At 39.3% G+C, this 120,727-nt stretch overlaps 9 protein-coding genes across 17 annotated transcripts in view; 1 reads left to right on the top strand and 8 right to left on the bottom strand.

Moving 5' to 3' along the window:
- Window positions 1-703: 703 nt before the first annotated feature.
- On the bottom strand, window positions 704-24,456 carry mfge8b (milk fat globule EGF and factor V/VIII domain containing b). Of its 4 annotated transcripts, none has more exons than XM_055027724.1 (11): window positions 24,251-24,456; window positions 15,371-15,493; window positions 15,081-15,212; window positions 13,607-13,639; window positions 7,928-8,041; window positions 6,670-6,851; window positions 6,293-6,448; window positions 5,569-5,713; window positions 3,591-3,793; window positions 3,340-3,495; window positions 704-2,569 (listed from the first exon to the last, which is right to left on the bottom strand). In XM_055027724.1, exons 1-11 carry the CDS (start codon window positions 24,318-24,320, stop codon window positions 2,426-2,428), a joined length of 1,458 nt encoding a protein of 485 aa, XP_054883699.1. In that variant the 5' UTR covers window positions 24,321-24,456; the 3' UTR covers window positions 704-2,425. The 4 variants fall into 4 exon arrangements, with proteins under 4 accessions (XP_054883699.1, XP_054883707.1, XP_054883717.1 ...); XM_055027732.1 differs by having other exon boundaries at window positions 3,591-3,775; XM_055027742.1 differs by lacking the exon at window positions 13,607-13,639.
- A 4,471-nt stretch (window positions 24,457-28,927) lies between these two features.
- abhd2b (abhydrolase domain containing 2, acylglycerol lipase b) lies at window positions 28,928-41,290 on the top strand. Of its 4 annotated transcripts, XM_055027702.1 has the most exons (13): window positions 28,928-29,053; window positions 29,142-29,324; window positions 29,422-29,530; window positions 29,623-29,647; window positions 31,982-32,209; window positions 32,288-32,463; window positions 33,765-33,932; window positions 34,086-34,269; window positions 34,744-34,836; window positions 34,985-35,086; window positions 35,169-35,238; window positions 35,432-35,516; window positions 39,474-41,290. In XM_055027702.1, exons 5-13 carry the CDS (start codon window positions 31,998-32,000, stop codon window positions 39,656-39,658), a joined length of 1,275 nt encoding a protein of 424 aa, XP_054883677.1. In that variant the 5' UTR covers window positions 28,928-29,053; window positions 29,142-29,324; window positions 29,422-29,530; window positions 29,623-29,647; window positions 31,982-31,997; the 3' UTR covers window positions 39,659-41,290. The 4 variants fall into 4 exon arrangements, with proteins under 4 accessions (XP_054883677.1, XP_054883679.1, XP_054883678.1 ...); XM_055027704.1 differs by lacking the exon at window positions 29,422-29,530; XM_055027703.1 differs by having other exon boundaries at window positions 28,928-29,324.
- Window positions 41,282-48,135, bottom strand: rlbp1b (retinaldehyde binding protein 1b). The gene is made up of 8 exons (XM_055027711.1): window positions 48,081-48,135; window positions 47,612-47,658; window positions 45,367-45,495; window positions 44,253-44,457; window positions 43,449-43,627; window positions 42,773-42,931; window positions 42,579-42,689; window positions 41,282-42,026 (listed from the first exon to the last, which is right to left on the bottom strand). Exons 2-8 carry the CDS (start codon window positions 47,621-47,623, stop codon window positions 41,898-41,900), a joined length of 924 nt encoding a protein of 307 aa, XP_054883686.1. The 5' UTR covers window positions 47,624-47,658; window positions 48,081-48,135; the 3' UTR covers window positions 41,282-41,897.
- Window positions 48,136-50,470: 2,335 nt separating this feature from the next.
- On the bottom strand, window positions 50,471-54,574 carry isg20 (interferon stimulated exonuclease gene). Its single transcript, XM_055034788.1, has 4 exons — window positions 54,505-54,574; window positions 53,314-53,925; window positions 52,273-52,473; window positions 50,471-51,079 (listed from the first exon to the last, which is right to left on the bottom strand). Exons 2-4 carry the CDS (start codon window positions 53,887-53,889, stop codon window positions 50,894-50,896), a joined length of 963 nt encoding a protein of 320 aa, XP_054890763.1. The 5' UTR covers window positions 53,890-53,925; window positions 54,505-54,574; the 3' UTR covers window positions 50,471-50,893.
- A 1,055-nt stretch (window positions 54,575-55,629) lies between these two features.
- On the bottom strand, window positions 55,630-63,706 carry pdia3 (protein disulfide isomerase family A, member 3). Its single transcript, XM_055031135.1, has 13 exons — window positions 63,370-63,706; window positions 61,980-62,058; window positions 61,781-61,898; window positions 60,401-60,508; window positions 60,192-60,315; window positions 59,958-60,074; window positions 59,173-59,298; window positions 58,905-59,087; window positions 58,706-58,814; window positions 57,470-57,598; window positions 56,552-56,631; window positions 56,376-56,433; window positions 55,630-56,249 (listed from the first exon to the last, which is right to left on the bottom strand). Exons 1-13 carry the CDS (start codon window positions 63,501-63,503, stop codon window positions 56,130-56,132), a joined length of 1,485 nt encoding a protein of 494 aa, XP_054887110.1. The 5' UTR covers window positions 63,504-63,706; the 3' UTR covers window positions 55,630-56,129.
- A 2,935-nt stretch (window positions 63,707-66,641) lies between these two features.
- Window positions 66,642-80,054, bottom strand: ckmt1 (creatine kinase, mitochondrial 1). 2 transcript variants are annotated; one of them, XM_055031156.1, is made up of 10 exons: window positions 79,737-80,054; window positions 76,062-76,260; window positions 75,102-75,197; window positions 73,655-73,876; window positions 72,814-72,899; window positions 71,216-71,339; window positions 69,965-70,099; window positions 69,048-69,173; window positions 67,463-67,613; window positions 66,642-67,426 (listed from the first exon to the last, which is right to left on the bottom strand). In XM_055031156.1, exons 1-9 carry the CDS (start codon window positions 79,880-79,882, stop codon window positions 67,500-67,502), a joined length of 1,248 nt encoding a protein of 415 aa, XP_054887131.1. In that variant the 5' UTR covers window positions 79,883-80,054; the 3' UTR covers window positions 66,642-67,426; window positions 67,463-67,499. The 2 variants fall into 2 exon arrangements, with proteins under 2 accessions (XP_054887131.1, XP_054887123.1); XM_055031148.1 differs by having other exon boundaries at window positions 66,642-67,613.
- Window positions 80,055-82,032: 1,978 nt separating this feature from the next.
- ticrr (TopBP1-interacting, checkpoint, and replication regulator) lies at window positions 82,033-97,912 on the bottom strand. Of its 2 annotated transcripts, none has more exons than XM_055035347.1 (21): window positions 95,993-97,912; window positions 95,001-95,238; window positions 94,151-94,383; window positions 93,348-93,582; window positions 92,764-92,902; window positions 91,660-91,778; window positions 91,312-91,500; window positions 91,077-91,222; window positions 90,098-90,198; window positions 89,917-90,007; window positions 89,757-89,839; window positions 88,748-88,972; window positions 88,497-88,584; window positions 87,671-87,743; window positions 86,838-86,969; window positions 86,590-86,680; window positions 86,424-86,482; window positions 85,649-85,917; window positions 83,042-84,929; window positions 82,611-82,739; window positions 82,033-82,534 (listed from the first exon to the last, which is right to left on the bottom strand). In XM_055035347.1, the coding sequence occupies exons 1-21, from the start codon at window positions 96,668-96,670 to the stop codon at window positions 82,416-82,418; spliced, it is 5,325 nt and encodes a 1,774-aa protein (XP_054891322.1). In that variant the 5' UTR covers window positions 96,671-97,912; the 3' UTR covers window positions 82,033-82,415. The 2 variants fall into 2 exon arrangements, with proteins under 2 accessions (XP_054891322.1, XP_054891331.1); XM_055035356.1 differs by having other exon boundaries at window positions 82,611-82,736; window positions 95,993-97,635.
- A 4,614-nt stretch (window positions 97,913-102,526) lies between these two features.
- On the bottom strand, window positions 102,527-104,741 carry cunh11orf96 (chromosome unknown C11orf96 homolog). Its single transcript, XM_055028122.1, has one exon. The coding sequence runs from the start codon at window positions 103,649-103,651 to the stop codon at window positions 103,277-103,279; it is 375 nt and encodes a 124-aa protein (XP_054884097.1). The 5' UTR covers window positions 103,652-104,741; the 3' UTR covers window positions 102,527-103,276.
- Window positions 104,742-115,879: 11,138 nt separating this feature from the next.
- Window positions 115,880-120,727, bottom strand: part of alkbh3 (alkB homolog 3, alpha-ketoglutarate dependent dioxygenase) — a 10,410-nt gene continuing 5,562 nt past the window's right edge. Inside the window, exons 8-10 of the mRNA XM_055028223.1 lie at window positions 120,472-120,681; window positions 119,007-119,105; window positions 115,880-116,673 (exon numbers count right to left, since the gene is read on the bottom strand). Of these exons, the coding sequence (XP_054884198.1) occupies window positions 116,548-116,673; window positions 119,007-119,105; window positions 120,472-120,681 (435 nt within the window). The 3' untranslated portion in view covers window positions 115,880-116,547. The remainder of the gene's footprint in view (window positions 116,674-119,006; window positions 119,106-120,471; window positions 120,682-120,727) is intronic.

Below are 120,727 nucleotides of genomic sequence, written 5' to 3'. Positions count from 1 at the left end.
AGAAAGTGAGCATGTAGCACAAAAAAAAAAAGAATGAAAACCATCCATTGTACAAAGATGAAGGTTCAAAGTTCAGATTAAAAGTGAAGGAAAAGATAAAAACCATCAGGTCGGGTTTCAGACAAGAGGAAAATAAATTGCTGCTTTATAGTCAGTTTTTAACTATGAGGACATTTCTAACAAATCTGCATCAATTTTACAAGCAGAGATCTGCGAGAACTGGGGATAATTTCTACAGAAATGCTTTGATTTTGTGTTCAGACGGCTGCATCCTTGGTGCCGTTTCAGTTTAACTTGCTGCTGGTTCACCTGAATTTCTCCACCGTGGGACAATAAGCGGTATTTCTATTCTGTTCTCATCTTCACAGACTGAAATTAACCTTCAGTCTCGTCTGAATCCAGACTGGGTTACTGTGCGGTTCAGACCGTTGTGTGTGTCCTTCACACACAACGTAATGAGAAGAATTCAAGCATTCTGCGCAGATGAAGATGCCTTTAAAAGATTTCAGAGCACACACAGAGGGATTAGGCCCCCGGGGGCCACCGAAATGCAAAACGCCCCTCTGTGCTTCAGGTCTTTTAATCTTTCACCTTTTAAATGGAAAACAGCCCTTGACAATTCTGCATTATTATTAGACATATGGTCCAAATATTCAATGCAGGCACATCGAAGCAGCAACATTGAAGAAATTTACACAATTAATATTGTGTTTTTAAATTCTTTATTTAAACTTTGAATATACAAAGATCTTATTTTGTGAACATTGGATTGAAAACGAACATCAAACCCTCTCAAAAGTCAAGAAATACATTTTGAATTCTTAAACATTTTTTAAAAACCTTTTCTTTTTCTTTTTTACTGATCGTTCATAGAAAACTAAAAACGGTGACCTAAACGCAGAGGAAATGAAAACGTGTCGCCGTCGTCGATAGAAACGCATGCAGACGCGAACAGGGTGGCTGTAATAAATATTGTACAGTGTCTGACATCAGCATCTCAGTGGCGCGGCTGTCCCCTCATGCATTTTTAAACGCCTCAAATTTATATTCACTGTTATCAAAACCAACACTGTATAATATTGCACGAGCCCAAAATTCATAATTCATGGGATGATAAAGGGTCTGGATGCAGCGGCGGGAGGGGCCGCGGATGCTGATGATTTGGCAGGCCGTGTCGCGTCCGGCGAAAGCGGAACAATCGGCTCTAATTTGGTTTCTTTTTATAGTTGAACCAGAAGGAATAATGCTGGACCCAAAATAAACAGTAAATCAAGGCAGCAAGCGTCAACATCCATTGCTGGCAAGCCGAATGATAATAAAACGTAAAGGCCTCCCTCCGTCTTCCTGAACGAGGGCCAACTGACGGTCCACACTTTTAACACTCCATACACAAAATTATTTTCTTAGTTCCCAATAGCACAAAAAGAAACAAGAACAAAGTGCCATAAAAAGTGAAACAACCAGGAAACAATGAAGAGAGTGAGGAGAAGTAGCATTTAGGGTGCATATGGAGGAAAGTGGCTTTAACCTGAAATTACATCCATCAGTCTTTTTTTCCCTCACCCACAGGCTTTAGTCTCTGAATTTGTTACTGTTTTGATGAAAAACTGACTAAATAGCTTTTGAAATGGAGAAAAAAAAGGAATTTGAATAAGACAAGCGGCCAGATTTTAGAAATACTTACAGAAATATGTTTAGCAGAATTTATTTTTTTTTTTTGCATGCTACCTGAGGAATTAATAAATACAGAGTTTACTCTCTGGATATTAAACCAAAGGAGGAAAAGGAGCATAAACTGGTCTTACTTTAGATTTTTCACCAATATAAAACTCTTATAAACACTATTTGATTTACTAAACAGAATCACAGCAAACATGTTCATAAGACTTTCAGGTTTCGAGCTAAAATACTTTTTTTTTTAAACTACCATATATGTACACCTCAAAGTGTCGTCTAGAGATAATCTACATATGGATTTGTAGGGACAGTGAATGCTGGACTGAAGGTTGGGTTATGTACATCACCAGCTGTGGGTCTCTGAGGTTTGCTGATCCAGGATCAGAGTTCAAGCAGCACCGACTGAGTCGCCCTGACTTCTGACACAAGGCGGAGGAAGTTAACACTTTTATTTCATAAAACATGGGGGGGGATAAGAGCGGACCTTTCTCTGCAATTTGATTCAAAACAGAAAAAACAAAATAACAACAACAAAAAACAATAGGCAAGTTTAGCTGAATCGAGATTCTGCTCACAGTGGTTAGGGGGTGACGGCTCCCACCTGCGACCAGCCAGGCTTTTGGTGGGGTGCTACGTTATTGTTTGCTGCCCCCTAGAGCTGAGAGCAAGGCAGTGCAGGCTCGGGAGAAAAGAACAGAGAACCGGGGCGGGTTGGGGGGTGAGATGTGGACGTAGAGCAGAGACCGTGCTACTCGTCACAGCCCAGCAGCTCCATCCGGAGGGTGATGCGCTCGTGCCACTCCCAGGGCAGGATGCGGACGTAGCGGCTGTAGAACGGCGGCTCGAAGATGTTTTTCTTGTGAACGTTGTTGTCGCTGTTGCCGGTAAAGATCTGGGCAGACAAAAGCAGCGCAGCACAACGAATCTTCAGCAAAGTTTGAAAGTGGTTTTAGTAGTAAAGGAGAACTGGCGTTTTACTGGGAGAGCTACGTTTAAAGCTGGTATATGCAGAACGCCACGTCACAACCAAACAATTGAATCTTAGGAGGATTTCTTTTCTGTGACAGACTGACAAAAAGTGTTTAACTTCATCCATATAATTTGGATTCAGCCTCCCGGTCCTTTGGATGACGTCTCAAAGTTTTGAGAGACTGAAACGTTTATTCCCCTCTAAAATTACTGAGGCACCAATATGATATTAATATCTGCATCGGTCCGATGTTGAAAAAATTTCTGCGTTGGATGTTAGTGACAATGTGCCCAATCCATAGGGACAGATCTATTCAGTCAAATTCGATGTTTTGTGACGTATTGCTTTATTATTTATTTTTACTTTGTATTTAGAATTTCTAATTGCAACATAACACAGGCCTAGCGCACCCTCTTGCGGTTTAGTGTGAAAATAACATGTTATATGATATAGTGATGTGTTAATTTCCATACATAAGGTGCTCTTGAGTATAAGTTGCACCTCCGGCCAAACTATGAAACAAACTGCGACTTATAGTCCAGAAAATACGGTAATCTGTTTTATTTTAAAGTTTTTAACGTGTAATGAAAATCTCCTGCTGAAGCATTTTAGGTTCACTTAAATTTCAACCAGCACATCTACTTTTTTACTTATTTTTGTAAGTGGGGTTCATTCCATGTTGCTGGACCAACCTTGTCTTTGCGCGTGGTTTCGTCCTGCAGCACAGTCCAGGACCTTTTGTCATTACTGTGGGCTATTTTGAACGATGAAACAAACTGGACAGAGCCGAAGTCTTTTGCTCCCTGAGTGATGATTCCTGTTATCCTCTTGGGAGACAACAGGTCCACCTAAACTCACACAGACACACACAAAAAGACTACTTTACAAACCAGAATATCAGATTTAAAAAACCAAAATATGTCTCCGGCGCGTCGCCTCACACCTGCAGCCACTCAGACCGGCTGTTGGTGGCGGGAATCCAGGCGTTGGTCTTGCCCTGCTTGTCCAGCCGGGCGTACTGCGGCAGCCAGGTGAAGGCGTCCATGCCCCAGGTGCGGAAGGTGCTGGAAGCCGTGATCTGGCGGTCCAGCACCAGGCGAGACTTCATGCCCATGGGCTCCGAACAACCTGGAGTGTTTGAATATACTGCGGAGGTGAGACCAGGAAGAGGAGAGGAGGAAGAGGAAGAGAGGGGAGCAGAGGGAGGAGGGACAAGTAGCTCAGGCCAGCCGGGGAGGTGGTGCAGCAGACATCAAAGTGACAACAAGGGAGGATGAGAGCAGCAGGGGCTTCGAATTAACAAAGTGAATACATGAACCAATCAGAGCTTAGTGCACAGTTAGTGACATTTGTAAAGGTTTGATTTTCCTGTACCAAAATCTTTTGAGTTTCAAAATATTTCTTTCTATCCATTCATATGTAACAGAACCTGCTGTAAAACTGAGTTTTCCTGATTTAACTCCTCGCAATTCCCCCATTTTAACACTTAGGACCTTAAAGATCAAACAGTTCCCAATGGAAAAAGTGTGGTTATCTCTGCTGCCATCTACTGGTTAAGTATGTAGTTTCATAAAGAAAAAAAAATCTGAATCTCAACTTAGAGGCTCTGGCTGAGCCAGTATAACACCTCAATTCACTTGTTTTAAGATGCGGTGCTTTCACTGAAAAGACAAAAAAAAAAATAATAATAATCTGATTTTTGAGATTCCAGTCACCAACTTCTTGATGCATCTTTAAGTAGAAGGAAACTCAGTGCTTTCTAGATCTCATTTTTAATGATTCACAGGGTTTGTTTCCATTTCCCTCACAGTCAAATTCAAGAACTTCTCAAGCAAAGGTTTAAAGCTTTTCCAGCTTTGCATTTCAGAAATGAAAACAAATCAAATTAACTTAAAATAGACAGTTTCGGTTTACTATTATATATTTATTACTGTTAATAATGTCTTGAGGGCATTTTACATTATACAGCAGGAACGAGGTAAACTTAACTCAGATATAACAAAATGTATTTTTAAAGATGTGTCTAATCTCTAAAAATTGTTCTTGCTAGATTTTCTTACATTCAGCAAATAGAAATAATTTTGGTAATTATAACTGACCTAAAACAAGAACATTTTATTCTGATTTAACTTCAGACAGTGATGAAAAAAATGTGTCTATCTTCATCAGGTTTATGAGAGGATCTGGTTCCAGCTGTAAAATAACACTTTCCAAATTTAATCAAGCCTTATTATAAAATTGCGCAGTTTCAATATCAAACACTTTATACAGAAATCAAACACTTTCCAAACCTAAATGAATTTAAAACGTTTCCAAGCAACCTGTACGAACCCTGAAATTAGGCTGTTCCACAATTATTTAGCTGTTCAACTTTTTCTGTATTGTATTGAACAAACTGAAGCGTAAATCAAAATGACATCAAGGGAACAAGAAACTGCTTTGAAACAAAATGATTTTTAACAATGCAAGACAGACATTCAAATGACTGTTTAAGATAAAACTAGAAATCCCTCAAATAATGCTGCTGTTATGAAACCATGTGAGTTAATGCTGGGGGAAGCGTCAGAGGGAAGAGACGATGATGTGACGAGTGAGATGACTGAAAATAAAAAACACAGAGCAGTGCAAAAGCCCAGTGAGTTCAAAGGAAGCGTGTGGTGAAAAGACATTTGCTGCAGCTCAGAGAAGAACCAAAATAAACACGTCACAATGATCTGTGTTGAACATATTCAGACTTTTTCCACATTTGTTGCTCATCTTTAGACACGCTGAGCCGAGTTTGTTCCCCGCAAGGTAGAAAACCTTTGAAGTAAATTCCGTTTCTGAGGAAACGGGAGCTAATTGCAAGCAGATATAAAGATCTCTTTTCGCCAACTGGATTCAGTGAACATAAAGTTAGTTTCAATGATGTGTGTGTTTACCGTTGAGTTCACAGCCCACCAGCTCCATGCGCAGGGTGCAGGCCTTGCGACACACAATAGGGATGATGCGAATGTACTGCGCGATGATGGGGGGGTCGAACAGGTTGGTCTTGGTGCTGTCGTTGTCCACGTTTCCCGCAAAAACCTGGGAACGAGGAAGGTGTTGAAACCCCTGTAGATGACCCGCTACGCTTTATTCAGAAGTGCTGAATACAGTGCTGAAGCTCGGTCAGATTGGACGGAGCGCATCTGCAAACAATCATTTTCAACTTTAAATTTACAGTAGGCCTGAAAGTTAACTACTTCCTTTCGGAGCTTTTTAGACCGTTTTCAAACCATTACGACAGTTTAAGGCCTGTATCGCCACAAAAAAAGGGTCCGAGTACAAATTTATGTCACACTTTTTAGATCTTCATTAGTCAAAACCCTCCAGTTCAAATTCAAAATTAGTTTGATCCAAAGCAGAAACTGAATTATTTTAAATATGCAAATAAAATGAGAACATTTATATTTTTTTCACTCCACTAATATGCTTGGCCTTGTAGGTATTGGGACATAAAAACACCATAAAATAGAATAATGTTTATATTTCTAAATTTTAAAGAATTGCAAAAAAGTTGTGAATAAATCAGGCTGCCTATATCCTAAAATCTTTCCTTTATGCTGATCAGTTTGAAACCTCCTTAACGTCAGCAGCGCTACGTCTCCTTGCTCAAGTCCTCACCTGGTCCCTTCTCTGTCCTTCTGTCCTGTACATGGTGTACGTCCTGCCGTCCAGACTGGAAGCCACTTTGAAGGCCTTGATGAATTCTGCTGTGCCGATGCGACTGGCTCCCTGCGTCACGATGCCCGTGAAACGCATCGTCCTCTGCATGTTGATCTACAAACCGATGACAGGATTAATATTTTCAGAGCAGGTCGAGTCAGGTTGATAATTAGCGCTTAAAAAGGCAAGACAAAATGGAATTAAAGAAACCGTCTTTCCAGTGTTTAACAAGTCATAAATAGAAACCTTGAATTGATTCCGCTACTGTAGTTCATCTTTCATTAGTATGGATCCAAGCTGCTCATGTTACACTGTTAAAACATGGCTGTGCTGACCTGTATCCAGGGGTTCTTGTCATGAGGCGCAGCGCTCCATGCGTTGACCAGTCCTTTGTTGTGGAGGCGGGCCAGCTCTGTGCCCCAGCGCTGCAGGCCCAGCATGGTGTAGCGGATCGACGAGGCCGTGATCTGGGACTCGGCGATGCCCCCGCCCTCCATGCCGAGGAGAGAAATACAGCCTGAGGAAGAGAGATGTATGAACGCTGCGCCTCCAGATAGGGCGGTGAAGTGAATTCTTGGTCTTTCATTTAATATTTGGAAAATTTTGATTTAGTGATGTCAACACGCCAAGAGCTACGCATCTTGTTTGACCAGAGATTCTGTTTATCTGGACTTTGACTGTTGGGCTACAAACGGTTTTGGTTGCTGTCACCAGAATATCGTCATAGTAATTACAAGAATAAAGTTGCAATATAAGGAGAGTGAAGCAATAACTTTATGAGAACTCCAAACCAAAAAAATAATTAGTCATGATGAATATTTTGTGAACTTATATGTTGATAAAAGTTTTACAGAAATGCTTTTAACGCATCTGCATCAAATTATTTACACCAGCGGGATTTTAAAACAACCATGTCTATTTCACGGAAATAATCGATCAAATCTTTTCGCTTATTAAAACCACTTACTCTTAATTTTAAGACTTTTTCTGTTAAAACAGTGATTTCATTCTGCTGATATAACGACCATATCCTCATAAACAGAAATGTTTTTACATACAAAGCACAGGAGGGATGATTGAAATAAAAGCAAAATTGAGGGGAAAAAACAAAAGACTATTAAAATAAAATCAGAAACGTTATGAAAGAAAAAAAAAACCTTTAAAGCCATTTTGCCCTCTCTCAAACATTCAACATTAATGAAGTCAAATTTCAACTAAAGCACAAAATAATCAAGTTATTAAATCGGAATTTATGCCATACATTTGTAAAAAAAACAAATGGATAGATGGTTTAATGCATTGCTATAAAGTTGCAGCTCTTAAAAAGGCTCATACACTCATTCAGGACTCGCAGCACTAAATCAGCAGAGCTGGATAAAAAGTATTGATCTCTCATTTAGAGAAAGCCATTTCTGTTCTATACATTGATCAATATGAAGCTCCGCACTTGGCCATCTTCCCAACTCAATCATTTTCGGTTTAGTCTTACACTTCTCTATTACACTCCTTCCATTAAGTCATCGATCGCTCGCCCGAGCACTTCTGCTGTCATTTTGTAAGACGATGATGGTGGTGCGAGTCGGTTACACTCACGCAGTTGGCAATGTTTGCCCACATATGGAGAGGGGCAGTGGCATTTGAAGTCTCCGTCCAAGTCCCGGCAGGTGCCGCCGTTCTCACACGGCTGGACGGCACAGTCGTTTACGTCTGAGGAGAGATGAATCACTTGGTCATTTACTGCGATCCAGGAGGACGGCCAGCCTCAGTGCGTTTCGCATAAAACTTGAGTTAAAAATGTTAGAGGAAGTTAATGTCATGCTTTCAGCAAAGCTTACAGTGCCGTCTAGAAGTACTCATGCTTCTTCAACAAGCAAGGTCTGACTGATTCATTCAAATGTATTACATTGGGATTTTATGTGGCATTAATGCACTGGCTGAATAAAATCTAATTTAGGAATGTAAACGATGAAGCCACTTCTCTTGGTCCGCTGGGGTCAATTTTTAATTCTAAATATGATCTGATGGGACGCTGGAAAAGACCGCTGCTGTGCTGAAGTTGTGCTAAAAGGAGTTAGCCTATTAGTGAAGCTCTTAAAGGCTAAAATACCATCTTAAAAAGATGCTATTTTGTTTAATGCTAAACATGTAGCAACAGCACAGACGTCGAACACTAATGGCGGTATCCAAACTCCACATTTCTAAAACATTTTGTCAATTTATAATTTGATGAAAATGCAATTAAATTACAGACCCCACAATTAACTCGATTCAGAAGTCCCACAAATGATTTTTGGCCAATATAAATCTGAAACATTTTGAGCGCATTTTTGTTCAGCCCTCTTTTATTTAAAACCTCAAAGTAAAACCAGACTGAGTTAAAACAAGAATATGCTTTGATCTAAACCACTCATATGTGCTTAGGGCCACTATCATGCTTGTTTCAGAAGGTTTGAGGTGATGTTGGATTAACAACAACACAGTCTTTCCTATGCAAGCCAAGTGGTTTAGTTTGCGACATTTCCCACTTTAGTAAAAATCGGATTTGTAGAATGCACGACTCATTATCGTTGTCGAAGAAATCTATCCTGGGTTTTATTTAGGAGTACAAGAACAAGGGAGGAGAATTTTTTTAAAGTGTCATTATAAAATAGAATTAAACTATTGAAGCGTGTGGCTGTTAAATGGCTAAATGTGAAGACGTTCACTGTGTACAAATAATTTGGGAAGGCACTGCAGCCGAAGCCAAACCAGTAAGACCACAGCTGCAGAGAAAAGAGGGTTAGTGAAGCAGGATTATTTCTACTTTAGTGAGTTCATGTAATCTTGTAAAACTGATGCGGTCTGAAAGGTCCAGCTGCACCAAGAGATCATGTGGTTGAGCAAGATTATATAAGGAAAACTAAAAACAGAATGTATTAAGGGAAAATTTTAGTGCAGTGTACAATGTGCTAATTTTTTCCCTGCGATTCCTCCCCTTGACCCCGGGTGGCGCCCGCAAGCACCAATAGCTCTTCCTCCCCCCCGACAATGATAATTAGATTAGGACACGTGAAAAAATAATTTCTCACCCAAGCAACCTTAGACAAACTGCTCCGAATACTTTTAACTCTTTTTTTTTTTTTTTTTTTTAAAGATCAGTTTTAGTTGCGTGTACAACTAAAACTGAGGGACTTTAGAGGACATATCAACACACATCTTCCAGCTTCAACCCTTATTGGTCACCGTCATTGCCGCGTAAAACGCACAAGCCAACCAGAGAGACAGATGTAATGTTTCTAACCAGCAAAAACACACACAGTTTCATCTTACCGCCCACACACTGCCTCTATAAATAGCTCTGTGTCCAAACAGTTATTTTCACCCATCATAGGAGGGATATAGTAATTTTGAACTGTACAGCCGCACGCTCTGGATAATTAGGCACGCTGGTTATTCAGATACGGAGAGTCCAGCTTCCTTTAACTAAAACACAGAGGGAATATCCAAGTGTTTACAGCAATACTTTATTGATCAAATTAATTTCCACCAATGCACAAAATAAAAGGACTGGATTGTGGAAGTCAAACATCAGAACGTCAGACGGCATGACTTCACTTGAAGAGGTTGATTAACTGCCTGTAAAAATGCTAAGTGCTGACTGAAGAATTTTTAAAGCCTAACATCGCACCATAATTTTGATTGAAAAGCAAACATTGTGAAAACGTTGTCAAAATGTTTGTTGCCCACTATGAACGGCAACAAACATTTAATAAAATGGAAAAAAAAAGATATCCCATGAGCTTCAGTCTCTTTGCTCCAATGGGATTGAGCTACAACTTCATTTCATAAGCTCCTAAATTTAATCCACTAACTTACTTTTTTTTTCTCTGTATGAAGTGAAAAACCAGTGGTAATCTCAGGGCCTTGCTTGAAACCTGATCCTGCACAATGCTTGTGAAGAGCAAGACTAACACAAAAAAAAACCCCAAAGCAGTGTAGCAAACTTCTAACAAGGGCCGTATGATGCATTTTCCAGGCACCTGGTGCCATTTTTAAGCACAGTTATGAAACTATGTTACTGTCAGTTGCTATAAAAACACTGTACACTCCAAATATGACAAAAGAAATTTGACTTTGTAAGTTCATGTCTCAAAATTGTTCCTTTGTTACTTTAAAGACTCCTGCTCTTGTTGAAACTTCTGGAAATCATCACAACATGGCTCTTCTATCAAGCCTTTAACAATATTTTTAACAGAAGAAGTCGCTGCTACAGCTCAGAGGATTTGCAATTCCAGCAGGTGTTTGCCAATTGCTGCTGGCTAGTCTGAAGGAGCTGAGTGGGGCAGGGCTGCTCTGTGAGGCTGATGATTAGAAGCTGAACTTATCCATCGTTTCTGTTATGTTTATTTTGGATACTTATAGAGTCTTCCAGTTTCAGGATTAAATGTTAATTAGAATTTAAAAGTTACATTAATCTTTGAGAATGAGTTCTTGCATTATTATGCTGTAACTGTTATATTACTTGAAAACAGTCACAAAACATTATTGTTTATCACAATTACTTCTGGGACAATGTATTTGTCCAGCAAAACTTGTTACAATTTTGTGATTTGTAAAAATGTGGATGTATTTTTTTTGTTGTTGTTTGAAATGGTGTGAAAGTGAAATCTTTTTGAGGTAAAAATAAGAAATATTGCAGTTCTAGTTGCTGCCTACTTGAGGTAGTTTCGCGTTCTCCATGTTAAGAGGGTATTTAACTCCAACAAAATAAACCAGGAAACGCTCATCCCCTCTCCATCCGGACCATGAAGGGGCGAGAACACAAGCCTACACCCTGTACGTATTCATCAGGGACCACGGAGCCCAGTCTGCCCAAACACACAACCACATCCTGGGAGGAGTGAAAACTCTCCTCAAATCTGCTGAGAGATTAGTACACTCATACACGCTATCTGGCGTCTTCCAAAAAGTAAAAATATGCGCCTGAAGCCGCTCTGAAACTTCTGGCTTCAGAAGATCATAAACAGGAAGAAGGATCCTTCCCTCACTGTTTCCATCCATCTGCTGTGGCTTGAAGTGAGCTGCTAGTGGCATTGCTCTCCATTTCCCTCTCTCTTTTCCAACACACTCTTGAACGCATTTCCTTCCCTCTACCACCCATGGAGGCACTCTGCCCGGTTTGACAGGGCGGTCAGAACCGCCACAGTCAGACCCGAGTAACAAGTGTGACACTGTAAAGAGGGCAGACTTAATTCACCTTTCTGCCTCCATGTTCGCTTTTTTCGCCCGGCAACAGCAGCGGAGCTGACGTTCCCGACATTCATTATGGACCGCCACTTTCAGTTGGCTGCATTTGCGTGAGGGATGAACCGTGTGTGTGTGTGTGTGTGTGTGTGTGTGTGTGTGTGTGTGTGTGTGTGTGTGTGTGTGTGTGTGTGTGTGCGTGTGTGCATATGATAAAACAGTCTGTACATGAGATCATGAGCGGTGCGTGGTTTATTCTTGTGGGATGTGCAGCGCGCACGTGATTAAGCTTTTTCTCTCAGATTTGCTTTCCCCTGATACGTTTCTAAAAAGGGATGAAAAAAAAGAAAAAACATTTGATCTAAAATGCTTTTGAACATATTTTTCTCAGCTGACACCGAATCCTAATAGACCAAACACGGTCACTTCTCGCTCTCTACTCCAGTCCATTTTGAATTCTTGACTTTTTTTTTTTTCTCAGATTTTGTCTTCTTAAATATCATGTGAAATATAACTAAAGAAACTGAATTGTTCACACTGAAGGAACAGAGCCTACAGAAACAAAATGTTGTTCTTTCTGTAATTTGTCGACTAAAGAGCGACTCATCTCTTGCATTGTGGAAAAGGGATACAACTTGATACAATAAGAAGTTGAAAACCTCTAAATTGCAGACAACACATTGTGTTTTTCATACAGCAAAAATATTTAAACATTCCACATATTATTATAACTACAATAAGTTATTTTAGCAGATGTACGAATGATAAAATCAGCAATAGCTAAAACTCACAAGACACAACACTTATTTTATGAGACGAGACTTTAATATTAAAATTTCAAAGATCAAATTCATGTTTCAAAAGGATTTTATGCTGCATATTTATAGATTGTTGTTCAACAAGCCCATGTTTCATTTCTGATTCGTTTTCATCTCTTCAGACTTAAGGACAGTGGCTTCACATGCACGGCCAGCCGTACTTTATTTCCTAGTTGCTCCCGATAGTGGGTTGTGATTGTTATGTAGCTTAACATACCATTGGACATCCATCCAGTGGTTGTCATAGCAATGTTTTCTGCCTCTTCTTACATCTAAACAACTTGGAGTACTTTGACATTTTTCATGTCTTGTCTCTCTGTTGCATTTATAGTTTCAACTAGGAACCCCAAATTGAGCCAAACAAATGATGTGAGTGTAGTTCACATTACAACTTTTTCAGGCAAAGCCTCAACAGGTGACAGTCTTTACCTCAACAAGAAATATTGTGATGCGTTACTATTACAAGATCTTGTATGACATCTTCTTGGACCTCTGGTTATATATTTGTTTAAAGTATTTTGCCTCAGTGACATTTCCACCTATTATATCCTGAGTCGGATGCCAAACTGTGACCCCCAACCACCAACAAATAGCACTTCTGCTGTCATTCGTGTCAACAGACGCTGAGCTCTCCCCGACCTCGTAGTCCACATGAGAGTTCCCCCTGACTCAGCACTGCCGCATTAAGCCTTTGTATTATTAGAGGGGAAGGTTTCAACCAATTAGTGGAAACAACTTCTCTGCAGAGGCCCGTTAATCCAGCAGTAAATTTGACTTGTGGATGAACAGATTTTAATGAGCTGTGATTTGTGGCTTTTGCGGTTGAGCAAAAGGGCAAACGGATAGTTGGATTGTATTTAAAAAGTTAAATGAGAGTGATCCAAGTTGTGCTCTAGGGATTCTGGTTTAAAATAGATGATAACAAGAAGGGACTTAACTGGCTCAGGCGCCAGTATGAGGCGACAATGGTAAGATAAGACCCGTGTGGAGCATCTAACGCAGAAATAACTGTCATATTTTAACTCCTCGACTTGGCTCGCAAACAATTCCTTGTGAGAGATAAAGTGATTGTCCCATCTGTGTTTATGTGTGTGTTCTTGGTATGCCACCACCTCTCCATGCAGCCAAGAAAACAAAAGGACATCTAGATCTGAAGAGGGAAAGAGAGACAGCAAGGCAGACACACACACAAACATGGCGATTGCTTCTCAAGCTGCATTTCCACAGTTACCTTTCACAGAGTTTAAATTTTCTGGCGGGACACCTGGGAGGGAAAGAAATTTATGATCAAACAGACCAAAATCGAGCTTGTCTGATACAGTGATTGACTAATTTTATTTTTAGTGCACATTTGGTTGCTGTTTTTCAAGTGAACGGCAGCCATCTGTCTGCGCGTGCAGCAAATGTTTCCACAGTTTCCCTGTGTTGTTGGGATGACCCTGAGTGAACCAAAGTGGTCTTAGTACGTAAACAAGAGAACAGTCACCATCTTCATTTGTGGGAATGACAGCAAATCCAAGGCAATGTTCCAGTTGCAGTTCAGGAGAGCAGACATTAGTATTTTATTATTCGCAAGACACCATTTTCACAAATAAAAGCTCTATAGAACTGTGTGCGTCACTGGTTTACTGCTATGCAAAATAGTAAATACAAGTAATTCAAAATTAACTGCAAGTTTTAATAGATATGGACAGCTATGTTGGATGTTTGAAGTGGAGTTAGTGCAGAAGCTTATTTTTAGAGCACGAAGCTCTACATTATATTTTTGTTTATTATGAATTGAAAACATCCAACTTTAATCTACAAATTGAAATGCACAATTAAACAACAAAGTAACAAATAAACCAGGACCTGTCATAATTGTGAAGAGATCATATTCACATTTTTAAACTTTCTTTTCAACCAAAATAAAACTGCATTTGCTCATAACAAAGTTGAAATTTGTCAAAGTGGTGCAGTTTGCATTAAAAAAAAAGATTAATAAACGATCATTAAAAAATATACAGTACAGTGGACCCCTGGTATTCATGGGGATTAGAAAATACAACTATCCCTCAACAGCTGAAACTAACATCTAGTCATCCCAGTGTCCCAAAAAGTGTGCGTTGCACTAAATGGGGCGCCATAACAGTGGCGGAAAAACTATTTCTAGTCAGCATTTTCTGTATTCGACAGCTGTTTGTGTGTGTCATTACAACCAATAACAGAGGAATAGTACTGACTACACACCCTTCCTGTTCATCTTCCGCAAACTAAAGACGCTGCAACACCCCTTCAACAACAGCACAAAAAAATGACTGCCTGCTTTCAAACAGCAACCAATAACTTGTCAAGTAGGATTATGTTTATGTATTTCAGCTTCCCAAGCTTCTTTTTCTGTCGAATACTTTAGACGAGCTCTACAAAAGAAAATAATCTGTGAATTGGACTATTTTAATTTAGAGTTTAAAAATGTGAAAATTCTGCACTGTGAATGAGCAGGGGTGCACTGTAATTCTACACCATTATCCACAACTTTCACAACCAATTTAACAAACATACAGTAGCACACTGCTGAAAGACAGTTTTAATTTTTTTTATTTTTAAATCAGACTAAAGGAACACAAAAACTGTATTTCTAACCAGAACGTCAACTTTTTATTACTCAAAGACTTCACAATAAACATTATTGTGCTAAAGCTATGTCAAATGGAGCACAGTCTTACTGGTTTGGCAGTGGACTCCTTCATAGCCGGGCTGACATTTGCAGACGTACTCGGTGAAGACGTCACCGCGGCGGCTCTGGCCAGTCGCCTCGCAGATGCCGTCGTTCTGACAGGGGTTGGGGCTACAAGGCCCTTTGGGACGAAAACACAGCAAAAAGAACGCGAAAGCAAAGCAAGTCATCATCTGACCTCTCTTTAAAAGTGTTAGGAGCTCCTCATGGTATTAGCAGCTCCTAACATCATGAGGAGCTCTCAAACATCTGGTGGGTTAATGAGGGGAATCAACGTACCTGTCTCAGTCTCATTGCAGGTTTCACCTGAAAAGCCGTCGGGGCAGATGCAAATGAATGGAGTCCGTGTCCCGGTCACGCAAGTTCCCCCGTGGTTACAAACGTTCACTTCACAGAGGTCACCTGCAAGCAGAGCGAGAGCGACACCAATAAAAACTTATCTTACAACTATAATAACTTTATATATTCACATATCTGTGTACTATATCAGAGTGGGTGATACGGAGTTAGAATTTTATTGCGATATTTTGCGGTACTATTGCAATTAAATTGATAAAAAATTAGGGTAAATATATGGCCATGACTGCATGGCGCAGCATTCATAGTGCCACAAATACTGCTCTTGGGGAAAAAAAAAGTCCCATTTGAAACACATTTCTTCAGGATGACACTTACTAAAAAATAAAATAAAATAAAAAAAGTCATTTATGTCACCAAAACCTCAAATGGTAGCAGCATTTAATCATATTTTCACATTTACTGATGTTTATTTGGTGATCTCGTGTAACAAACAAGTGGCGAAAATAGTAAGAATAACTTTTTCAATAATGCTGTCAGTTTTGATTTGCTATTTAGCATAAATAAAGCAAATTCTTATCACAAAACATTTATTTTTTTATTTATTTTTACAATAAATGTCAAGCAATACTTAAATGCCCACTCCTAATGTGATCCTTCCAGGCCTTGAGTTCTGGGCTAGAAAATTACATTTATTGGAGCTTTCAGACTTCAAGGTAGAGTGAATTTTTATATTTTAGGCATAAACTAAAATATATATACATTTAATTTCAAGTTCTGAGGTCACATTAAGGAGCAAACAATAACATAAAAATCCACCCTCTTTCTATTCTGTTGTATTCCATGGTGCTGCATTGTTGGGCTAAATGACAACCGGCCTGGTACAGGTTGAGTATAACAGTGTGAACAGCTGAGTAAGCCATCGCCACCCTGCAAACAACAAACACTGGATACTTCCACCAGCAGGCAGCTGCTGCATGACATGAAGCTGACAATCTGGCAGTTCTCTCTGACGAGGAAAATCAGTTCAAATAAAGCTGAGTGGAGAGAAAATAGAAAAGAAGAGGCTCCAAGGTTCCATTTGAAAACATCAAGAACTGAATCAATTTCAGATTTCTGGTCTTTACAAACTTACCAAACAACGAGAAAAATAACTAAGAATTTACAGCACAGTAAGCACTATGGCTCTTTCTTTTTAAATGTTTTTTCCATGCACATTGTGCTATTTTATTGCACAATCAAGTAAATGTTACCTTTATTGATAAAAAAAAATGCTGCATATGCCCAACATGAAGTAAAAAAAAATTTGATTTCATAATATATCGCCTTGAAACTGGGCCTCTATCTCTTTAAAAACTCCTGCTCTTTCAGAAACTCCACCTTCAGGAAGTCCTCACAACATTACTCCTATATAAACTCATTAGCAATGTTTACACCAAAATTGCTCTGGAAAGTAGCTCCTCAATGAGCTCACAAGTTGCTCAGTTCCACCAGGTGTTTGCAAATTGCTCCTGGCTAGTCTGAAGGAGCTGAGTGAAGGGGTCATGGGGAGGGCTGCTCTGTGAGGTGGAGGCTCCGGAAACTGGAGCATCCTAAGGAGGAGCTTTGTCCTCGAAGGCGGGGCTAGGTCCATTCAGACATTCTGCACAGCAGAATGGTTGCCATGGAGATTTAAGAAATTCTCAAACATGGTGCTACAGGTTATGGCAGTTTATGACAAAGCATCAGTATTATTCATATACAATAGACAGGACAGAAACTGTGTGGTTTATTGAAATGCAACTTTGCAAAACATTTTCACACAGCTGTTTGTTGTAGAAGGAAGCTCTCTGCTTTCACTTTCAAAAGAAGCCAATTAAGTTTCGCTGATACAGTACAGCACCAATTCATAACACCCTTCATCTCAAGGAAAGTCATTTCAGTTCAATCATTCCAACTGATTCTAGTTATCAGTAGGAAACCAACAATCCAATATTTTCACTTCCGATACTGGAAAAACAGCACTCAATTGAATATTTCTTTTCGCAAACAGACTGAATTGAAAGTTTATTTGGTAACTCTGCACTCTGCAGTACAGCACTTAAATACACCAAGAGTCTCACAAGTTTGATCAAACATGTAAAAACAACTTTAATTTGTTCAGTCTGTGAAACTAGGACTACAACAGCCACTGTAAACTGACTCAAACAAATTGCCTATGCTCGTCGAACACGTAAAAAAAAAAACTGCAATAAAACTTCTTTCAAACAGTTCAGAAAGTCACAGATACCTGATCTGATCTAGAACGTTTTTTAATGTGAGGACCAGTAGAGCTATTATCAGAACAAATAATGCATACCAATTCATTTAAATTGCACTTCCTTTTAAACAGCAAGAGTGGCAGTAAGTCAAAACCTATTGGAACAGATGAATGACATTTTTAAAGAAAGGTCAATTAAAAAATAAATCTTACAAATAAATATGTGTTTTGTTACACTTTTCTGTTTTTATCCATGTAAAGCAATAAACATGACTTAATTAATATTTTAGCAAGAATTTTGGCGGTGCCTGGTGTACAGCTCTACGCTGCTCGTGGAATAAGAGAGAGAAGAGATCTTCTCTGGAAGTACCTTGTTTGGTTTATCCAAGAGAAGCACTTCCTGTTGATATGTTGAGATATGATAGATGTGTCCAATGTCAAGGCCTGTCGAATCTGTTCACATCTCATGGGATTCTCCCACCACTGGTCCAACAACTCATCTTTATCTGAAAAGTTGCTGCTTGTTTATCTTTGGGGAGGAATGAAACCTCCCTTCCTATGCCAGCTCCCTTCAGAAAACTAAAATGGATTTCTGGAACAATCCGATCCAGGTTGTTCGATAAAAATAAAAAAAAAAGGAAAAAAAAGAACTAGACAGATTGCTCGGCTTATTTAACAGTCTCTGTAAATGTTTGTGGTCTGCACAAACTGAAGGGGTAAAGTCAGCTCCCAGCCAGGAAATTAAATTAGTGATGAAACAGTAAAAAGTTGTCTGCCAAGAACAAAACCACCAAAAGCATCTTTGAAATTTCCCGAAATGATGAGACCCTCTGTAAATACCGCACATGAATAAAATGAGGAATAGAGAAAAACCTGCGTAAAGCCACACAAATGATGAAGTATGATTCTCAGTTTAAAATATAAGCCGACGTGTTACACAGTTGCCTGGGTTGTTTATGGCTTGTTCTCTTTTCATGGGAAATGAGAAACTTGTCTCACAATAAAGGTGATTCAGTTTAAGGCGGAGGCTAGTTTACATTTCAGGGGATTTCTTCATTTACCACTAATGAAGAAATTTGTGGTAAATGAAATGCATATATAAATGTATATGCATTTATATACTTTAAATGCATATAAATGGAGATGCACTATATTTTTGTCAATGCAAAAAGCAGAGAAATGTCCCATTTGTGGATAAATTTGCCTCAAATTGATTTATTGCTTATTGCAACAGGCGTAGTTACAATTACTTGTGTGTACGCAGCCTAAATGCCATGTCTTTTTTTTTAAATCACAATGAAAAAAAATTAAAAACAAGCAAGCCATCATTTCATTCATTTTCTGCTAAATATGGATATGACCTAATACTAAAGGAAAAAAAACACACATTGGTCCAAATAGTTAAGAAGGTACCCAGTGTTGTGCCGGCTCGGTCCTGACCACCATTAGGAAGGTATGCAGAGTTATAGTTGGCAGGAAAAGCCATTTCCAGAGGGCATTGTGTTATTCTCTGTCCATATTGTGAGTCATAGTCTGAGCCGTTTCCAGTTAGCCTCAACCCAAGAAAATACCAGAACAAAGAGAGCTAGCTGCAAGTGACAACACAGTCCTCATAGACACAAACCAAACACGGGTTAGGGATGTTATGCGACTCCCCAAAACCAGTCTCTAAATCGCAAAAGGAGCAGTTGAGCATGATGATTTTAAAACCATTCAGGTCTAAGCTTTAGGAAAGCACCCAGGCTATTATGCTGGCAGTTTATTTTACTGCAGTAATCAAGATAAACGTTTTCTGAATGATGCCCGGCACGGAGCATGTTTTCTGTGCGAGATTGCAGAGGATGTTATTACGAGTGACTCAACACGGCGGCCCGGTGACCACATCCCACTCGGTATGTTTACTGAATAGACCTTTAAATTGTGAGTTGTCAAAAGTCTGAACTTTTGACAGCTTTGACTGATTTAGTTTTTTGGTGTGACCAGTGACTTAAAAAACAGAAAAAAAAAGTATTGTTTACGGTTATTTAATTGTACTGAAACCGAAGAACCATTATTTGTGCTTCAAGGTTTCAGCCAGAAAACTTGCTAAGCCCAGTGGTTGGATGCTAGGGCCAGCAACCCTTCGTGCTTTTGAGTTAAAAAATGTTTAAAGTTGACAAGAAATTTGAAAATATCACTTATTTTTTAAAATACATTTTAGCTAGGTTGTACGGAAAAAAAAGCTTTTAGGCTGATTTATTTAAAATGAAAACTTTATAGAAGAATTAAGTCACTGTTAAGAGCTCAGGCAGTTCCAGCAGGTGTTTGAAAATTTGTTGCTGGCTAGTCTGAAAGAGATGAGTGGAGTAGTAACAGTGGAAGGCTGCTGTGGGAGGTGGAAGCTTAGAAACTGCAGCTCCGAGGAGGAGCTGTGCCTCGAAGGCGGAACTAGGTCCAATCAAGCGTTTTGCACAACTGAATGGTTGCCATGGGATATTCAAGGATTTCTTAAACATGCATAAAAGAATCAAGGTAGTATTCCAGGTACATTTAAGATGATGGAACAACGTAACACGATGTAAAGCTCAATCATGCCCCTTTAAGAATAAAAATTATCAGTGGTTCAATTAAAAGAAGAAAAAATCATGCCACGTTGCAACTGTAAACCTTTTTGTTAGATTCCTTTATTGAAGAGCCTATCAGAGCTCGTACCTGCCTTCTGATTCCCATCATGTGATAGAGTATTTCATTTAATTTATTTTTGAATTGAATTTGAGTATCTAAAACATATGCTGCTTCTTTGGTGACATCAGAGATGTCATCTGGAGACAGAACAAAATGTCTCCATAAAGGAAAATATGTGAAGAACGGAAGCTCCACGACAGTGGGAATAACACGCAGTAGTAAGCCAGTCTTCACATTACGCAGCAACGCGCTCTGCTCTCTGCACAGTCATGCTGGGCCACACAAACCAACAGGACAGCGCAGGACTCAGTGTTCCAGAAAGCCAGGGAGCGAGAGTCGTTTCGCCTGCATTCGTAACCCTAACTCTCAGCCCTTGTGGAAGCCGTTAAAGACGTGTTGACGTGCGTTCAGGCAGCCTCTGGCGCTCATTTAGTCTAACAACCAGCTAGAAAACAGCAGGGAGCTTCAGGGGAAGGGAGTCAAACCTGAAGTGTAACAGGAAATGGATTAACTAAAATGTAAGAGCACAGCTATTTTTTTTAACTTTGTACATATTCTGAGATCAGCAGGACTCCAGCTGCAGGTGAGCTTTCTGTAATCTGTGATTGCAACTCCAGAGCACAGCCATCTGCTCCTGCTCTAAAAGTCTATAAATACACACAGAGGAGTCACGCACCAGCAACGCCACAAAACACTTTCCTCTGAAGAGCTGAATAAGATCCGGGAAAGAAAACATTTTAAAAACTACCTTGTTTTTTCTTTTTTTTTTCAAACCATAAAAGCTAATGCTGATTTCCTCTTTCTTGTTATATCTAAACTAAACTGGTTTGAATGAACAATTTGTGATCTCTGATTCAAGTGCTGCCTGACTATGTTAAAAAAAAATAAAAAAATCACATGGCTGCATGTAAAATATTGAACACAGCAGATTGGAAAGTGGGGTGACAGATACTAATAAAGTATCCAAAATTAGAAGATATTCCACACTGTGATAAAATATTGATCGAGGAAGCTGTTCAATATTGAAATGAGATGAAGGGCGAAAGAGAACACAAGAAAATCTTGTATCGAGAGACAAGGGGAAAAAAAGTGATCAGTGCTGAAAAAAGGCAGAGGCCTGGAGGGAAATCCCATCAGAGCAGATGGGCTGAGTCAGAACTGTTGTTGGAATATTCATATTTGATTCACACAACCACAACACGTACTAAGGGCTGCACAAGATCTGGAAGACATTTAATTGTGATGTTCTGGCCAAAAATTGAGTTGATCAAGTCAATTGTGAAAAAAAATTTCCACAGTTTTTTCCCCACAGTATCTGGTTACCATTAGTAACACATTACACAGTCATGGATTAAAATCCTGAAGTAAGACCCAAGTCCCTCCACTCAATCCTGTCCAGGTCTGTTTGAAGTTTTCCAATTAGCCACCGGAGGATCCAGAAGAGAGGGGCAGGAGAAGGTCAGGAAGTCAGATGAGAGCAAGTCACTGTAAACCAAATACATTTTATCCAATTGTATCAAATATCTATTCCATACAATAAAACTCTATTATTTAACAATCATACAATACAATTTGATTTTATCTTTTTTTTTAAGTCTCACAAGTTGGATATCAATGAAACTATAAAAATAAACCTCCTTAATGGAAACACTGAGGCCTTGTGGAAAAAAACAAAACAAATTTTTTTGATAATGTTTTTGCCGTGGGATGAGGTGGTTTTTTTCAGCTCCATCAAAACACTTTTTTTTTCCCCCACATCACAAGTCACATGATCAACAACCGAATGTTACTATTGGCGAAAACGACAAAGATAACAACAAGAAATAGGATGATAATTAATTATTTTTTGTTCGGACAATGTGCAGCTACTTCCACCAGCACAGCATCACAAAGTTCGTAAAACGTTGTGTTAGCCCAACAAGTTGAATCCATAACACTTCTGTAAAAAAAAAAAGGCCAACTGCAATTTTCCCAAAATGCCGCATAAATACCGGCTCCTAAGTCCAAGGGGTTTGTTGCTGCAACGCCTGAATAAGATGTGAATTGAAGTCTTCACTTTTACACCCACATCTTATTCATCTCCAGATACAACATTCACAGCAACACGAGCAGTGCAGCTAGCGGCAGCTTAAGGAACAACTTGTGCTGCAAAAACCAAGTTCAGGAATTATGCTTCATAAACCCTAAATTAAACCCACATATTAGTCAATGCACGATGTTCGGAGTAACGGTAAAGCACAGACATTATTATATTAGCAGGAAATTAAATTCCTGTGTGCTTTCCACTGCTTGACACACTGAGGTCAGCATTACTTGGGTGATATATTGTCAATTAAAACGTATCTTTATTAATCTTCAAGTGAATTTGAACCAAATTTAATACAGAATGGTTCGTATATAACTGCATAAAAGAAAAGATTATACGCAAACGCATGCTGAAGCTTTCCCATTGGTCCAATGTTAGGCTATTTTTAGCCCTGGTTCACTTTGCCAACAAAAGTGCTTCAGTTGTGAGAAAGAAAAAAAAGAACTGTCTCAGCCCTGACACAGAACACAACACAGCTTTCCACTTCTCTCCACTCAGCAGCAAAAGCAACAGACAAGCAACCTACAACCTGCTGAACACAACCAATCACATTAAACCATGCAATCAGCTCTTCCTGTATATATTTTACAGGATAAGATAGCGACGCATCACTCCCATCTGTCATCCTCCAGGCTAAAATGTCAACTTTGTTAGGAGTGGAAGATCCAACAACAGAATCCAGGAAATATGACTAATCTTTTATCACCACACCTATTTTTCAATAACTGTCACCCATGAACCGCAGAGAAAGAAAAACAAAAAAACATGTTTAGAGACATCCCGTGCCCCTGGAATCTTCTGGTTTTCATGCCATTGTTTCAAAGAAAAAAGAAACAAACAGGTAAGTCATTTATCTAAAGTCATCAGTTGAGGAAATTAAATGGGGTTTCTTCTGAAACGGCAACTTAGAGCTAATCAACAGTTCAGCTAAAAAAAATTTTAAAAAGTGTTGAGATTAAGTAAACAAGCCATAAAAGGCTCACTTTACAACAAAACTTGATCAAATGTGGGATTTGGTGATGGAGTGGGTGTGTGGGGGGGCTTACAGCACGCTTCTTGTCAAACAAGGAGACTTTAGGAGCTTGGGTCGCTGCAGGAGGAAAAGCCTCAGGCTGACATCTGGTGAGTAATACACTAACTACCAAGTTGTGTATTCCCCGCTTCGACAGCATGACATTTGGAAAATCCATCATCCAAAGAAAGCACTTCCTGTTCCTTGGTATGTTGGTAAGCACAAATGGAGGAGAGGGGGCTAGAGGGAAGTCAAGACGTTTTACCTTTTGTTCATTGGCCTAAATGTCTCCAATGCATGGAAATACAAACAAAACCAAGATGCCAAAGGCAGGAGGTTAAAACTGGAGACGAATAATAGACAGCCTGCGTGTCTACTGCTACTTAAAAAAAGGGGGTCAATGCACAAAAATACCAAAAGGCTTTTATTATTCTGTAATTCATGTTGCTGAAGTGTTTTAATTACTGAACGATTTAATTGTTATTAAAACTATTCTCAAAAATACGCGATGGTAAGTTATAGCCTTCATAAAATGTGGTGGACAAATTGCGTGTGTGTGTTGAATATCGCACATGTGCTGTACATTTGCGCCTTACAGCTCATAACCAGTTCATTTTCTCCCGAAGTGAATTAATGATTTGGCGACCTGAAAGAGAGTCTCCACTGTCAAAGAAGTGAGTAAAACACGGTCTCCCGGGATTTTCATAGTGAGTTCATTAACTTAGTTCGAGAAGACAGACACCTGGAACAACTTTAGAGAACTGCTCCATCACTCGAGCAGAACCGCAGTCGTGCTAAGTGTTAATGAGCTCATCTGAACTGTAAACAAACACGAAAACTGTCACAGCGCGAGCCGCTTACCTTTCACCCCAGACACCAGGCAAGCCGCGAGAAGTTGCGCCCAGAAGAAGTAACGCGCCTGCTCCTCCATGGCCGCTGTTTTCGTCGGTCGAGAAAAAAAAGAAGAAGAAGCTGCAGTTTGTCAGTCTGCGGGAAAACGGCTCAGTCGGAGCTCCGCGGCGGTTTGGTTTGGACGCTGTTGCTGCGGTGGCTCGAGCGCTATGAACTCCCAGTCAACAGGCGGAGAGAAGGAGCACGTGCGCGTCAGCTCCTAGCCAATAGCGACCAGCTATTTAATTTTAGCTCCACCCACTTCTCCGGGTCTGGAAAAACAGAAATCAATAAAAACCGAATTAACCTTGAAACTTTGGGGCGTTTAGGGTGAAGGAGCTGTATCAGTGTAACTGCTGCCATCTCAAAGCATTTACTGGGATTTTACGTGACTGGCCAACACGACGTGCTCCATTACTCATGTGGAGTGAGAAGGACATTTGCTTTACACTGTTTCATTTTTACACATTTAAATAGAACCCATTTGTGTGTAATTTAATCTCAGTATCGACTCAACTACCACTTTATTAGGTACACTTTGGCTGGACTGGACTCTGTCTTTTACCTGTTATCTGGATTTCAGTCAGTCAGGGTCTCATGTTAACATCCACTCACAGTTGGTTGCGCATCCAGGATGTGAAACTCCCTTTGCAACACATGTCAAAAGTGCTCGATTGAATTGAGATCTGGTAACTGTGGAGGTCATTGGAGAACAGTGGATGTTTTCAAAATCTCTTCTATAATTTCAGTGAGCTTGTCTGAATTGCAGCTCTTGCGTTTTGTTCCTAGCTGCCATGTCAAAGTCCTGACTTGAATCCCATTGTTATTTTGTAGAGGGGCCTGAAATTGGATGATGCTTCCCACTAATGTCTAATTTTTTGGGGGGGTTATTTTTCAAAACTCCAGTGAAAACACTTTTTTTCCACACCACATGAGTCACATCATCAACAACTGGATGTTGCCACTGGCACAAACCACAAAGAAGAAGATGACAGGAAGTAGTCGAAGGATGATGACTTCCTAATGACTTGTTCTGTAAACAAACTTATTCACAGTTGATTTTAATTGCATTTCTTATTTAACGGAAACACAGCAACTGCAAAATTGAGATTTTTAAACGTTAGCAGAATATTGACAAAGCTTTGTGCACATTTGTAACAGAAATGTAGTTAGTGGTTCAATTCAAGTGTTTAATTACAGAATGACTGAACACCACAAATTTCAGATTTTCATTTGTTAAAACAATGAGGCAAAAGGATGAAATCCCTTTGAAGTGCAAATTAAATCCAATGTTTCATTGTACTGGACTTGGTTTATATGTGGGTGTTTCTTGCACTGAAGCAATAAAGTGGGGTCAGAGAGATTTATTGTGACCTGAAGAATCTTTTCAATGTGTGTCAAGTCTTTTTCTTGAAGACAATAACACATAAAACTCCAGTCCAATTGTTTTGCAACTTCAGAGAACGAGATGACTAAAAAACTGGGTTGGGAAGTGATTTCCTCTTGTCCTGGAACTGACCTTTCCCTGTAGATTACTGGACTTTTAAACAGCAGCTGCCTCAAAAAAAAGTCAACACATTTCCAGCGGCAGTGTAAATCTAACCTTTTTCTGTAGCCTAGTAACAAGCCAAGGCGATTTAAATGTAGCTTATCTCACACGTGACGACTTGCTCAAACAGAGTACAAGAAGGCAGTGATGGTCAACTGTCACCAGATTTCCAGCCTGGCTTTATTTCTGCTCCCTTCATGTTTACAATGAACACTTATTTTAAATAATTAATGACTAACTTCATTTGGGGACAATGTTGTGGGAAACACAATGTTCTTTCAGAACAGATTGCAACTTTTACATAATTTCTCTGCGTTCACATTTGTACGATTTAACAATGCCTCACACTGTGGAGCATTCCTAGAAATATTTCATAATCAACACTGGCTAAATACATAAAGAAAGACTAAATAAAAGGACAGACCTGGCTGGCATTTATCACTGGTCAACTGAAGTGAGAGTCCACAACAGCTGAGTCGTCTGATGTTGCTCTCAGAAAAAAAAAAAAAAGCCTTCCCACAGCTAACCTTTGCAAAGTTTAGGCCACAAAATGGGCTTCCCATCATGTAATGATGGTGGAAATAAATCCCAGAGGTGCAGTGGTTAGATTTGCTTGAATTCAGTAATTGAAGCCATACTTTACTCTTAAGAAAAATTAAAGGGACCCGCAACTGTGCAACTGCAATGTTTCTCTTCTCCTGACCTTAAAAAAATAGAAGTAAAAAAAAAACATAATTGGTCATAAGCTGTTTTTCCCTTCACTCATCAATTTATTTTTCTTTTTTTTTTTTCTTTTTTTTTTTTTTTTTTTGCCAAAGGCATCAAAGATCAAGAGAACATAATAAAACAAATGAGCTAAGCTTGTCCTTCATTTTGACATTTACATTTTACAGCTTCTGTAAATTCCGTTGGGCCGTGACAAGTGTCTTCGTACTGAAGCCAAGTGGAGTGCAACATGCCATAAACCCACACCGCCCTCTTGTGGTCAACAGGGAATTTATTTAAACTGGAAAAGCAGCGCCTCGCAATGTTATCCGCTCCCCTTTAACATTTTTGCATTTTCTCACAATAAAAGCGGGTATGTTTGATTGGGATTGTATAACTTAGACAAACATATTTGAGTATACGTGGCTAAACAGCGGGAAGAGAAATCATGATTTTCAAATTATCCAACAATAATAGATAATGTGAAAAATGTGGGGTACTATAGAATTCAGGACGCTTTAATTTAGTCCTTGAAAAAAAAAATCCAGTCCAACTTTTTTATTTTCAGTTGCTAAATTACTCTGTTTGCCAAAAGGACAAGCAGAGTTCAGATGTGTGTAATTTAATCTCAGCTGTTTTCTGAGTGTATTAAATGTTTATTTGGAAAAAAAACACAACAACAGCAACTCTGAAGTAGCAAAACCTCTATGGTTACAAAGAAAAGAATCAAAACGAGAAGTCAGCATGTCTGGGCCCAACCAAGGCATGGTGAGTTAAGTGGCTGTGTAGGGCCTCCTCACCACCAGGGGCCCCACATGAGCACCAAGCTGGCATTATTGATATGTGTATCTTTATATCCAAAATAACATTGAATAATAAAAACTAAATGCTGTAACACATGGAAAAACAATTTCTCTTTTTTTTATTGCAGTTGCACAAATAATGGTTAATCTTTTCCTGTTGATGACAATTAATGCTAATGCCACCAGCATTAGCTAATGCTACCAGCATTAACATTAATTGTGTCTAGCTTCTATCCTAACAGTGTTATCATGGCTATTGATTTTAATCTTGCATGAGTGAAAATCTAAATGGAAAATATTTGACATATTATTTAAACTATTTGAAAGTAACATCAAGCGATAAACACAAAATTTACAGTAAACAAGGTGACAAGTTTGATATTTTAGATTTCCTCGACAGTGACAGCAACCATCAACAGGACGAGATTAACCACTGGCGCACTGACGAGGGTTTGTGTCAGTGCACCAAAACCCATGTTTGTATGTGCACTCATACATGTGGGCCCAGGTGTGGGGCTAATGTGGGCCCCAGATGTGGGCCCCCACACCACCAGGTGTGAGCAGCCACTTCAATAGCACGACTTGAGCCAGGCTGGATGGTGAGGAGGGCATCAATCAGAGATGCCAAAAAGTTATACGTCTGCAAACGATAAGCGAAACGTAAAATATGACATGTTTTATTTATTGTTGTGCAGGTAAAGAGATAGAATTCATAATATTGTCTTGGGGGTTTTTAATTAAGGGTTGAAAAGTAACATTTTGGCTAGGAATACTTCAAACTTGGGGATTTCAGATTCCTAAAGTTTTATTGTTCAGTTGTTTCAACAGCGCTGCTTTATACGTTACCCATATTTTGAAGCAGTAATATTCAGACATTTGTAATTTATTTATAATACATAAATATGTCATTTAAAATTGAAAATATGTTGTCATTTTGTGTTGCCACAACACATTTCAACACCCTGAGATTTTGGCATTCAGAACCTGAGATAATTGTTTTCATTTATATCTATTGTAAAAATATTATCTATTTAAAAAAAATGAACAAGTTAAACGTCACAGTTGTGACTTGGGCATCCTTCATCCCCAGCTAAATGTGTGCAACGTTTCTATTTTTGAATTTAACAAAATACTCTGCTTATGTTATATTATTATCATATGGTAAAAATGTAGAATAGTTTAAACAATGTGAAATAGGACACTTAGAATTGAGCCTAACCCATTTGGTCTAAGTTGGTCTGCAGAGATTTATACTACATAACGATGTGACTGTTTTGCTGTTACTCTCTGACTTTCATCAAGTTTTGGCTTTTGTTTTCACCGCGGATTGCATATTCAAAGTCTTTGCAACTTTTCATGGATCCGATCACTCAGATTTAATCCACTTAGAGCTTTTATTTGTACTTTTAATGGAATCTACTATACGTTTTTAGTTTGTGAACTTCTGTCACAAACTTAACACGCTGGAAGTCGAGTGTTATTCAGAAGGATTATGTAAGTATGTTCTGTCATTAGTGCACATATTTGTGACATTAGTGTTGAGCGGTCATGTGGCGTGTGTCTGACCAGTGACTCTGGGAAGGGAAGTTACTGTAAATTGAAGTACGGTTCAGTAGGAAGTATTGCTGTCTGCTGTGGTGCCTTTTGGGGTTGTTGGACGTGTTGTTTTATCAGGGGGACAGCTAACTCACTCCACAGAAATCGGACATTTACCTGGTACGGAAGGGACGAGTAAACTCATAACACCTACGTTACTCGAGAGCGAGTGGAGCAACGTGTTTAAATCCTACTAAATGTGTTGTAGAAATCGCGTCTCCAGTGTTGTGAGAGGACCAAAAGCGTAACGTCGGAGCTTTATGGAGGGAGTCTGAAGGCAACTTGAGCTCGCGACTCTGCTGGTCAGTTTCTCCGCGGTGAGAAGTGGAGACGGAGCTGCTAGCGAGTCGGTGACTCAAGCTACAACTCCGACAGACTCTGAAACGCCATGGTAAGTCCGGAAGTGTCCGTTTTCTGAACTTTGGAAAACTACTAGGTTTCGAAATTTTTGACGCCAGCGTCGGCTTTTGGGATTCTTGGAAACACAGTTTCTGTCCTGAGTTTCACCTGGAGCCAAAGACGGACGGAGAGCCAGAAACCTGTTGAGGCTGCCGGGCTTTCTGGACGGAACTCCTGGGAGAATTTCTGTTTTCTCTTGTCAGTAAACGTTTTGTTTTCGTTTGTTTGTTTTTTTTTTAGTGTATCACTATCTAAAGTTCTCTGTATTTTGTGTTTTCCCTGGCTGCCAGGTAAAATCCCAGCTCAGACAGAAAGGTGAGTCAAAAGTCTTGCTTCACAGTTTTTTAACTCCTTCGCGCGAACTTCGTCGTTAGTTATTTACGGACTAAAGAAACACGAAATGCACATAATTTGTAATTATATGGCGAGAAATGTCTTTAGAGCTGTACTGAAGTTATGAAAGGACAAACGAGCGAGCTGTTCCCTGGTTAAATCGTCCATAATTACCAGAAGGATAATAACCATTGTTAAGCTAATTAGGCGAAGCTTATTTATTTATATGGAGCTGAAGTTGTAACGCTGAGCCAGTGGTTCTCAAAATAAGAGTCGGGACTTCTCTGGGAGTCACCAGTTTATAAATTAAATAGAAGAAAACCTCCAGAAATTTTGATAACAAATCATATTTATGCTACATATATTTGCTGATGTATTAAAAAAGTAATGCTTTAAATGGTAGAATCACTGCACTGACTGGGTTAGATTTGGAGGCAGTTTGTGTTGTCAGTACACTCCTGTTTAATACACTTTGTATATAAAATAGATGTAATAGTCTGCGGGCATGAGTTTCTTGTAAAAAAAAAAACTCATGTAAAGATGTAAAGAAATGAAACCAAAATAAATAATTTCATTACATTTTTCAGCTGAAAATAGGCAGATTTGTTCTAATGCAAAATCTTTAAAAAAAGAAAGAAAAAGAAACAACAAAAAAAAACAAATGAATAAAAAAGATATGTGTATGCTTTGTTAAAGTACATTTTCATTCAAATTCAGCATTAAGCTTTCTTTTGTAAAAAGTCTGTTGGCATCCCAGACTTTTCCAAAACTTTGAGTTTTCTCTAGTGAATCCATTCTTTTCTTTATTTTTGACTTCCGACATCAACTCATGAGTTAAATTTTTTTTTTAATTAACTCATTCATCTTCAAATCTCTAGAAACCTTCTGAAAATTTAAGGCCAAAACTGCTTGGAAATTAATTAGAGGTGTTCCTAAGTTCTAGTTAAGCATTATGCTGTCATCATTATGTGATTTTAGCCATGTCTGGATGTTTTCTTGTGAAGAAAAAGCTTTTGTGTTGCAGAATACAGAATGTCGCTGTAACCTGTAGAAACCAGTCTGTATCAATCAGAAATTCCTGACAGTGATCGTTGTTTCTCCCTGACCGGTTTCATTTTGTTATTTTTTAAAAAATATGTTGTAACAGTTTGTACATTTTGTTGTGGAATTGTGAGATATGTAACATATTTCAATGAAAGTCTTGTTTATTTTTTACATCTCATACATTTCACCAGGGGTGTGCAGGCTTTTATTCTTTTTTAATCACTACAAAATGCTGATCATCTTTTTTTTTAGGTTTGAAACACTGACCTGTTAGCGTAGGCTTCTGTTGCTTTTGATTACTCATAAAAGACACTCAAAAACCTTTTTTGGATCAAAAACAGCCCGTCAAAAAAATATGGTTACAACTGGACTGCAGCTCAATCTGATACAGGGATGATTGAGCTGTATTAGCTCAATCTCAAAAGCAGCACTATGAGTCAATGAGAAATATCATTGTTAATAACAGATGCTTTTAAATAGTTGGTTGTTTACCATTGTATTCTACAATGTTTGTGAACACTATTTTCCACAGAGTAGCTAGTGTTACTCTTTCTAAAAGAGTAACGTCAGTAGCCAAAAACCAATGTTTTTGGTTTAACATTTTTTGTTAAACCAAAAAATGTATCAGCATTTCTCAAAAACGGATTTGTTTGTTTTCTCCAAAGCACCTTTCCCTTGTGTTTGTCATTTTCAGACAAAAAAAAAAAACATGTTATTGATACTTTTGCTATTTTTCTATGTATCACATGTTTTGAACCCAAGAAATTGACATAAAAGTGTCCAAAAAACAAACTCAACATTTTCGCTTAAAATCTAAAATTTTGTCCGAAGCCTTTTAAGTGAATGTTGAGGAAAGAAACAAAAATCTTTGAATTTTTCTTTAGATTTCTGACATAGATATGTCTAAATATCTATGTCTATTTCTTCTAGGAATATGCTAACTTGCTCTTGTAATAACATCCTTATTCTTTGAGTGTAATTAGAGTCTCCAGTGTATTTTATTACTATTTTATGTGTCGTCAGAACAGGGTTAATGGTGAGGTGGCAGGAAAAGAATATTAAGTTTTCATAATTTTTCACAGATGAAAATCTTGTATCGAGTCCAGTTTTAGTAAGTGGAGTGTAATGTTTGCATAAATGTGGATTTTCTCTGAAGGTCTCAGGTGTAAGAGATAAGTAAACTTTACATTTAATTGCTAGGTCAAAGTTCAAGAAATCTACACACTTCTACGTGTTTTCTAAATTTTTTTCAATTTTATGCTCAACCTGCAGGTCTAAAATTCTCACAATGGTGATCCTGGAAGACAGCGACATGCAGACCTTTGGCTCTGAGCTGCCGGCAATGTTTGACGGCATGAAGCTGGCTGCGGTGGCCGCCGTCCTCTACGTCGTCGTGCGCTGTCTCAACCTGACAAGCCCGACCGCGGCCCCGCAGGTCATCAGCCAGGACACGCTGCTCTGCCGCTACCTGCTCAAGTCCTGCCCAATGCTGTCCAAACAGTGAGTTTTAGAGAGATTTTCAGATTTAGTTGCTAACCTGGATGATTTTTATAATGTAGAGCTTATGACTCTCTTCAGGTACATTCCTCCTTTGCTTTGGGGAAAGAGCGGTCACCTCCAGACGGCTCTGTACGGCAAGATGGGGCGCATCAACACTCCAACACCCTGCGGGCTTCGCAAATTCCTCCCAATGCAGGATGGAGCCACAGCCACCTTTGACCTCTTTGAAGCTCTAGGAAAGCACAGCACAGGAGGTCGGTAGCAAAATGACTTCAGTGATTAGCGAGTCTGCAGACGAAGTATGCGTTTCTAAAGGAGGATGTTTCTCACTGAACACACCTCATTAGACAAACAGAAAAAACTGAGCGATTCCGAAGAACTGCGCCTGATGATGTATTAGGTCTATAGAAAACAATAGAAGTGATAAACCTTGGTCAAAAAACTCAGAAATTTAGAGACTGATTTCAGAAATCTAGAAAAATATTGGAAACAAAAATATTAGAATTTCAAAAAGGAAAATGTTAACTTTTCAAACTCAGAAATCTTTCTAAAGGGAAACATATTTTACTTTGGAAACGGAGAGCTTTCCATGTTTTTTCAAGGAAATTTCTGAGATCTCAGTTAAACTTTTTAAGATCAGATATTTCTAAGTGTGTTTATGGAACATTTCTGAGATTAATCTCAAAATTTTTGTGATTTTCTTGAGCAAATTTTAAACTTTTAAAATTTAGAAACGTTCAATTTTTCTCTTGAAAATGTATAAGGTTAATCTAAAAATTTCTCGGAGATTTTTGGTGCAAAAATCTTTTATATACAAATATATCTGCAATGGCTCAAATGTAAAATAAGAACATCAACATGAATCACACTTTTATAACTAGTTTTTATAACTAACGACAGTCCAGGTTCTTGCAGAAAGCCCCTCCTGCTGCATAGATACCAATTAAAATACAAACAATTATCTGATTTGTAGCAAAAAGGAGGTAATTTAACAAAGAAGTTGAACTTATTCCACCACTAAAACCGTGGTAGTGGAATACTACGGTTCCATGTGCATACAATCATGCATACGATGATTGTATGCATCTGATTGTACAGACACATACAATCAGTATCACGTTCAGGGGACAACTGACAGATAAGATATATTTTGTTTTCTAATTTTTGAGTGGTCCTCGCCTGTCTTATGCCCCCCTGGGCAGCTGCCCATACAGCACATATCAAAAATCCCCCACTGACTGTCGGAAGTATTTTTTCAGAGATGTTTAAAAGTATGGACGACTGCTAACTTCTTGTTTTCTTGTACAACTTTTTAAAGCAGACAAGTCATTTCTGTAAGTTTCTGAAAGACTTTTCCAGCAATCAGTGTTTTCTCTTTTGAGTCCCGACTTTTGCCTCCCCGGTTTGCACGTCTGGCTAAAAGAATGCATGAGTGGGATCAACTCTGCTGAACTCCCATGAGGGGAGGATTCATCAACTCACACGCACGCTGTTCACTTTGACACTCATGACTCCAGTTAGATGTTTTCACTCGCTTTCTTTGTTTGCATGTCAGACGATGTTACCATGGTAATCTGCCCTGGGATTGGTAACCATAGCGAGAAGAACTACATTCGAACCTTTGTGGATTACTCCCAGCGGCAGGGTTACCGCTGCGCCGTCCTTAACCATCTGGGAGCTCTTCCTGACATGGAGCTCACCTCGCCGCGCATGTTTACCTACGGTAAGTAGGGCTGGCAACATACTGCACTGCAAGGCGATTGCACTAGAGAAACAGATTCATTCCCAGTGGGTTTACACGTTCTAATGTAAAACGTGCCATGCATTCAGAAAAGCATGTTTTTTTTGTTTGTTTGTTTTTGTAATATATATTCAGGGTGCACTTGGGAGTTCGGGGCCATGGTGGCCTACATCAAGCGCGCTTTCCCCCAAACGCAGCTGGTGGTGGTGGGCTTTAGTCTGGGTGGGAACATAGCGTGTAAGTTCCTGGGAGAAAATCGATCCAACCAGGAGAAGGTGCTGTGCTGCGTCAGCGTCTGCCAGGGATACAGCGTCCTCAGGTCGGTCAACAGGACTCGCATCACAATAATATTTTTGCCGGTTCATCTTAGTTTTGGGCTTTATGTTATAGTTTACTTTTATTTTCATCGTGACTTTTTGCCTAATTCAGTTAGTTTTTCTTAGTTTTTAGGGTAATGAATTCTCAACTAAAGATGCTCAAGTCACCTCATTTCACATCAGGCTAATAAATAGATTCCTAAACACAAAACGAAGGATGTTATATTTACAATTTCCGTATGTTTTAGTTAGTTTTATAAACATACAATATAGTTCCAGTTTACCATTTGTATTTACTTCAGTTGAAATGTTTTCTCAACTTCAGGTTTGTTATTTCATTATTTTTAATTAACTGTAATGAACTTGGTCGTCTGTGGTTGTAACGTGACAAAACGTGAGAAAGTTTTAAGGGCAAGCCACTGTAAGAAGGAATTTCCCTCATGCGGTGTAGTATCATGTGTCTTCTGTGTCTTTAGGGCTCAGGAAACATTCCTCCAGTGGGATCAGTGTCGAAGGTTTTATAACTTTGTGCTGGCAGGCAACATGAAGAAGCTCATCCTGTCACACAGGTCAGACACATTTCAGATTATCACCTAATCGGAAGCTATTATGCCTTCCATCTAGATGTGAAAAGATTGAGATGTGTTAATGTGGTCGCTGATGTTATTTAGTTGGCTTAATGCTCTAAGTTATCTCTACGCTGATCTCGGTTCCCAGGGGGAGCTTGTTGAACATGACCTCTAGCAACATTGGAGACACAGACCTCAACAAACTGTGCACAGCCACGTCTCTGATGCAGATAGATGACAACATCATGAGGTGAAATGTTGTTGGGATTAAAAAGTCAACACGGATGCAGATCTGTTCCAAACGCTTTGTCTCTGCTGTCATCACACTTCAGAAAATTCCACGGCTACAACTCCTTAAGGGAGTATTACGAGAAGGAGAGCTGTGTGCACTACATCCACAACGTGAGTCTAAAATGTCTGTAGTAAAACCTCTACTGTATGCCATCAGTGCTTTTGAACATTTGTTCCTGTTGATTAACTATTATAGAGTTGTTAGAGACACATGTCTGATTTGGTTTCTGCAGGATAAATGTTTGAATGAATGCTACTAAAACTAAGCTAGCAGGAGTAAACCGAGCATGAAACTTGCCTTCAGGTATCTGTGCCGCTCCTCCTGGTCAACTCCTCTGACGATCCACTAGTTCATCGGTCACTTCTGGCTATACCCTACAGGCTTGCAGGTTAGTGGTAAATTCAAAACAAACCTTCATGTGGTTCCTATGCAGATGAGGGTGCATAGGACACAAAAAGCATAGACTTTGATCTTCCTCTTATTTGGTATTCCACAGTCTGGGCAAAACATGAATAGCAATGTATGACAATAGAAACGTCATCAATATCAATAGAAAATTTGTCCGATAGAAAGTTCAGTGATTTCACTGAACTCCGGTCCAGAACCGCATGGCATTCTGGGGCATGTTGATAGAGGAAAAGCTTTAGCTACACAAGTCACAATGAGCTAACGAAGGTTGGTGGCATCAGCTCACTCACTCAGGCTTTGATTACCTAGCAACAACCCGTTGAGTAATTTGTGCAGCAGCAGCTTCGGGTTTTGCCACCGTGCCTCATAACTGCTTTAAAACAAAAAAACTAACACTGGCTTGGAGTGAAGACAATAGATAAAACAGAAAAGGTCACGCCACCGGTTACTTAGCATTTAATGTTTTTTTTAACTGCCAAGTAAAAAATACAGCCTGAATTTCCTCCAATTGATAAAATTTCAGATCTTTTGCTGGAACTTGGTCTTTTTTTGCTCAACTCTCCAAGAAATTACAAAACTGTCTTTTGTAAGCAAAAGTTCTTACTTTGCCATTGGACACACATCATATTATCTTAAATGTTGGTAAAGTTTTGCCGCATTGTTCTCCTTAACGCTGCTCTGCCGAGGGAGTCTTGTTGAATTTTTCAGAGACATGTGATCCACCTTGGCTGCTGGATTATATATAGAGCACTGTGTGGGTCTGTGCGTGTCTCCCCGGCCGGCGTGTACTGCCTTGTCTTGTATCAGAAATTGACATGCAGTGGCTGCCACGTGCGGCTAAATCATAAGTGTGTCATAAGTTTGACAGCGAGGAGTGAAATTCTAAACTTCATCTGTTTTAGACGAAGACGTGAGCTCTTCGGTATAGGTCCTTTGTTATCTGGAGTTTTCTTAAGCGTTCTGGATCTACAATGCTCCAACATCATGTATTAGTCACATTTATGTTAGTATCAGTTTTGAACATCTAATTCAGTTCGATTCAAATTAAAAAATATTGAATATTAAATTGCATATAAAGTCTTTAATTTAGATTCTTCAAAGTTATTGATTATCCTGAGCTTGTTGCCACTTTTCTTTGCAAAATAACTCAAGATCCATGAAGTTGGATGGCAAAAGATGTTTGGTTTTTACAGAATGTTCTTCAGAAAACTGGAGATCAAATGTGAAAGTAAACAGGAAATCAACCCGAGGTGTTTAGAGTAATAGAAGGGCAAAGAGCTCGTGGTTTTCTTCTGTACAGAAACTGGATTCAGTCGCTGCTTACTTCAGCGGTACGTTTAACCATGCCCTTCATCCACTCTGAAAGGTTGGGAACCTTAATTATTTATTGTTGGTCAGACAAGACGGAGGCAGCTTTAATGACATGCTTAGAAACGCTTATCCAGAAAACCAAAGTTAGACAACAAAGGCCAGAAAGAGCATTTACTGAGAATTGTAAGCATGGCAGTCATGAAAAATACAGTGCACTGTCATTCAGTTAGTCGTGTTTATGTAATCACTCATCCTGTTTTTGAACTTTACTGGTAAATAACCATTAAATAACTCTTCAAGTTATTTTCTTGAAGCGTGGCATTTTCAATGGCAACCCTGTTCCACCGGGCACATTGGATGTTTTAGTTGTTTCCCTGCTTTAAAGCACCTAATTCAAAGGAATGCACTTCAGCAAAAAGCTTGTTAATTGCCTATCAATTGGAATCAGGTTTGCAGAAGCAGGAAAACACTTACAGGGCAGTGTACCTCAAGGGACAATGGCTGGTCTTCTCTATGGTGCTATCAAGTCAAATTTATTGTCTTTGTCAAAGGCTTTAATTGTCACAGAAAATATAGAGTACAGGCCAAAGGTTTGGAAGAAAGACCAGATTTGTTCATAAAAGGACTACAGTACTGGAACATGTGGTACCAGACCCTTTGATGTGGGCCGTTAGGATCCTGTACAACCCGTCAGAATTTGGTCTGTATTGCCTGTAGTGAGAGTTGGACTCTTTGCCCTTTGTGATCAATTTTATGTTCTTGGACAGAGTTTTTAGGTGTTGAGAAAGTCTGTCTTGGTGGCCTCAGATTGTCACCTTTTGCAGATGATGTGATTTTTTTTTTCTCAATTTCATTAGATCGTTATTAAGTTGGACTACTGCCTCTGCGACCCAATCTCTGATTAAATGAATACTGGCATACCTTGCAACAAACCAAACATTTTTCATTACTCCCTTATGAAATTGCTATATTTATCAGGTATCTGGGTTCTTATTACTTAAGCTTTCCTTCCTTCAGCATTACTCCCACTTGCTGTAACAATAACATGGCATATACCGTTTAGGCCACAATTAATCATACCCTGAGAGATTTAGATTGAGAGCTTTATTTATGTTTACCAACATGTTTGTTCGAATTGATAATACTCTTAACTTGTGAAGCGGCCCAGCCTGACATGAATCTGTGGTTGGAGCTAAAGATTAGTTTGAAGGCAAGATCTTCTAATCTCAGCGACAAAATAGGAGTGGAAACATGGGGGGAAAAATCATACATTTTTCTGGCTAACAAAATGCTCCTTTTCTTCTTTTTCTTGTCTTTTTGCATTTTGAAATTAATACTCTGTTAACCATTGTTTTATTATTTTTTAGAGGAAATTGTCACTTCCTGTTAGAAGCGAACTTTAAGGAATATAGTATATTGCTACTATAAGATTCACATAACCTGATTCAAAAATAGATTTAAAAACTATAGTTTGAATCGCACAACTTCAATAATATTTAGCCTTTTTGTTTTAAAATTAGCAGCCAGTTTGATGTAAGTTTTGTTTTCATCATGTTATGCCCTATTTATTTATTTATCACAGAGGTTACATTGTAAGAAGCAAAACGGGCTTGGCCAGCTGAAATAAGACTCCAACAGGACACTTTGTATTTGCTAGGCGTGTCCAAAAGCCTCTTGCTAATTTAATAAGACAGTAGGAAAGTTTGGAAGGGTTGGGTTACTCTAGCATTGGTTTTATGCATTTCTTAAAGTAAGACTGGAGATGCCTTAATACCTAGTTTCCATTAGCAGCAGATCAAATTACTGTGTTAAACTTTTATTATTGTTTATGATGTCATGTTAGACCTTAGTTGAACTGTGAATGGCAGATGGAAGTTGAAGGTACCAGTGGTCCAAAATGAGCCTGGGGTGTTCAAAGTTTTCTAACAATTTGAACATTTATTTTCTAAAAAAAAAAGACATTTCTAAAGACAGAAAATATCTTTTAGAAATGTTTTTTTTTTTTTTTTTTACATTTCAATCAACCCTTCTGTGAGTTGTACAATTCAGTATTGAAGTTGTTTAATTACAAGAATATAATCAGAATATTGGCAGAATACGACTTTGTTCTGGTAATGTTTTGACTGTATTCTTTTAATATAACTTTATGCTCATAATTAAAAATAAATCAGGCGAAGCAGTAATGTTAAATTTTTGTACCACTTTATCTTTCATAAGAGACAACATGTCGTTAAAGGGTTAATAGAGGAGCCATGTTGTCATGACTTCCTGAAGGCAGAGCTTCAAAAAGAGCAGTTTTTTATTTAAAGGTACAGAGGCCAAATTTCAAGGCATTAAAACTATGAGTCAGATTTCATTTAGTAATGTCTGATATACAATACAAATATGCATACATATTTTAAACAACTGAAGTTACCATAGTTAGTTGATTATGCTATAAAATGACACCTTGTGCCAAGAAAATACATAATTAAAGAAAAATCTAAAATTCCAAGTTCTATAATTATTTATAAAACACAAAATGAATCTGACATTCATGACCTTAATAAGTGGACGTAAGCAATCCTACCAGAACTGTGTGTGAGATTTGACCTTCCTCTCTCTCTTTCTGTGTTTTGTACATTAGAGAAAATGCCCAACGTGATGTTTGCCCTGACTGAGCACGGGGGCCACATGGGCTTCTTTGAGGGGGCTGTTCTTTTCCCACAGCCCCTCACCTGGATGGACAAGGTCATAGTGGAGTACACAGATGCTATCTGCCACTGGGAGAAGAAGCAGCAGGCCTGCCAGGGGAGCGGAAACTCAAACTGAACCTCGGTGGGTGACGCCGACACGCAAAAACTTGACCAGCAGCACGGTCGTCCCGAGGCCTTCGAATCTGCTGGGTCAGTTTAGGTACTCTGCAGAGCATCAGCGAATTATTCGTTACTAACGCCAATAAAAACACTTGATCAGACAGACTAACGAATGCTAATATATTTGTATTTAAAACCGCATAAAATTCAGTGAAGTTTTACATAAAAAAGTCCTTTTAGAAATCAAGACCAACGTTCGTTCCTGTTGGAAAACTTGTTTGTTTCCGATTAGAACCACCAGGACTGGTTTTATTGTTTACACTTTTTTTCAGATGTCATAATTTCCTTAAAATGACTAAACATATCAGCTACTCAGAACACTTAAAAAAAACATTAAAAGAAATGTTTATACCTGAATTGTTGTGATCATTAGGACATCCTGACTGTACTATACTATACGAGCACTTTAAACCAACATGTTTTTTGCATGGCAACACAGACACTGCACAGTTTGCACCATTCCAAGAATGCCTTAATTTATTTAACTATGGTTTTCAATTTAATCCTACAAAACGATGCAGTCGACCCTGTGAGTTGTTGTTTTTGTTTTCTGGCCTCTTACAGCTCCATTAAAAGCTGCAAGTACAAGATATGTGGCTTAGGGAGTGTTTTGGATTAGAGGTAAATGCAAGATTGAAATAGTTTTGGAGGTTTATTTTCAATCTGGTTAGCTTAGCATTCCCCTCATTAGCTAAAAATACTTGAAACAAAAGCATAAAGTTGCTTAATTTCTCACAACAACATTGTGTAGGAAACAGGCAAGATTTGAATTTGGAAAATGTTTTTTATGTAGTTTTTTTTTTTTTTTTTACTCAATTGTTCACTATGCTGTCCTGAATTTTTTTTAAGTACACTTCTGTTGAAGTGTACTTAAAAAAAGAGCTATGAGTAGTTGATATCTTACCTGAGGTAGATAAGTCTACTGCAACACCGAGCGAAACATGTAGCGCTTCCAGTCAGATATAAATCCCAACAAATAAAACGTTCTCACCGTTTCTGTCTCACATGATCTGTTGAGCATATTTCACTGAAGAGGATAATCAGTGAGGCACCATCCCCTCTTTCCGTTTTCCATTTAAACAATCTTTAGCTTCTGCCAAATGCAGCTGAAGACAGACTTAAGGTTCATAAAGTGCTTTTCAAAATAACCACCTCGACCACCTTTTTGTCTGAAGACGTGTTAGCCTCCAGAACCTATTCATCTGTATTTATGCCAGATAAATACAGATCTGGTTCCACTGGAAAGCTTTAAACCACAGGTAAAATATTAACTGCTTATAATCTCACAGAACCCCTTTCAAAAAAAAAAAATCTGATGTTCCTTTAAGAAATTTTTATTATTCTGTGCAATTGTAGATTTTATATACTGTTCAAATGAAGAGGTAGGCGTTACTGAAAGTCAGAAGATGATTCAGTTTTTTTATGCCTCTATTGTTGATCAATAATCATTTTTGTTTCTTTTCTTTGTTAAACATGAATCTCTCCGGGTCTGTTACAAAAAGGTTTAATCAACCCTCTGCTTTATGGATCTCATCATTCATGATTTGTTCTCAACAGTTCTTAATAAAATGACCAAAAGTTATATTTATATACAGTTTATTGTACATTTATTGACATTGTTGGTGTACAAGGTGGCATGCCGAGTAAAACTTGGTTTTATTCTGAAAGTGAATCTAAAGAAAGAATTGACAGACATGTCATACTTTAAGTCTCATCTGGTGTATAAAACAACATTGAAACTCCTGAAATCCAATTCATGGTGTTTGAAATATCATCCCTGATGGGACTTTCTTTTTCAGCTTCAAAAATGTTGAGTTGGAAAATCAATGGGAAGTGGACAACAGTTTCTCTTTTAAAGCAGAAAGAAATATTCCAATCAGGTTTCCGTGTGAATTTACATTTCTATGTTTTGGGTAAAAGATTTATAACAAAAAAAATTGTAATTTCTGCTCAAAATTTATGAGTTAGAGACTGTAGAAAGCTAAGGTTTCAGCTCAGTACCGCCCCCTTCCTGCAGGACTGGGTTTTGTCAGAACATCTGGAAAACGGACTCTTCTTCAGCCTTTCTCACGCTCTCCTATGTTTCATTCATAACTATTCTGCCTACATCCACACAGCTGGATTATTCTGTTACATGTTTTTTTTTTCACTGCATTTCAGCTGTCAGACTGCTGGGCGACAGCTTTCTATGACGACTAGTCGAACAGCTTGTTCGCCGTGGCCTTGCCGTCGTACTTAGAACCTTTTCCGTCAAACTCAGAGGGAAGAATTTCGGGGTCAAACTCCTTGTAGTAGTTTTCCAGCTCGTCTCCATGGACGAACACCTACAGCAAACAGAGCAGCCGTCAGGGACGTTTGTGCAGGAATTCACTCACATGGTGAAATTAACGTCATATGGTGGAGAAAAAGATGTTTCTAGCATTTAAGCATCTCTGATCAATATGAAACCGCTCTTGGAGCCTCTGCACATAATTTAGAAGCTAATCTATAGAAAATATAGTAGCACATTTGATATAAGACAATATTTACTCATCAGTAACTTTTCAGCAAGACACAAGAGCTAGCTTTAAGTAAATATTTTCATAATATTGATAAAGAAAAATGTACTGGTTCCACTGGAAGATTGTTTCCTTTTTACATGGGAAACATGTCTTGCTATGGTATAGTAATCTGCCAGTGGATTATATTTTATATTTTCCTCAATATTAAGGAATCGCCGACTTAAAACAAGTTCCTATCTTATTGAAAAGTTCCTTCAAAGTTAGTTTTGCCTTATTTCAATCCATTAAGATATTTGGACTAGAAAATAGACCAAAACACATGCATGAGTTTTTGCAACACTGCAAAGACAGAGTTGTTGGAAGGTTGTGACTTACTCTCTCTAGCAGCTTACTCTTCATGAGGGGTTTCACCACATTGTAGGTGGTGGTGAAGTACCATGGCTGGTGGATGAAGTGCACGGCCTTGAAACGGGCCGGGAAGGAGTCCTGGTGGGAAGCCAAGAGCAACACGGTGAGGCGACCCGATCCTTAAAGAGTTGGGCGAAAGGAAAGCTGGCCTACAGCCCTACCTGCAACATGTCCACCATCTTCTTGAGCTCGGTAGGTTTGATTCCTGACGCTTGCTGCATGGTGAAGCCCTTAAAGTTTTCAATGATGCAGAAGCCGTTGATCTGAGTCTCCTCGTTCTCCAGCAGCTTCTCCAGGATCACGCAGTAGGCACGCAGAATCTGAACGCACGAGAGAATGTCATGAAAGCCTCATCAAATCTGCTCCCAGTCATCATGGTATCCATGCATCCTTAAAAACTCTTAGATTAATGCATCTGAAGTGAAGGCCTTAAAATGTCTTAAAGTCTTTCTGAAAAACAAACATTAATCACAGGCCGTAAATTTCATTTCATTTTTTTTTTGTGGCAGGATTATTCTAATTATTTTTCTCGCTGGACTTTTCTGACTGGCAAACGTTTGAGTATGTTTGAAGCTACTGCTAACTAGCTGCTAATATTCCCTGGCCAGCTAGCTTGCTTTCTTGCATCCATCAAGGGTAAGTGATAGATGCAATCATTTGTTGTAATTTGTCTTGGCTCTCCTATATAAAATGTGCAGTTTTGTAGTGTACATTTATGTTGTGGTACAGGTGTTAAATTTAATTCATATTGGTCTTAAAAAGCCTTAAATTTGAGCTGGTGAAACCTTCAAAATCTCTGAGCTACGCTTCTCCTGACTAGTCCTTTCAGGGTTCCACCTCGTCAAAGGTGATCTCCTCGTAGTCCCAGTTCTCGATGTTGAAGAGCAGAACCACACGTCCGTATTTGTCTCTGCTATGGAGGATGCCGGGGTAGCCGGCCTCGATGGTGCTGCGCACGGCCTCTGGGGTCAGGTTCTCAAAGAGCTCAGGGTAATCCTTCCGGAAGCGGACATATCCTGAACAAAGAGCCAAGGGGAAAGGTCAGTCAGGCCCTGTTGGATCTTTGACAATGAACTAGAAAGTATCTTGTCTCAATTTATGTTTGGAGAATGAAATGGATTTGTTTCATGTGATTAAAAATGCTCTTATATGTAGAGTATAGCAGAAAATTTTATGGAATATTTTTTTGGACTTTTTCAAAATGGCCACCATGCGTGTCGTGGAAGATTTATTTTTGCTCTAAAATCACCAGCTATATTTATTTGTATTTGGAGTCAAATCATAACCTAATATATTTGGAACCATAAAAAAATCTGATCTATTTCACTGATTCTGTGTCTCCTTTTTCTGGTGGACATTTTTCATAATGGTTGTAACGGAGAAACTTCAGTTCTGACATCTGACTTTGCCGCATATTATTTAAAGTTGTATGGATAGGATGAGTAGAAAACATACAAGGTGACATAAAGCTCGCCCAAGTCATGAAAAGGGGGAACATTTTACAGCAATAACTGATTTAAATTGCTCAAAAGTGGTGGCCATGTTGAAAGATGGAGAGCATCTTCAAATTGAAGTGGCTAACGGTGGCGCTCGTATCGGTAAATCAAATGAAGCGCCTTTCAGCTCGTTGTTTTGACTGACCCTTCATGAGGTCAAAGGCTCTGGGCACGTCGTACTTCCTGGCGCGGATAAAGCGGACCAGCAGACTGTCTGGTTTCTCCCCAAAGGTGTCCTGCACCCCCTTGGCCAGGTCATCTCCGGCCTCCGCCTTCTCCTTAATGATGGCTCGGAGCTCCTTCGCTGCTGACACACGCTTCTCATCTGTCTCGTTCAGCTCATCTTTGGCCTGCAGGGGGAGCCAAACCTGACATTTAGCTAACAGTTCACTTAGATTAGTTTAAACACATCAGGGGAAACAGAAGTGACTTGGTTGGTTTATTTTATTATTATTTTTTTTTAATAATCAGTGTTTTAAAAATGATACTGCAGCTGTAATCCATCAGACCAGAGGGTCCTATAAAAGTTCAGAACTGTAAGAGTTATTGGAAGAAGTGCTATGTTGTTTTGTTGTTTGTTCTATTTAGCTACAAGACAAAATTATAATAAATGGGTTGGATTTGACTTAAACTTGGACTAATATTCTGTAAATTACACTTAACAGGGTGCCTGTGCATCCTTAAAAAGTCTTACATTTACATAACTAAAATTAAGGCCTTAAATTGTCTTAATTTCATTGGGTTTAAAATAAATTGGTGTTAAATTTTGATTTGGCAGGAATTGTATGTTCTACAAGAAGCAATTTAGAAGCAGGACTTTACCTGCAAAGGGAACTTTGCAGGTAAAGTCCTGCAAAGTTGTCTTTTTGCAGGACTTTACCATTATGCAAAACTGATATTTTAACTTTGTTCTTTGACTTAAGATGACTCCAGGTACTGGTAGCTAGATGCTAAAGCTAGCTAGTGTTCTCAATCCAATCATTGGTAAGTGAAAATTTACCATCAGTTGGGTGGACAATGTTCGTCTAAACCATTGGCTCACTTCTGTTGCCAACGTCTGCAATATATTATTTATTTTGTTTTCTGTGGTGTTGCGAGTCTTAAATTTAACTCATAGTGGCCTTAAAAAGTCTTAAATTGGAGTTGGTGAAACCAGCGGTAGCCCTGTTTAGGAGCATTTTCCTTTCAGCGATTAGGTAAAGATGTGGCTCAGCTGTTGAGTTGAACAGGGATTGAAGCAACAGGGCAGATCTGGATACCTTCTGCCTGGTGTGGTCTGGCAGGCTGGCGCAGGGTCCAAACACGGGGCCGTGGTCCTTGACGGTGAGATGCTCCAGCTTGGCCCTGAGCGCCTGCTCCTCCTCTGACACCATGCGGTAGGTTCCACTCTGAGGAGAAAGAGGGAGTCGCTCGGTCAGTTTGTCCCCTTTAAACAGAGCAGTTTAAATAAACACTTATTGCCGCATCCAGTCAAATGCTAATTTGTCTACTGCACAGAAGACACTTTTTATGGTGGTAAGTAATTGTCACGCTCCTGTTAGTGTTTGGTTTGAATGCTTTTCAGCAAGTAGCTTGTGGTTTCACCGCACTCAGTTGGGGATTCTGGTTTTCTAAGTGGATTCGGCCTGTAAATGGAAGTCCCTGCATTTTGGATTCAGGTTAGAGACCTGAATGCAGCACCCCACTGTGCTCATGTTTCTAAAGGTGAATGAGGTGGAAATGGAGGCATTTCTTTCTTATGTTGTTATCAAAGCTTTGCCCACGTTGCAACCGGGCCTACAATCGTCTTTTTTGTTTGTTTTTTGTAACGTAACCATGCCTTGGAGGGCTTTTGCTGCGACGCCATCTTGGATATTCTCTAAATCAAAGTTATGTCCGACGCGCCATATCTCCTAGCAACCGGTTCTCGATTGGAGCCCAGTGAAGTCTCGCGGTAACGCGGTTCACCTTTCACGCGCTCGATGCTTTGTGTTCTGCGTCCTGATTGGCTAAACGGTCAGGCTGCAGGGGAGAGTCTCTGTTTTAATGATCATTTTTCATTTTCTTCTGTTCTGATTAATCGATTCGGGTCGCGGTGCTGATCTCTGTCATTTGAAGCCTTCAGGTCGTATCGATGATTAAAATGATTATTTTGCAGTACAGTAGTTATTTGTAAAAAAAAAAACAAAAAAAAAAAAACGTTTACACAGTACATTTATTTGTTAAACAAATGCTTGGGCCTGTAAAAAGGTTTAATTGTTTGGTTTCAATGCATTATAGAGTATTTCATTTGTCATAATTGTAAAAAAAATACAATAAAAAAATAAAGGTTAGTACTTCTCGGATTTGGCCCCACGAATAACGAGGGTTCACTGCACTAGTGCCACTGTAGATGGATAGTAAATTTCAGCCAAAAATTGAATATTTTCTAAGAAACAACTGGAAACTCGCTTGACTCTTGAAGTTTTTTTCTGAGATTAATTTCAAAATTTTGAGTTTTTTTGGTGGGAATTTACTTTTTTTTTTAAATGTACAACATGCCCTAATATGCCATCTTCCTAGATGTTTGTTGAGATGTAACATATCTGAGCTTGTCCGTATAATTCTGACCTGGTGTGGATTTGGTAACAAATTCTGTGTATTTGAAATTCACTGAAGTTCTTCTTTGTATGATGACTCACACTTGACAACACTTCTTCAAAAGCATCCTTAAAGACCTCAAATGAACCCTTCACTCAGTGCAGAGCTCTGGATAAAGGCGAACGCTTATGTCGATATAATTCTGTCACATGAGCTCTTTGAGCTTTAGACATCTAATCCACATGGGGAGGAAAAGCCTGTTCTTCAGTGTTATTGGACCATAATCAATAGGCATCAGTGTGTGTGTGTGTGTGCGTGATTTTTATTAATCTTGCTCACATGAGTCCAGAAAAGCCTGTAAATACACACTGAGGACGATGTGTGAACCAGGAAGCCAGAATAGCAGCTCAGGCTACCAGAGCTGCTGGTGGCGGTTGTTCTCTTCTTCCCTCCTTTAAGTTTGATCCCAGATTTTAAAGACGCCACACAGTTTCTTTCTCGAACAAATGTGCACTCAGAGTAACAACACATCTTTTTGATGAAGCGTGGTTTTCCAGTTGCAGGATATGACCATTTTTTTCGCTGAAGAAAAAAAAACCCAACTGAAACGCCTGTGTTTGTTTTGGCGGAAGTGACGTCACAAAAGGCACGAGAATCGAGCCAACCAGCTTTCATTAGTAAATATCCTGGCCGATCTCAATGTGGATGCTGAGGTTTTTGAGTTGTTTTTGTTTTTGACTCGCAGGCGAAGAGGAACGCCGTGGCGGATGGCGAAGCTGAAGCAAATCGCGACAATGATCGTCTTCAGACGTCGAGCGAGTAAAAACTATTTAATATTAGTTTAATATTTTCCATTTGACCAAATTCAACGCCTTCAGTTATTTAAAAAAAAAAAAAAAAGCTTCAAAAGCAGCTTTAACAGAGTAAATGTGAGAAAATACTTACGACTACAGCCATGCTTCCTGCTCTTCCGATCGGCTTCTTTACGCGTTCTGCAAAAAAAAACAGGGATTTTGTGAATTCCTGTAAATGAGAGAACAATTAACACTTTGTGCTTCCGTATTAATCCCCTTTATTCTGTCCTCTCAGGGTAAACCTGACTGAGCTATTTTTGGCTCTCGCCTGTTACTGGAGGATTTGTCAGGAGGTTTCAGGCCTTTTTATTTCAATGCTGAACTCAGTGGACATAAATATAGTTGCTTTTGGTTTGCCAGCATCTCAGTCCTGTGTTTATCAAAAGCTTGAAAACTATTTTTGCAAGTGATTTGAAATCGAAAAGACTGCAAACTGCCGATGAAGCCTTTCCAACAAGATGAAAAACACTTTTCTCTGGAATTGAAAGATTGAAGGGAACGGTTTTTATGTCTGCCTGACATCTACAGCAGCAGGAAGATGATGCTGAGAGGAAGCTTACCTGATGCAGACCTGGAGGAGAAGGCGGAGAGCGGACCCGTCCGTGTGGCCCAGAGGTGGAAGGACCTGGGATTTTGTAGTCCTGGGATTAGTGGCGTCACACCAGATTACGACCATCAGATTTTAGTTTTTTTTTTTTTTCTTCTTCTCTCCATTCAATCAGCGTGAAAGTGGCGGCAGGCGTGTGGGAAGGTGGGCGGAGGAGCTCCTGTTGAGGAAAGGAAACCCGGTGCACGTTTTCTGGTGACGCAATGTTTGGAACAAACTTCAGGATCCGATCAGATTCCAGAAGGACTCAAAACGCGACAAGTGACCCAACAAGTGGAGTCTCTGTCGATCTGCCTCACATTTAGGAAAACCGTCTAAGATTCTTTCAAACGTCATGCTGCAACTTCAAACGTTTGTACTTTGAATGACCCACGAGAAGTGGTGAGCGTTGTCTGTGCAGCACATTTCAGGAACGTTACGCAGCAACTCATTTTCAATCCTCCTTATTGTCTCAAGTGTTTTGCAGGTTTTCCTCCAGGAAAAGGATTTTCTTTGCGTTGAGCTCCATGAAGCTTCATCGCTACTCTGAAAGGTTATAGGCCAAAGTTTCCTAGGGGAAGCAAAACATCCCTACATGATGATGCTGCCGCCACCATGTTTCAGTCTGGGGATGTTGTGTTCACAATGTTTGTTTTCTTCCACACAGCGTTGTTGATGGAATTTAATTTTTTTGTGACCACAAAACTGGTCACATATTCAGCGGTGTGCGATTATATGGCAGCATTTTATTTCCTATTTCAGCTCACAGTTCTCCAAACATGGATTCAAAACAAACCCCAACATTACGTTACAGTTCTCAAAAATGAATGAGAAAATATGAGATTTTACTGCTTTTGGGGTGAATTTCTCACCGGCAGTTCCGCTGGTCCATGCAGGCACCCAGCCAGTAATCTGCTAAATCGGCTCGAGGGGCCAAATCAGAAGGATTTGACAAACAATGGCTCTCTTTTCCACGGGGGCTCCGCTCTGAAATCCGTATTTTTATTGTCGGATGGTGTGTGTGTGTTTGAGAGAGAACAGGGTTTAAAGCTATTGGCGGAATAAAAGAGGGCCACTGCTCTCCCAACATGTCGTCACAAAGCGGCTTTATCTACTCACACTTGCAAAACAATCCTTAACACACTAATTCACCACGTGGGCAAAGTTGAGTGTTTATTTTAAGGTGAATCTATATTGTTTTCAGTGGATTAATCCCTCTTTGTGATACTAAGTGTTTAAAGAGCATTAGGGAAAAATACTGGCTCTGTCCAACCTCACAAAGGTGGGTTTTTGTAACCGATTTGGACATAAAATGATGTCATTTCCTGGTCCAGCTCTTTGTGAGACTCCCACGCTTAAAATGTTTCCCAACAGCAGACAACCCTGCAGTGTTTTATGATGCTGAGAAAGGGAAATCTGTCAGACAGACAGAAGGTTGAGATTTTAAAATGATGTGTTCTTAATGTGAACACCAGTGGTTTTGGAAATGTGTTGTTTCTCTGTCTTCCTAAAGTGAAACATCCAGCGATGCTGCAGAGAGAGCCTGAAGTCCTGAGGACATTTCCGTAATCAAAATGTTTTTAACTTTTACCCGAGTTCTCTTGGTCAAAAATGCTTTTATTCGACGTTTAATCTGCTCCGTATCCATCTCGTTTCTTTATTTCCCGTCTTAGATTGTGTCCTGTTTGTTCCAGCTTATATTTGAGACTCAAAATGAAGATTCAATATTTCAGGTATTTATATTCGTCCTGAGAAAGCTGACGTATTTAGCTTTTATGTTTTTATTAAAAAAAAAAAAAAAAAAAAAAAGCATATTCTGCCTTCTACAGAAATACACAGTGGTCAGAAACAACCAAGCAGATTGGGGGGGGGGGTTTAGAGCTGTCAATCATCCCAGTGTATGTTGTTTAAGAAAACTCTGTTAATCAGGCTAGTTAGTATCAACAGCTACACAAACCAGCAAACAACTGATGCTTATTAATCTATGATTGGAGTTAAACAATTTCATTCTTATTTTTAAAGTATAATCCACTTTATTGTAATTTTATTCTTCAAGTTTTCCTGCTTTTATTTTTTAGGGAGTGCAACAAGCTGCTTTCAATCAGTAAGAGCACTTTGCACTGCAGTTTTGTATGAAAGATGTGATGATGCAGGATGTACAGCACTACAACAGTGGATTAGGGACATGGTAGAGGAAACAAAGCCTGAAACTTTTGCAGAAAGTTTCTGAAATTAATCTAAAAAAAAAGTTTTTTTTTTTAATTGAAATTGACTTTTTTTTCCTCTTCTGTCTATAAAGGCCTTAATACTGTTAAAAGTAACTGTATCTAAATGTACTTTATATAAAAAGCCACATCACACAGATTTGAATCAAACTGCTTTATTTTTCACAATCTGAAGGTTGATGGACAAAATACAACCAACGATCACGTTTCAAACACCGTCTCCACCAAACTAGTAGCTCAACTAGGAATGAATGTTTCATCCATATTTAATTCCACTCTGCATGGAGAAACATTCTGTTGCTTCTCAACTTTTAGTCAAAAGCAGATAACAGGGAACTGTAACCTCAACTTTAACCACACAATTAACCCAAAATATAATCAAATTCTTAAAAATAAATATAACAGAAATCACCATGATTTAACTTTCAGCATCACAACAAGGAAATGAAAACGCTTTACTTCCTGTAACCTTTTCATCTGAAGGGGAAAAAAAGACGGAAAATTCCACCGCTGAAGTCGAGTCCGAGATCCCGACCGTTCGCCATGAACGACGTTTTCTGCCTCACGGGCCGTCTGTCAGAATCTCGTCCGGCCAGAACTCGTCCTGCATGTAGTGATCCGAGGAGTGGCCGGGCGGCCCGTCGCCCAGCCTCCTCTCCATCTCCTGCTCCCAGGGGCCCTGCACCAGCTTGTAGAGGTCCAGAGCGGCCCGGGCGTCCTCCACCGAGCAGTGGCCTCTACTTCCAGCCTGGACGGAGCAGCCAACAGGGGGCAGCACTGTTAGTGGGGCTCGCTTTCGGAGAGTCACTTCCTCCAGGTTGGAGGATGTGTTACTCTCAATAAATACCTTCTACCAAGAGGCAGCTAAAAATACTTTATTTGTAATTTGGTTTACATCTAATATTCTAATCTTAAATGTTATGGCGCTTTTTTTAGTAGCTGTCAGCAGAAAATTCAATTTCTTTAATTTATGTATTTTATGTGTCTCAATCAGCTGAAATAATGGAACGTTTCAGTAACACTGGAATTTACTGGGTTTCCATCCATCGTGTAACTGAGCAGTTTGACATTCTGAAAATAAACTCATTTTCTGGGAACGCAACAATTTGGGAAAAAAAAACTTAAAAGTTTTGCTCCTTGGATGTGGTGTTTGTTTTTGATTGGTCACATTGAAACTGGATTATTTTTTCAAAAAATTGCTAAGTCGACAATTTTTTAGTTTTGTGCACGTTAATAAAGGAAGGCCAGATTGTGACCGTGAACCAACTGCAGTTTTCTGGCCAATCACAAATTTTTTTCTGACCCGACTATTCACATATCTTTAGAATGAAAAGTCGCAAAATATTGCAACAAAGTCGCTCGGTTGACAACAGTGACCCACATGTCAGTCAGTCACAGGGTTTCAACATCGTCTCCACTGCAAGCCTTTTCAAGACCACCATGAATGAAATTTAAGACCTGCATCACAACTGAAATGGACAAAAGGAAACGGCACGTTTTATGTTTTACCAGCGTCAGGATCAACGTACCAATGGGGGTGAGCCAGTGGCAAAGAGGAACGTCGTCCAGAAATAATTTCACACAGACGCAAAAAAACTAGACAGTAATCAACATGGGTATATTAGCAGCTAGTTAGCGTTAGACTCAAACGTCGAGTAAAAGAACACAATGAATGTCTTCAATGCAACACAAACTTTTTCCTAACTGAAAAATCCCTGGAGAAAAATAAGCTACGTAAAACCTAGGAATTAAACAGTGGTTGATTTATTGGCGCACCACTTGTAGGTGGTACAAAATGGCGGCATGTTAGCAAACCTCGCGAGTTTCCGAACATGCTAATGGGTAAACTGACCCAGAGAAGTTCTCAAGCATGATGAAGACCAGTTTGCTGACCAGCTGTTTTCACAGAAGTGCAGAGGTGGTTATGTCCACAGCTCTTACCTGGATCCTCCGGTTCAGCAGCTTGTTGGCCAGCAGCTTAAGAGACGAGTGGCGGCCATGAGAGAAGCCGGCCAGGCGCCTGAGGTGACGGGTCGTACTGGTGTCTCTGACCATGTGACTGGGATGGTCCATGTGCAGCGCCTCAAAGTCATTGTAGATGGAATGACCCACCACCACCTTGCCTTCAAGTAGAGCGAGGATCTGCAGCAGGAAAATTATACCATTAAAACCAGTCCAAATAGTTTGTTAGAATAAAAATGGCTTTGGAGAACAATTACTTATGTTTATGAAAATATGTTTTTTTTTCCTATGGTCTTAACTAAATGCCAGATAAACAAAAGATGTGGAAACATACAGAGCTATAGGGAAAGTATTTGGATCAAAGAATATTTGGTTGAAAGTAATAAACTTCAGTCTGCTTTGTAAAACCGATTCAGATAGAAAAACAGAGAGTACGTTTCCACCAAAAATCTCTAAATTTGAGAAGTTTTCCAGAAAAAACACCCCAGAAAGTTAAAAAAGTCCCACTTTTGGGGTAAGACCTCTATCAAAAATAACGTGTGTGCAAATACAAAACAATTATGCATGCAACCTAAAAGTTGTGCGTAAATAAAATTTGTAAATTGTAAGGTACCATTTTTAATGTAATTTTTTGAAAAGTTTTTCTTTTTTCTCAAACATTTGACTTGGGAGATCAGAATCTTTTTTTCCTCAAATATTTCTGACATTAATATTAAATTGTCGGTTTTCTCTCGCAAATTTCCAGCTTTTGAAACTCAAATTTGCATGTTTTTTCTACAAAATTTCTAAGATTAATTGCAATTTCTGATTATTTTTTTTCTCGCAATTTTTTTTACTTTTGAAGCTTTTTGTTTTGTTCTACAAAATTTGTGAAATTTTCAAAAAAAAAATCAGTTTTATTTTGTAGGAAGAAATGTACTCCAGTCCTTATATACCATTGTAGATTTGGGCAGAGCTGATAGTCATGCATTAAAAACAAACATCTGAAATGGATCTTAAGGTGAACTGGGCCGGGCCAACCTCCTCTTGGGCCTGGGCGAACGGCACGGCGTTGTGGAGGTGGTGCCGGCGGATCCCGCTCCAGGTCGTTCGGAAGTCCGTGACAGGCTGACACGGTCGGACATATTTATCGTACAAGACGTCGCCATGGTAGTCCACAATGCTGCAGCGGCCCAGCGCGCTGCAGCGGCCGCCGGGCCCGGTGCCCACCATCTCGCAGTCTAGCGCCACCACGGAGGCAGCCGGGGGCCTCGGACCGAGGCAGGGGGAACTGCGGCCGCTGGCGGGGGGGCTGCACTCAGAGAAGCCGCTGTCAACCTCCCAGCTGTCTCTGAGCACTGCCGTCACACGGTGGTGGTCCGGCTCTGGCGAGAAGTTCAAAGTGCTGGTCGGGTTCGGCTCGACCGATTTCACCTTCTTCAGCAGCGCGTTTGCCTCCAGGGGTTCGGACGGGGAGCCGGTTCTCTTCCTCCTCCTGTTGGAGGCAGCGTTCACATCTTGGTGCTTCTTCCTGGCCACGGCGCTCTCCATTGCACGGATCGTCATGGACTTCTTGCAGATACCTGTAGTTGCCGAGAAGGCCATGTGGTGCTTCATTTCTTTCTGATGGATCCAAGTGTCTCATGGTCACATCTGGGGAGTCAGAAAGGAAGAATCAGTATTCACTATTGTCACAAAAATGTTACTTTGTGTCACAGAAGCTTCAGTGTGAGGACAACATTCATAGAAACGAAGCAGAGTTTAAGACAACACTTTAACTCCAAGTATCACTCAAAGCTAATTTAGCAGCCGAGCAGAACTGAGTACATGTTTTTCAGTTCAGTTGTATTCACTGATCACATAATACAACGCGAATTGTGACGTGATATTCTCCACGTGAGCTGGTAATTTCCTTTTAAAATATTAAAATATATACAGGACACACGCCGAATTGAACACTAACGTGTACTGTCTATGGAGGCGGAGTTCAGTCGTTTATATCGCTTATAGTTTTGTTAGTAGCTTTGATTAACTTTAAATTGTTGATATGTGAACGCAAATTGGTGCAGCGGCGCCACAAAATGAGGTTCAAAGACGAAAAAACGCTTAAGAGACATAATGGCAAATTAAACGTGAATTCACCGTGGTTCCAATATATCCATGTTATTTGTTGTCGTTCGTAACAACTCAAAGAAAGTCATTTATGAAAAGAAACCCTGAATCATTACGTACCTTCTAAAGCTGCACGTGGACAGCAGGATCATGCCCGAACAACTCACTTCCTCTTCTTCTTCTTTTCGATTAAGGCGGACCTCAATCAACTTCAAGGTGCATACCGCCACCTACTGTACACGAGTGTGTAGCAACATTACATCTATCAATTTCTGTTTTTTAGTTTTGTATTCTGGAGATAAATAAATAATAATACTTTCCTTACTCTGTGAATATCCATTACGTTTCCTTCATTTCCCAATATTCCTTTAAGACTCCATTCTTCACCCCTCCTTTCCAACCATTCTTCTCAATTTCTGCCTTTCAGGTTCGTGTTTTACAGTTCAGTTCATCAATACGTGTCCTACATTTTCTTTTTCTCCATATCCTTCACATTTATCATTATTTTCCCTCCTTATTAAATATGAAATGTCATTCAAATAGCTATACTCTTAATCTGATCGTTTCTTTCATTCCGTTTCTCTCAATGTTTGGTTTATCAGAAGTACTCCATCTCAGCACCGCCTAGTGGTGGGATTTGGCATTACGTCAAGTACTGCCACAAAAAAACTGATTATTTCACAGGTTGGTGTTCTGTCAGCCATCAAAACGTTCTCTCATGTTAATTTAGTGGAAATCTTCCAGTTAACTGAGTCGAACATGCCGAGACATTTTGAACAGCAGCTAGTGGAAACTAAGTTTAAATGTTTGAGTTGAAGCAACCTACACATTTTACACTGAATTCATTTTCTACACATCATTGCCGTAGATGTTGGTTTGATTCCAACTCATTTCCGCCACATTTTCTTTGCTGTACGCAAAATAGTCCAACTCTGAAAATAAGTTAATAGGGAAACAAAAACCTCTGTTCATCTATCACCAAAGATTGGTTTTAAAAATTGACCCTTTGAAGTATTTCTATTTGAGTTAAAGATTTACTAGAAATCTCAATTTCTAGTAAATGTTACATTTCAAACTCATATTTCCTAGAGAGTTTCAGAATGTTTTTGGCAGAAATGTGCTCCTTTTTCTTCTCGTCTATGATGGCCATAATTATGCCCTTGTGGAATTTTCTGTGGCTCTTTAAATATTAATTTGGTGAAAGCTTGGAATCGTCACAGCAGAATAAAAACATCAGAAACAAGGTTGTACCAGTCATTTAGGTTTTGTGGGCCTTTTATTTCACAATCCTTCCAAATGTACAAAAACAAAGACCAGTTACAAACAAGGAAAAAAAAAAAAAAAAAAATTAAAAAATAAAATTGTCCCCTGTGTTGAAAGAGAACAAAAACAAGCGACAGATGACTGGAAACTGGTATCAAACCAAAGTGCATCAGTCTGAGGTGTGGTAGACAGACCAGAGGAAATAGAAATCTCATTTCAAGAAAAGCTGTCCCTCTTCCCTAAAAATTTCTTATTGTAGTAAAACGGTCGGGCAGACGCTGGCCACCACCTCTCCACCTTCCACAGGATTCCAGAGCAGCAGAGGATCCAAGGAGCGGCCGGCTTTTTGACGTCGGCTTCAGAGCTTTTGGTAGTTCACTAAGCGAGTGGGATATAATTTAGTTCTGTTCCCCGAATCTCCTCCTCCTGTTGTTGTGATGTGGGTGGGGGTGCTGGGGGCGTTGAGTTTCTCTTGGGAGCCTCTATAGCTCTGACTTGTCGTCCTTCTTCTTCTTCTTTTTCTTGGCGTCCTCTGGCACCACTAAGGGGTTGGTGGCCTCTCTCTTCAGGTAGGAAATGAAGTCGCTCACCTCTCGACCTCCCTGCACAGACAACGGCAGGATGTTTTCTTCATTAGATAGGGACAAAGTACAAACTGCCAACATGTTCAGTCGTTAGCATTTACGGCCGTGGCTAACGCTCGACCCCCAGAGGCGTCTGCCACTCACCTCATATCTCTTTGGGCTCATTTTGCGTCCAGCAGGGGAAAAGTAGATCGTGGGGAATCTGGAGAGAGAGAGAGAGAGAGAGAAAATAAATAAAAATTATGAAATCAAAATACAATTGTTCATTCTTAAAACAAGGAAGTCACAAGGAGAAAAACACAAAACCGCACAGGACTCACCCGCTGACTTCATATGGAGATGGCACGTCATTAGCTGTGGCGTCCATTTTGGCAATAACAACATTGGGATCGTCGGCCAGCTGCAGAACGAGAAGCGACCCGTTAAGATAAGTTCAAAAGGAAAACAAAATGGTGGATATTAACTGTGATATTCAAACTACACTCAAAGTTCTGAACGTGTTTTGTCAGAAACAGTAAAGCAGGAATATTTCAACAAAACAGCATTGAGCGTTAAAAGCTGCCGAGTTTTGGACTCGACAGTTTTTAAAGATGTTTCAGGGAAACGTGGTGAGCCGTCCTGATAGGCTGACGGTAACCAAGCCTGTCAACAACTTTTAGACGGTTGTGACCTTCAGAATGATCTGCTTTAAAAGAGTTTAACTTGGCACTCTTTGGTCTGTGTTGGGAAACGGCCTGTTTTGACTGAAAAATGTTGCCACTTCAATTAAAACCCATCAGTACAGCAAATTAAGTGAGGCAGAACTTCCCCTAAACCTTCACAATAAGAGTCTTAGCAAAATAAGAAAATAAAATTGCTTTAAGTGTTTCCATTTTCCACACTCAAGAACAAACAAAACACACACACAAACAAACAAACAAACAAACAAACAAGTCTGGCCACTGGTGCATTGTGGGTCCAGTCAGCAGGTTCTTTAAAAGACAATGGCCTCAAAACAATAACATCGTTTATCGCAATAGATTCTTGGACAATTTATCAAAGATAGTTTATCATCACAGGCCTACATGTGCAGAGATCATTTCATTACAAATTATAAATAAAACGCATTGAATCAGCTCCATTTTCTACTTGTAAAAAGAGAATCTAGGCTTTTCTGATTAAAAAAAAAAAAACAAAGGCAAGAAAACTAAAACATAGCATGAACAAGAAAAATAGAAAAAAGAAAGGATCGATCCTACCTTCTCTCCCAGCTCCTTGTATTTGGGCTCCAGGTTCTTGCAGTGGCCGCACCACGGCGCATAGAACTCGATGAGGACGTCTTTGCTGTCATCGTTGACGATGGAGTCAAAGTTCTCAGCCACCACAACCTGGAGACACAGAGGCACTGGGCTCAGTCCAAACCTGCACTTAGTCTGCTGCTGACCGGAACCAGGACAGAACCAGCACAGTTCCACCCGGACTGGCTCCAATCTCCGTTTCCTGATCAGTGGATGAACTACAACCAAAATCCCAACATCATTGCTCTTCAGTGTGGAAGCTGTTACTGCTGGAAGAAAAACTAAAAACAGAAGCATTGCAAACGTTTTAAACCTAAAATAACTCCAGTCTCTACTAGGAAGTTGTTCTTGACAACTTGGGAAGAACATCCTGTGTGTTGCAGGAAGGATTTGTGACTGATTAAAATAAATAAAATCTGTTTAACGATCAGAGCCATCAACTGAAACGGGAAACTTTTACAGTCCCAATTGATCCAACTACAGACTCTTTTCTCCAAATGTTCCCACACATTAATAACCAGCATGGGCAGAAAAGTTTTTTAAAAATATTTGGCATTTATTTACAGTCAACGAGAAAAAAAAAATAGTTCCACAAAATTAGTGACTGTCAGAGTTTTGTACTTGTTTGATTAATTAAAGAAAACCGAGCAGACAGACAAGGCCACTAGAGACAGGTAATGAATCAATCAAGTCATTAATCAAAATGTGCAGTTCAGGATGATTAACTTTTTTGGGAAAATCTGTATTTCCCCTCCATCACTGCAGTCTTTGGCCTTCCGTTGTTGCTCACCATCCACAAACCAACACAGAAAAAAGCTTATATTAATTTGGACTTTGAATTGAGATCCAATTGCAGAAAAGATTACAAATGGAAAATAAAACTTAGAAATATTTTATTGACCCCAAAGAGAAATGAAATGGAACTCATTAATTCAAGATTCTTCAGAGAGTTGCTGTACATCCTGATGACTGTGGGCAGGAAGGTGCTCCTGTAGCAGTCTAAACCACAGCAAATTTGAAGAAGCCTCTGACTGAAGACACCATTTGTCCACTACAGTCATGTTGAAGAGGTTGAGAGTTTTCCACAATGCTTTTTTAAAACGGACTTTTTAAAAAATGAATTCCATATTTCCCATCCCTTGCAGTCAGAGGAAACAAAGTTGACATTGTGAAGCAGCCACTTCAGGAATCCCTCACCTTAACGGGGCCGTCGTTGTTTTCAGGGACTGCCTCCGACTTGAGGTAGCGCTTCAACTTCCCGTCAAAGTAGTCCTGCAGGAAGCGCTCCAGAGCCTTTCCGTCTCGGCTGCAGGTGACAAAAACAAAAGATATCAGAGGAGAAAAGAAAGAAACAACAACAAAAAAAAGATATTAAAGTGAAGCTTGGTGGACTGACGAGAACTCCTCGCTCATGACGTATTTGTCTCCCTTGGCGGTGCGGATGGCGACGACGGGCAGCTCCCCAGAGCCGCCGTCCAGGCCGAAGTCGGACAGGTCGTGGCTGAACTGGTTCTTGTTGGCGACGGCAAAGTTCAGCTTTTTCCCCTGGTCCAGGAAGCCCTTGGCCACCTTCATCACCCTGGGCCGAGAAGGGCGAGAGAGGGAGAAGTGTGTGAAGAAAGCCGAGTCGGCGCGTGGCGAGGAGGAACGCCCGAAACGCCCACCTGTTCCTCCAGTAGTTGGAGCCTTTGGGGTTTTTGTCGTAGTCGACGTCGTAGTACGCCACCAGCAGGTCTTTCCCCTTCAGCTGGTCTTTGTTGTCGTCGGTCAGGTGGGGACAGATTCCGAAACTATGACGGAGGAAACGGGAAACGATCAATAGCTGCGTTTCTCTCAGACTTATAAGGTGACATTATGAAAAGAAAGGTGCTCAATGGAAGCATGCAGATTTTATAAAAACTCATTTTTATAAAATGTCGCTGAGGTAAAGTGGTTTTGGTTTGTGTTTCACAAAAGTGCAATAAAACACGTTTTTTGTATCAAACGAGTCACATGATCAACCACCGGCTGTTACTATTGGTGGAAAAGATAAAGACAGGAATAATGGCAGAACGGCAAGTTTTTAACGGCTACTCATGTATTCACATGTGATTTCAATTACATTTCTTGTTTAAGGGGAACACAGCAATCACCAAATTGTGTCCAATAATTAATTGGTTAATTAGACAATTAAACACCTTGGCCCTGCACTGTGTTGCTGCCAAATTAAGCAGAAAGGTTGATGTTAGAAATCTGTTTTAAGCTGCAAATGCATCTTTTGCTACAAGTGATCAATTGTACACTAAGAATATTGGTACTGCATTTTAGGCTGTACACATTTATATTTTCTCATTTAGAAAAGAAATTACTTGTTTTAATGCATTTCTAATACCGGACAAAAGTCTTAAATGAAAAATCTGCAGAATGAGCCAATTAATCAATTCCTAAAGTGATTGTTAGTTGCACTCACATGTTGTCCTGGATGAATCTCTTGATTTTATTGCTGGTGAATTTGTCCTCATTAAATTTCACGGAGCCGTCTTCGAACTTGCTGGCGAGACGTGGAGGACGGAGCAGGACAACTCCCCTGCAATCAGACACAGGAAACATCCTCGCTAAAATGCGTCGCTTCATTTTAAACTTCAGAGCCATTTTCATCCCCTCCACCTTCCCCAGTTTTCCGACGTGTGGTGCAGGAACTCACTCTCCGCCGTGGCTGCTGAGCAGGGCCTCGGCGTTGGTGTGGGCAAAGCGGTAGTCGTCCCTCAAGGCGCTGGCGGCCTTCAGGAACTCGGCCTGCTCCAAACTCTTGTCATCAGCGAAGAAACCTGACGAGAGAAATTTAGAACAAACATTTTTAACAATAAGACGACCCATTAAGGGTGAGGTGGAGGGTGGATCGGATGCACTTACCGATCACGCTGGCGTCTTGATCTGCTGTGAACTTCTCAAAGTCTCCCTCCGTCTTGAGCTCCACTGAAGCTGGACCCGCCTGCTTCTTCAGGAAACTAACAATCCCGTCTTTACAGGACAAAAAAACAACAAAGAGACTGATAAAAACCTCATTTGTAATCAAATATATTAATTTTCTTTTGTGCCTCATGAACTTTCACATTGTTGTTGCTTTAGAACTACGAGCTCCTTGCATTTATTGTAATCCTACGTGACAAACCGAGTCCATTTGGAGCACAAATGTTTTTTCTCCTTCAATTAAGACAAAAATAATTGCTAATGAAAGATTTTTTTTTAACTGCATTAACTGTGTTGACAGCCAAAAATGGATTAATAAATCTGTTCTGCATCACAGATACAGAACAGAAGGGTTTTACATTTGCCTTCTCAAAAGAAAAGTCTACAGTTTTCTACGTTTTTGTTCATGACAAATGTTTTTCATTTTGTGGTTCTGGGAAAAAAAAACGTTGTTTATTCTTATTGATGAGAACAGGATGTGTATCACTCTGGATGTTTGTTGTCTTGCATTCTATAAATAGGAAGCACAAAATAGCTAATAAGAGTTTTACCAAATAACTTTTAATGTTAAGACTTAAAGTTGTGGATGAAAATTTCAACTTTATCAGAAACAGCTACGTTTTCGTACCAGATGGATCGGTGGCGACAACTTTAGGTATTTAAGTTAACATTCTGGGCCACAAAAGAATCACTTAAAGAGCCACAAACTGACCCCTAGCCCCTCTTTGGGCAACCTGGATGCAAATACTGATCCTTTTATTCTCCATTTTACATCCTCTAACATTTATACTGAACATCTGTGAGCTGCAAGTGAAGACAAACTTCCTTTGTCTTCAAAATTTGACAAAGGAAATGTGTGCACACAATAGTCATCAATAAAGCCAATTCTGGATTTCCAAAGGGAAATCTAAAAAATGTGATATTTGTATTAAGGTCCCTGAGTGAATACGCTGCAGAAACAGCCGTCACGCCGACTTCCGCTGCATGTTTTCCAGGTTATGCCTCAACCAGCTCACCATTTGGCCAATTCCCAGCAGAATTAGTTGAGCTCAGGTTGGACGCAAAGCATCTGAACAATGAGTACCAGTCAGATTATGAAGACTTCTAACCCAACTTTGCTTTAAAATTTCTGCCTTTAAGTGCAGATGTTCATTAAAAAAAAAAAAAAAAAAAAAAAAAAAAAAAAAAAAAGTGAAAAAAGTGGATCGGTACTACTCTCCCCGGTTTTTAAAAAATTTTTTATACAAATGCAGAAATCTCTAGTTAAGTATCGGATTATCATCCAATTTGATAAAAACAAAAAACAAGAACAAGGTAGAATACCTGCAGTTCTAGGACCATCGTAGGGACCAGATTCCTCTCCATCCCTGAAGATCTTCAGCGTTGGGTAGCCACTGACGCCATATTTGCTGCATGTGTTGCTGTTGGCTGTGCAGTCAACCTGCACAGTAGCAAGCAAACCATTAGCAAACAGTTGGCAACGCAGAAAAATTGCACTATGTCAAACTGTGTTGCGCAACACCTTGGCAAGCGACACGGTGCCTTTTAGACGGGTGGCTGCTGCCTCGTACTCGGGGGCAAGACGTTTACAGTGACCACACCTAAAGGACAAAGAGGACATGGACCAGTCAAACAGGAGGACAATTCACACATCGGATCGGAGGCAGGGAAGGATCCAAGAAACCTGATACTTCTGCATAGTAAGGAGATTTTAGCTAAGCTTGTTCAATACAACGATAGGAGGAAAGTCAATTTTTTCATCATTTTTCTTTTTTATTTTTAATGGAATAATTCTTAAACACATTTTAGAACATTTTTGTATTGATGGGTTTTTTTTTTTCTACAAAAACAGTTAAGCAACCTAAGCAACATCTAGCAACCCAAAGCTCGAGTGGAAAACTTTTAATGACTTCATAGGACCAAGAATGTTGGGACAAAATAAATCTATTTCATCTATAAGTGGGACGATAAAAACTTCAGTTTGTTTCAGGATGTTTACTGCAAAGAATAATAAAACAAGTAACATTAACATAGGATTGATAAATTGGCTGCAACTGATTTCTTGGAGTCTGATTTAAATATATCAATTAAAATATTATGTAAAAATGATAAGAAAAAGGGCAGCGTGAGCAAATAAACACATGTATAAAGCGCACATTAGTTTGGTCTTTAACATATCGTCACATTCCTATATTAAAGGCCTAAGTCTTTTTTGTCCGAAGTGATTTTCTCTATAAAACAACAACAAAAATCACTTCTTGAATGGACTCCACGGAAAAATGCGTCATTAACATCTTTATTAAATAATTTCACATTACTTTTTCCTAACTTTTAAAGAAAATCATTTTATCTGAAGTTTGACCTATTTTTCAATGTATTTGTTCAAGTTTGGCACCGTAGAAACACGTCAAATATGTCGTTGACCAATCAGAGGTGGACACCAAAACTTCCCCAACCAATCAGAGCGTTACAACCATCACATGACACGCCCCCAACTTCCTTATCGCCTCATTCTCTTGCATTACCGAGATTTACGACGCATAAACTTGATAGTAATCAGCAAACGTGACATTTTAACAGCTGCGAGTCCCATTAAGATATAACATCCGCTAAATTAATCATTTAATTTAAATACCGCAATTCGTACAGCCTTAGGCGTCCACCGCTAGCTAACATGCTAACATTTGGTCTGCAACCAACAAGCAGGATTTGACAGTCCCGACTCTAATAAAAATAAATATTCCCCAATAAATAAAAGTAATTCAAACGCTCACAGACTGAGCACATTTTAAGTCGACATTTCTGCAGAGTGGAGTCCATTTTGCCGCTGGGCGACGGCGTATTTTCATTAGACATTTCCCCCCTTCCGCTTGCGAACAAAAGACGCCTGAATGAAACCTGGAGAAACTCACCAAGGTGCAAAGAACTCCACGAGAATGATCTCGTGGTCTCCAATCCTGCTTTCGAAATCGTCATCCGTGAACTCCAGCACATCACTGGCCCGGCTGAACCCGGCGAGAGCGGCCAAAAATATGAGCCTCAACATGGCACACTGAGAGGGCGAACAGTCTCTTGGCCTCAGTGACACAAAAAACTTCAGGCTGCAGATGTGAGTCGTTGCCGGCCCGTCTTCAGCTCCTCAAAAAGCCGCAGGACACTCAGAGCAGGGCCGAGACTGAAAGAGAAAGGGGACCGAGGAGGAAGAGGTGAAGACGCTCACAAGCAGCACGGCCTCGTCCCGTAGTCACAGTGTGGCAGCCTCCCATTGGTCGACTCGCCGCGTAACTCAGCTGCCACTGACCAATGAGGTTTCGGGAAATCAAACGTCGACGCGCGTGGGCCAATCGTGATCGGACAAAAGTCCGTATTACACACGGAACTTAAGACGTTAATACTTCGCTTGAAATTTGGGGTTATTCACAAACTGCACAAATGTTTTCTTTACCACTGACAGAGACAAATGACGTGGCTCGACTTCGGGGTTAATAAAGTCGTAGTTTGTGTTAAATTGGGAATCATGGAGACTGCCAGTATAACGACCCAGTTTATGGGAATGCACTGCAGTGCTTTCACCCCTTGAACTGCTTCACATTTTGTCACCATTTAAAACATTTAAGAAGAGGCTTTCCTCCCAAACTTTTATTAATTTTTGCACATTTCAGCAACTACAAAAAGATAATACAGGAATTATGAAACGGGCAATTCGCATTACATTTTGTCAAATACCATCATCAAAATCATCAAGCAAACATCAAAAGTGTTGATCAATGCTCCATTAATTATAAACCAATTTTAATTGTTTATTTATTTATTTTATTTGCCTTGATTTGAATGAACTCAATGTTTCAGCTGTTTTGCGGTTTTCTGTAAGTTTGTTCCAGATTTGCATAGAAGATGAATGCTGCTTTCAGGTAAAGTATATCAAAAAACAAAGCGAAAGTATTGCCGTTTTCTGGGGATCAGGCAGGAAGTCCAGCCTGTCAGCTGTCCTGAACGTTTTCCAATGTTCTCTTTCGCTTTAAGACGAGAGACTCCAGATTGTTTGAAACATAAAACCGACTGGAGTCTCCCCACCTGCTGATAATGAAGTGAATATTTATGAAAACCTCACAAAACTACTTTCGATTTGTACCTTTTTTTGGCAATTTCATGGACCAGCCACCAGATGGCGCTCTCTGACAAAACGTCAGCTTCAGATTTCAGGCTTTTTTTGTTTCTCCCGCACAGTCCTTATTCTAGACAGGAAGCAGATAGGTCCTCGAAAAGCGGAGCTTGGTCCAACCAGGCGTTTTGCACAGCTGACTGGTTGCTATGGAGATTAAAAGATTTCTCAAACGTGCATAAAAAAACAGAAAATCACAGCGACACTCCAGGCATGTTTCTTGCGAGAGAATAACATTACAACCTGATGCAAAGCTCAAAACAGTGGATTTGCCCCTGAAGTAAACAGTCAGAAAGTTTTCACAGGTTGGCATGAGCAGGACAAATATTACTGCAAAAAGTTCTTGTTTCTACGGCGTTACGAGTGACGGAGCACCTTAAACACGGTGTTGCTGTCACCGTATCTCTTTATTTTTGTAAGACCTGCAGGAGGTCAGGGGACTGTGCTAACCCTTCAGTCCCATGATGCCTTTCTGTCACACCTGCTACTGTTTACTGTAAACCTGCAGAGCTGAGACAGAAGCCCACACACACGGCGAGTCCAAGACGCACTTCTGTACTGCAGAGATGTTCTTCCTGTTCCCACTAAGCCCCGTCGACAGCCCCCCCGCCCCCTACAGTAGCCCCACTGCTTCTCAGAGCAGTCGTCATGACAACTCTGCTGCGCCTCTTTCTATATTTGGAGCAAGGAGAAGATGAGCCGTCCACCGTGGTGACACGCTCTGACTGATGTAGGGAGGGAGGAAATCGGGGCGTATTTGGGACATCAGAACCTTCTTTTCCTCCAAAAGCCTAGAAAAATAACAATAAATAAATAAAAAAATGGAGAGAGAAACTGCTCCCTCATGCCTCTCACCACCCACTGTTGACGTCTCAGCCGCGTCTCCTCACAACAGTGGAAGCCTTGTTGTCCCGCCGGCCACCAGACCGAAACACTGGGAAATCTGTTGGCTGTTTCATCGCGACAAGAAAATATCTGTCTGCTCTGAACCGGGACAAAGCTCTCGTTGCAGACTTCCTACGCCGCAAAGGAAAACACAGAGAGCCGTTCAAATCAAAGGGCTTCGTGAGCAGGCCGGAGCATTTCGATGGAGCTGCACTGGGAGATGAAATCTATATCTAAGGATGAAAAACAAGTGAAAACCGATTGGCTTTAATCGGAGAACCATGAAAGTCTTGAGTTTTTCATATTTTTGGGTGAATTAAGATTTAAAACCATGTCCTTCTTAACCCTTATTCACATTAACCACTTCTTATTGTGTATTTCTATTGATTGTTGAACTTTTGGTTCTCATTTATGTTCAGATTTTGTTCGTTTTCTTGGATCTTGCTATTTCAGTTGTTCCTTTTATTAGTTAATTGATTTCTCCTTTAAACTTGTTTCCCCCGTTTTAGGGTTTCTTTCTGTTTCCTGTTAATTTTCAGTTTTTCCTCCCCTGTTGGAATTGGAGGGCTGTAAAACAGTGGAGACTAGAAGAGAGGCTTACGTTTCAGGAGCAGAAATGGCTTAGTTAAAGCCCAGATGTAAATCTGATTGAAAATCTCTGGCAATACCTTCAAAAACTGATGTTCAGAAGACAGTCCGGACTTGATTGTTCTTCAGCTATTTTTGCAAAGGAGAGTGGATAAATATTTCCACCAGAGCAGACTACAATTGCACGCCACACTTTTCAGATTTTGGCTTTGTAAGAAACGTTTAAAAAGTTTCATAAAACAGCGTTTGAATTCATAAATTTAACTAAAGAAACTTCAGATCTCATGTCTGTATGGAAATAGGAACAGTGTGAACAAGTTTTGTTTTGTTTTTTACTACAGATGGGTTACATGGCATCAAGGAACCATGCTAATCACAATTATGACCTGAAAGCTTAGTCACCATGGTTACCTAAAGCTCCGGCTTCTTGTTTACTGGAAATAAATCCTCAGCGGATTTCAAAAAGCTGCTATAAAAGCCAAAAGAAAAAAAAAAAAAAAAAAAAAAAAAGCACCAGTCAATTGTGAAATGAGACACAAACAGAGGTGCTACTGTTAAATAGATGATTTGTTTATTAAAAGGCATGACAGTGTGACAATCTGTTATGGCTCAAACGATATTGCTTCAGGAGCTTACAGTACGGAGCCCGACCCGGCCAAGTGTGTGTTCGGAACATCAGAACCTGACGAACACGTCTGCTGGAGAAGACAAACGTCTCTCCAGCCTTCCGCTTGGAACAAAACCATAAAATCTACATTCAAAATAAATTAAACGTCTGAAAAGAAACTATGTACACACATTCCACGATGGATGATGGAGCACGGACGTATGGGACTATACAAGTGCCAGGTAGGAAGGGAAATCACCACGCAGGAGAGAGGGGCCGGTGACAGGGGACAGAGTGCAGGACGTGTGGCTGAGTAAAGGTGGGAGTAACGGGAAGGGGAGAGTTGCTGATTTTCTTTTTTGTTTTACTTTTTGGCCATGCAGAGAAGCTGATTATTTTTGTTTTGCTTTAATAAAACAGCCCCACAGCTTCCATAACTCTATAAATCACTTTTAACATTTTAGAGCAAGATTCTGATCTGAGCTTGGAGCGTTTTGGGTCTGATGAAGTTCTGGGACGTTATCAGCCAGACGGTTATATATTATATATACAAATGAAATTATAGAGTATACTGAGGAGCAGGGACGGAGTGGCTGATTAGATAGGTAGCATAGTGATGGTAGAGTAATAATAATAATTATTAATGAGGCGACATAGATATCTTCTGGAAATATCTATGGGCACACGGCTGTGTGTGTGTGTGTGTGTGTGTGTGTGTGTGTGTGTGTGTGTGTGTGTGTGTGTGTGTGTGTGTGTGTGTGTGCCCAGAGGTTTGTGTGCAGCGGTGAAGGGACCAGTGTCTACTTGAACAGCTTAAGGGGTGCTGGCACCTTGATGTCCTGGCCTTTCTCCAGCCGCTTCTCGCACTCAATTAGGTAGTTGACGCCATTGATCACAGTCTGCACCAGCTGGACCTAAGTAGGAGACACCATATTTAGATCCCATTATTCCTTGGCGTAAAAATAAAGAAATAAACAAAGGAAGGCAAAATGTTTCTGAACTATGGATTAAGAACCTGCAACTACTTTGACGGCTATTTGATTTAGTGAGCAAGAAAGTCGTTAAACATTTTAATTCAAGACTTATTTAAAGACGGTTACGGGTGATATTTAAGACCTGTATCGCAACAAATGTACAACGAAAGTTGCGTCGGCAACAGAAGAACATCGTCCAGCCAATTGACAATAAATTTGAGCTTTGCCATGTTAGGCAGGAGAGTGCTAGTATATTAGCAGCTAGCTAGCAGTAGCCTGAACCGCCTTGAGTCCAAAGAATACAATGAAGATGTGTTTTTTGACTCAACTCATATATTAGTTCTGCCAAACCAAAGTATAAAACCTTTGAATAACATATTTAAAACTAACTTACTTTTTAAAAATGCATTTAAGCCATTTCAAGGCTTTCATGTAATTAAGGCTTTTTAAGGATGCCTGGACACCCTGATATATGTATATATTATTTTGTCACATCCCTACTTTATTTACAGACATTAATAACAATGTATTTTTCTTTTTATAAATCTGTTATTCAAGATAAATCAGAAATGTAAGGAAATGACCAAAACACACTTTGAGTCCTTCTTATGACTGTGTAGGCCATGACATGGACATCACAATGATCTGTAATGAAAACATTTTTCATATACAGAAATAAATACTTAAACATAATTTTCACATACAGAATTTAAATAAAGGCACAAATCATCAATAACTATTAAATAAAATTATGGATTATGAGTACATTCAATAGTAAGGACCTACAAGGTCCATAGCTCAGAAAAACCTCGGGAAACGCCAACATGGACAACAGGAAGCAGTCAGAGAATTTGTGTGCCAGCTCTGTTATGCGTAATTTTCAGATGTCAAGTTTCTACGCAGACAAAGCCCAGCCTGCAGTGGATCTGAAGCAATCGTCAGAAACTACTAGATTTTTTTCCTGCATGCCTGTCAGGATAGAGTGGGGTAAGATTTGTTCATCTTACAGTTATTGCAAAATTTATAGTAGGGAGGATGTATTAAGTAATCCTGTTATGTCTCAGGCCACAAATCTTTGAAGAATGTGAATGAATACGAGTTACAACAAGATTTCACTTCTGTTATGGATCAAGTAAGTATTGTGGAATTTGAATTTGAACAGCGAGCTTTCACATAATTTAAAAGAAAAGCAACAAATTACCTAGAACTCATTTTGTCACCGGCTTCTCAACTCTTCTGATAAACAAAAATACTTCAAGACGGCAAACTCTAATTTGCATCAACTGAAAACATTTCTTAGTAACAGACAGGAAAGTCCAGTGAAACAGTTGGACGTGTGGATGTAATCTGCGACAAGCCATGGTTTGTCCCTACCTCAGACTGTCCCAGACGGTCCAGGTTGGAGATGTCAAACACGCCGCCTACAGCCGCCGTGTCCACGCCGCCCGTCCCGCGCTTCTGCAGGCGCAGGTTGTCCAGGATCGTATTGAAGCGGGGATCCTGTTCGGCAAAAACAGAAGGAGTCAGCCTGGACGCTGATAAGACACAAATTGCCAGGCATCTGCAGGATGAGTTTATTTATTTTATTACCATTTGGTACCGGTGTGTGATAAAACAAAGAAAACAATTAGCATAAAAGTTTTTAAAACCATCCCATCGTGAACTGTAGGATTTCTTGACCTTAAGTCCAGCTGTAAATCCAGAATGTTCCAGGTCAAAGACGCTCTCCATCCATTCTGACGACGTTTGAACTAATTTTTTAACTACTATGAAAACACTTATCACATCACAGGAGTCACATGATCAACAATGTGAGCGTTACTACAGCTGGAAATGACAAAGAAAACCCCAGGAAGTGGATGAAGGGTGATGGTTTGTTTATGTTTTTTCAGACAATTTGATGCTGGTCCCACCAGAGCTCTCACAGTTGTGTATTATTGTATTATTAACGTATGTGTATTATTAACGTGTTGAATCCATAACTCCTCTGCTTGTCGCTTCAACACCTGAATAAGACGACACTGTCTCCTCTGCTGGCTGATGAGCGCTAGCGCCATGGATGAATTACGAATATATTCAACTGTTTACATCCGTCGCTCCCATGATTTTTAAGAACTTATCGAGTGAACAAGCTTATTCACACATGATTTCTACATGACTCATTTAACAGAACACAACAACTGCAAAAATTGTGTTTTTGGATGTCCACTTCAGCTCCGGCAGCGCCTGGTGACTAAACCCATGTAAAGTTGTGTGTTTCTCGTCAGGCTCTGCTTCAGCTTGTGTGTTACCTTGCTTAGTTTGGGCAGCTTAACGTGGACACCGGCCCTGAGTCCAGTCCCTAGGTTGGAGGGGCACGTCAGGATGTAGCCGAGCCTCTCGTTCCACATGAACTCCCAGCCTCTCTCCTTGATCAGCCGCTCCACCTGAGGGAGTTGGAAGGGGTGCGGAGTTTAACTCAATGCAACTGCTCAACAGCATTTCACTTTTTATTTTTTCACAAACCATTCATGACACACACACAAACAAAAAATTCTTGTATGATTCTGAAAGTGGGAGTGAGACATCAAACGTGTAGGAGAGAGCTGTGGTATTTTTGCTTCTCCTTTACTCGTCGACGAGGAAATGTGTGGACGGTGTGTCCTGTACGTCTGCCAACATGCTTTATTTTGGAAGCAGGAGAACGTCTTCCTGTTTTTAGACAACACTAATGGCCCCGCATTGAGTTTAGAAAGCCATCTAGAAGCAGACACGGCCAACAATAACTATATAAGCACATTTATATTAGATAATGCAGAGCAGACTCAGTTCTGGGCTGCGTATCAAGTTGCCACAGAGACACTTAGCATCACACTGACAATTATCGACCAGAATAGCTGCTTACTTTCTGTCGTCCCTCAACATCTTAAAGGGGCAGTGTCATGCGAAGTTGACTTTTTAAAGTTCTACCTCATGTTATAATGTTATTCTCTCATCAAAAACATACCTGGAGTGTTGCTTTGATTCTTTCATTCATGTTTGAGAAATACTTTAATCTCCATGACAACCACTGAGTAAAACACTCCGGGGGAACCTAGCTCCATGTTCTAGGCTTCCTCTGAGCTGCAGATTCTAAGTAACCGAACTTCTGCCTAACAGAACCCCCACTCAGCTCCTTCCGACTAGCAGGCAGCAATTAGCAAACACCTGGTAGAACTGAGAATCTGCTGAGCTCATTAGAGGAGCTATTTCTCAGTGCTTCACTGGTAAAAACATTGCTAAGGTGTCAATAGAGGAGCCATATTGTGGTGACTTCTTGAAGGTGGAGCTTCAGAAAGAATGGAAGTTTTTAAAGAGGCAGAGGCCCAGTTTCAAGGAGTTAAATAAGGAAGTAAAAAAATTTTTTAAGTCATATTTGATATATTTATATGGCATTTTTAAAACAACTGACGGTACTTGATCATGCTGTACTTGATCAATGGCACTATGTACCTGGAAAACACATAACTCTGCCCCTTTAAGTAATCGGGAAGGATCCGGTCTCAACTGCGAGCGCGTCTTACCTCCAGAAGGCCTCTGCAGAACCTCTCAAAGACCCTCTTCATGTTGCCTCCCTTCTCCATGGAGATCACTCTGGTGTGATCCTCCTCATTGATCCAAATCAAAAAGGTCTTCTCATTGTTGTGCCTGCACACAGGGAGGTTTTCTACTTCATAAACAGCGTGGATGCATGCTACTGCAGCACCATCTGTTCTTTTCAGGTGCACAGTGTCGATTAACTGTTCACATGCACTCAGGTGTCATATCATTGCTCAATTTGGCTTCTTTTCAAAGTGTCAAATTGAGCAATGATATGACACCTGACTAAACACTGCCATTTCCATTAAACAATACAAATGGTTTCATAAACATGGTTTCAATTCACTATTATATGACAGAATTTATTACTTTCTATTAGTCTTCTGTGTACAGTAATCTGAAATCTAACAAAATGTTATGTTTTGAAATGTAACTAACACACACATACACTACACACCTGATAGGTTCAAGGGCAAAACTTTAATTAAATAAAATGTTCCCATTTTTAATAACTTTTCTTAAAATGAGAAGAAATTATTTCAATTAAACAGATCAATAATTTGTCGAGTCATTAGGAATAACAAATATTAATTCCATCGAAACAATCCAAACAGATCTTAAAGGTAAATGACCTTCCTGCTCAAATGAAATGCTTAAACACAATTTGCAAAGAAAGTTACAAAAAAAAAAAAAAAAAAAAAAAAAAACACCCCCAAAACTAAAAACTGCTTCCTGGCATTTAGCAAATAGAAACAATTTCAGTCATTTTAACTGACCTAAAACAAGAACATTTTAGTTTGATTCAACTATGTTTTTATTAAATATATGAAAATATCCAGTTTCAACTGTAAATAGCGTTTTCCAAATTTAGGTTTTTAATCAAACATTAGATTGAACTTTATTACAAAATCAAACTATGTGAATGTCAATGTCTTTATAATTTAAGGTACTTTCCAAACCTTGAAGACACCTAAACTAAATTCACGCATTTTCAAGGATTTCAAGGACCTGTATAAACCCCGTCACAATGACAATCTCTTAGCATGATTAAGTTTCACATTTTAAAGCAACAAAATCCATTTTTCCCCCCTCAAACCACTTTCTTCTTTTGTAATAGAGGGCACAGTCTGCGTCGAGGGAGGAAAAGTCATCTAAGACACAACGAGAGAAAGAGGAGAGGAAAAGTAGATCACATAATAAAGGGAGTAACAGAAACAAGAGGGGGGAAAAACAGCTTCTTGTTCAGCTGAAACTAGAAGCTGTAGTTCAGCAGAAAGAGGAGATGATGAGGTGAATTGCATTATTGAGAGGAGGAGTGACTGATAGGCTTTGCAGAGGAAACAAACATGGAGGGAGGTGGCTGTCAGGCACATTGAACTGGGGATATTCCAGCGGCTGATCTGAAACGCCGCTTGTCTCGTTTTCACCTCAGCTCACAAAAACACATCGGAGCAGCAGAAACGCCAAGGCAAAGTTCGCCCAAAGGTTAGTTGAAATGAATTATTGCAAAGCGGAAAAGAGCACAGCCGGTACGACAAATGCGATTTGCCTGACGGGCTGAATATTTAAATTTTCTGCTTACCAAATACCGCGGGCGTCTGGCCAATCACGGGCCATGCCTGCGCAGGTCAGGAGTGGCGACACAGGTTTGTCGAACAGGAAGTGGTCCTGATAAATACACACAAAAAATATTCTTTATACATAACTTAGACTGGACAAGGTCTTTTATACTATTAGGAAATCTAAGTAACCTTATAATAAACTATAAAACATATTAACACTATAACACATATCATCACCTTCCTAATATAATGGCCTAAGTCATTTTTCCCCAGAAATAATTTTGACAAAAACAAACAAAACAACAAAAAAAAACTGCCTCATTACTGCAAACAGTTATTGTTTTAGGAAGGTGACTATATGAAAGGTCAATTTATATTCTTTTGTGGTTAATTTTGAAAGGATTGTCACACTGGAAAATTGTTTTCACTATAATGAATATTTAGAAGATGTAAACATTAGCTCTAAAATAAGTAGAACAAAAAATTCTTCATTTTTAAAAGGTACTTTAATAACTATTAAAAGTTAAATACTATTTAAAGTACCATGGGTGCAGATACCCAATACGGTCATATTTTAGAGTTTGAAAACATAAAGAATATGAAAGTTGTATATTTTTGAATAAATCACATGTCGGTTTTGCATTGAATAAGGAATCTTAGGTTACGAAGCCATGAAAGCGTTTAAAGTGTTTAGCTGTTTGTTTTGCACATTTAAAATACAGATCAAAGATAAAAATAACAATAATAATAGCTGAAGAAGTTGCAAAAATTGTGACCTACGCCACTTTACCGACAGAAGAGTTAAGACAATTGTTTAGCCCAGACAGTTGTTGCTCCTGATATTAAATATGTACCACTTACATCAATGAGCTGCTGTTGCTCCTTCTCGGTCATCTGAGTCAGACTGTAGTATTTTCCGGTCAGGTCTCCCTTCAACCCAGACAGGGCGTCCACCACCACCCGTTCCACCTCTCGGCGCTCCGCCCGAGTGCAGGCGGGGGGCAGGCTCAGGCCCCGGATGCTGCGGCCGGTCCTCACCCTGGACGACAGCACGTAGCGCTCATCGAAAACACCGGACTGGATCTGAAATGTTAACAAAAGTTTGTTGATTAGGGCTGCAATTTTAGTAAATAGGTTACAGGGGTGGGTGATATGGACTTACAGTTACAATAAACATAAACATAAGTAACTATTTATCATTTCTTCTTGCGTAACTGGATGGCTGTGGATGAACGGCAACTGTAACCCGACAAACACGAAATCCTGCACTTTGTTAAAGGTGTTTGTGATTCAAATTAAAAATTCAAAAATATGTTATTGATCCCGAAGAGAAATTAAATCAAAGATGATTCTTTTGGACACCAGTCATGTAAAGAAGGGATTTATATCACTGAACTGCACACAGGGACTGCAATTAATCAAATTTTTAAATTAATTGACGCTCTTGTCGAGCAAAGGGTAGAGAAAATACTAAAAATTACAATCCTAACAAAAAAAGACATCAATTCATTAGAATTTATTGAGACAACGGTAAATGCTTATTGTGTCAAGAAAATTATCACGATTAATGATAAACGATACGATAATTGGCACATTCTGCAGAATTGTCATTTAACCACTTAAACCTTATTTTACACAATATAAGAAATACATTAAAAATAGCAAATAAACAAGCAATTCAACTCCTTTTTAAAGTAAGAAACTAATAACATCCAAGATGGTTGGTGTTAGATATTTTTTAACATTATCATTTTGTTGTTACTTTAGTTTATATTCAGTCTAAAGTATTATTGTGATTTTAGTATAAACTGACCTGGAGGTTACGACTGTCTTCATGCGAGATAGTAAAACTTTATGGTTCTCAGACCCTAAAGTTTTCTCTGGTGTTTATCTACCCGGTCTTAGGTGACAGTTTGACCCAGAGCTGAACTGGGCTCAGATTGTAAATTAGATATCACACCTGGAACTGAGTTGTTGGTCTGTTTGTGTTAAATGTTTTACGACCTCTGTTGTTTGATGCTTTGACAATAAAGAGGGAGCTCACGTGAAAGCAGATCAGAACTCTCTATTGACCAGCCCGGAGGAGCTGTTGATCGGGATTTCTCCTTCTGCAGAAGCCTGACCATATTTAATTCATATACGTTGTCTGTGGTTATTTTATTGTAGGTTCGAGGAAAATACCTAACAGTTGGCTTCAGGAAATAAAAAATAAATAAATAAATAAAAAATTAAAGTAATTTCCCCGAAAATGAGGTAAAAGCCAAAAATCTGAGCTGACTGCTGAGTCAATACAATAGAGCTCAAGTACCTTGCTGGCAGTCAGGTCAGTGGGGTGTTTCATTACACGGGGATCGTAGCCATTGTGCCTCTCTTTGATGACAGGATCCAAGAGGTCTGCAAACACCTAAACAGAAACACATTCAATTAAACCCAAGATTATTTCAGACTCAGATCTGCAATTATTTTCATGCAACTTAAAAGCAATGTCAATTTTCATTGATGTTGCCTGTAGGGTTTCTCCCACTATATTATCAGCCTGGTGGGCCACCGAGCTTTCCTTGCCTCCCCCACCAGACTGGACGTTGTTTGTTTATTTTAAATAGTGTTTTTATACTCAAGTAACAATGACAGCAAAGCCTGCTTAAGCTAGATTTTATAGCTGACAAATTGAACTTATGTCATTTTCTAACACACCTCTGAATTTTTGTAACTTTTAACATTTTTTAAACACAAAAAACTGAGCTGCTGGTGAACTATCTTAGCGCCTCTACCACCAGGCTCACACTGCAAAAACATAAAAGTCTTACCAAGTAATTTTGGTCTAGTTTATAGTGCAAATATCTTAGTACACTTGAAATAAGGAAAAACTAACATTCAAGTAACTTTTCAGCAAGGTATAAGAGCTTATTTAAGTAAATAATTCCTTAATATTGATTAATTATTTATCTATTGGCAGATGAATAAAGTATCTTAGGGATCACGAAGGGTGTTCATATTTGCCAACAAAGAAAACAGAAGAAAATCGAGTCACACTTCATTTGAAGAGGTGTGGATTACCCTCCCATGACACACTGTCATGAACATGAAGGAGTCTTCATGAATGTCTACAACTGTTGTCGAGAGTAAATAGTGACATTTTTAAGGCAAAGTTGCATTAAAAGTGTTAGTATGTACCGAAAACAGGTTTCAACAAATGCACCAGCTGTAGTTAAAGGAGGTGGATTTAGTTTGCTTAAAGCCGCGCCCCAGTCCCAATGTTGTGTCTGACCTCATAGGACTCCTCGTCTCCTGCTACCAGCCCAACGGTTTTGATGAAGGGGTGACCCGGGTTGTCCACACCCGTCTGGATGGCCTGGTCCAGCGTGTACCCGTTGGGCGTGGTCTTATCACACAACTTGGCGTAGATGGCCGGAGTCAAGTGGCTGGCCATGCAGTTGTTGTGTTTGCGCAGGTCAGGGTACTCCGCGCTGTGCAAAGAGGAAAATGAGATAAACCAAGACTCTATTGATCTTTGACAACGCTGCTGAACTCTAGACACCAGTGCAGAAACTTTAACTCACTAAATTTACTTTTTACTTGTTTTCTGTTTTTTTTTTTTACCCACAGGCAATAGAAATCTGAACCTGTGGCCTTTGACTAACAGTATACTGTGTTGTAAACAATCCAACAATCATATTTACTAATGAGAGACGGAGAGAGGGAAAAGGCACAAATCCCGATAGCAAATTCAAACTGTAAATTATTTAATGCCATTATCTTTATGGTATTAAATAATAAAAAAAGACTGAAGACTGTAGGCTTTAGGATGATTAATACAGATAAACCGTAATAATTTTCAGACCAACAGACCAGGTTTGGGATTTTTAAGTTGTGCTTTTCAGATTTTATTTTTGACAACACAAGTTGTTTCCAAGCTTCCACGTTTTTTGATGTAAAGCTAAAAAATCTGATTTTACGTCATACCGTCTCTTTAAGTATGGATGAAAAAATAAAATCATAGCACACCAAGATAGCACAAGGCTAATCTTGAGGCAAGGCTTCACCTTAAAAGGTTGCACTTTTTTCAATAAGACATAAATATAACCCGATATAAGATATAAATACAATAATTAATGAGACTTAAGATCCATGGCGCTGGTACTGTTGGATCTGAGTGCAGAATTCAACACCGTTGCCCATTAAAGCGAGTGGAGTGTTGAGTCGGACTATCTGCTAGAGTATTTGACTGTTGTCACTAAGAACAGGGTCTTCTTAGTGACAACAGGTAACGTCTCATTGGAATGGGTCAAAGTCCCATGTGGAGTACCACAAGGTTCAAACCTGGGACCCTCTTATTTAATATCCTCACAGTCCTGCTTATAAAGTTGCCATCATTACGCAGATGATACACAGCTCTATATTATAATGTCAACAGGTGACTATGAACCTATGCATGGACTGAACAGATGCTGAGGTAAAAAAAAAATATCAATGCCTGTATATGCCACAACTTCTTCCAACTGAACAAAAACAAAACTGAAGTAATTATCTTTGGAAATCTAAAGAGAAACAATGAAGAGTCAGCTTCAGTTATTACAGCCAAAAACTACGGATTAAGCCAGAAATCTGGGTGTAGTGACAGATTTGGAACTGAACTTTCAGAAACACGTAAAGACGGTTACAAAGTCGGCCTTCTATCACTTAAAAAACACATGAAAAGACTGATTTCACATCAAGATCTAGAGAAACTCATCGAGGAGTTTATCTTTAGTCACACTGATTACTGCAACAGTCAATCAGACAGATGATCTAATTAAAACCAGGAAGACAGACCACATCACCCCAGTTCTAAAGTCCTCACACTGGCTCCATGTAGCTAAGAGAATAGACTATAAAATACTGTTAGTTTATGAGTCACTGAACAGCTTGGCACCAAAAGCACATTAAAGATAGGCTGTTGCTGTGTCAACCTTCCTGACCTCTCAAGTCTTCTGGTTCTGGTTCTGCTTTGCATCACCAGAACCAAAACCAAACATGGAGAAGCGGCACTCGGATTTTATGCCCCACAAACTTTCAGAGAAACTGTAAAAATGCTGAAACACTGAGTTCCTTTAAATCAAAGCAAAAGAAAAATCCTTGTCTACAAAGAGAGAGTCGTCTTTAACAAATGGAAGATCATTTGTTTTGGTCTGGATTGTGACTTTTGATGAGTGTTTTCCTTTTATGTTATGTATGTAAAGTACTTTAACTTGCTAAGATTTCCTGTACAAATAAACTTGCCTTTGGTTAAAAGCAGGGATATGGCATGATTGTCTGGCCTGGGCAATAACTCAACATATTAGTATAAAAAAAATGTCTGGTTTATTTATTACACTGGTCTCATGTCATATTCACATTTTTTTCTGCTTGGGTTTCCCGTTAGCAGTAAGCCAATGTCATCCACATAAATAGGACTTAGCACTCGAAATCCATCACTTTTACGTTTTCTAATATAATTACTGAAATGAAAAATAATAATTAAATTTCAATAAGATATTTTGTCATAATGCACCTTTCGTCCTAATACTCCTGATTCTAAAGAAAATGTTTGCTAAAGGATAAATTTTTTGTTTTGCAGGCTGCCGAAACAACAGGAAAATGACTACTTACATTTGTTTGTGTGTAATTTAGCTTTTAATTTGTACTGATTGCAACTTACAGGAACGCCACTATTAAATTTTATTCTACTGTTTCACTGTAGAGCGACGATAGTCATTCATTCAAGCAAAATAAGGAACTATTGTGTGCAAAACCTTTATCTGCAACCAGGCCTGTGATCAATGAAAGGCCTTTTATCCGAGGAGCAGATAATGATTTACTGATCTCCATATAGTGACGGTGTTTTACAGTCCAGGCAGGTGTGCCATGAGTCACGTACACAACTTTTGTTGGGACTGACACCAAACAGCATCCATTTAATAATGCAGGACATTATATGTTTCTAACATTCTTTTGTGAATGTTTGTTAATGTGATTTCTTGATTGTACATTTATAATGTCTTTTTGTTGTTTGGGTCTTCCTGTCTTGGGACTCATTTACAGTCTGTACAGAAGTATTGATTGTTCATTAATGTGCGCTGTCCCTAATAAATAAATAAAAAAACAAACAAAACAAAAAACAAGTTTTGGTCAGTCAACATACAATCTGTGATTATTGTGAGCAAGTCTGTGTCCACGATGACCTCATTTCATTTTGTTGTCGGCAAAAGGTGCAATTATTATCATTAATCCAACAAGCGGAGATGTTTCATTTGAGTTCCCGTCAGTGTTGCACACTGAATCTCGAGAGCGAGCAGAAGAGCCAGATTATTCATTGTTGCCCAGCTCCCAGGTCTCATCCGAACCAGGATCTTGATTTACCTGGATTTATGACGTGTTGTAAAGTGGCTCTGCCTTGCTTTGTGATTCGGGTTTTCTCTGACCTACATATGGCACAATAGTCTCCATATGGCCGCTGAATGTCCAAAATTAAACGTCTGTTAATTTTTCCTGGACAAGCTAAGGGTCCAGTTTCTGCTCCCTTTTGGCCTTCAACGTTCAGCACTAATCTGAATAGCTAATTTTGTTAATCCCATTGTGCTTGGATGATATTAGAAGGGAGTATTTTTTTTTGTCATAATCTGGCCCATATCTAATTATGACCTTATTATTCAGGAAACATTATATTTGAGGACTTTTGACCAGCTGAAAAGGTTCCCCCCCTCATCATTAGCTTAAAACTCCAACGTTTAAAACGAACCGTTACTATTTAGAGAACAAAAAACCCCGTACTGCCCTTTAATGGCGGTACCGTACAATTTTCCGTCAATAAAACGACGTCCAATTTATAAAAACAAAATAATTTTATAAGCTAAAACAATTGACCATAAAATGTTTTCTTTTACAAATCAAATGACGGCCATAGAGGCGGGAAGGGCGCAGTTACCTGGCGGGGTATCTCCTGCGCAGAGGCTCTCCGGCGGTGACATGTTCCCGATGGAGCAGAAACCCGGCCGCTACGGAGCCGCCGACCAACGAGAGGATTCCGACGTTTCTCTTGGAGGAGAGGATTCTCGTGAAGCTGCTGGCCATTTTTTTCCCTCCTTGAAATTCAAGCGTCTAGAAAGGGGTGTTATTGACAGGGCCGGGCGGAGGGGAAGAGAAGACAGGTTGATGGAGTGAAGGTGATGAAGCGCCTCTGATGGAATTATAAGGAGAACGGTTAACCCAGGAAGGGTCGTCAAGGTGGACGGAGAGATCGAGGACTGGAGCGGAAGTGAAGGTCCAGCTTCAAAATAAAAGTCTCCAGATGATCCCAAACAACTGAAGGACAAACGCTTGTATTTTAGTCAAACGTTTGCGTTGTTCACATTTCACATACAACTGTATGCGTTTTGATGAATTAACACACATCTTACGTATTAATGAGGGGTCTACCTGCGTTTATTTTACCTATTTTTTTTCTTAACTTCCCACAAGTATGGAAATGACGCAAATGACAAAGAAAAAATATTCCTTTAAATATTTTCTATTTTCTTTGCTTTATGAGCTATGAACAATTTTTATTGTTCTGTTAGCTTATTTTACTAGACAATTTGACATAATCATATCGTTTTTTGTTTTTTTAGGTGGACTGATAGGCAATTTGCTTCTTTCTTTACCACATTGTTACAAAAATTGTAGATTAAAGTTTGAAAGTACTGAATTTAAATCCAGCATGCCTTTGATTTTCTTTGCACTCCTGATACACCATTATACATATATATAAAACAATTTTCAAATGTAAACCCAAGTATTAAACATTTATGGGACAAAGTATGAAGACGTCGAACTACACATGTTGTCTCAACAGGAAGTTCGTTGTGCTTTTTGTCGGCCAACTTGATGAAGGTAAAGTGGTGCATGGTAAGAATATTAAACACTGAACAGAACTGCAAAACAGGAGCTTTCACTTCGCACTCAGCTCAACCACAACCTCAAATACAAATCCAGTCCGCTCATCCCGCCTCCCACCCTCCCAACTTAGGGCAAATCGTTTGTAAAGGTTTTCTTCACAAGGTTATTCCAGTCATTCATACAATAAAACTGCCGCAACTTCCTCATTGCGTCACGCCTGATTGGACTTAAAGGGGAAATTAGTGGCACTCGCCTTCATGGTCCGAGTTGAAAGAGGTTTTCTAGTTAAACGCAGCAGCAACATTTCGCAGTGATGTGATCTTTGGGACCACAATTTATCTTGATACAACTCTTTTCTTCACTGAACAGTAATTTCATCTGAATTTATATCAACATTTCCCAAAGAAGAATGAACCATTTTTGCAGAAACTTAATTATGCAAATTTTCTGATATGTATTTTAAACCTGCACAGAAAGTAGGAGTTAGTTTTGCAACAAACTATTAGGAATTTTAACTGCAAGTATGTTCAAATCCTGTACGTGATCTGCTTATGGAAGGATAAGTCTGCTCAAAGGTCACGTACTTTCAGTCGATGAAGTCTAAGAGACTAAAAAAAAATAAATAAGTAATGAAAAAGTATTCACAATAAACTTACAAACTCATTAGAACAGAGCGACCATTTTGGTGATTCTCAAAATCAGAAAAGCAAAACGAAATTAATCAAATGTGCCAAAATGAGTAAGAGATAAATGCTTTCCATAACAATGTGGTGAAGGAAATTCCCCCCACCCCCCAAAAAAAGAGGCTGACTTGATTTAAAAACTACTATTTAAAGAAATAAAAAGTTGTTCAGACTAAAAATAAAAAAATAAAAAGTGAGGGGTTGGGGATTTTGCAAGAAAAAACAAATTATACAAATTTTAGCATTCAAAATTTTAAAACTACTAAATTCTTAACTAATATTTTAAAAACGTTAAAATGTATCAATTTAGTTGAATTTATGACTGACATTTCTGTTATGGACCTGGGCTTACAATTTAGACAGGAAACTTTAACCCAACGATCAGCGCTTTAAAAGCTACAGGACCGAATGGTTTAGTCAAATCACAGGCAGTAGAAGGAAAAGAGTTCCAGATGTAGCTGCAGTGCAGCATAATTAATAAAAAGACAAAACAAAAAAAAAGGGTGCGTTTGATTTACCACACTGATCTCTGAAGCCACATGTGCGCTAATAAACTTCTTAAAGTAACATTTACGGTGCAACTGCTCAATAAAACCCGGTTCAGTTTTCAGCAAGTCGTTGCGAGGGGTTTGGATTCCCTGCTTTTCAATCACTTTCAAATGATTAAGAAAAACTGTTTATTCATAAAAGAATTTGTCAACATTTAACATATTTACAAGATTTTTTACAAGTAAAAATTACTTTTCAGTAATTTGTTACTGAAAAGAACAGCTAAGAAAAAAAAGGAGAAATTAATAAATAAACAATACTAAACGGATAAGAACAGGATCTGACTTGATTGGAAAACAGAGAGAAAGAAAATATGATCTCATCAATATCAGGGAGAAAATTTAAACGTCCTTTGAACTCTGAAGTGGTTCTGATTGAACAAAAGCAGCTTCCTGGTAGAGTTTCGCCGACCTTTCACACACGCCACGAAAAGGCTCACGGCTTCACAAATCAAAAAACAGACGGTCTTATTGCTGAAACTTTTTATGTCATTTATCTCAGTGGAGCAGTCTCTTCCTGCTGTAAGTCTTCCCCGTGTTGGAGCGCCTCGCTGGCTGGGAGAGGCTGAGAGGAGAGAGCTCCGGCTCACGTTCCGTTTTCCCAGATGAGGCTTCGTCTGGAAAATTCAGGGGGAAAAAATATAAAGCTACTATAAGATGTTCGCATAGATACATCGCATGTCGAAGCATTACCTATAAAATCTGTTTTCTTATGGGTGGAGCCCGTTTTGCCCCTAAATAGCAGCGGAGACTGAGTGAGGGCCAAGATGCCGCTGGGCGTTACTGGTTTTCTGCCGTTCCGACTGGGAGGAGTCGCTGCTGCTGGGAGAGGACCAAACAAAAGCAGGTGAATTAATAACGAAGCTTTTCTCTGTGTACCGTCACAATGTCTGTCATCAATGACTTGATATAGAAAATAATTGTTTCTTTTTGTCATCGCAATAGTACCACAAAATATCACAATGAAATTCTAAGTCCATATCACCCAATCCTACTCTATATTCTTCTAAATTATTGCTAGACCTAAAATTTAAACGTCTAGTTTTAATGTATATACAAAAATATTGCAATTTTAAATATCTGACATACATTCATTCTACAAACTGCTTAAAGATATTGCTTACTTGACTCAGTATTTCCAGTTTCACACGCCCAGATGATTTCAGCTGAATCGGCACTGTTTGTCCCTTCAGCCAGCTTGGTCATCCAATACAAATCCTCCATGGGGGAAAGAGGCGGCACCTTTGCTGCCACAGAGGGCGACTCTTTTTCTGCTGCGCTGCTCAAATGTTCTTCGGTGTCTTCGAAGTCCTGCAGGCGACTGACTCCGAGCTCAGCCTCCTCCAGCAGCTCCTCCAGCCGCGGCTCCCCTTTCGGGACCCGATCTTTGCCTCCAAATGCCTCGAGTTGAGGCCTCTTCCTGCGCGGCCAGCTGTTCAGGTTGTCCGTAGTTACTTTGCCCATGCTCTGTGGCGAAGGGGTAAGTGGGATGATGTCTGCCACTGCTACTGCCACTGGAGAGTAGCGCGTAGGCGTGTAGGACTGGCAGATGTACGTCTGGACGCTGCTGCCTTTTCCAGGAGTACTCTTGGCTGGAGTGACGTGAGTGCAGAGAGACGGCGAGGAACAAGCGGCGTCTTTGTGTTTGGCCATTAAGGTCAGGGGGCTTTCCACGAGAGGCTTAGTGCCGACCAAAGGGCTCTGTGAGTCTGGTTGAGAAGCACTCCCAGAAGAGATGTCGTCGCCATTCATGGAATCTGTCCGTTTAATTTTGAGTTTCGGAAGTCCCGACGTCTGCATTTCCAGTTCCACTTGGTAGCTGAGAGGGTTCGGCGCAACTGAGGATTTCTTGGATCTCGCTAAGTTTCTGGGAGAAGAGAATCGAGGGGAGTCATTTCCATACCCCAAACGAGCGGCGGCCTCCCTCTGCCGGCGGTCGGGGGTTTGGCGGAAGCCGTAGCTGCGCCCCGACGTATTCTGGGGTGGCAATGGGGAAGCCGTCTTCGCAGGACAGTCGGGACTAGACGCACTAGGCTTCCTTGAGAAGCTAATGTTCATCTTTATACCCTGGTTAAACTGAGTCTTGACAACCGTAGCGTCGACGATGTCCAGACTGTCTGTGGTTGTGGAGTTACAGTGAGAAATCTGCGATTCAGTCTGGAGACTGGAGTCGGGTTCGGAGCACTGAGATGTTTCAGTCTTCTCCTCTGATGAACTGTTAGGAAGTCTATCCCCCTCGGGCGGTGGGTATGCCACCTCTGTGGGTGATTCAGTGTTTGGCTCTTTCCTCGGGGTTCGTCCGGAACGAGTGATCATTTGATGAACGGGACTGGGAATCTTTGCTTTAGTTCTGATTTTGCGCTGAGGTGAATTATGGGTTGAAGATGCCAAAGGCGGCGTAGGAGTTCTTTCCAGATGAACCGCCCCATTTACAGTTGTGTTACATATCGAAGATCTCAGAATCTTTTCTGGAGTCAGTAAGTCTTGTTCGGACAGCCGTACCAGGCTTACTTGGCAGAACTTATCCGGGGTCTTAAAAATGTCTCTTTTAGCGTTAGTGCTTTGTTCTGGACTATGGAGCTTGCTGGGAGTCCTCATGTATCTCAGAGAGTTAAGAGGAGTTGTATTTGGTGACTTGGGGACTTTAAAAGTTGAAAGTTCTCCCTTCACTGTACATTTCTGAGGAGAGGGAGACCATGTGACACTCTTCTTGGGAGTCTTGGATAACGGGCTAAGATTACATAATCCAGAAGCTTTGACTGGAGTCCTAAGAATGCCCTTTAAAGGACTTTGTTTACTTGGCGTATTTACAAAGACAGACTCTTTGCCTGGAGATATCAGAGGACTGGTCTTCAGAATACTACCAAGTTCAGAAGTATCAGCTACAGGACTTTCTGCAACCGTAGAAACTTGGGTTTTAGATGATAGCAGGTTCTGGGGTGTTCTTGGCGTCTTGGGAGATACATTTCTTCCACGTCTCTTGGGTGATTTTGATGGTGTTTTGTTTGGACTCTAAATATACAGCAAAAACATCATATAAGCAATGAAAAGTGACAGTTATTCAGCACAAATTATGATTTTAAATTATTTATATCCCTGGCAGATTTGCACTTAAAATTACTTTTTTTCAACTAAGAATTTTGTTTCTGACAGGAAACGAGTCAGGCATCTTGTAAAAAATATAGTACTATAAAATTATTACATAATAGAATTTGTGCTTCCTAAAACAAAAAGATATTTAAAGGCTTCAGATCTTAGTCTAACATTTAAATTGGTGAAACCTGTAAAAACAATGAATAAGACCCTTTAGGACCTATATCTCCACAGAAATTTTCAGACTTCGTCCAGACAACTGACAAAAAATTTGCACTTGGCTAGCTAGCAAGTGAATATTAGCAGCTAGATAGCCATAGCTTTAGCTATCTAGAGTCACAGAACATAAGGAAAATGTGTACGTGCGAGTCAAACTTTCTCCAGCAGAAATGTCCAGCAGGGGGAAAAAAATAATACATCAAAAATACGAGATTAAACAGTCCCACAAGGTCTCACTCTAAGGTCAACTTACTTTTAAAAGAAACAAAAAAACATTTAAGAGATCTGAAGGCCTTATCTTTATGTGAATTTAAGACTTAAGGATGTTACTTTAGTTCAATTCTGGCAAAATCCTTCAATAATGAAAAGCCAAAGTATTCAAAGTGTGAGATATTTGGGTATGAATTAAGATAAATTACCTCAAAAACACTGGAGTCTGAGGACAACAGAGACTGGGTGACTCGGTTTTCACCAAACTGGTCACTGGGTGACTCGGCAGCGCTGAACAGAAGACGCAAGGGAGACTGGACTGTTTTTACATTAATGCTACAGATTTTGCTGTCGCTGAGTGGAAGCTGAGATGAAGAAAGAGCTTTCTCCAAGTTCCTGGAGCGAGGCTGAGAACTTGAGTAGAAAGCGCTTGAGTGTCTTCTAGCAAATTTCTTTAATCTGGGGCTCCTTCTCAGGTCTGACAGAAAATCACAAAGAAAAGGAAAATTACATTTTGTGGTTTGAAATCACGTTTACATTGTATTAAGCAAGTATCTTCCAAATAAAATACTTAAAATGATGATTTAATCCTACATAAGAATGCTTTCTGCACGATAAACTTAAGCACAACTTTAGAGGAACACAAATGAATCGAGATGAAACCAAGAGGACAGAGATTTTTCATTAATTAATGATCAAAATAAAATTGTGACATTTTTTATAGTTGTCAACAATAAATACCAGCAGGTTTAAGTTTGAGAGATAAAAAACAATCTGCCTAAAACTGAGGTTGGTGGATCTCTAAGAACCTTAAGAAAAAAAAAGGCAACACTGAATTTAGGTCCATTTATTCATCATTCATATAACAAATTGTGTCCCAGATTATTGAATTCAAAAAAGAAAAATAAAATGAATTTTTTCTGAAAAGAATAGCTTAATTCACAAATAAATTATGTGATGTACAAAAAGGTCATTTAAAATTACCTTCGGCTGGTTTTACTGGTGACTCTTCTATTATGCACTCCCCTTTATGGTCAGATTTCCTGTGAAAAATAATTTATTAACTGAACCAAATATTGCTCCTTTGCACATGGCTGCAGTTAGGTCCAGGTAATAAAACAGAAATAACAGGAGAACGACTGAAACATACCTCCCTGTTTTCAGGCGCCGTAAGAGGCGACTGGACACCTGCTTGTGGAGAGGCGTCTCACACACCTTCTTTGTGAGAAGTTTGTGCTTTTCTGAAAAGGAAAAAAAAAAAAAACCTGCTAATATATTTTTAAAAATACAGCAATTTAAAAAAACTGACGTTTTTGTTCAATCTCAGAAATCTGAATACCAAGTACCACAGCCTGACAATGGAAAACAGTGGGCATTTCATGCAATAGACCAAATTACCTTCAGATTCAAGAGGACGCTTCCGTTTCAGTCCTTCCACAGCAGAGACAGACTGGGTCCTTGGTAGTCTCCTTTTTGTGGAAGGCGAAACATTCTTTTGGTTGAAGAGATTTCTTCTTACTTTGGTCACCTCTGTGAACCGATAGATGTATGTTGAGAAGCTTTGACACTTACTTGGCAATTTGACATTTTGAAAATAATGGAACAATCAATTTCAAAGAAACCATTTTTTTTTTTTTTTTCTTTTTCTTTTGGCCGTATCAAAATTGGTTTATTTTGCAAAACTGCAATGCAAACACTTTTTTTGCATCACAAGTCACATGATCAACAACCCAATATTGCCGCTGGTGCAAACTACAAAGAAGACGACGGCAGGAAGTAGATATAGGAGGATTATCGCGTGACCAAACTTATCCACACGTGATTTTTTAATTGCGTTTCATATTTAACAGCACAATTGTCAAAATTGTTGTTTTTCAGAATATCGACAAAGCTTTGCACATATTTGTAAACACAGCTGCTGATAATATGGCGGCAGTTGCTTAAAGCAGCATAAAAAAAGCTTTAGGATGCAAGAAAAAGTGCTACGGTGGTCAGTTTGGCGTTTCAGTTCATAGCAGCAGATGTCAGCTGGCAGAATCTAGTTTATTAATCTGTTGTACAAAGTCAAGCATCCACCTGATGCTGCAACAGAACAGAATCAGAGTCAACACTGTTCATAATCTTTTGTGACAAGATGATGAGTCGTATTATATTATATCTTCATATTATAAAGTGAGAAACAAATGTCTAGTCTGATTCCGAAGGAGCCACTTTATGGTTTCTATACATACCTTGTGCTGGTTGTTTCTGAGGTTGTTGTACTTCTGCAGGCTTCTCCACAGCAGGGGAGACCTTCATTTTGGACTGAGGGGAAAAAAAAAAGAAGTTTGAATTAAGTGCTTGGCTCATCAAGAATTAATAATTAATCATTTGTTCACTCATTTGTTTTCAACCAGTTTTTAACTTGTATTGGTGTGAAAAATAAGTCTTCCTCACTTCCTCACTTGCATGTTTCTCACACTTTGGTTTTTTTAAAAATCGAACCAATTGAAAAATTAGAGACACAAGTAAACAGAGACTGCAGTTATTAAATGAAGCCGTTTCAGAAAGCTTGCTGAGCTTGGTGGTCCGGCTGCCCACCGTGTCTTTGAGTTAAAGTTAACAGGAAAATTGAAAATATGACGTGTCCTGTTGCAAGACATCATATTAGCACCTACACATCAACTAAAAAGTATCAAGAAAAGACAAACATGAAAAATGCATTTAAAATGATTAATTGTTTGCACTTCAGTTGTTTCATCCTAAGTGTCCAAATTTTTTTGATCAGTGACTTGTTGCTGAAGTTGTTACTGTTTCATTAAAGACATTTTTAACCTGTTTTTGCCATCACTGTTACTGGAATAAATTATTAATATTATTTTTTTTAAACCTATAATAACAAACAACGCTCAGCCTGGTGTGGGAGCAAGTAAAGTCTGGTGGCCCGCCAGGCTGATCATACACTGTGGGAAACCCTGAGTTTATTACTAAGGGGGAAAAAAAATCAAAATCCACATGGCTCTCTGTAAAAAGTGAAATCTAAACAAAAATGAATTAATAAAAACAAAAGGAACTAACTGCTCTTGTGATCTTCTTGGGCAGCTGTATTTGACGAAGACTCTGTGTGGATTCAGTCATGCTGCGATGTCGAGTCAACATCCCACTCCTGCACAGAAAACAAATTAAAGCGAGTTATAAAACATACCCCTGAAGGTTTAGCATATGTTTTTTTTCAATTAAAAAAACAAAAACAACAGCAACGCTGTTAATTTTACGACACTCCTTTCAATATTTTTTGAATTTCTCTGAGCATTTTTGAAAAAACCCGCCTCCTCTTGTTGGCCGAACGGTTCCGCAGGTCGTGCAAGCCGTCGTCAGAGACGAGGCTCTGCGCCGAGATGGCATGCGAGGAGGCAGAGGGAGAGATGCTGTCCTTGGCAACAGAGTCATCGCTGAAGAAGTCAGCAGGCAGAACGGCCACCAGGGCGTCAGGGAGCTGAGTGCCCAGGTTGTTGTAGACGTCTGCAAGCACTTGCGGAACAGCAGTCAGGAAGCTGTCAGGATGGAGAAACAACACTTTTGTTTTTAGTTCTTGAGAAGCATTTAAATATGGCACTTCTTCTCCTTTAGGACTGTTGGAAACTAAAAACAAAAGAGAATAAAATAAAAAATATGTTATGTACTAAATATAAATTTGGTGTTTTAGTTTGGCTTTTGTGAGTTACCTCAAACTATGGATTCAAGTATTTTAATTCAAACCGAAATTATTTTTTTCAAATTTCTATATGAAAAAAAAATTGTTTTATGACAAACTGAGTGACATGTTTCAAGTATTTATTTCTGTTCATCATTATACAAAAAAGTGCAAGCGAAAGAGTCAGGAGTATCAGTTTATGGAGCAATCTTAACAGAGATAAAACAATCTAAATTGCAATATGCCACTGAGTAAGTTGATGTCTTTTGAGGAAAACAGCTAATTTTGTTTTTATGTGACTAGCTGGCAGAAGTTTGCGCTTCTTTTTGTTCATTTTTATATGATTTATTTTAGTTATTATAGCAGTAGTTTATTATATAAACTATTCATTTTCATTATATAGTGAATGAAACAAAAAATGAATGAAATGGAGAAAATGTCATGAACTACAGTGGCCCAGAAAGGTCAACAAAATCCAGAAGCTACAAGGTAACAGTCAGAAGCCACACAGAAACTATGCTAAAACAGAAGTTAAGCTAACAAGTCTACCATAATGTGTGTAGCTGTTTTATTTTCTCTTGCATTTTCTTGACCCTTTTAGGCCACTGTAAAGAACGCCCGTCTCTGTAGAGGTGCACACTCACCCTGGGAGGACTTCGTCCTGAAGAAACCTTGCTAGGCACGCCGGGTCTTTTGTCAATGAGATTATTCTGAGCATTTCCGCCACCTGACAAAAGACAAAACATATTAAAGCTGGAGAAAAACACAAGACAGTTCTATGGACGGGACTGTTGACCCTTCTACCTCCTCCGCCATTCGATCTGCATCCGAGCGGGATTGCTTGGAAGCGAAACGTCTGCACAGCTCCAGCCGTAGCATCACTTGCAGTTGGCACCTAGAACGGTTTGATTAGTCGGATTAGTTTGAGCTAAACGATCCAGATACGGCACGAGGACAGAGAGATGAGGAGGAATGGGTCACTCACTCTCTGACTTTGCTCTCAGCGTCGACAGCACCGGGGTACAGTTGGCGGATCGATTTGCCAGTCTTCATGAGGTGCTGTTCCACAAGCGAAGACGCCTTTTCCTACAGATGAGACGATGTGGTTTGAGAATGAACTTCATCTCAGCTGAGTTTACCTAATTTTGCCTTCAGATCATGTCATTTATTCACCATCTTTGACTTTGTAATCATTTCCTCATTTTGAATAAACATATTATTTACTACATGAGCAGTGGGAAACTTTAAACTGATGTATACATTAGACAGTTCATTTGAGTCAAGTGAAACTGGATTTAAAAATAAATAAAAGTTCATGAAAAAGTATAAATGACAGACCAACTATGATCAATTGTGAAATTTGAACAACTGGAGAATCTTAAAGATTTTGCAGTAGAGCTGGGCGGACTTAAAATGTTGAGTGAAAAGTTGTTTTAATGAGAAAAACAGCTTTGATGGAGTTATCTGGATTTGGCATGACTAGGCCGGTCCATTTACAAGCAGACAGAATAATATCAAAGTTCTGCTACTGATAAGTTGAGACTGATGTGCAAAAAGGTAAAGTATTATCTGTAAAAAATTATATTAAACAACAACTTCACAAGTTGCTCAATAGTCCTCCATTTATTGTTCTTTTTATGTTACAGTTCTTACAAAATTACGACTTTATTCTGGTAAAATTAGGATTTTATTTTTGTAAATAAAAACAAAAACATCTCAGCCCGACCCTTAGTCATAAAGTTGACCATATATTCCATACCTAAATAAAAACAAGATGGCCACCCTGACATCGCTATAAAATATGAAAATCCAAGGAGCTTAACGGTGAAAATAAACCAGGATTTTTCAAAAATTACATCTTCAAAAGCTTAATAAAATTGACTTATCACCCAGCCCTGGTCTGCAACAAAAACAAATCTTTGAGGTAAAACAACAACAACAAAAAAACAACAACATTGTGTCACCTTCCAGTCTGATTCTGCAGCCAGAAGTGTTTTTATGGCATCGAGAAGCTGCTGAGCGCTGGTCAGGAGAGACGAGTCTCTCTCTGCTACCGTCTTGTCGTAACTAGCCTTCAAGTGGCACAGCAGCTCTTTCTCACTAGAAAAACCTGAGAAACAGAAAAACAAAGCAGCAAAAGTTAGTATGAAACGTGTTATTCAAGTAGATAGCAAAAAACTATTTAGAAGTTTGACTTACTGAGCGCGCTCGCTGCTGCAGGTTTATTCCTGTCACTTAGCCGCCTCTTCCCGGCTCTGACGGCGCCCAGCGGCTCGGCCTCGCTCTGACTCTTCTGAGCTTTCACGTTCAGCCGTGCCACGTTCAGCATCTGCAGCGAGCGACTCATTGTCTTCATCTTCTGCTTCACCGGCGTACGATGGGCGCCTCCTGCAGGGCAAAGAGCCAAAGAAAAGGAGGTTTAAACAAACAAAAAATAGACGTGGAACAAAAATACCCTTGAAAAATGGCTTTGGATTTTAAAGTAGCTGGATTTTGAGAAGGAGGTGGAAATAATAATTTTCTATATAAAAAAATGAGTTTGCGTACGTTTCTTCCCCTTTTTGCTGACCGACTCCTTGTACAGTTCAGACAGACCTCTGACCAGATCCTGCTGACCCTCAAAAAGATCCTCAGCCGACCCCTCATCTGGTACGGCGTGGAGCAATCTGCAAACAAACATTTAAGAAGAAACATTTGTTTCTCCTTTCTTCATGTTCCAAACCTGGAAGTAAATCTGGAGGAAGTGCAACACTAGTTCCGTTTCCGTCACAAACGTGCATTAAATTTAGTCAGTATTTCACTAACGCGTGAGAAAACAAACAAACAAAACAAAACCACAATTTTGCAATTACAGTGTTTCCGTTAAATAAGAAACAATTAAAATTACATGCAAGTCATTTTGTTTGTGTGATAAGTCATTAAAAAAAACATCATTCTCCAACTACTTCCTGTTGTTTTCGTGGTTTGGACCAGTGGCAACATCTGGCTGTTGGTCATGTGACTCGTGCGATAGGAAAGTAGTGTTTCCGCTGCAGTTTTGCAAAATACACTGATTTATATAGGGCCAAAAAAAATCATTTCAATTTATTTTTGAAGTGTCAAATTGCACAATAATATGGTGAATAGAAACATAGCTAGTGATTGTAATGCCTTCAAAGCAGATTCAGATCATGTGTTAATAAATCTGTTAAAACATGTTAAAGCAGAGTTATTCATAAAATGCTGTATAAAAAATATTTTGTTAATGACAGAAAAATGTTTTTTTATCATTACATAAAAGTTACACCAGTTAGTCTGTTTTTATGTTTTCTTATGCTCTCCTCACAATGCAACGTTGTTTTACACAGAAGCTGCTTCTGCAAATAAAAAAAATTCAAAAACCAAAACGATATTAAGCAGATAGGTATGTTTGTAACAGTACAAATGAAAAAAAGCAGCCAATAAAGAGCAAAAACCCATTCTTTGGGGTAAGAAACAAATATCCAGAGAGAAAGTCTAGAATGACACCTTCACACAATTTGTGTTGTGATGTAAACTGAGTTTTCATTTTAGGCAGATATTCCTTCGCCACTGCCAGAAATGCAGCTGAAAAAACAAAGCCTACTCAACAGCAGCAGCCTTTAAATAAATAAATCAGAATTCCTCTTGTACCTCATTGATTCCATTAAATTGGTGCTGACTCCTGACTGATCCGACTGTGGGAACCATGCTTCTAAGGTGTGTGTCGTTGGTGACCAGAGGCTCAGCTCCTGCACGGCCCACTCAGGTGCAGGAGGGTCCCGGATCTCGTCTTTACAAGAAACAAAAGCAAATTTACATACGGCGTTTAAACTGAACGTAGCATTAAAATCATGTTGCTACACCAACGTTATTTATATATCAGGGTCGGATTCTCAGACAACATACAATACGTACTAACATCTGCAGTCAGTTAAACTGAGCAAAAAACTCTTTTGTCTTATGTTGTAAATTTGTCCTTACTGTACAGTCTCTTATTCTTATAATTTTTTTAGTTATTGTGCATGATCCCAATTACATAAACTTTGCCCGCTGTGAGGTAATAAAGAGTATTACTCTACTGTTCTGATATTTTGATAATTTTTTTAATTGAATTGGTTTGGTCACTGCTCTGAGTGCGCATACTCTCGTTAAATTAATTTATGATTATTTGAATAATCAATTAATCACAATCAATCCGTTTAATTGTTTCACGTTCAGTTTGCCTTAATTCCTACCATTGGTCCCGTCGCCGTCCTGGTTCATTATGTCATAGACCACACCCAGAACGCTGTTCACCACTTCCGGCAGGTCAGCAGAGGTTTCCGCTTCGATGGGGGCGGAGATGTTCGTCTTCAGCAGTTGGTCGTGCTGGAGGATGGTCGGCTGGATAACAGTGAGCAGGGCTGTGGAGGGGGACAGCGGGGAGAGGATGGCGGGACACGACAGCCCACTGTGACTGACTTCAGAAAACTGCGGAAACAATTAAAGCAGGGAATGAAAAGATTGGCATCGGCCAAACGAAAAGTTATTTTGCTTAAACATCAGACATGGTGCTGCGATAAATGCTCTCATTCTGTTTGTGTTTGAAAACATTTCATTTTTGGTTCCGTTTTGTGGTTTAGCCCCACGCAGCTCAGCTTTAAAGACAGATTTGACTTTTTTTTAAAGAACTACATCAAAAGAAGAAGGTATTCCTTTGCTTTGAGCTAGCACTAGAACTAACCTGGAGGAGAAAAAAATTGAATTGTAATTAACTTAGGGCTAAAAAAACCCAAAAAACCAAATGCAATATTTAGACTGGATTTTAACAAGATTGTTTAACTTTCATTGCTGGATTTTGTTGTCGTGTTTCAGGTCATTGTCGCGATTTCCACTTTACAGCGTTGCGACTAAGACAGAAAACTTCATTAGGGCTGAAAAGAGTCTAAAACATAAACTCTTTAAATATTACTCCAAAAACCCCTTGCCGTTCCTTTATTATGTAATAGATATAAAAACTATCATGTGGATAAATGTCAGCTTCTCTCTGGCCTCTCACCATGTGAAGTGAAAGAGCGGACAGCTGTGTGAAGAGAGGCAGGAAGGCAGCCGCTTCCTGGACGCTGCTGCTGGAGAGCTGAAGCAGCCAGGACTCTGTGGGAGTTTGAGTCAGGCATGAGGGGCCCCAGCCTGGCAGCGCCCCCTTCAGGTACACCTCTGCGGACTCCTGCAGAAGACGCTGGCCTCGGCACACCGGCTCCACCACAACATGGCAGCTGTGAGACGCGTTTCCTAGAGAAGTAACGAATAAAAAAACACAACGCAGAAAATAAATCAGCAAGTTTATTTATGAACATATGCAGACATGCTTTATTTCTATCACGTAAATTATATGTTTAGCTGTTTCACAACATGTTTGGTCATTTTAATGGTATCGTTTGTGTTCCATGTGGGAATGTTTTAGAGAAGCAACAAAAAAGATTGTTTCAGTTTATATTTGGAACGATTAATAACTTATATGGCTTAAAAACAAAATCTCTAAATGTTTTACTTATTTCCCTTAAAAAGAAATTACAAATTAAATAAACTACTTTTAAAATTGGTTTTTATTTCAGTCATCCCTTTTGTGATTTGACCTGAATTCAAGGTCCAAAAGAACAGAAGCTGTAAAAACACTTGCGAAACAAGCTGGTAGTTTGTGTGTGTGCGGACATCATTCTGATCTCAGGGAACACAGGGAATGCTTTGGTGGAAAAAAAATCCAGACTTTTACTGATCATCAATTTATCTCCCAGATCTATTTACAGGTAAAGTGAACTTAAAAAAAAAAAAAAAAAAGATATCTGGATAAATGACTCAAGTTACAATATTTTGGAAAGCTTTGGAAAACATTCTGGGTTTCCACGAACCGTGATCCCATCGTAAAACGGCGTCTGCGGCAGGAAAAGCCAGGCGGTATAGCCTCTCTGACGACAGCAGGAAGCCCACGCTGGAGCTGATCAGGGATGATTCCCTCCTGAGTCCCGGGTCGGAGTTGTGATTGGAGCAAAGGTTCAACAGAGCCACCAGGGGGATCACTCTGCCGCCCGCTTGGGCCAGAACTGCGGACAGCTTGTCGAAACCAAAGCTGTCCTCGCAGCTTATGACCTGAAACGAGACAAAAGGTTCCGCAGGAGATGAGTGAAGAAGGACATTTCGAAATCAACGTCGAAAACACAATTTCAAAACGCATCCCTCTGTGCGTCTATAGAATGATGATGTTTCTTTTCAATAATACTCTAAATTATTCCATGGGTCTGTACAGGCCTGTCACAGTAAACAAATCAATTAATCGCATGATACACTAAAACAAATTCGTTATTTGTCATTTTCTCGTTTTTCTCTTTCATTCTGGCGCTTTGGTCTCAATTATTCTTTTTTTGAAAGACAGTTTTGTCTACAGAGACTTCAGAATTCAGTCCATTTGTTGTTTCTGTTGTTTTGTTTATGCGTTTTGGATTTTTAAAATGTCTTCCAGTTCCAATGTTTAAATGGTCACAAAATGTGATGTTTATCGATCTTTGAGAAAGTGTTCTTGCATTATTCTTCCATAATTACTATAGTATTACTTGAAAAGTTTTATTGTCTGGCAAAATGTCTTATTGTGACAGGCCTAGGTCTGTACAGTTTTTGTTTTCCCCTTAAAGCTTACGTGTAAACAGAATTTTGATGGAAGCTATTTGATTGCAGCAAAAAGATTAGAATGCTAGTTTCTCTCCTACTTCCAAAGGAGATATCAATATAAAAATTATTGAAAGAATATCTTCGAATTAACAATATTAAAAATATCTTTGAAAAAGGAAAAAAAGAAAAAGAAAAAGTGGTCGACTTGTCAGGAGTGCCACTCAGTCTCTGAACTGACCTCAACATGTGGACGGGTGTCAATCCAGTGCAGAACAACTTGTTGCTGGGCAACCATGTCGTTGAGACTCTTCGGCAGGATACAATCGGTCACATCTGCCGACAGGCCGCCGTCTTTTGCGGATAGGTAATCCAGAAGATGAGCCCTCGAACGGGGACACCGTGAGACCACAAACACCATGTTCTTCCCGCTGCTGGAAGAGTCGCTTTCTTGAGACACGCCGGCCTTTCCTGTGACGCAGCCCGACTTCCTGGGTCTGAGTGAAAGTTTGGTGGGAGAAGTGATGTCCGGTCTGTCCCACTGGAAGTCCAGCAGAGTTTCCCTAAGAGCGTTTTGAACTGACACCGATTTGCTGAACTGCTGCTTCTGTTGGGAAGGACACGCTTTGTCCTTCGTGTCGAATCTCGCTTCAAGCTCTTGCTCAAAGTCCTCGAATGTTTTGTGTCGCAGCTCCTTGAAGTCGGATCCTCTCGATATGACGCTGGCGCTGCGACCAGCTTTTGCCTGGAAAAACGTATAGCCCCAGCGAACTTTCTCAAATCCATATTTGTAGCCGAAATGCAACAGGATGTACAACACTCCCCGTTTCACGAAGTTGTTTCGGACTTCCAGTGGATGGTCTGACGCGTGATCTTCATCATCAACATCGATAACGAACACCAGGTTGTGCAGAGCCATGATGTTACATTTAATGTCAATAAATGGCAAAACGGCATAAAAAACTTTGTACGTTTTGGTCAAAATGTTGACCAACAACACCGTCCCGGGGTTAGAAGTACATATACATCCGCTCTTTCACTTCATGAAATAACTTTACCTTAGTTTTAAGTGGGTCGTTTCGGTTAACTCCGTGTTTCCACGATAACAACTACCTGCTAGCAAACAACGTTGCGTTACAGCTGCACGAGCTTCGGTCAGATGTGACGCTTTACGAACGTTCTGACGGTTCTGTTTTAAATAACGTAAGGCCTGCGCTCTAAAGCAGACTCCCGGGACGGAAAATAGATACTTTCCACGCAGCTTGGAGAGCCCACACGACGTTACTCGCACACCTAAACTACATAATCGCCATTTTCTTCGTTGCTGTTCTTAACCGTTCGCGCTCCTTCAACATTTCTTCCGCCTCCAAATTCTAATTGGTTGGTTACTCATGACAACACCAGCGTGATTGGTCAAAAGTAAACTCAAGCGTGCGTCACGAGTCCTGTAAGCACACGTTCATTGGTAGGGGTCTCTTGTCAACTAAAGAGATTGACAGGAACAGGTTGCGTTAATTTTTTTTTCTACAGTATTGTTGTTAAAGCCTTAGAAAGAATTTCGAAAATCAGGTTTTTTTTCTTTTCTTTTAAAATCACTGTTATTTCTGAACAAAGTTAGTGGGTGGTCCATCCCGACACTAATTCAAACCTTCTACAAGAAATATTTCCAGTTAAAATGTTTCCTAATCTTACTTTTTAAAGAAGGCGGGTACGGTCGGGTTCTGCGAACCCCTAAAAGATTTAGTTGGGGTTACGCAGTACCTGCGAGAGAGGTGAGCGGCTGACTGCTGAAACAACAAACAAATCAATGGATACATTGTGCAGCCGTGACTGATTAGTTTTTCAAGAACAATCTAAAACACGACTTAATCAGATAATAAATAGTTTCTCTCCAATTCTTATTGTTTCTGAGCTGCCGAGATCAACTCAAAACCTTCAGCGATCGACGTGTTGAGTAACCCTGAACTAACTGAGCACGAACAGCTCAGAAACAATACGAAATGGGGGGGGAAGCTATTTATTATCTGATTGAGTCGTGCTTTAGATTGTTCTTGAAAAACTAATCAGTCTCGACTGATTAGTGCACTCACGGCTGCACAATGTATCCATTGATCTTTTCTTTTTACAGCAGACAGCCGCTCCCCTCTCCAACAGCTGTTACGTCGATCCTGGTTTCCCCATCACATGGGGCCCCCTCTCCACCCCACTGGAGGTCCCTCACCGTCATCTCGCCGCTCCGCACCGCCCAATACGCGCGTGCTCCTCACCTGGAGAACTACGGACACAGTGAAAGATCAAACATCGTTTCGGTAAAGTTGTGACACTTTCTACACGTTTTTGCGTTAAAATAAAATAATAATAATAATAATAACAGTTATTATTATTATTATTATTATTATTATTATTATTATTATTAACAATAATAATAATAACAGTTATTATTATTATTATTAATAATAATAATAATAATAATAACAGTTATTATTATTATTATTATTATTATTAACAATAATGATAATAATAATAATGATATAATAAAAATATTATTATTATATTTTACTACTAATAAATATTATTTTAAAACAATAAAAATTAATCATGATAAATATTATTGTTATTATTAATAATAATGTTATTATTATTATGGACTAATTTTAGTAATACACACCTTACAAATAATTAATTTTTTTAAATGTAAAATGCAAAAAGTTGTCGCATTATCACCATTCTGACAGACAAACTGCTGAACAGGAGAAGAGTTTGTTGTCTTTATGAAACCAAAACTTTCCCCTTTTTTATCTTTTGGCGTTGTGCAATTGGCTTAAAGATTTGAAAAAGCGAAATATCGACATTGGGAAAACTTCATAGAAAGGTCAAGCCAAGCCAGTGCTCTCCCCAAACCCGAGCTCCAAATTCAACATGGCTTCTGAAAACCGGGCGTACAAATGTGAACATTTTAACCATTTTAATCATAAAGATGGTTTTGATAGATTACAACGAACATTCAAATAACGTTGAGTATTTAACGTTTGGGGTTTCCTGCTAAAACCCCAATGCACTTGGAAACATGAAGCAACGTGGAATTGAGGTTTGAAAATTTGTTATTGTTATCATTATTTTCAATCTTTATCTGAAAAGTGAAGGGCACTTTTAAACATGCATAGGGCTGAAATACCCTTCCTTTCTGGGTCATCAGTTATTTCTAAGAGAGCTTGGCATTCTCTCTTTGTTTGCATTGCATTGCCTAAAAAGGGGAAAAATGTCCCGACTCTTTCACAGCAGGGCAGCGATATTGAGGTCTGGGGAGTTTCGTGACTTTTCAGGAAGGTGGATATTACAGTTCAATTATGTAAATTATAGATAAGCTCAAAACGAGCACATACTTCACGGAGATTTGTCAGGAAACTGAACAATAAGTTTGAAAGGTAAACCGCAACCTTTGCTTTGGATTTCTGGTCGCTTGTAACTCTACACCACTAGGGGGAGACAGAGAGCTTAAGCATGAAGCTTGGCGTCAGAAATTGCATTTATGACGCACTTCTCCCAAGAAACATAAATATCTGAACTTGGTTGTTTGTAAAAAATAAAATAAAATAAGAAAAACAAACTAAAACATCAATGGACCCTGCAAAATAATATTAAGGAATAAATCAACAAGTATTTGTGAGGCCGACCATCCTCAACAGATCGCAACGACTGCATTTGGTGAAGCTGCAAAATCTCACAGGGACATAAAATTGGCCTTTCAAATTTAGACTTTTTTCATTATTATTTGAATTAGGGCAATAAACATATTCTGAAAATGTTTGAATATTTTTAGAGTGCAGCATCTAAGGTGAAATATTTTTTTTAATAATCACATTTTGCATTCACTTTAATTCCATATTACATAAAACTCATTTATCCAGTGACTTTTATACCATAGCTGTCTCGGGTGTGTCCAGATTTGCCCTTAATTTATTTCTTAAACTTGTCTGAATACAGCAGTCGTTACCAAAGAAAGAATGACACCCCATTCCTAAAAAAAAAGAAAAAGAAGAAACAACTAACACTTAATTTATTCAGGTAAAATATGTAACTAGTGCATGCTTCATTTATTGTTGAGTTGGAAAAAAGGTGATTTTTGATTTAGAATTGTGTAATTTTTTATGAACCACTGAATTCCCCCTGCTGCCTCCCAACAAATGAAAGGACTACAACTGCACTTCCAGGGTCTGAAAGTGGCCAGCACGCCGCAGTTTGGACATCCCTTCTCCAGATTGTTCAGAGTTGCGAGGCCGGTAGGCTAATGGATTATTTAAGTTTGGGAACTCTGGTTTTCAAGCACAAACTCTGAGTTTGCATCTTAATTTCTGTATTTATTTGGCAATATATTCCAGAAATGTTTCCTGCTAAAACCCCAAGACCCCCAGGCAAGAGAAAAACAAAAACAATAATAATGATAATAATAATAAAGCTCATCACAAACAGGTTGTTTAGCATAATGTTCCCCAGGGTGTGGGTGGAATCGTTCTTGTTTCTCTTGTTCCAGAGAAAAAAGAAAAAGAAAACAAAACAAAAACGCTGCACCAGATATATTAGTCATGCTGATCTTTCTCTATGAGGACATCACCTATTACCCCGAATAAATTAGGTCTGATTAACGTCACAGAGCTGGGACAGTTTTCATTCGCTGCCATGTTTGAACCTTTTCTCCTCTGATCCAGCTAAAATAAACCATCAAACCTCGTCCTCTGCTCTGCCTTCTGTTTGTATTGAAAACAAGACACACGACTTGGCTTGTTTCTGGGGGACATTTCTCCTTGTTTTTGTGTTAGGAGCGATGTCAGAAACATCAGGGATGTTCAAACAACAAAAGGAATAACGTAAAAAAATAAATAAAAATAAAGCCAAAAAAGTAGTTTTTACTGAACAGGAGAGGAGCTGGAGCAGCTCTCTGATTGGTCTGTTTTCTAACTCAGTGGCTTAGTTCAATGGGAAAATACAACAACCTGACATTACTGAAAGTGCGTCAGCGGCTGAGCAGCAGATGCAGGTCAAGTACTGAGTGTTTGCACACGGGGTCAGCGGAAAGTTATCGGCCTTTTACGACAAAAACACTGAAGACGAATGGGCAGATAAAGTTTCCATGCACTCCTCAGTGGTGGAGCTGTGATGTTATTACCATTCTTCTCAAAAGCTGCAGTATGTGACTTTTATTTTAAAAAGTTAGTTTTTTTACATATTTGATAAAATTATCACTGTGTTGTGACCATGATATGAAACAGATGATCTATGAGAAAAATCAAGCTTCTTTGGATTCCCCCAGTGCTATTGAGAAACAGCCAATCAGAGCCAGGAGGCGGGTCTTAGCGCTGTCAATTGAGCCCGTGTGCACTCTGGTTGATGGCTTTAAGAAATATACAAAAAAAAATAAAACTCTAAGAAAAGTTACATACTGCAGCTTCAACTATAATGGAATGATTAATAATAAATAAAGATTGGCAAAAGTTTGAATATTCTTACGATTTTTAGAAACCATACATATAGGCTCAAAGGTTTGATATTTGGCTCAATTATCAACAAATGTACAGGCCTAGTTCTGCCTGTAGATTTCACGGCTATTCGTGGTGGAATTGCTGGAGATCATTTAACGTATCATAACTATATATACAGTTAAGATCAGGGCTTCTCCCGTCTTTCTCCTTTATCCATTCCAAAGCCATTTTTGGTGCGAGTTTGAGATGACCGTCTTGTCGGAACTCTCATCTTGTCCAAGTTTCAATTGTCTGACCCAAAACTTTGAACCTCATATGAAAAGAAATTGTAAGAAAGTTTAGGAATTGTGATGCTGGCGCCACGCAAGAGATGGATGGAATAATAAGGAAGAAGAGCAACGACTCAATTCTTCAGTTTCTCCTTCAACCAACAGCAAGGTGGCTGAAAGTGAGATACAACTGGATTTTAAAGTAGGACAGTGACCCTGAACACACATCAGAACTTGTTTTGTGATCAATAAGGCAGGCTAGTGCTACATCAACTTTAGGCTGGTAAAAACCAGCACTTTGTACATTTTCTTCATAGAGGGTCTGGGCTCTTGGCTGAAGAGAAACTATTGTTTCCTGTAAAGTGAGGACTCTGATGATGTTTCAAACGTTACCTGATCCCTAATGTTTGGCAATGACGTACATGATGTGCCAGTTCAACGCCGTGAAGCTTACCAGAAAAGTTCTCCACTGTAAAAAGAAAAGCGCCAAGTTGAACATGATGGCTGTTCATGCTAATTCAATATTTGGAAGTGTGGTCAACATGGACCGAATGGCTTTGTTCACTTTCTCTGCTGACTTTGCTAAGACTACAGGCAGACTACAATTCTAAGACCGCACACAAGAAAATGACGTCATTGTTCACAACCTCTCTTTCTGTTTGCTGATTGGCCTAGGAGAAATTATCGAGGTCAACGGGAGAAAGCGTAAGCAAGATTTGAATAGCAAGACAATGTTGATGTTGAAGTTAGTCTACGTCAAGGCTGGCTCATGCTGACGTTAGCCTGCATTAACTTTAAGCTACATTGATGGTAGCCTAACATTAACATTAGCCTATGTTGATGTTTTCTGAATGGACCCAACCTCAGTGTATTAAAAAATCCTAAACATTTTTTAAAAGTCAGGTTGTAAACCACTTGGCCTACTACTGTGGGTTATGGCCATTTGCTCCAGGTGCCATCAAAGTCTTGTTGATTTATGTCTTGGTAGTTTCTTTAAAACTTCTCAAAGTGAGTCTGAAATTGGCTCAGTGTCTTTGAAAATATTTATTGAAGTACATAAGCAAATATATATGTACATACAAAGTTACAGAATCACAAAATATAAAGGTTATCATCTGTATGACAGTCAAAGTGACCAGAAGTCATCGACTACTTTACATCTAGAAATATACTTGGTTATGCAAATAATAACAATAATAAATAAATTCATTTTGAAAAATAGAAAGGGAATTTCTTCTCAGAAATCAAAGCAACAGCACTGATTTCATTAACTGAGAAGCTGGGGAGGAAAAAAAGCCCCTTTGCGAGTCTCCAGACAAGATCTGTGATGGTCCTCTACAGCTCCAGGCCCGGCCAGCTAACGTTTGCTGCAGGACGTTTTGCTTTGTCAATGTATTTACAGACAAATCAATCACAACACTAACATTTTAAGTCATCCTCGCCACATTCGCTCATCAAGTAGAAAAACCTAGATAGAAACAGACATGCTCTATAGCTCCAAAGTGGGAAAATGTTCTTCCTCTTCCATATCACTCCTAAACAACTACAGTAAGAAACAAGACGTTGTTATGAAAGTTGGATTGTTTGCTACCTCTACACATTATTTCAGTACAGCTGTAAAACCAGCCAGCAGTGGAGGTCTTGACGGAAAGGTCCGATGTGCATCTTCGAGCAGAGTGAGTTAGTGAACTAAATGCAGTTTGCGTGGCAGCAGTAGTTTTACACATAAAGGCAGGACTGCAAGGTTGGTTCTGTTCAGTTGACCTCCAGCTGCAGTCCTCACTGGGTGGAGTCGGAGTCGCTGGAGTCCAGGCTGGCCTGCGTGGGTGTGGGGGTGCGATTGGTCGCCGCCGGGCAGTAGAGGGCCTGCGTGCTCCGCCGGAGGTTCTCCAACGACTGCAGGAAGGAGCGACGCGCCCTCTCTTCTTCCAAGGGGGAAGAGCCTTCCTCTTCTACCTCAGCGATCTCGGCGAAGGTGACCGGCTGGGTTTTGAAGCGGGCCTCCCGGGGTCGGCGGGAGCGACTCTTGCCCTTTGCCGGGCTCTTGGGGACGGGCAGTTGCTGGGGGAACTCCTCGGTGGCGGTGGCCATTAGGTGGGCCGAGAGGACGTGGAAGCCCGAGGTCTCCGGCGGCATCTGACGCACAGCGGCCATGGTGGAGCGGGAGCCCGAGGGAAATGAAAATGTTAAGACAGTCTCTGCGGACACAAGCTTGTCCTCTCTTGCTCGTTTGGGAGTCTTGTGGTAGAAGAAGAGGAAAAAAATCTCTCCACTCAGAAGCAAAAAAAAGCCAGAGAGGACCAGAGTACAGACCTCCAAGTCTTGGCAGAATGGAGAAAATCAGTCTTGAAGAAAAAGCGATTGCTGCCGGTGTCGACTCTAACCCCCGTCAGTAGGTTTCAGCTCTGTCTGTCGTTTGTATGTGCCAGAGTCGGCTTGTTGGAGCGAATGCCACCAACAGCTCCGACTCTTTCTTTTATAGTGGCTCACTCCCCACCCTGCGTCTCTTTCTCTGTCTCTACACACCATGTGTTTACCAGGGCCCTCCCTCTCCGCTTCCCTCCTCTCAGTCAAAGACCCGGCCTCTGAAACAGTCAGCCCCTCGAAATAAACACATGACAAGGCAGCATCTGTGTCCCTACGCGGTGCAGCGTTTAAAGGATATGCAATGAAGGACACCCAGAATCCAAGAAAAAGTTTTGAGACTGTGTTTTGTTGCGTTGACCACATAATTGAGCAATTTGCAGTTATGGAGCTTCTAACAGGACTTGTTCCAGTATCGCTTTGTATTTAGCTCAGTCCACCTCTCCCATCAATTCTGAAAAGCTTTCCGATCCCTACTGAAGAGAGGCATCCATCCCACAGCTCGGTTCAGTAGTACAGTTTTCCAGTCACATTGTAGCATCTTATAGTACAATAAAGGACCTATGTTGCTTTCAGTTGTTATAAATCAAATCAAATATGTCTCAAGAGAAAATTGACATTGCAATTTAATACTGTGAAATTGAGGCTCTGTCTCTTTAAGAACCTCCTGCTCCTTCTGAATCTCCGCCTTCAGGAATTCGTGGCAACATTGCTCCAATTAAACGTTGTTGTACCAGTACCAGCGATTCAATGAGAAGTAGCGGGAAGAACTGCTCTGTCAAATAATTTTTTTCCATATTATAAGTGAAATGATCTGCCAGTGGAACAAATACTTTCTTTAAATCAATTTTAAGGAATTATTGACTCCTAAATGTTTTGGAAAATTTCCTTATAGGATTAGTTTTTCCTTATTTCAAGCACACTAAGATATTTGCACAGGAAGTCAGAGCAAAAATATTTGGTGAGAGCTTTTGTTTTTGCAGTAAACAGCCTGGACCAAAGTAGTGAAGTGTCCACATCTAAATAATATATACATACGTGTGTGTGTAATGTCATTTTTTGTGCGTTTCTTAATGCGACAAAAAGGGAACGTTCACGGTGCAAGAATGCCTTCAGTTCACTTGGTGCTATATTGAAAAGCAAAATGGGCCAAAGCAAAGATTTACAAATTAGGCTGTGAGACTAAAATATGCCAGCAAATTATGAACTAAAGCAAATTTGGCAGAGGTGTAATAATTAATCTCACCGGAGGTAAAAAAAATCCCAAACAAACGGAGCCTGGTTCTTTCCCATGAGAGGAACACGACTCAAAGCTGACCTTCCTGTGTTAGTACTGTAAACATGTAAGCATGACTGCAGCAGAGCAAAATACTGGAAGTAGCAACAGACCCCATGTTGATACATCAGTCTAATCTGTCACCAGTTAAACTTGCACTCAAAGACCAGAGACCAAAACATGACAGACGCGGGTTATGTGTTGTGAAAGAGGCCAAATCATCTCAAAGGCAAAAGCTCTAGAAATCACAGCAGTTACAAGTTAACAAAACATTTAGAGGAAAAATCCAGCAGCTTTTCTACCTTATTTTGCAGACATGTCTCAAGAACGTAGCTTAGCATTATTGTCAAAGGCTAAGCTACATACAGTTTTCCATTCACATTATAGCATCTTATAGTACAATAAAGGACCTATGTTGGTTTCAGTTGTTGTAAATCAAATCAAATATGTCTCAAGAGAAAATTGACATTGCATTTTTCTTTACGCTCAAATCTGACCAGATCTCCTCACATTTACTCTGCAGCGTCTCATTGGGCACCTATAAAAATACAGAACAGCAATAAAACCCATCTTCTGGTTGCAAACCAGCTTTTTATTTTTGTTGTTCGTTTGATTTTATTTTTATTGCTCTTCTAATATCTGGTTTATTTTGTAGCTCAATACCCCTTCTTGCTTTTTGTCAGTTTGAGATGTTTTTGCATACAAAGTCAGTTTAGAAATGGAGAAGTTCAAGGGTTGTGGACACAGTGACTCCCGTTTCAGCGTCACGTTGCAAAGGTTGGTCCCAGAAGAAGAGGGCGACGAGCCCGACCGCAGGAGAAACCGGCGCGGATAAACAGGCAGGGAGAAAAGCCTCGGATTCACCAGCGGTCCCAGCAACACTCCCAGCGTGTCACGTCAGCCTGGCTGTTACCGTAATGACTATATTTATCAGTGTCACTGCTGACGGTGGGGGATGTCAGAGCCAGAGTGGACTGCTGGGATCGGATCACGCCTCGACCTTCCATCTGTGACACACGTCTGATCAGAGTATCTGCGTTTCCACGCGCTTTTCCAATCTTGAGCTAAAATATCAAACCGATTTCATACTCATTGAAATTTTTGCCAGAACAAAAACGAAGAGGAAGAAATGAGAAACTCAATAGGATGAGAGAAGCGTTTAATGTCGGGCCGGAAAATAACATTTTTGATTTTCTCATACTGAATCTGATTTCTGATGTGGAATCCATTATTCTTTTGCTCTCTTTTCCAAAAAAGGCCATAATGATGAAAACATAAAATTACAAAAAAATATTGTCAAAATGAGAATACAGTCACAGTATTACAAAAACTAAGGTAATAATATTAGTCATAATATTAGCAGAGTAAAGTGCAATTCTACCAGAAGAATGTCTGAAATGATAAGTCCTGCTACCTATGATAATTTCACGTTGATGTGTTAAACGACGTAAACCATTTGTAATCTGCAAAACTCATACCAGAGTACAACTTTGTACAACAGAGTTCAACGCTCAAAATTTCTCGTTTTAACTTTTTTTGTTATTTTTGTGCAGGAGTTCGAATGAGATTGCTGCTTGATTGTCCTAATCTTATGACTTTATTTTGGTAATGTTAACACTTTGTTCTCATATTGTTTCATCTTTATTCTGATAATTAAATCCAGAGCCTGGTCCTGATGTTCAAAATCCACACAAACAGAAGCTGTACAAAACAAGATGGCCGCCCTGGAAAATCCAGATTTTTCCAAAAACAAATCTTCAAAAACCAAAAAATTCTATTAATTGCTGAAATCGATCCATCACCCAGTGTGATATCTGTGCACTTTCATTACAAATGTGTCCTGTAACAGCAGTCTTCACAAGTGATATAATTGTTTTTATTTTTAATTTTGAGCCTTGACCTCAGTCAGTGAATCACCGGCTCCCTCTGAACGTTTTTCAGAGCATGGCCTCATGGGATTTCTTCCAGCGCTCCCTCTGGGGTTTCAGGAATGATGCTACACCTTTAAATAAGTTGCCACGATTTCATCACACATTCATCTGGTGACGCCTCAATGGAGCGCAGGAGGCGAACAGGTCATCCGCTCTCCAGTCTCACATGCAAAGTCTTGCCAAAGCAAACGCACCCTCACGCACTCGGCATGTTGTTAACGGGAACTTTGAACTTTTATTTTTACATGATTTTTTTTTTTGAAAAATGTTTGGTTTGTTTTGAGTGGACTGATGGTCAGCAAGAGGAAGGTCGGCTGTTGCCGGTCAGGTGACACAACACGGCAGTCTGGACCTTGCTGTGTGTGTGTGTGTGTGTGTGTGTGTGTGTGTGTGTGTGTGTGTGTGTGTGTGTGTGTGTGGGTCGGTGAAATTTATGTCATGATCTGGACAGAAATTTGTTATAAAAGTATTACTGATTAAACTTTAAAAAATTATGTAGCTTTATGTTATTAAAGCTAAAGTTTAATCAGCAATACTTTTATAACACATTTATGTCAGAGCATAATTTCTTGGTTAATGTCAAGTTGCCATAACAACAGCATTTTGAATATTGTCAACTTTGTATTAACAAAGTTTTACCGAATGACACTTTATGACAACAGTCATAAATATTCATGAAGTCTTACTCATGTTCATGACAGGTATTATGTCATGTTGATGACGATGTCATGACCGTCTTATTCACAACCCATCAAATAAAGTGTCGACCAGATTTTTTATTTTATTTTTATGAATACATATTTTTTAGTTGTTTTTTTTTGTTGTTGTACTTTGTACTTCCAGTAAGAGTCACAGTTGTGCTGTTCACACACTTGTTAGCCACTGGAAAATTAAGAAATAAAAAGCACATTCCAGTCCAGGTCAATGAATTGTGCCCACAAAAAATAAACAAAAAAAGAGTCATCCATTATTTTTACATGACACTTTTTCTGCCAAGTAGAGGAACTGTCTTGGGAGTGATGTCTGGAGCTGTGTAAGGTTGGTCACCTCTGAACATCATTTGTTATTTTTGCACAGGAGTTCGCATGAGATTGCTGCTTTATTTTCCTAATCTTATGACCTTATTCTGGTAATGTTAACACTTTGTTCTCATATTGTTTCGTCTTTATTCTCATAATTAAATCCAGAAAGTATTTAGAAACAATTTTTAACTGTAGAAACATTAACACTTAGTATTGCAGACCTTAATCTCTCACTGCTTCCAAATTTTGTACATTTAAATCAAAATGTAAATATATTTTTGCATATTATTTAGGTTTCTGTAACATAACTAGCCACTACTTTCCTCTCTGCTGTAGCAATGTGTTTTCATTTTTTAAGCACAGTCATGAAAGTTACAATTAGGAGTATGGAGAAAGAAAATACTGTCACATTAAGCAGGGTAAAATGTAAATACAACAGATTCACAGCAATACGCCAAATTATACAGTTAAAAACAACTGTTCTTCTCTTGCCACAAATGAAACGCAGTTTGCCGGGTTTGCCAGATCCAGCATCCAGCAGCTGATGACATTTTGAGGGGAACACACTCAGCTGGGAGCAAGAGGCAACCGAGACATAATCCCCTCCAGTCCTACCGACTGGTACCGACTCAAACATAAACACACGCCTGAAAAGAAGAAGAAAAAAAAAAAAGAGGTAAAATTTTAAATTAACACTATTAACTGTGACCTTTATGGAAAATGCATTTTGTTTGTTTGGACAGATTTTGTTAAAACTTTCTGGTATTTGTTATTTTACCAGACGGCATCAAAGCTGCTTTGTATTGTTAAAGCTTTGCGCTAACAAATTTTGGCTTTACAGCTGCTTGGAGTCCAAAACCAGATGAAATAATTACCTAAACATGCAATAACTCATTATGACAATGATGACTAAAGGTATACAGGAGGAACAGCTAGACATCTAGATAGCTAGTTAGTTATATAAGTAGCTAAATAGACAGCTAGTTAGATAGCTAGCTATAGCTTGTTATACAAGTAGCTAAATAGATAGCCAGCTTGATAGCTAGCTGGATAGGTAGATAAATAGGAATGTGAATTAAACTTGAGGCATCTTTTTAAAGTTTGTTTAAAACTGCTTTCAAAAAAGGTCTCATCTCAAACAAAGTGTTGTTACTGTCCCGGTTCTCGGTTAGACGATGAGAATCATCTCGTAAAAAAGACGGTGAATTGGGACACTCGTATTTAGAATTTGATTATTTGATTGAGAAACCGTTTGTCGGTAGGAACTTGAAGTATATTTTTTTGGTTTAAAGTGTTGAGAGATCACAGATGATTTATATACAACAGACTCCAAAATTAACACCAATTAACCAACACTTTATTGACAATAATGGATGGATGGATGTTTTAACAGAATCTTCAAAAAATATTGAACTACCCCCTTTATCAGATCTTCTTATCTGCTAAAGGCGAACTTAAACAATATGTTTGCTGTGCAGGAAACATGGAGCCACTACTCAGCGTGAACCTTCCCACACCAGTGCTTGCTTGTACTGACCTTTGGCTGTACAACAATTAGCCAACCTGTTTACAGACACTAAGAAGAAGGAAAGAAAAACATGCAAAAGGTCAAAGATGCAGCAAACATTTGATGTCGTCTTATAATTATAAACAAAGTAATTAAAGTAGTAATAGAAAGCAATAGAAAGACATATCAAAATGCAGATTTTGCATACAAAGCAGCCTTTTTGTAGTTCTACTTCTGGATTGAACATGCAAAAAAAAAAAGTTTTCAATTTAAAAGAAATACAGAGCTAACTTATTGTACATTGCTGTGAAATGTGTATTCTTTAGTTAACATCATGTTCAAGAGTGGGGTGCTGAAAAAGGAAGAAATATAAGTGAGAAAATGATCCAGGGCCACAACAGGGTGAAAGGGTGAGGAAGACATTCCCAGGCCAGCAAATCTCCTTGCAGCCATTGTTATGAGACACTCCTGCTAGCACAGCAACCGAAATGTCAGCAGGCTCAAGAAAGCAGGAAAATTAAAGGTGCAAAATCGTAGTATGCCCTCTTTCCTTATGAACAGTGAACGTCTACTGTACCTCAAAGGAACCAAGCACAAATGTTGACATAAGACAAAAAAAGGCCCAAAACCAGATGTGAGCAGTTTGTCCAAAACTGCCATGTGAGTAACTATGATCACCATTCAGGATCATATTCCTAGTATTTAAGCTAAGGAGCTAAACACAAAACAAGAAATGAACTGATATGACAAAACCCTTCGAACAATCATGCAGAGAAGTGAACATGGCAAGAACTAACAAATGGAAATAAACATATAAATGATCAAAACACCCTGGGATCATGAGAGAAATGTATCTTTTAACTTCTGGTAAATTATTAGAAAACCGATGAGTCTGAAAGGCCGACCTAAAGTTTTTCCATAGACTTAATATTTTATGTTTATCCCGTTATTTTATAACTTCTCCAATTCATTCTGCCGTAGTAAAAGTAAACGTTCTGAGGCGAATCCTGACCGATGTTGAACTGTTCTTTGTTTTATTAGAGCTTGTTTAATTGTGAACTTATATATATATATATATATATATATAATATATATATATAAATAATTTGATTTAGTCAGTTTAGTCAAAATAAATCTTGTGAATTACTCAAGCGCCACTTTCACACAGAACGTAGCGTCGTAAGACAAGTGGTTTTTTGTTGTTGTTTTTTTTCTTATCGACTGACTTAAAGGCAACATGGAGAGAACAGTTATTTATAGAATGAGAAGCATTCCCATCAGGAACACAGTGTCTGCTTATGCTGCAGTTTCACAAAAGCAAAAACACTGAAGTCATGCCTTCAGTCTCAAAGCAAAATGTGAGAATTGATTTGGTTGTCATTTTATTCTGTTTGCAATTAGGAACACTTTGTTTCTGCGAGTACAAATCGAATGGAAAGTCCAACGCTAGAGAATGTGAAGCAAGTATCAGCTGAATGTGGAATGATTATTAACTTGTGCTGCATAGAATTGGAGTTATTGGGACTTTTCGTTACCCACTATTGACCCTATGCAGCTTCGTCACCTCATCACGTTGAGACGACAGGCCAGACACCTGAATGTATTGGTGACTGGTGTATTGAACGGTCTCGATTGTTTTCCCAAGTTGCTGTCACCAATACATCAGTGGCTTCTACTTGTTCAAGTCGAGCTAATTTGTCTGTGTAGGGAGCTCAACTTGCTGGAGCACAAAAGTGGTAACGAGCTTAGACCTTTACCTTCTCCCTCATGTTCGTCGATTCAATCAAATCTCCAACTTTGCCTGAATTCACACGATTCATAACACTATGTCATAAACTTTCCCCTTCCAAACCGGGCAGACTTAGAAGGGTGCAAAAGTGTAGATGCTAACCAGTTTTATTGTACACGCTAGGCTACATGGTGGGGGGGCAAATAACATCCCACCAAAAACTAGCTGCTTTGTTGTCGATCTGGTTAAAAGTGGCTGGAAAACAGATTTTTATCACCATTTTTTGGTACGAGAATGTACAGTTAGTCAGTCTACTGACAATCGAATGGCACAGCATGTGCAGCCCTGAAAGGTCGATTAAAAAGTCCAAAAATATTTAGACTGGAATCGAACGCGAACTCACAGACACTTAAGGAGCCACTGAGGATGTTAACATGGGATCAGCACCAGCTGCAAACGCTTACAGAGCAAAGACGAGTATTTAGAGAGCGGCGGACAGATAGTGGCAACAGAGAGAGAAACAAAGGGACGTCATGTTTTCCATGACGAGAGAGCAACTAATATGCAAATATGAAGAATGAACAATAGGGACATTTTTCAGAAATAATTAGTGTGATCCATTTAGGACTGCAATTAATTATTAGCTATTGATTTGTCTGGAGATTATTTGATTAATCAGACAAAAAAATATTCTATAGATTTGTCATTTAAACAACATTAGAAATACATTGAAAGATGAAAAGAAACTTCTTTTTTTTTCCACAGGATTTGAACCAGGCAAATATATGTTCAGAAACATTTTTTCCTCCCTAACCGTAAAAGCAAAATGTACTTACTGTTGTAGAATTGTGGATTAATTACTGCTCCGATTGTGTTGTTATTTTAAAAAAATTGGCCTAGTTTTTTCTTGTCTGGGCAATCCAGTTAACAATTAATTGATAACTCAATTAGTTGACAATTATTTCATTTATTGATTCATCGCGATTAATTGTTTCAACCTTAAATCCATTATATCCAGTCAAAATACCTATTAAAATGTATTTTTGGGCTCTACACAGGAGATATATCAACCAATTGAATACCAAGGCTGTAATTTATATCCGATCCAGCAGAGAACTCCAGCTAAATAAAGAATAAGAGATACCAACCCTCTCAGAGGTAGATCCCTGACTGGCAGCTGCAACATGATAGAACAAGCCCAAACAGGATAAAGTAGACCAGGAGGGAGGTCAAGACACGTCGGAAACGACCCAGGCCAAAGGTGGAGTATTCCAGTGTTGACAGCTCGTGTTGTGAATGTTTAGGACATTTCCCTGTTTGAAGGTTCTTCTTTCAATAAATTAGCATGCTTATAAAAAGCTTCCTGGAAGGTTTCTAAGATTTTAGAACTAATTAAAGCAGCATGACGGAGTGGGGGAAACGCGTAGACCAAACGGGATTCTGTCCGTCAACAACCGTTATTGGAAAGTGAAGCGAAGAGTAAAGGACAGGAGTGGCGGAAATAGAACGAATCCAGAACAGCTTCACAGTAAGTCAGGACGATTTCAGACTGTGCTTAACAGTAAGTATGAAAACTCAGACAGATTCCCAGACTGAGATAAAATAGGAAACCGCAGTAACCGCTGGTGTCCACAGGTACAATGTAAGTTATCTAAATGCTAAAGTTCACTGACTGTCCACCTATTTTTGCCGACGTGTTTACATTATTCTACAAATCTAAAACAAAACAAAAAGTTGACATCATCGTTCACAACTTCTTCTGTTCGCTGATTGGGTCGTTTGAAATTTTACTGGAGGAATTCAAGTCAATGGGAGAAATTCCAAATGGATCACTGAAGGGGGATGAGAATCAAGCAAAATTGCGTTGGTTGGCTAACAAGAGTCTAAAATAAAAGAGAATTTACTTAGTCACTGTAGTAGCTTTAGCTTTGAAAATAGATACGTTTATAAATAAAAGTCTGTCATGGTGCTTCATTAAAACTACCAGAGAAATTTCAGAATTGCAATAACATATAAAAGAGGTAAATAAAATAACACAATATCATCCACCATTTTTATGCTCTGATTAAAGAAACTGAATAACAAAACAATGTTTTTCTCAGTGATTTGCTGTTATTGTCATCACTGTGAATCTTAGCTGGAACAATCGGTGCTCAAGGTCATCTCGTCTGGAACATCAAGGCGCTGCGCCGAAATTAAATCTAATGTTCGGCTCTGGTTAATTTAATGTGAGATGGTGTGGAGTGTCTTTTATTTTGTACAGAATGTTCCAGACCACACACCCGGACATTTCAAATACAGCCGGGGTTTTTTGTTTGGTTTTTTTTTACACTTTATAAGCAGCACTCTCACAACAGGACAGGAACTGTTGCACATTTTGCCACAATCAATGAGATCCCCTATTTGTCCAATTCTCAAATTTCCCCTTTTTTGGTTGAAGAAATGTGTTGTTCTGCGGTGAGCTGCAAAGGCAGTTTGCTTGGCTCAGCGCTTGGACGTACAAGACACGAAGAAAGCCGTCAAAGTGTTCAGAGAAAAGAAAGAGCCAGGTCAAGGACGAGGGAAAGTTGTTGTGGCCATGGTTACACTGTTTGATGTGACTGGTGGAAAACTGAGGTAAACACAGGCTGGTGGCAGTTTGCTGTGCCAACCCTGAGCAATTGTTGTCCAAACTTTATGCCACACTGATCAAAGCTGCCGAGTTGAAAGTAATTACAGAATCGTTTTTTGTTTTTTTTCCACGCAAAATCAACTTTTTTTTCCTTTTGCTTTACATTATGTTTTAATGTTATTACCTAATCAAAACCATACCTGTAGTGTTGCTTTGATTCCTTTTGTGCATGTTTGAGAAACCTCAGCTGCTCCAAACAACTGGGTGGACCTAGCCCCACCCACTCAGCTCCCTCAGACTAGTCAGCAACAATTAGCAAACACCTGGTGAAGCGACACATCAGCTGAGCTCATTAAAGGAGCTACTTCTCAGTGAAACTCTGGTAAAAAACGTTATTAAAGGGTTAACAGAGGAGCCATGCTATGGGGACTTCCTGAAGGCAGAGTTTCAGAAAGAGCTGGAGTTTCTTAAAGAGACAGAGGCCCAATTTCAAGGCCATAAATTACAAAGTCAAACTTTTTTCACGTCATATTTGACAGCATTTATATGACAACTGAAGGAAACGTAGTTAACTGACTGTGCTATGAAAAGGCACTATGCTCCAGAAAACACATAATGCTACCCCTTTTTACTAAAAACAAAGAAATAGTAAAATATTTATTTTATCAAACACACAATATTACAATAATAATACTAATAAAAATAAAAATAAAGAAAAACCCCATTATATGTTTTTTTATCAGTTGGTTCTGGTGAGTCTTAAACTCTGATGCACAACTTTGTCTGTCAAAAGTAAATTACTTAAAAACGGGATTTTCTTTTTCGCCAGTCTTAGCCATGAAGCTAAATCATATTTGAGCTGCATCAGTTTCCTCACGGCGGCCTTTTCTCTAATACATAGTGCAGAGAAGCTGTCTAATTCAGCTTCAGTTTCAAAACAACCTTCTCACGTTTCTGGAGCTGACAGATGTTACATCACAGCGCAATACAAATTTACCAGAGGATAGTTGGGTTGTGATCAAGTTGAGTTCCCCTGCTCAAAGGGGCTATTTATAAAGTACATGAAGAGCCCAGTGGAATGACTGGCTCCCCACTAGTGGGTTGAGGTTGTGTATCCAGTGACCCATCATCTAATTGTGTAAACACCGAGAAGCCGCAAGTCATGCAGTTTAAAAGATGCTTATTCTTGATGATGACCAAATGTATGTGAACTTTTGAATTCCAGCAGAAAAAAAAATCTCTTGAAAATATTATCGCAAAGTTTTCTGGAAGCTAGGAATTAGAAATAATTCGGGTAACTCTAACTGGCCTAAATCAAGAAAGGTTTGGTCAGATTTAACTTCAGGCAGTGAGTAAAAAAAAAAAAAAGAAAGGAAAAGAATTGTGCCGTCTGTCTTCACGCAGTGGCTGAGAAAAGTCATGGTGAGAGTCTTGTGCTTGGTTGCTTTTTGCTTGTTGCTCTTTGGTCAGCGTTCAGAGTGTGTTGTTTACCACTGGGGCATTGCCTCAATTGCTATGTTTAATGGTGCAGACAGTTGATGTTTCTGACATGAATGATATGGGAAAATGCCCAGGGCATTATCTTGTTAGATAAGCAGAACAAAGAGTTTGTTCTGCAGTTGGTTAAATTTATTTCAGCTCTAAGTATTTAATTTTCTATGGGAATGTGAATCTTTCAGATCAATTTGATTAGCAATTTTGATCATATTTCACATTTTATTGTCATCTGGCGCGGGGCGCTGATGTTGGTCTTGACTCGGTCTCAGGTCAGGTGGTCTTGACTACAACACTGGTAAATATATTGGTTGAAGTTGTAGATCTATTTCATTACGTCGCACTAAATCAAATTTTCTCGGTTTGATACAAAGAAAAAATAAAATTTAAAAAAATCAGCATTGGGTTTGTTTTCAGTTCCCTACTTTCAGAAAACTACAGACTTCAATTTTCAAAAAGCTTTTGTGTTTTTATTATTTTAGGATTTGAACATTCATCAAGAAAATTAAACAAAAATAGTTTAGTTTGATCAACTTTTCCAAGAAAGTTTATCCCCACTAATAAACCCACTTCCTGTCGCTGGCTGACCCGAGTGGCGACTTTACGTGTCCGTGGTTTATACAGCAACCTTCTCGAAAATGAAAAGAACTTCAAATGAACATCCTGAACAGTTTCTTTACACATTAGTCACTCCAGATCCTTCTTATACTATGAACTAACACAAACATTTGAAAGTCATCTGAAATCAGTTGTTCAAAAATACATATTGGTCAGATTTTACATCGAACTGATCAAATTTATTCATTAGGGTGAAAATCAGAAAAAGTACATTACTTAACATATTTAATACTGCAGCAGTCAGTGGATGGAGCAGCGTTTCAAGTTGGCAAAGCTGCCATTAAAAGAAATATTTCAAGGTTTTGAAAAAGCAGCCGCAGCCTCAGAAATGTTAAGTACTACTTCTCTCAACTAGTTTTCTCCGACTATAGAAACTAAGCAGGGCTGTGAGATAATTTACAACCCCACAGCAACTCAGACCTCCTTCTTCAAAAACATCTTCATTTAAGTGGTGAACTTTTCCTTTACCAGCCTTTAGTGCCAGACTCAGAGAGGAACCTACGGGTTCTTCGCTGCGAATCTCATCTTTGTGCCTGGCCTGTGGCCCTCCGGCTCTGGGTGGATGGTCCTGAAGGTCAGGTTGATGCGCGGGCCCCGGTCATGGTATTCCTTTGCCACTTGATGCTGGTAAAGAGAAAGAGACGAATGAGTGAAGCAGCTCAAATGCTCTAGGAGGAGTCTGATAAAGTGTCAGGAACGTGGGTAAGTGTCTGCTAATGTGCAACACTTTCAGCTGCAGTACTTAACTTTAATCTAAAAAATATATACACATATATTTTTTAGATATTTATTAAAACTGTCATTATGTTGTAACAGTATAATATGAGACAGAGAAAAGGTGGCTTGTTGCCATCTGAAGAAATGAACCGCTCCTGATGAAAAACAACCAATCTGTTCCAGGGGGAGGGTCTTAGCGCTGTCAATCACCTCATGTTCCCGCTGTTAAATGTTCTAATGGTGGAGAAACAACTTACCATTCTAGGAAAACCCTTACTGCCATCATTGTGGCTGTGCTAACTAGCTTTAGCTAGTTAGCAAGGCCTCATTCTATCACTTTTGATGATAAATGTGAGAATAATCTGAAAAATATTTTCCTTACACACCAATAACAGAAAAAAACAACATCAAACTGACCTAATGACAACCACTTTTTAAAGCAGAAAAGCTCTGGTTAGAGATTTATTAATAATTAGATAGTAATTAATAATTCACATAAGGAGAAGAGGAAAATTTAAAAAGTTGTTTGTATTAAAAATTGTTTACTATATTAAAACAATGGAAAAAACTATTTGGAGTTGATTTGGTAAACTGGATTTTAAATATGGGATGGATTCGATAATAATCCATTTTAACATAAACATCCGCCTTTGTCTTCAACTCAACAGTTAAGACCATTACATTCCCTTTTCTAAAACACCAAGATTCTCAAATTCAACTCTGTTCCATAACACTCAGCATCATACAGTACAACCATCAGTCTCTGTTCTTCTGGTCTCTGTTAAAGTCAACACCTCTCCGCCATTTTGATGAAACATCAGAGTCCATTGAAAAACAAGAGGAAAAAAAAGCAAAGGTAGAAAATAGGAAACAGTGGACTGAAGTAAATGGTATCCACCAACAAGACTGACTTATTCACCTCTCAGCCTCAGTAAATTTCATTCACCCTTAGATCAGCTGAGTTACAGTATGTGGACCTTTTGCATTGGTGATCCAGTTTGCTTGTTGATTCTCTGAAAACCTCTGCCCTTCTACACACTCACATTTGCGTGAGGCATAACTTACTTCGTTTTTAAAACGGAGCCCTTTAAGCAGAGCAGACACCCAGACTCTCACTGAAAGGTTTGGCTGCAGTAACAGAGCGGATTAATGACCCGAGTGATCTCCTCTCCCTGAACTCAATCTAAAGCGCCACTGGTACCTTTGTTGGGTCAGTTGGAAAGACGTCAACATAAAACAGGCTTGACCTTATCTAACGTTCTGTTGGCGCTCGCAGCTTTTTCCCTGGCTCTTTACTTTTCACATGTTTTATTCTCTTGCTCTTTAGTTTGTCACGTTACGACTCCACTAATTCTGTTTAATGAGAGGGAAATGGATGGAAAGCTTTGAAGGAAAAAAAAAAGAAACGCCATGGGGGAGTACAAACAGTGTTCAGACAGTTTCTGATGCAAACTTATGCTAACAATATCAAGGGCAAAAATATATCGATGTTCACTCATTTTACAAGGAATGCTTGAATAAAGCCATTCTCATTCTTATTCTATGTGGAGTTCCTCATGGTTCTGTTTATGAGTCTTTGCTATTGTATCCAGAAATGTTGCTTTCATTATAGTAGACCACTTTTTACATAAACAAAGATCACCAACATTCAGATTATAACATACAAACATATTTTCAGTTTTTTCCATTTTGATTTTCATGTCATCTATTTTATTTTATTTCATTTTTTAGGTAACTGTATGGCACCGATTGTACAAATAATCAAATAATGCTAATAGCGCCATGTAATTTACTTTAAGACAGCTCCAGAATGTTTCATTTCAAACAACACAAAACTCTCATGAAGTTTGGCACTTTCTGTGAATTATGTTTCTGCACAAAGTGAAATAAATCAATCCGTCATGACACAATGCATTTAACCATGGTTTTTGTCACAAAGCTAAGATTTCACCCATGTGAAATTGACCCACAAACCATATCACACTCTCACTCTATCGCGCACTTTTAAGGCTCCTCCACTAATTTAAACCAAGAAGCCGTCTGAGCCGAAAACAAAGGTTTCTTCTTGAAAGGTGAGGCACTAAACTCCCCAGGAGAAGCAAATCTGTCCTGGCCGCCTGTCAGTCGTGGAAGGAAATCCGTCACACGTTTTCAGTCAAAGCACATGGCTATTTACTGTGAACATTGAGGCTTTGTTGTGGAAATCTTGCACTCTTGATTAAAACTGAGTGAAAACCTGCCTGCCAGTCGTCCTGCGTGGCTCCCTCCATCAGCAGCAGAGTCCCATGGTTCAGAGGAATCCGAATCCGCTCCACGTATGTGTAGTCGCCGTTGTCCTCCTGACATGGAAGCAGATTGATGCAAAACACGGACAAAGAGTTATAAACTCAGAGCTTTAAATCAGAGTTTGCAAAGGAATCCCTTTGACTTCAAATGATCAAGAATCAACAAATGATTTTAAATACACATATAATACAAAGTGCAAGTTTTTAATATCAAGTCCTCTTTTTTTAATCAGAATTTCCACAACAGAAGATGATTTATGGATCTCTTTGTTTCTTGTCTTTTCGATTGGAAACATTCAATTATCTATCCTTTTTTTTTTGCAAAGTTTTAAAAATTTCTTTATTTCAAACCCTAAAAATAAAAACCGTGGTTCTATAAAAATGACAAAATTCCAGATGAATATATATATAGGATATTTATCTTTTGTTCTCAACAGGTCATGTGATTTTTGCGGCTCTAAATGAGTTTCATTTTACTGGAATCAGAGTGAAAATGGGTCTAAGGATTGCAAAGGTTGCAGACTCCTGATTTATATTACGACCAGCTGCTAAAGCATCTTACCCGCTGAAGTTTGCATTCATAGAAATTAACTGTTTTTCACTTGACTGTAGCTTTAATTAAAATCAGTTTCTCTAAAAGTTGCCCAAATTTTGTCACTGATGCCCAAACCAACCTGAGGATTAAAAAGAAAAAAGAAAAAATAAAAAAAACTCACACACACAAATAAGTGACGGATCTAACAGAATATTTTTAGACAACAGAATATTTTTAGACAACTGTGAAGCTGTCAACAAACTGGTCCTGAAAGTGAGCAGAAATTCATAAATAAGAGTTTCTGCAGGTTTCACCAAATCAAATTTAAGACTTTTTAAAGTCATTACGGATGGAATTGAAATCCTATGTGTCCGCAGAAAAGTACGAACATTGAACAGCCAATGACAGTCGCAAAACAGCTACCTAGCCAGCAAGCGAGTGCTAGCAGCTACTTAGCGGTAGCCTCAACCACAATATACTTCTGAGTACAAACGTCATCCAGCCCATGGGAGATAAATTTAAATAAAAATACTAGCTAATTAGCAAGGGTATATTAGCAGCTAGTTAGCGAAAGCCTCAACCGTAATACATGTCCATAGAGCCGAGTGTTGCTCAAACTTTTACCTGACAGGAAAATCCCACAAGAAAAAAAACAAAAACATAGAATATACAAAATCAAACAGTCCAAAATGTAAGACCTGTGACTGACGTATTTAAGGCCAACTTAGTCTGTTTTTAGTTAATTCAAAACATTTTTAAGACTTCAAATGTAGGCATGTGAATTTAAAACTTCTTTAAGGACCTGCTTGATATACGTGTGTAAAAATGAAACAAACAGGAAATATTTAAGGGCAGGGAAAGCGGCTCTCGTCGCCATGATCCCACCGCTGAAGGCTGCTTGCGAAGGCTGAACACTCTGGTGTCACCCAGACTCAGAGACGCAATGGTCGGTTCGGGGCCCAGAGAGGCCTCGTCGTCGCTGTGCCAGCCGATGCTGTCGTGTCCGTCTCGGTACAAGTTACACAGCAGCGAGTTGAAGGTGCATCCGCTGGCCCGCTCCACCGTCTCTCTGAGGGCCACCAGCAGTGGATGCCACTGTGTGGAGAGGACGAGAAGACAACGATACAAAGTCAAGTTAACA

This window comes from Poeciliopsis prolifica, unplaced genomic scaffold, assembly GCF_027474105.1.
Source record: "Poeciliopsis prolifica strain line A6 unplaced genomic scaffold, Auburn_PproV2 SCAFFOLD001, whole genome shotgun sequence".
In the NCBI taxonomy this organism is placed as follows: domain Eukaryota; kingdom Metazoa; phylum Chordata; class Actinopteri; order Cyprinodontiformes; family Poeciliidae; genus Poeciliopsis; species Poeciliopsis prolifica.
The sequence above is the reverse complement of the archived record's forward strand: the minus strand, read 5'-3'. Positions and strand labels throughout refer to the sequence as shown.

Coding starts and splice junctions, on each gene's coding strand:
- mfge8b (XM_055027724.1), bottom strand. CDS start 24,320: ATGGAGGAGCAGGCGCGTTACTTCTTCTGGGCGCAACTTCTCGCGGCT. Junction 15,494..24,250: donor CCTGGTGTCTGGGGTGAAAG/GTAAGCGGCTCG, acceptor CTCTGCTTGCAG/GTGACCTCTGTGAAGTGAAC. Junction 6,449..6,669: donor ACAAGAACCCCTGGATACAG/GTCAGCACAGCC, acceptor ATCGGTTTGTAG/ATCAACATGCAGAGGACGAT.
- abhd2b (XM_055027705.1), top strand. CDS start 31,998: ATGGTGATCCTGGAAGACAGCGACATGCAGACCTTTGGCTCTGAGCTG. Junction 32,210..32,287: donor TGCCCAATGCTGTCCAAACA/GTGAGTTTTAGA, acceptor GACTCTCTTCAG/GTACATTCCTCCTTTGCTTT. Junction 35,087..35,168: donor ATAGATGACAACATCATGAG/GTGAAATGTTGT, acceptor ATCACACTTCAG/AAAATTCCACGGCTACAACT.
- ckmt1 (XM_055031148.1), bottom strand. CDS start 79,882: ATGGCCAGCAGCTTCACGAGAATCCTCTCCTCCAAGAGAAACGTCGGA. Junction 73,877..75,101: donor CTGACCTGACTGCCAGCAAG/GTACTTGAGCTC, acceptor TTAACATTTCAG/ATCCAGTCCGGTGTTTTCGA. Junction 67,614..69,047: donor ACCGTCTGGGACAGTCTGAG/GTAGGGACAAAC, acceptor TCTCCTACTTAG/GTCCAGCTGGTGCAGACTGT.
- cunh11orf96 (XM_055028122.1), bottom strand. CDS start 103,651: ATGGCCGCTGTGCGTCAGATGCCGCCGGAGACCTCGGGCTTCCACGTC.
- pdia3 (XM_055031135.1), bottom strand. CDS start 63,503: ATGTTGAGGCTCATATTTTTGGCCGCTCTCGCCGGGTTCAGCCGGGCC. Junction 56,632..57,469: donor ACAAGGAGCTGGGAGAGAAG/GTAGGATCGATC, acceptor CTCGTTCTGCAG/CTGGCCGACGATCCCAATGT. Junction 56,434..56,551: donor TCTCCATATGAAGTCAGCGG/GTGAGTCCTGTG, acceptor CTCTCTCTCCAG/ATTCCCCACGATCTACTTTT.
- ticrr (XM_055035347.1), bottom strand. CDS start 96,670: ATGGCTCTGCACAACCTGGTGTTCGTTATCGATGTTGATGATGAAGAT. Junction 94,384..95,000: donor CGTTTTACGATGGGATCACG/GTTCGTGGAAAC, acceptor TTACTTCTCTAG/GAAACGCGTCTCACAGCTGC. Junction 88,973..89,756: donor CAGGACGAAGTCCTCCCAGG/GTGAGTGTGCAC, acceptor CCATCCTGACAG/CTTCCTGACTGCTGTTCCGC.
- isg20 (XM_055034788.1), bottom strand. CDS start 53,889: ATGAAGCACCACATGGCCTTCTCGGCAACTACAGGTATCTGCAAGAAG. Junction 52,474..53,313: donor TCGCCCAGGCCCAAGAGGAG/GTTGGCCCGGCC, acceptor TTCCTGCTGCAG/ATCCTCGCTCTACTTGAAGG. Junction 51,080..52,272: donor TGCTGAACCGGAGGATCCAG/GTAAGAGCTGTG, acceptor TGCTCCGTCCAG/GCTGGAAGTAGAGGCCACTG.
- rlbp1b (XM_055027711.1), bottom strand. Junction 43,628..44,252: donor AGCCTTTGACCTCATGAAGG/GTCAGTCAAAAC, acceptor CTCTTTGTTCAG/GATATGTCCGCTTCCGGAAG. Junction 42,027..42,578: donor AGAGTAAGCTGCTAGAGAGA/GTAAGTCACAAC, acceptor TGTTTGCTGTAG/GTGTTCGTCCATGGAGACGA.